Consider the following 119,268-nt stretch of genomic DNA (forward strand, 5'->3'; position numbering starts at 1 on the left):
TTTTCACTGAGTATAATGTCCTCATGGTTCATCCCTGCTTGTGTCAGAACGTCCTTCCTTTTTAAGGCTGCCTAATATTCCACTGTGTGGGTATGCCATATCTTGTATCCCTTCATCTGTCCATAGCCACTTGTCTTGTTTCCACCTTTCGGCTTCTGTGAACACGTGTGCAAGCATCTGTTCAGGTCCCTGCTTTCAATTCTTTTTGATCCAGGGGCCAGAAGCTAAGACCAGATGAGCAAGAACGCATTGACTTGGGGGGCACTTTCTTGGCGCACGGGATCTAACACCCTGGCAAGGGCTCATGGGATGACACTAAGCTGGCTCTTAGAAGCCTGGAGGAAGTGCTGGCCCAGGCTGAGCAGAGTGGAAGTGCCGGGTGAGCTGTCCTGGCAGGGGCCACGGGCAGCGGGCATGCTGCAGTGCACAGGGAAGCCTCCCATGGGATCGTGTCCCACAGGAGGGCCCAGAGGACATGCCGTTTCCCAAGGCTGTCAGAGAGAGGTGCCAGCACCAGGAGGGTGCTGGGCAGTGGCCTCCTCTGCGGGCGGCCACAGGGCTGGCCTTGTTCAGCACCCACACGCCCACAGAGGCTGGGAGATGAGAGCCCATCTTCAGGCGTTGCCGGAACACACAGTCAGTTCCCTTGGCAGCCTTGAGTGTTCTCAGGCAGGCACCGGAAGAGGGGCCGGGGTCATCCTAGGGGTGCTGCCTGGAGCCGTTAGGCACCATGTCAGGGTTCTGTTCGAGTCTTTACAGGCCGAGGTTGAGGCCTAGTTGAGAAGAAGGCTCAGAAGGGCCTGGCTTGAGTTTGGTCAAGTGGAGAGTGTCGGCCTGTGGACGCCAGCGTCGGCTCCTGCCCTACGGATTTCAGACTGGTCAGCGGCCACAACCGTGTGAGCCAACACTTTGCAGTAAGTTTCTTGACACACACGCGTCCTGCTGAGCAGGGCTGTGGTTAACATCGTCTGGGGGCCGAGGGCCAGGAAACGGTTCTGCCTGCGGGAGAAGCTGATTGATACAGACAGGCGAGGCGGAAGGGTCAGCCAGGAGCTTGACCCCAGGAAGTTGCGGAGATGGTTGAGAGTTAATAAATGTCCCTGGCGTGGTGGCATGGCAGCCATGGAGGGGGCCACCTAATTAACATCCACAATCCAAAAAAGGCAAGAACAGAGGAGCGGGATGCTGAGGGTAGGCGCTCAGTAAAAGAGTCCTGATCTCTTTGCCCAGTTTTCAGACCTGAGCAGGACTGAAGAGGGGGTCAGGTGCCAGGAGGGAGGACCCTGTGATAGGTTTGTGCCATGACAACCCCCGAGTCCTTCTCTACAGCGACCTGCGGTCCTTCAGTTGAGTGACTATCCACTGCAGAAGGGGGTACCCAGACATTTCAAGGACTATTGGACACAGGGGCTGAAATGACACTGATACCCAGAGACCGACAGGTCACCACGGCCACCCGAAGACCAAGGGCTTGGGACGCCAGGTAATGAACGGAGTCCTAGAGAAAGCCCAGCTCCCGGGGGACCAGCCCACTGGCCCCCAAGTGTATAATTTTTTTTAAAGACTTTATTTTTTTTCCTTTTTCTCCCCAAAGCCCCCCAGTACATAGTTGTATATTCTTAGTTATGGTCCTTCTAGTTGTGGCATGTGGGACGCCGCCTCAGCGTGGCTTGATGAGCAGTGTCATGTCCACACCCAGGATTAGAACCAGTGAAACCCTGGGCCGCCGCAGTGGAGCATGCGAACTTAACCACTGGGCCACAGGGCCGGCCTCTGCAAGTGTATAATTTAAACTGACGAGAACTGGTGTGCTTGGATGTCGGAGGAACTTCCTCCGGCCATTGAGCCCCCGGCCTGGCGGAGAGGAGTGGGGAAGGCCGCAGGAACCCCTGAAACTGCCCCCACCTCCAGCCAAGCAGGAAAACACAGTGTCATATCCATGGTGATCGGGCCACCATCCAAGGCCTGAAGGACGCAGGGGAGAGTCCCCATCACCTCTCTGTTGAATTCTCCAGTCAGCCTAGGGCACGCAGTCATGACGAACAGGCACCCCTCCGGCCGTGGTGCAGAGAGTGGCCTGGCCACAGCTTCTCACTGAGGCTCAGGTCTGCCGCATGCGGCCATGGGGTTGGCCAAATCGTGCTTTTCTATTCCAATTAGACAGAAGTTCAGCAACAGTTCACGTTCCCATGAGATGGACAGGGATGCGCATTGACAGCCCTGCCCCGGGGCCTAGGACTGCCAGGTACGACACAGATGCCCACTCTACTGAGGGGCGATGAAAAGTTCCGGACCTAGATAGTGGAGGTGGTAGTACGACATTGTGAATGTGCTCAGTGCCGCTGAATTCATACACTAAAAATGCTTAAATGAGACATTCTTCACGAAAATAGAGCCAAGAATCCTAAAATTCATATGGGCAACCAAAGACCCCAGATTGCTAAGGCAACCCTGAGAAAAAAGAACAAAGCTGGAGGCACCACAATCCCTGACTTCAGAATGTACTACAAAGCCATAGCAATCAAAACAGCATGGGACTGGTACAAAAATAGGCATGCAGATCAGTGGAACAGAACTGAAAGCCCAGAAATAAAACCACACGTCTACGGACAGCTAGTCTTCGACAAAGGAGCCAAGAACATACGATGGAGAAAAGACAGTCTCTTCAATAAATGGTGTTGGGAAAACTGGACAACTACTTGCAAAAGTATGAAAGTAGATGATTATCTCATGCCATACACAAAAATAAACTCAAAATAGATCAAAGACTTGAAGGTAAGTCCTGAAACTATAAAACTCCAGGAAGATAACATAGGTAGTAAAGTCTTTGACATTGAACTACAAAGGATGTTTTCCAACACCATGTCTTCTCTGACAAGGGAAACAAAAGAAAAAATAAACAAGTGGGACTTCATCAGACTAAAGAGCTTCTGCAAGGCAAAGGAAACCAGGATCAAAACAAAAAGAAAACCCACTAATTGGGAGAAAATATTTGGAAATCTTATATCCAATAAGGGGTTAATCTCCATAATATATAAGGAACTCACACAACTGAGCAACAAAAAAACAAACAACCCAATCAAAAATGGGCAGGTGATAGGAACAGACATTTTTCCAAAGAAGGTAGACACATAGCCAATAGGCATATGAAAAAATGTTCAACATCCCTGATCATCAAGGAAATGCAAATCAAAACTACACTAAGATACCACTTTACACCTGTTAAAATGGCTATAATCACTAAGACTAACAGTAACAAATGTTGGAGAGGGTGTGGAGAGAAGGGAACCCTCACACACTGCTGGTGGGAATGCAAACTGGTGCAGCCACTATGGAAAACAGTATGGAGATTCCTCAAAAAACTAAAAATAGAAATACCATACGACCCAGCTATCCCACTACTGGCTATCTACCCAAACAACTTGAAATCAACAATCCTAAGTAACATATGTACCCCTATGTTCACTGCAGCACTATTCACAACAGCAAAGACGTGGAAGCAACCCAAGTGCCCAACGATGGATGTTTGGATAAGGATGTGGTATGTAGATATATACAATGGAATACTACTCAGCCATAGAAGACAAATTCATCCCATTTGCAACAACATGGAAGGACCCGGAAGGTATTATGTTAAGTGAAATAAGCCAGACTGAGAAGGACAAACACCAGATGATTTCACTCATACATGGCATATAAACAAGCACATGAACAAAGACAACAGTTTAGTGGTTCCAGGGGAGGGGGAGTGGGGGTGGGCACAGGGAGTGAAGGGGAGCACTTACGTGGTGACAGTCAAGAAATAACGTACAACTGAAATTTCACATTGATGTAAACTATTATGAACTCAATTAAAAAAACAACAAAAAAAGGTTAAATGGTAAATTTTATGTTATGTATACTTTACCACAATTAAAAAGCAGACAAATAAACAAAAATACAAAATGCCTAGTTGAATTTGAATTCAGATAAACAACAAATGATTTTTTAGGGTAAGTATATCCCAAATATTACATGGGATATACTTAGCTTAAAAATTTATTTGCCGCTCCACATGACTAGTCATCAGGGAAATGCAAATCAAAACCACTGCGAGATATCAGCTCATACCCCTCAGGATGGCTCCCATCAGAAAACAGGGATCAGCAAGTGTTGGGGAGGATGCGGAGGAATTGGACCCTCCCGCACTGAGAGTGGGGATGTGAAACGTGCAGCCACTGTGGGAAACAATATGGCAGCTCCTCACAATATTGAAAATAGAATGACCATGTGATCCAGCAATCCCACCTCTGGGTATAAATCCAAGAGCATTGAAAGCAGGGACTCAAACAGGCATTTGTACGTCCACGTTCACAGCAGCATTACTCACAACAGCCGAAAGGTGGAAGCAGCCCTCTGACGGATGATGGGTAAACACAAAGCAGTCCATCCACACACTGGAATATTACTCAGTCTCAAAAAGGAAGGAAATTCTGACACGTGCTACAACATGGATGAACCATGAGCACACTAGGCTATGTGAAATAAGTCAATTGCAAAAAGGACAAATACTGTGTGATTCCACTTAATATGAAGTCTCTAGAGGAGTCAGATTCACAGAGACAGAAGGTAGAACGGAGGGGGGCGCCAGGGGCTGGGGCGGGGGAGTGAGTGTCTAATGGGACAGAGTTTCAGTTGGGGCCGATGAAGAGTTCTGCAGATGGATGGTGGGGCCGGATGCCCAAGAATGTGAATGTGCTTACCGCCACTGAAGTGTGCACTTACAGATGGTTGAGAGGGTAAATTTTGTGCTGTGTATATTTTACTACCATTTAAAAATTTTTAAACAAAATTATTTACTGCTTACATGAACTTCAAATTTGACTGGGTGTCCTACGTTAAAAAGCTTTTGTTTTCTGAGTGTTTGTTTGTTTGTCCTGATGAGTCTGGCACGTTGACCCTCGGGTCTGGGGGGTGGGTCGTGCGGTCCACAGGTGTAAGCCAGTGGTGCAAGACAGCCTCAAACAGAGCGGCCCGAAGGCCAGTGAAGCGTGTTCTTCCCGTGGGCAGAGCTGTACGCGAGCCTCCTCGTGGGAAGGAGAGGTGCCCTGAGGGGAGGGTGTACACAGACTCCTGGGCTGGGGCAGAAGGAACACGACAGGATGACCAGATGCGAGGAGTTCCAGGGTAGAGGCATCGATGGACGATCGAGAGTGGGTTAAAGCGTGAGCACTTTGTGGCAGTATCAACGTCCTCCAGAAAGCAGCCACCGTGAAGGGGCTGAAAACAACCCCACAGACCCTGTGACTCGGTGACCAGGGGATGTCGGCTGGCCTTTGTCACCAGCCAGCCTGGAACTGGTTGATGGGCACATGAACAGAAGGACCACAGGGCAGAGAAGGGGCGACATGTGGCCCAGCAGCATGGACCCCCACTCATGATGATCTGCCTACCACTGCTTCTGGAATGATCCATCTTGTTAGCAACAGAGACAAACGATGACATCAGGCAGGGCCCGATCAGGAGGACTTCCTTGGCCTGGCCAGGGCCTCCTCTTGGCTCCCACCCCCAGCCTCTCCCCATGCTCCTTCCCTCCTCGCTCCTTCTCAGGTGGCACCTGCACCATCTGATGGCCTGCGGCCTCACCTGCTCCAGCAGATCTTTAGCGCGTCTAACCCCGTGCAGTGCACGTGCGTGGATGCTCCTTCCATAGCCCTGGGCCACAGCGCGAGGGCGTGGCGCCACCTCCCCGCTTCTTTGTGCTCATGGGGTCACAGGGATCACTTCCTAAGCCCCGTCCTGCACTGTGATTTTCTTCCCTTCCACCATGTCCCCAAGGTCATTCCTGTCACTTCTCAGAGCACCATCCCTCCCCTTCCCACTGAGGTGACGTCCACATAACACACACTTCAGCACTTTAGAGCAGATGACTCAGTGGCACTTAGTACATTCACGCTGCTGTGCGACTATCGCCTCTCTCTGGTTTCAAATCATTTTCATCGACCCTACACAAACACCACGTCCCTGTGAGCGGTCACCGCCCATCCCTCCCGCCCCTCATCCGCTGACAGCCCCTCGTCTACTTCCTGCCTCTGTGGATGTGCCTGTTCCGGACGTTTCACACACACGGGGTCGTGCACCATGTGCCGTTCTGTGTCTGGCTTTTCTCACTCAGTTTGAGGCTTTCGAGGTTCATCTACGATGTAGCGCGTGTCAGAGCTTCATTCTTCTTTATGGCTGAACAATATTCCATTTTATTGTGTATAGCAAAAAGCCCAGTCTTTTCCTCCCGTGTGTCTCTCTCCTTTATTCTCACACATTACCACCACACTCACAACACTTCCGACACCACGTGTGCAGTGGGTTTCTCCCCCACATCCAGCAATTCTGTGACACCAGCTGAGTGTTCTACAATTTAACTCAATTCTGACACTATCTGCCTGGAGATGGCATCAGATCCCACAGGCTAAGGGCTCAGTCTCATGACTGTACCCCCTTCAGATGCCAATTGCAAGTAGTAGGTCCCCAGGTCACCCACAACTTCTGTCTGACCTGGCTGCCAATCGGAGGTTCCCATGACCTCCTCCCCACTGGATTTAATTGTTTGCCGGGACAGCTCAGAGAACTCAGGGAAACACCTGCTCACCTTCACCAGGTTATTAAAGGAGCTGATAAAGGATACAGATGAGCAGCCAGATGAAGAGATGCATGGGGCGAGGTCCAGGAGGGTCCCAGGCATAGGAGCTTCTGTCCCCATGGAGTTGGGGTGCATCATCCTCCCGGTGTGGTGTGTTCACCAACCTGAAAGCTCTCTGAGCCCCAGGCCACTGGGATTTATGGAGGCATCCTCATGTGGGCACGATCAGTCACTGATGCCATTTGCCATTTCCAGCCCCTCCCCTCTCTGGAGAATGGGGGGTGGGGCTGGGAATCCCAAGCTTCTAATCAGGGCTTGGACTTTCTGGTGACCAGCCCCCACCCAGGAGCCACCCAGAGTCACCTCATTGCAACAAAAGACACTCCTATCACTCAGGAAATTCCCAGATTTAGGAGTCCCGTGTCAGGAACCGGGGTCAGAGACCAAACACTCGAACAAAAGATGCTCCTGGGGCTCTTACCGCGTAGAAAATTGCAAGCGTTTCAGGAGCTCTGTGCCGGCAGCTGGGGGCAGAGCACAATATGGGTATTTGTGTTGTCTCACATATGGATAGGCCACAATTTGTGTATCCATCTCTCTGTCGATGGACATTTGGGTTGTGTTCTTGGCGATTGGGACTAGTGCTGCTGTGAATAATTATTTACAAGTTTTTGTCTGAGCACCTGTTCACGAGTTTTGGGTCTACACCTAGGAGTGGAATTGCTGGATCGTACAGTAACTCTGTGCTTGACTTTATGAGGAAGCTGCCTCCTTTTTCAAAGCTGAGTAATATTCCATTGTCCAGGCACACGGCAGTTGCCTTAGCAGACCCTTCTGATTAAGTGCCTTGCGGACATGTAGCTTGTGGCATTTTCCATGCAGCAACAGAGATCCTAGTACCTCACTCTGTGGACACCTGAGCGAGTTCATCTGAGTAAATTCCTGGATGTGGAAACCCTCAGGCAAACGGTTTTTGCATCTTTACTTGGAATCCATTTTCCCAAATTGCCTGTTGGGGCAATTTCACACCCCTACCGTTCACACATGCAGGGTCAGTCGGCTCCCTCTCACTGACCCGCCCCACCCTCGGGCCCTGGCTGATCCGAGGGTCGGCTCCAGCCTCTTCCTGTCTTTTCGCTTTCATTACTCTCACTGTAAAGTGCTCCTGTGAGTCATTGGCTCACAGTCTCTCCCGTTCGCAGGGCATATTGGCCTTCCAGGAACAGCTGAAATTCCTGAATTCCTGAAATTCCCTCAGGCTGGGGAGAGGCTGACCTCACGTTTCGCGTAGAACCGACCTCCTAGGCCGCGTCCTGTGGTCAACTGGGGACCTGGAAGGGAGCCTCATATAACATAATTTACTTGTCCAACCAATGTTCAAAGAGCGTGAAGAGGAGGCGGATGTTGTTATGGGTTGAACATGGCCCCAAAAATGGTATGTTGAAGTCCTTACCCCTGGCACCTGTGAAGGTGACCTTTTTTGGAAATAGAGTCTTTGCAGATGTCATCACGTTCTTACTGGAATAGGGTGGACCCTGATCCAATGACTGGCATTCTTATTAGAACAGGAGAAGGCACAGATACAGGGAGAAGACGGAGGCAGAGACGGGAGTGATGCGGCCACAAGCCGAGGACACCTGGAGCCCAGCAGCTGGAGGAACGAGGAAGGGCCTCCCCTGAGCCACCGGAGGGAGTGCGGCCCTGCGACACCTCGATCTTAGACTTCTAGTCTCCAGACTGTGAGAGAAGAACTTTCTGTCGTCTGAAGCCCCCAGTTCGTGGTCCTTTGTTACGGCGGCCCCAGGGCACTCACAGGCCCGTCCATCCTGCTCGGCGATGCTTGGCTTTCGTTGGTCTGGCGGGTTTTAAACTGGAGCTGTGGTCTTCCGGGCACGTCTGGGCAGAGATTTGTGGGTCACACACTGGACTCCACAAGTGACCCTGCACTCAGTGTGCTTCCAAGGCCCTAATCTCTCTCAGGGAAGTTTTCTTTCTTTTTTAAGAAAATTTTTATTTTTTGTGGTAAAATACAAATGACGTAAACTTACCATTTTAGCCGCTTTAAAGTGACAATCCAGTGGTGGCTAATATAGTCACTGTATGCAACCATCATCTCTATCCAATTCCACAGCATTCCCATCACCCCGAAAGGAAACCCCGTCTCCGTGAGCAGTCACTCCCCAGCCGTCTCCCCCAGCCCCTGGCAACACTAATCTGCTTTCTTTCTGTGTGGATTTGTCTGTTCTGGACATTTCTGGACTCACACACTGTGTAACCTCTGTGTCAGCTTCTGTCACTCAGCATGAGGTTTTTGAGGTTCATTCACATTGCAGCGTGTGTCAGGGCTTCATGCTTGTTTATGGCTGAGTAATATTCCATTACATGGAGGGACGACACTTTGCATCTCTATCATCACTCGATGGACACTTGGGTTGCTTCCCTCTTTTGGTGATTGTGAACAGTGCTGCTGTGAACATGGGTGTACAAGCATTTCTTTGAGACCCTGTTTTCAATTCTTTTGGGTATACCCCCACAAGTGGAATTTCTGGGTCCGTGTTTAACTTTTTGGGGGCCCGCCAAACTGTTTTCCTTGGCGGCTGCACCATTTTACATTCCCACCAGCACAGGGGTTCCAATTCCTCCACATCCTTGACGACACTTGTTATTTCCAATTTGGATTATGGCCGTCCTAACGAGTGTGACGTGGTACGTTTTTCTTTCCGTGCTTCGCTGTCTTCTAACACACTACACCAGTGACTGATTTTGGCTGACTTTGCTTTTTGTCCATCTCTCTGCTAGGAGAGGTCACACAGCTATCTGTGAATTGGGACAGTGACATGAGGTCAAGGCCCACCGAGAGATGTTATTTAGTTTCCTACAACACCTTCTAAAATACCCACAGTGAAATTCCACCCAAAATATATCCGAGCACGCAGCCTGGTGTGGGGATAGAAGGGTGTCGCTGGGCGCTGCCGTCCTCCCGGGAGCCTTGCCACCCATAATGGTGGCTTTGAGTCTCTGCAGGAGCCGGAGAGGCCAAAACCCACCTCTCCAGACATCCCAGCGCGTCCCCAGAAAGCGACCTGGGGCTGAATTAGGATGAAGGTGGCCGCCGGCTGTCCCCCACCCAAGGCCTGTTGTGACCCACCGTCACCTTCAAAGAAGCTGTTCAGAGAGCACAGGAGGCTGCAATATGGACACACAGGCCTATTTTTCTTTTCCCCACCAGCACCACCAGGGCCTTGGCCACACGTCCGTGTTCCACAAGGGGCTCCTTTGAAACAAGAATGAGGCCGCAGAGGGAGGCCCCACAGCAACCCACACGCTCCCACTGTTCCTGGGGAGCCCCAAATGGGCCCAGGGTCTGCCCGGGCTGGCCACATCTCAGCAGGGGCGGGGCCGGCAAGGACCACACCTGTGGCAGCTGGGAGTCTGACAGAGGGGCTTTCAAAGAGGCCGGTGGCTGGGCCGGGGCAAGCAGCTGCAGGATCCTAAATGTCCTTTTTCCCAAATCAGGGAATTTCCCTGTAGTGGCCCTGGTTGCTGCTTACCCTTGAGGGACCTCTCTTGGTACGAGAGAAGAATTCCATTTTCCTGGACTCAGAGGCTGGAATGAAACTCAAGGAAGGGCTGGGCCAGGATGTGGGGCAGAGTTGTGAATTCAGGACTGGGGTGAATTCAGGGGTGCAACCCAGGCTGAGTTAGGTCACCACGTGGGATGGGCCTGGGATTGGCTGAGATCTACCTGGGACCCAGCCTGGGCTGAGAGAGAGCCACATGCTGGTGGTGGAGGCCTGATGGGACTTCGGCATGGTCTGAAATGTTTTTTTGGGGTTTGTTTTTTTAATTTCCATGATGCATTGTTAAAATGCAGACCAAAGAAGGCTGAGCATTCACAAAGAGCCATTGGCTTGATGGCTGCTGGCCAGGTGCTGCCCTATGCCCTTCACGTAACACACTGTGAGGTATTGAGGCCGCTAGAATCCCATTTCACAGATGAGGCACAGAGAGGCCAAGACATTTGAGAGAGGTCACACAGCAAGTCAATGGCAAGGTGCGGATGAGAATCCAGACCTGCTCTTGTTAACCTAAACTCTTCAACAGTCTATCCTTCATGGCTAGAACAGTCATGTGTTATATTTTAATTGAATTTTATTTTTTTTAGACTATTTTATTGTGGTAAAATATATATGACATAAAATTCACCATTTTAACTGTACAACTCAGTGGCATTACATACATTCATGAAGTGTTGTGCATTTAAATATATTATTTATTTCCAAAATTTTTCATCTCCCCAAACAGAAACCCAGTACCCATTAAGCAGTGACACCCCGTCCCTCCTCCCTCAGCCCCCGGTGACCGCTCATCTTCTGTCTCTGTACAGTTGCCTCTTCTGGACGTTCCGTATAAATGGAATCATACACCGTGTGCTCTTCTGTGTCTGGCTTCTCTCACTTTCACGACGTTTTTGAGGTTCTGTGCATCGTAGCATGTGTCAGAGCTTCATCCCTTTTTATGGCTGAAGAATATTCCACTGCACGGACGGACATTTTATTAATCCATCATCAGCTGATGGACATTTGGGCTGTTTCCGCCTTTTGGTGATTGTGAATATGCTGCCGTGAGCATTGTGTACAAGTATCTATGAGTCCCAGTTTCGAATTCTTTTACTATACTTCTCTTACACACACACACACACACACACACACACATTTTTTATGTAATACTGTCATGGACATCACTTTTTTTAAACAGCATTATTCAGTTATGATTGACATACCAAAACTGCACATATTTAAAGTATACAATTTGATGCGTTTGACACATGTCTACACCCATGAAACCATCACACAATCAAGATAGTGAACACAGCCATCAGCCCCAAATGTTCCCTCCTACCGTTTGTCAGCCCTGCCACCCCCGCCCCGGCCCGGCCCCTCCCAGCTGGCTTCTGTCCGTTTCAGCTAGTTTGCGCTTTCCGCTCCGGCACTCACTGCAGCCTCGCAGCGTGGAGCCTGGGAGCAGCTTCTCACTCAGATGACGCCCTGCAGGTGCCTCTGTGGTTGCGAGTGTCGGCAGTTCAGCCTTTCCACTGCTGAGAAGTGTTCTGCTGTGGTCCACCCATTCCCCTGACGATGGACATTCGGGTGGTTTCCAGTTTGGGACAATTATAAACAGAGCTGCTGTGAGCATTCACTTCCGCGGTCTGCTCTCATTTCTCTCGGGTAAATCCAAAGGTGGGGAAAGGCTGGCTCCACAGTGGGTCCAAGCTTAACTTTTTTGTTTTTTAAAGATTGGCACCTGAGCTAACACCTGTTGCCAATCTTTTTTTTTTTTTCTGCTTCCTCTCCCCAAATCCTCCCAGTATATACTTGTGTATTTTAGTTGTGGTCCTCCTAGTTGTGGCATGTGGGACACCACCTCAGCATGGCCTGATGAGCAGTGCCATGTCCGCGCCCAGGATCCGAACCGGCGAAACCCTAGGTCGCCGAAGTGGAGCGCGAACTTAACCACTCAGCCACAGGGCCGGCCCCTACGCTTAACTTTTGAAGAAACTGCCAAGCTGCCTTGCCAAGTGGCTGCATCATTTTGCATTTCCAGCACCTGGAGTCTCGTTGCCCCCATCCTCGCCAGCACATCTCAGTGCCCGTCTCTCATATTAGCCATCTCTGGGAGGGGTCATGGTACGAAGTGTTCTGAGATTCCAGGCAGTTTTCTATTCTCCTACTTTGGTGTTTTGTCTGATTTATTCTTTTCCAGCAGAAAGAATGGATTACTTTTACAGTCAGGGACGCTCTTCCTTCATACACACAAACCTTTTGTTTTTCCATGAATAGGACAAACAAACCAAAATAAATGCCAGTTCAACAGTTACTTTCCTGAGAGTTCTCATCAGAAGGAAAAACAATTTTTTTTTTGCTTTTTCTTTTTAGTGTATCTATACGAGGTGACGGATGTTTAAATTTATGGCAGTAGTCATTTCTCAATGTACGTAAGTCAAAACATTATGCCGCACACCTTAAACTTATACAGTGATGTATGTCAATTATATCTCAATAAAACTAGGAAAAAAGGAAAAAAACCCAGCTGCTTAGTTTTGCCCAAAAGTTGCAATAAAGGTGCAAGTTTCCTTTTGAGGTGATGAAAATGTTCTGGAAGTAGATAGAGCTGATGGTTGCACAACACTGAAAATGTGCTAAATGCCACTGAATTGTCCACGTTAGAACGGCAAAAATGCTGCATGTTATGTTATGTGAATTTTACCTTCATTTGAAAACAAGTTGCGTTAGAATCAGCCGAGTACCTCAGTGAAACACCACTTGGCACGCGGTTGGTTGGCAAGAATTACTGAGTCAGATGATTCCCAGCGTAGTGGGAATGGGGCCCCTGGGGCATCTCATTGGCAGCTGGGGGGCAGCTGTGTTCTGGTGGCCGCGTTGAAACCAGCTGGTTCCTCCTGTCAGTGGAATATTCACATACCCTGCATGTGCCCGAGAGAAATTGCTTGAAGTAGTGGAGATGTCCGCAGCAGGGCAAACCTGGAATCTCCCTGAAGGCTGAACGGGGGTGGTGCAATATTCTACAACCATCCGAAAGCACACCCAGAGGGATGGGCACCAAGACGCCACAACTTAGAAATAGAGGGGCCGGCCCGGTGGCGCAGCGGTTAAGTTTGCACGTTCCACCTCTCGGCGGCCCAGGGTTTGCCGGTTCGGATCCCAGGTGTGGACATGGCACCACTTGGCAAACGTCATGCTGTGGTAGGCGTCCCACGTATAAAGTAGAGGAAGATGGGCATGGATGTTAGCTCAGGGCCAGTCTTCCTCAGCAGGAAAAAAGAGGAGGATTGGCAGTAGTTAGCTCAGAGCTAATCTTCCTCAAAAAAAAAAAAAAAGGAGGATTGGCAGCAGATGTTAGCTCAGAGCTAATTTTCCTCAAAAAAAAAAAAGTGCAAAAGATCACTCACAGAATGGGAGAAAACACATGCAAGTCATGTATCTGACCAGGGACTTGTATCCAGGATCATGTGAATTCAGGGGAAACATGTGAGGGCATAAGGGACGCAGAACAAGTTAGGGAAGGAGCCAGGCAGGGAAGTGGGCGTGGGTGGAGCGGAGCCCCAGCCTGACCTTGGGAGGGCGGAGGCCTGGAGCATGTCTAGCACCAGAGTTGGTCCCATTTTGATGCAAAGTTTCCAGCCTCTTGCACCCCAAGCCAATTGGTCCTTGGCGTGGGCTTCCCTAATGTGTGTGTGTTGGGGGGGGGGCACACCTTCCCTGGTGAGGCAGTTTGGGCCAGGGCAATTCACAAGGGGGTGGGTGTGAGCCGTTAGCAGCCAATACTTGCAGCAGCTGGGGTCGGGTTGCACCAGCCAGTAAGGAGGTCTTCAGCAGGGCACCCACAGCATTCTCGACAAACAGTGATGAGTGTTAGAGAAAGAATCACACTGACAACAATTTAATCACAATTACAGTCCATGCTGGCTGTGAAGAGGGCTCCATCAGAGGAAAGGAAGGGAGGTCTGGGGGTGAAAGGTTAGGAGGGATGAGGATTGAGTCTGGAATCCTGACTACCAAGTCACTGGAGCAAGGCTGGAGACCTGGGATGCACTGGAAGGGCCTGGGGTCAGCAGGTCCAAACCACATGCTGGGACTGGGCTCCCTCCTGAGGCACCTGAGCTGGGACATCTTCCAGCCCATGACAGCTGAGGCTGCCCTGCCCTTAGGGGTGTGACAATCTGATCTGAGGTTGGGGCGAGTCATTTGTTACTAGTGATGGGCACCTAGGTTGTCTCACATCTTTTAATCTTATCAAGCAATCTGCAATTAAACATCTTGTATGTCTGTATCAATTATCTATTGCTGCATAACAAATCATACCCCAAATTAGTAGTTTAAAACCATAAACGCTTATTATCTCACAGTTTCTGTAGGTCAAGAATTGGGGAGCAACTTGGCCAGCTGGATCTGGCTCAGTGTCTCTTAGGAGGTTGCGGTCAAGATGTTGGCTAGAGCTGGAGCCAGCAGAAGCTCTCCTGGGGCTGCAGGGTCCGCTGCCAAGGGGGCTCACACAGTTGGCAGCAGGTGCTGGCTTTTGGTGGGAGGTCTTAGTTTTTCCCTGGGGTCTCTCCACTGCAACGCTTGAGTGTCTTCCTGATGTGTCGTTGGCTTCCCCCTGAGTGACCAGGAGAAGGCAAGGCAGGAGCCCCAAAGTCTCCAATGTCACACAGTTATTTCTGTCACCTTCTTAGAAGCAAGTCACTAAATCCAGTTACACTCAAGGGAGGGCAATCGAAAAAGGTGTCAAAGAATTTGACATATTTTAAACTTCCACAATGTCAATTTGGGGGGCAACTTTTTTTACTGAGATAAAAATTCACCATTTTAAAGTATATAGTGCACTGTTTTTTAGTATATCCACAATGTTGTAATTCCAGAACCACTATATAATTCCAGAACATTTCCATCATCCCCAAAGGAAACCCTGTACCTGTTCCAATTCCCCTTCGTCCGCCCCCTAGTACCCATCATTCTACTTTCTGTTTCTACGAATTTGCCTACTCTAGCTACTTCATATGAGTGAAATCATACAGTGTTTGTCCTTCTCGATTTGGCTTATTTCATTTGGCAAAATATTTTTAAGATTCCTCCATGTTGTAGCATTTCATTCCTTTTTACAGCTAATATTCCATGGTACAGATACACAGCATTTTGTGTTTCCATTCATCCATTGATAAACATTTGAATTGTTTCCACCATTTGGCTATTGTGACTAGTGCCACTTTGGACATTGGTGTACAAGTATCTGTTTGAGTCTCTGCTTTCAATTATTTGAGTATATACCAAGACGAGGACTGCGGATCATATGATAATTCTATGTTTAACTTCTCAGGGAGCCGTTACACTTTTCCTCAGCAGCTGCACCATTTTACATTCCCACCAGCAAGGCATAAGGGCTGCAATTTCTCCATAGCCTTGTCAACACTTGTTATTTCCCATTTTGTTTGTTTTTTTAATAATAGCCATCCTAGTGGGTGTGGGGTGGTCTTTCACTGTGGTTTTGATTTGCATTTCCCTGATGGCTAATGATGTTGAGCATCTTTTCATGTGCTTATTGGCTCATTTATATACATACTTTGGAGAAGTGTCTATTCAGATCCTTGACCCTTTCAAAATTTTATTATTTGTCTTTTATCATTGAGTTTTAAGAGTTTTTAATACTATGGATAGCAGTCACTTAACAGATAGACAGTTTGCAAATATTTTCTTCCTTTCTGTGGGCTGTCTTCACTTTCTTGACAGTGTCCTTTGATAGACAGAAGTTATAAATTTTGATCAAGTCCAATGTGTCTATTTTTTCTTTGGTTGCTTGTGTTTTTTGTCTGTTTGTTTTTAAAGATTGGCCCTGAGCTAACATCTGTTGCCAATCTTCTTTTTTCTTCTTCTCCCCAAAGCCCCCCAGTGCATAGTTGTATATTCTAGTTGTGGGTCCTTCTGGTTGTGCTATGTGGGACGCCACCTCAGCATGGCTTGATGAGCGGTGCTAGGTCTGCACTCAGGATCCAAACTAGTAAAACTCTGGGCCGCTGAAGAAGAGCATGTGAACTTAACCACTCGGCCCCAGGGCCAGCCCCTGGTTGCTTGTGCTTTTGATGTCGTATCTAAGAAACCATTGCCTAACCCAAGGTCATACAGATTAGCCCCCATATTTTCTTCTAAGAGTGTTATGGTTTTAGCTCTTAATTTAGCTTACCAATCCATTTTGAGTTAATTTTTGTATATGGTGTGAGGTAGGGGTCCAAATTCTTTTTTTTTTTTTTGCCTGAGGATATCTGATTGTCTTCGCACCATTTGTTGAGGAGACTATTTTTCCATATTGAATGGTCAAGATTCTTCAGAGAAACAGAACCAACAGGAGAAAGAGAGGGAGAGAGAGGAAATTTATTTTAAAGAATTGGCTTACATGATTATAGAAATATGGAAGGTTGGCAAATTCAAAAACTGCAGGGTAGGCCACCAGGCTAGAGACCCAGAGAAGGTTGCACTTTGAGTGCAAAGGCAGCCTGCTGGAAAAATTCCTTCTTTCTTGAGGAGGTCAGTCTTTTTCTCTTAAGGCCTTCAACTGATTGGATGAGGCCCACCCTCATTATAGAGGCTAATCTTTTACTCAAAGTCTGCTGATTAAATGTTAACTTCATTTTAAAAATACCTTCACAGAGGCATCTAGAATAATGTTTGACCAAATGTCTGGGTACCATGGCCTAGTAAAGTTGACACACAAAATTATCCATGACCAGACCACCTCTTGTCAACTTGGCAATCATACACATCTCTTTAAATCACACTTAATCTCCAAATAAAGACACTAACCAGGTCAGAATTTTGCCTAACAGGATACAACTGAAAAGGCACTAACCCTTTCTCCAGTAACTCCCTTCTTTGCCTTTTGACTCAGAGGCATGAAGAACCCAAAGTGTCCGGACAGCCATCTTAACTTGTGGTTCAATGGAATTGTTGTTGTTTCTCCTGGTCTAAGCATTCCTTCCTCTGAAGTGAATACTTCTAGGCCAGCAGAGCATAAGGTCATGGGCATAGGAAGCAGAACTTTTGCTAGTGGGTCACTAGCAAATACAAGAGTGGTGCCACTCCCATTTCCACCCCTGATTCCTGGATCTGTGAATCCCGGCTATGGGAGAAACAGCACCAGCTATTGGACACTGATTCAGAGCACATGCAGCTTCCCGGAGAAGCAGTGCTGTGGAATGAGGAATACACGTGGGTGGATAAGGCATTATGTAGTCCATGGATGGTAGTTTTGGCAGAAGCACTGCAAGCAGGGAAGGCAATTACGCATCCAGAGTCAGGATCCATTCCAGTAAGAACAAAAGGCTGTCCCTCCCATGACGGAAGCAGTCCAAAGTCATCAACCTGCTATGAGGCTGATCTCCCCAGAGAAGGATGTTATGTTGGGGGCTCAGTGTTGGTCTCTGCTGCTGGCCGATTGGACAGTCATCAGTGACCACAGCCAGACTGACCTTGGTGAGTAGAAGTCCATGTTGCCCATGCATAACCTCCATTCCTGCCACCATGGCCACGTGGTTCATGAGTCAAGTGGGTGATGGCAAAGGTGACTGGGAAAAGGGGCTGACTGATATCCAGAGAACAGGTCATCCCATCGACTTGGTAATTAAAATCCTCCTCTGCTGAGGTCCCCCTTTATTGAGCATTCACATGGCACACAAACATCTTTACGTCCTTCCCCCATTCAGAAAGGTCTATCCATATACCTCTTCCCCAGACTTCCTTGTTGCCAATTTTCCAATCATGTTCTCTCCAGTTTCCTGACCATCCAATCAAACCATTGACCACAGCCTATGAATCAATACATAATCCCATGTCTGGCCATTTCTTCTTCCGAGCAAAATGAACAGCCAGGTGCACCGCCCAAAGCTCTGCCTACTAGGAGTGTTTCTGTTCACCATTGTCCTGCAGGGATGTCCCAGAAGGGGGCTGTAGTGCTCCAGCTGTCCACTTCCGAGTGGTGCCTGCATGTCCTGTGGAACCATCTGTAATCCAGGCCCAAGATTTCTCTTCCTCTGTCAACTGATCACAGGGAACTCTGCGTGAGGTCAAGCTGGGAGAGAGAAGGCAGCGTAGCAGGAGTGGGGATCATGGACATTTGGGCCACTTCTTCACGTAACTTACTTGTGCCTTCAGGGCCTGCTTGGGTCCGTCTTGTGTATACACTTCCATTTGATGATGGAGTGCGGCTCTGCATGCCCAATGTTATGGCTTGATGGGTTAGACAATACCCGGCTTATGACGGGCAGTTCAGACCATGTGGTAACGTGCTGGCCCGTGGTTCTGTGTTCAGTCTCTGCTAAAGCCCAGGAGTAGGCCTAAAGCTGTTTCCCAAAAGGACAGTCATTACCCACAGAGGACGGCAGGGCCTTGCTCCCCAATCCTAAAGGCCTGTGCTGCGAGTCTCCTCTAGGAGCCTGCCAAAGGCTCCGTCAGCTTCTCTACCTGCCATGGGTGCTTCGGGCACCATTGAACGTGCTGGGTCACACGGCCCAAGTGGCGGAGCAGGTTGCATGGCAGCTGGGACTGTTGCAGGGCCTTCTCTTGTTCTGGACCCTACTTGAAACTAGCAGTTTTTTGGGTCACTCATTAAATGGGCCAGAATGAGGAACATGTTGCCTCCAGAATTCACAGAGTCCCACTAGGCATTGTGCCTCTTTTTTGGTTGTAAGAAGGGCCAAATACGACAATTTATCCTTCACCTCAGGGACATCCTGACACGGCCCACACCACTGGACCCACAGAAACTTCCCTGAGGTAGAAGGCCTCGGAATTTTAGCTGGATTTATTTCCCACCCTCTGACATGCACATGTCTTGCCAATAAGTCTCTAGTGGTTGCTGCTTCTTGCTCACTAGGTCCAATGAGCGTAATGCCATCAGCATCATGGACTAATATGATTATCTTGTAAAGGGGAAAGGTGAGCAGGACCCCTGCAGATTAAATCATGACGTAGGCTGGAGAGTTGACACACCCCTGAGGCAGGACAGTGAGCATGTGTCGTCGGCCTTGCCAACTGAAGGCCGTCTGCCTCTGGTGGGCCTTATGGACAAGGATGGCAAAAAAGGCATTTGCTGGCTCAGAAGCTGCATACCAGGTACCAGGGGATGTGTTAATTTGCCCGGCAATGAAACCACGTTTGGCAGAGCAGCTGCAGCTGGAGTTACCACCTGGTTAAGTTTATGATAATCCACTCTCATTCTCAAAGACCCATCTGTCCTCTGCACAGGCCAAATAGGGGAGTTGGATGGGGATGTGGTAGGAATCGCCACCCCTGCATCTTGCAAGTCCTTGATGGGAGCATTCATCTGTGGAATCCCAAGAACGCAGCATTGCTTTTGGTTTACTGTTGTCTTAGGTAGAGGCAGTTCCAGTGGCTTTCACTTGGCCTTTCCCAGCATCAGAGCCTTCACTCCACAGTCGGGGAACCAATGTGAGGATTCTGCCAACTGCTAGGTGTACCTATTCCAATTGTTCATTCCAGAACTGGGGAAATAGCCACAGGATGGGTTCAGGGACCCACTGGAGCCATTGTGAGATGGAACTCCATTGTCATCTGACTTCTATAAGGCCCTACTCTGACTGGTGGACCACAGTGACATTTTGGGTCTCCCAGAGTTAGTGTCATTTCCGAGCCAGTGTCCATTAGTCCCTGAAAGCTCTATTTTCCCTTCCCTAATGATAGTCACCCTGGTAAAGGGCTGTAGGTCCCAAGGGGAAAGGCTGGGGGAAAGATGTACAGTATGAAATTTCGGTCGTGCACCGGGGTCCTTCCTCACGGGGACTCAGCCTCCCCTTCACTCAAAGGCTTCTAGGTCTGTGAACCAGCTCAAGTCTGGAAATTGGTTGAGAGGGCTGTGACTCTGTTTTTATGATTCAAGTTAGACTTTTGTTCACTTGACCTAGAACTTTTCTGCTTACGCAGATCCAGTAAGAGTTTAGGAGGTTCCCACCTGCCTCACTTCTAGGAACAGCACGACCGCCTGGTCAACGCCACAGGTCTCCGCGAGTGAGAGGCTGTCCTGGTTGCGGCTCACACTCTGCTGTCCGTTGTGGCAACGACACCTCCCTTGCCTTCAGTGTTTGAGCGCCACCACTTGGCCCCTGCCACCCCAGGATCCAATTACTCTCGTCGCATTTAGGTTTCCCAATTCGGTGGCAGCAGTTAGCACTATCAATTCTGGCCTACAGAGAAGAGTGATCACAGCGCTCTTCAGAGATGCCGGGGCGGGGGGTGGGGGGGCCGCCCTCCCAGATTTACTTCTCACAGTCATGGTGAAAGCTGTGTCCTCCAGACCCTCTGAGGGTGAGTCTTGACCGACAAGTCCACTGTGACATTCCAAGCTCCCTAAGCCTCTGACTCCACTGCTCTGTAGCAAGCCATAGTTACTGCTGAACTCTTTATTTCTCCTTTCAATTGTATCACATTTTGCTTCATGTATTTTGGGGCTTTGTTGTTAGGTGGGTCTATGTTTATAACTGTTATACCTTCATGAGAGATTAAAACTTTTATCATTATATAATGTTTTTTTGTCTCAAGTAACATTTTAGCCTTAACATCTATTTTATCTGATATTAATACGGCCAGGGCTGGCCCTGTGGCCGAGTGGTTAAGTTCTCGCGCTCTACCTCGGTGGCCCAGGGTTTTGCCGGTTCGGATCCTGGGCGCAGACATGGCACCGCTCATCAGGCCATGCTGAGGTGGCGTCCCACACGCCACAACTAGAAGGACCCACAACTAAAATATACAACTATGTATTGGGGGGCTTTGGGGAGAAGAAGAAGAAGAAGAAAAAAAATACTGGCAACAGATGTTAGCTCAGGTGTCAATCTTTAAAAAAAAAAAGGCCAATCCGGCTCTCTTTTGCTTACTGTTTGCATGTAATATCTTTTTCTATCCATTTATTTATTTTTGAGGAAGAGTAGCCCTGAGCTAACATCTGCTGCCAATCCTCCTCTTTTTGCTGAGGAAGACTGGCCCTGAGCTAACATCCATGCCCATCTTCCTCTACTTTATACGTGGGACACCTACCACAGCGTGGCTTGCCAAGAGGTGCCATGTCCGCACCTGGGATCTGAACCAGCAAACCGTGGGCCACCAAGAAGCGGAACATGCGTACTTAACCGCTACACCACCAGGCTGGCCCCAATCCATTTATTTTCAAACTATTTGTGTCTTTGAGTCTAAAGTAAGTCTCTTGTAGACAGCATATAGTTAAATCCTGTTTTTAAAAAAATTCACCTGACAAAAATCACCTTTTAAGTCAAGAGTTTAATCCATTTACATTTAATGTAATTACTGATAAGGACTTATTTCTGCCATGAAGCTATTTGTTTTCTATATGTCTATATCTTTTTTTTCCCTTCTTCCATTACCGACCTCTTCCGTATTAAACAGATATGTTTTAGTGTACCATCCAAAATGTCATTTTGCAAATGTTGAGTGTATGTAGGAAATTCCACTTAGAAGTGGAATTGGGAGATCAAAGGTGCAGAGGGGCATGCATTTAAAACTGTTACCAGATTGGTCTTATATGCTTCTACCAATTAAATTGGATATTTCCCAAAGAGGGTTTTGTTTGTTTTTTGTTTTATTTATTTATTTATTTTTTAAAGATTGGCACCTGAGCTAACAACTGTTGCCAATCTTCTTTTTTTTTTTTTTTCTGCTTTCTCTCTTCAAATCCCCCCCGGTACATAGTTGTATATCTTAGTTGCAGGTCCTTCTAGTTGTGGGATGTGGGACGCTGCCTCAATGTGGCCTGACGAGCGGTGCCATGTCCGCGCCCAGGATCCAAACCCTGGGCCACCGCAGCGGAGCGGGCGAACTTAACCACTTGGCCACAGAGCCGTCCCTGAGGGCTTTGTTTTTTATCAAAACTATCCATTGGCTTGTTGGGATTCTTTCTTCAACTGTGTCTTCCTGGAGAGGGGCACCTAATTATTCATTTTCTATATTCTCACATTTTAGTGCACAGTAGGAGACCAGAAAAAATGTGAAGAAGGAAAAAGGAACCTCTTATCATACCGTGACAGGAATATTGGAAAACGAGGAACCATGCAGGATCAGGAACTATTAGTGCAGCTGTGCTCACCAGGAGCCCTGTGAGCTGACTTCAAGTATTCAGAGAGCCCCAGAATCCTGGGACAGAAGGGGAAGTGGAGGGCTCTCCAAGACACTTTACAAAAAAGGAAGCTGAGGCTTGAAGTTAGCAGATTAAGGCTCATAAAGCAGTAGCTGAACTTGGACAATCTTTTACTGAGCACCCACTGTGTGTGGGCATTCTTACCATGGGGAAGACCGTGTGATGGACAAAGCCAACCGCTGTCCACGTGGAACTTTCCTTTATGAATACTTAATAATTAGGGGAGTGAATAGTAGTGCATTTATTCTTCATCCCATCTTGATGGTTATTATTCTTCTTTCCTAGAAGAGAAAACCCTAGGCTCACAGAGGTTAATTCACTTGTACAAAGTCACACAGCTAGTAGGTGGCCAGGTCTGGATATCACCCCAGAGCTACTGCTCCCAATCACTTCATCATATACCGCCTCTTGAATAATAGTATCATTGTCGGAAGCAGCAGCAACAACCATTTGCGAGCGCCAGGCTTCCTGCTGAGGACTGTCCCCATTCGTTTGTTCAGTCAACGCACAGTGAGCCTATACTACGCGTCAGGCACCCCCATTTTACAGATGGGGAAACTGAGGCCCAGGGAGCTTCTCCGAGAGATGAGGGCGCGCCGGTCCCGCCAAGCCTCCCCAACTGGGTGGTCCAAGACCACCTACGTAAGGCATTCTGTTAGCGTTCAATTAAGCCGAGGCATTATCGCCGCCGTCCCTACAGCAGAAGCCACCACGTCCGCACCGCCCGCTACCTGGGCGCCACGGGACAGCGGTTAGGGCGGGGCCACGTCCTCGTGCGGCCGCCGCGACGGCGGTTGGAAGCCCCGCCTCCCGCGCGTGCGCACTGAGCCCTTCGTCTGCTCGCTGGACTCCCGGCGTCCGGGCGCGGTTGGAGGCGTCCGCGAGGAGCGCGCGCGCCTGCGCTGGCGTCGGGTTCGCGCACGCGCACGGCGGCGGCGGCGGCGGCGGCGGTTCCTGCCGGGGGCTGCGAGCTGCGGGCGGCTCTGCGAGGAGAGGCGGCTGAGGGGCTCGGCGGCGGCGGCGGCGGCGGCTCAGCGCGCGTGGCTCTCGGCCCGGGTCGCGCCGCGGCGGGCGTTTCGGTCCGGTCCAGGGGCGCGGGCGCGGCGGCGGCGGCGGCGGTCCGAGGCCTGCGGCCTAGGCCTCAGCGCGGCGGCGGGCTCGAGTGCGGCGCGGAGCCGGCCTGAGGGCCCTGCGCGGCGGCACCATGAGCGTGGAGGCGTACGGGCCGAGCTCGCAGACGCTCACCTTTCTGGACACCGAGGAGGCCGAGCTGCTCGGCGCTGACACGCAGGGCTCCGAGTTCGAGTTCACCGACTTCACCCTCCCCAGCCAGACGCAGACACCCCCCGGCGGCCCCGGCGGCGGCGGCGCGGGGGGCCCGGTCGGCGTGGGCGCGGGCGCCGCGGCCGGACAGCTCGACGCGCAGGTGAGCGGCACATGGCGGCGCCGGAAGCCCAGGCGGGCCTCGCCTCGGCGGCCGGGGAGCTGCCGGCCCAGCCTGCCCCGTTCCCGCGCTCGAGTCGGGTCCGGAGGAACCCGGTTTGGGGTCTCTCGCTCAGGACGTGTCCGGAGGAACCTGCCCCGGTTCCTGGTCCGAGTCCCGCTCTGGCTGCGTCCGGCTCATCTGCTCAGGGTCTGGCTCAGGTCGGGTCTTAGGTGACCGGCCCCGACTTCTCTTCCGGGCCTGTCCAGGGTGAGCTGCCCTGGCTCCGACTCCGGCCGGGTCGGGGGTGACCTGCCCCCGAGTGCCCCTCCAGCTGGGTCCGTGCCCTGCTCAAGGTAGCTCCCGGCGCTCTACGCCGGTGCCCGCTCTGGCCGGTCTGGCCGCCCTGCCCCGCCACCCACCTGTGATCGCAGCCATCGGGGCACCCCTCATTCATGCCCGCTGCCCCGCGGTTCCAAACTTCCCCGGGCGCGGGGACGCCGGCGAGGGGACGGTCGAGCCTCCTGGGACGGGAAGGGAATTTCTGCCTCCAGCCGAGAGCCCCACGCTCGCTGGCTGTTAAGATTATTCAGAGGCAGGTTGTTTTGTTTTTTCCTTACACTGCCTGTTGCTGAGACCGACTTGTTACGTAACTCCACAGCCCTGCCTTGGAAAAGTTGGGTTTGAGTTTGTTCCTCCAAAGGCAGTGATAGTGAGTTTTACATAAATGGGCCCGCCACGTCGGAAACTTTTGTTTCTAATGCCATGAACATTTAGCGAAGGCTACTTAGGTATTTTAAATTGGGGTTTGGTTATGAGAAGTATCAGGTGTACGTTTCCTGAACCTGGGTCCCTGCCCTAGGGTGAGAGAGGGGGCTGGCTGGGGTCCCAGGGAATGTCGCTGTCATCCTCTGGATCTCACATTCCGTTTACCAGATTTCGCTGTGCCCAGCACCTCCCTCAGGTTTATTTTCCTGAATTTTCAACCAGGCAGGAGCTGCATGCTCACCTTGTCACAGGTGACCCTTGGTGTGAGGACCCACTGCCAGGGCTGGGGGAGCCACCCATCCTCAGCAGGAGTGAGCTCAGATCCTGTCCTGGGGGAGGGGGCTTGCATTCTCGTTGGTTGAGTCACTCCTGTGGGTAGACCACCCACTTGGGCTTTCTTTTAGCTGTTAATAAAAGCAGAAAACACTTGACTCATTCTAACCCAAGACTCCTTAAAAATAGAAGCCTGATGGGTGGGGCATCAGGGGGAACAGGTGTGCAAGTATGTATGTTTCTCAGTTTTGTTTACATGTGGTGGAGGGAGGCAGCGGAGGGGAGAGTTTGCGTGGAGAAATGAATGAGCCGCTGGACGCTGATGATAACACCTGTAGTTTCATACTTTGTAGACCTTTCTTTCCACAGCTGTGAAATGAGGGTGGCAGCTATATTTTTGTCTGTTTTTAAACATTTATGCAATTTGGACTCGTGTGTGAATGGACCAGATAGTGCTGTCTGTAGCTTGTGTCCAGTGTACCCGGAAGGCTGAGGATAAAGATCTCTTGGTTGAGCAGTGTGCCATGCTCTGTGGCAGCTCAGGGTTGTGCAAGGTAATTGTTTTATTGCAAATCTTTTTAACTGCAGCCCGTATAAAACAGCAAACCTGGGGCAGCTCTGAGTTCCAGTTTCGTTCCTTGCCATCTGTTTTTGATTAACTGAGGGGTGTGTCCTTCTCTTTCGGTTGAAGTAATCAATTTATTTTTCTGCACCTGAGCACTATACAGAATAATAGCATTAAAATACTCTACCGTAGGTAAACCCGGCAGTTGAGCTCACCTGAGTTCTGATGACATCAAAAGGGTTTGTCTTCCTTCCTTTTAATGAACCCTGACGTGCCACCCATTTGTAGCCTAACTTTTGATTTGTTTTGGGGAAAGGAGAGTGATATCCTTTGTGTCACAAGAGGACTCCCTGAATTTGGGGGTAGGAAGGTCTGAATAGAATCATAAAGTGGAAGAAAGTTAATTATCTTCTGTGCCAGTTGGTGGCATTGGCTGCCTGCAGCATTGGGGAGGATTTTCCTTATTTGTCCTCAGGAGTTGGCTGTGTAACCAACTATACGATGGGGCTTCCAGAAAGACTCAAAAAAACTCCCATTCTGAATGCCTTTTCCTTTCATCTCATTGGATGAGTGGCTGTGAATTGTCAAGTGTTGTGTGGTCCCTTTTGCCTCACAGCTTTATTGAGATAGAATTCACACACCATACGATTCGCTCATTTAAGGCGTACAATTCAGTGGCTTTTAGTACATTCAGAGTTGTGCAACCACCAGCACAATCAATTTTAGGGCATTTTCATCACCCTAAAAAGAAACCCTGCAACCCTTAGCCTTCAGTCCTCCCTTCTCCAACCGCAGGCAACCGCTGTCTTTCTGTCTCTGGATTTACCTACTCTGGACCTTTCGTATCAGTGGAATCATAACAATATGTAGTCTTTTGTGTCTGGCTTCTTTCACTGAGTGTGTTTTCAAGGTTCGTCCATGTCATAGTGTGTATCTATTCCATTCTTTTTTATGGCTGAGTAATAGTCCACAGTATGGACAGACCACATTGTGTTTATCCACCTGTGTGTTGGTGGACGTTTGGGTTGTTTCCACTTTGAACTGTTGTGAGTAGTGCTGCTGTGACATTGGTGTACAAGTTTCTTTGCGGGTGTATGTCTTCAGTGGAATTGCTGGGTTGTGTAGTAGCTCTGCATAACCCTCTCTGGAGCTGCCAGACTCTTTTCCAGTGTGCAGCCACTTTTGCTGTCAGTCCTCACTGCCAGTTTTGCACAGTTTTACCTGAAAGTTTGTTTAGAGGCAGAAGGCGTCACGGCAGGGGTGGGAGAATGGCAGCCAGGGGTGACCCCTGCTGAGCTCTGAGTTGGGTCAAATAACACTCGTTTTGTTGCTTACATAATGAAACTGATATTTATCAAAGCCGTTGAAATGAAAAGCATTGGCACAGTCCTGCCAAGTGTCCTTAAGATAAAGCGACAGTTTTCTTTTGGGTATCTGACCCTTTCCTGGGCCCTTCCTTCACTCCTCAAAGGAAGGGAAGGGAATTTCAAAAGTCCTTTGCATAATAGCTGGTGTTACAAGCCTGGTCTGCCCAGTTGGAATATTTCCTCTTAACTTTTGCTACTGTTGTGTTTCATCCAAACACGGGAATTATGATGAAAATTTAAGAGTTGGGAACACTACCCAAAAAAGGGAACAAACTTGATACATGCAGCAAGGCGGATGCATCTCAAGATAACTGTACTGAATGAAAGAAGAACTCTGACAAAAAAAGAGCACATACTCTATGATTCCATTCATATAAAACTCTAGGAAGTGCTACTAACCTATAGTAATAACTCACTGGTTGGGGGAGGGGAGGGAATGAGGGAGGGCTGACAGAGGGCACGAGACGCCTCAGGGTGATGGATGTGCTCATTATCTTGATTGCAGTGATGGTTTCACGGGTGTGTATGTACATTGACGTATGTCACTTTATAAAATTATACACTTTAAACGTACGCCGTTTATTGTATGTCAGGTATACCTCAGTGAAACTGTTAAAAGTAAAAACCACCTGGATATACCACTACCTGCCCATTGGAGTGGCTCAGACTTTTTAAAAAGGCTGGAAATACCTCTTGAATGCTCCTACCTTGCTGGTGGGACGGTTCACCCAGACCCCTGTGGCCCAGCAGAGGAGCAAAGGTGGTCCACATGTGAGGCTGCGCCAAGCATTACAGCAGCTTCATTCACAGAGCCCCAGACGGGAAACAACCCAGGGACCATCGCCAGGTGGACGGATAAACAAAGGTTCGTCTTCTTTTGTACTCGTGAAGACACAGACTTGGGCCTCTCTTTCCTCTTCGAGTGATGAGATTCTTGGATAAAGAGTTGCTACCCAGTCTTCAGAAGCATAGTCCTTGCTGCTTTCAGAATTCACGGAAGGCTGTCCTGACATATCCTTGACCGTCAGGTAGACAGATCATCTGCTTATTGACCCTTACTTAGCTTGTGAGGAGGAGGAGGAGGAGTAGTGAGTTCCACACAGTCCCACAGTCCCTGAAAGTGGTGAGTTTAAAATGTGAGCGAGCCTTTTTCCATCTGGTTTTGTGAACGCTCGGTTAGTACAGCTGTGATGTAAGTGCACCTTGAGAAGATTGGAGCTAAGGTGCCGCACACCTGCCGGACCTCTGGCAAGTGTTCCCCCAGCACTTGCCCTGTATTGGATTTCCCGGGTTTGGTTCCAGATGGTTAGGACTCTCCCAGTGATTAGGAGAAAGGAGGAGGGCTCATGTGTCAGTTAGTGGTGAATAAGCGAAATGACTTACGACTCTCTGAACCCCAGGTAATCTCTTTACCCAGATCCAGCATGATTGGGGGAAAAGTTAACACTAATACCGGTATTAATTAAAAGGCAAAGTTCTCTCTCAATCCATTCCCACAATCAAAAAAAAGAGTTGCCTTTCTGATCGCTTTATTGAGGTCTGATCATATACCATGGAGTCCTCTTGTTTTTAAGTGTGCAAGTCAGTGTTTTTAGTAAATTTACCGAGCTCTGCAGCCATCATGACAGTCGCTAGCTGTCTTCGATTTCTCTTTCACTCTGCCTCTTCTTTCCTTTCCTCCTCCAGTTTTCCTCCTGCTAATCTTTGTAGTCATCAACACCTATAACATGGGGATATTGGGGCTTGGTGTGGAGGGACAGTGGGTGTCGCCAAGGGCCCGTGTGCCGTGCCAGGGGGCTCGGGCTGTATCTTGGAGCCTTGAGAAGCTGCTGAGGGGTGCTGTGACCGCATGTCAGAGGAAGGGCGCTTAGGCAGCAGGGAGACCTGGCCAAGTGTGGCCAAGGCCAGAAGGGGAGCTCAGACAGAGGGCACTGTGATCAGATATGTACCCTTGTGTGTGTACACGTACCTGTGCTACCAGAGTACCAGGGCACTGCCGGATCCTGGGATCCCATGGCTGGCAGAGGGTCCTTGTGCCTTTTTATTTGTGTTGGTTCAGTAGCAGCTTGTGAGTTGGACTTCTTGGGATCCCTGCAGACTGTTGGCCAAGAGGGCTTCTAGACGTACTGTTGGTTTAGTCTGCCTGCTGAGCTTTGTGGATAGCCCTTTGTCACAACTGAGGGTGGCAGTTGCCAGGGAGGACAGTGAGCCTGGAGAGGTGGCTCTCCTCATCCCAAGGCGGAAGGCGTTTGGTCAGAGCTGTGCTCGTCTTCTGTCACTCATTTCGAGTGTGTGGCTCCACAGAGCTAGCACAGATTCCAGGCGGCTGCCTTGTCCACCTGTATTGTGTAAAAACATTTACTATCAATTCTCCAACGTATAAGCAGAGAAAGCAAACCCTGCCTATGCAGATGTCTCCTGGATGCGACAGCTGTGAAGATTTTCCTCTCCCCTTTCTTTCTTCTCCTTCACTGAAGTACTTTAAAGCCAATCTCACCTGCCATTTCACCCTTACTTGTGAAATTGAGCCATGTGGATTGGGGATACTTGACCCTTTTGACTTACAGCATTTAGTGTGCATTTCTAGAAACACAAAAAGGGTTCTTTCTTTTAGCCACACTGCTGTTGCAGACGAATAGCACCAACAGTAGTTTTGGGATGATCTAATACGTGGGGCTTTCTTTTCTACACAGTCAGTTTCTTCACTTGTCAGAAAATTTCTTTGCTTGGTCCAGACCCCAGTGAGGTCCAGTGTTAATGTGATCGTTGTGTCTCCTAGTCCTGCTGTCCAGGGCAGCTTATCCCTCTTCTTTTTTTCATGCCACTGAGCTGGGGTCCAGTCCAGATCATTGTCCTCTGAGGTGTCCCGCCTTCTAGACTGACCCCCTTGTCACACCCTGGCTCCTCCCTGCAGGTGTGAAGTGGATTCTGTCTCAGTCTGTGGGCTTTTTTGAGAGTGGTTGATCCTGAGGCTGGACAGTTGGGGCAGCCCAAGGAGAGCTGGGGATACTCCGAGCATTGAAATGAACTGCGGGGATGGATTTGGACACACTGACCAGGGCCAGGGACAAGGGTCCACTGAAAAAGGGAGGGAGGAGGGCTTTCTATCTAGAATGACGGTAGAAAGCAGAACCTGGGGATTGCTTTGTTGCTTGGTGCCATGTGAAGTCGCCGCCTTCTTAGGTCAAGAATGGTCAAATCTCAGCAATTTCATGAAGTTCAAACTAATAGATTAAAGGAGGCTAAAGAGACGTTACAATTTGCAATCATTAACTGGATCTGGGATTTAAAAAACTATAAAAGACATTATTAGGACATTGGGGAAGTGTGCCTCTGCATATTAAATAGCAGTATTATATCATTGTTATTCCTGAGCAGGGTACTTGTATTGTGGTTATGTGGAGAAAGCTCTTGTCCTGGGGCCTATGACTGAAATGGATCGGGAAAATGAAAGTGTGTGCGCATGTATGCTTGTGTTTGCAGACTGGCAGGGAGAGAGTAAGCTTGGCGAAATGTCAGTGGCTGTTGGATTCAGGTGACGGGGTGTGGGTTGTTCATTCTGCTTCTGGTTTTGAAACTTTTTCGAAAGTTGGAGGAGGCCCGACCCTTCTGTTAGCCTTTTCCTAAGGAGGGACTCAGAGGCTGTAGCTCCTCTCTGCCTCAGGACCAGGGAGCTACCCTGAGGGAAAGGCATTTCCCACTCCTGTCTTTTTATTTGAACCTTGGGATAAAAGGATAAATGATGAGTCACTTTATATCTCAGCCTTTGTTTTGGATGAGAAGATGCATTTATTCCACCAACACTATGAGGGCCTCCCCAGGTGTGGGCTGAGTTCTAGGTGCTGTGGTCAGAGCAGGGGAGCAGGTCCCTGGGCCTCTCACATGGGTCAGGGCAAGCCTCCTTGGGAAGTGCCCTGTGGACCAAGACCTGAAGGACCGGGAGCCAGCTGTGCAGAGGCCAAAGGACAGTGATTGCAAAGGCTCCAGGGCACCAGTAGTCTCAGAGACTGAAGGACAGAAGGTCATTTCATGCTGAGTGGTACAATGCTTACAAGGTTTGGAGTAAAAATCTGTGGTCTAAAAGTTCTTATCAGCACATTCAGGGGTAATTTTTGAGTTTCTGTGCTTTTCTCTGTGGGAGTGAGTGACCTCTCTTCCTGCTGCTCTAATGTGCCAGCTGAGTTCTGTTGTGGGTCTTACGAAACTGTCTCTAGGCAGAAACCCCTGCAGGCCTCGATCAGCTCAGCAGCTCGTAGATGGACTTCAGACAGTGTGTCCAGAGCGGAGGTGGAGAGGGAACTGTGTCCCCAGTGACACCCTGCCGCTCTTGAGCTCAGCAGGACCCAGGAGTCCTGGCTGGATTTGAGGGGTTGATAACCTTGAAGGACCTCACTCCTGTGCCAGGCACTTTCTAGTACTTTGTTTTAAGTCGTTTAATTATAGTTTTAAGGTCAAATGTATTTTTGAAGCTAATGTTTATCTTAAAACTTTCCAGAGGGTAGAGGGAGAAGCTAACAGCCCAGCTATAGAAGTCCATTTGTGTCAGGGCCAGGTCACAGCCGGGCAGGAGTGGGGCCGAGCATGCGTGTGTGTCTTGAGTGTGTGTGGGCGGGCATAGGTAATGGAGGATACAGTGAGCTCCCTAGCTAGGTGGCTGGAGGGCCCACTGGACCTCAGGGAATCCGGTCTCCTCTCTCCAGCCTCCTTGGCTTTAGTGGGAGTGGGGTACAATTCACCTGACCCTGTATTTGCATTGTATTGTCTCCCTGGAGTTCCTTGAGTGAATTTGCCTCTCCTGCCCTTTATAAAGCCTGAAGGGCTAAGGTGGTGCTGAGAGGGTCGCCACGTGGCTGGTCAGGCTTTTCAGAGCCTTACACATTCCCCATATGCCCTCTGCTGGAGGGGAGGTGAAGTATGGGAGCTGAGGCCAAGATGAGGCAGGAGTGAGTAGGATAGGGCACTTGGTGTGTGCAGTTGCCTGTATTACTTGGCATACTAATTTTGATGTTTCAGCAAAGTAAAGATTCAAATATCATCAAGGATGTTTCTTTGTATGTAAAAGTTTATGCAACCTGATAAGACATTTTAGGAGTTCTTCTAGACTAGGAGTTGGCAAACATTTTCTTAAAGGGCTACCTAGTAAATATTCTAGGCTTTGTGAACAAGAAGCAGAATTGAATATATTGTTAGTTTTTAATCTAACCTTTTAAAAACGTAAATATGTTCTGAGCCCAAGAGGGTGGCCTGCAGGCTGATCCTGAGCTGGAGCACCTTCTTAGCCCTCTCCTGTAGTGGGATATTGATGCCTGCCTTCCTCCCATGAGGTGAAATTCATGTGCCGTATCCTGACCACACGCTTTCAGAAAAGCATCACGTGTGTGCCTAGGCGCAGTCACACCAAGATGTCGTGAGTCGGCAGTGCTGTCTCCTGTGGGCAGCCTCACCCCAGCATTGCTATTGTATGTGTCAGGAGGAGTGTTGCCAAATGGAGAAGTGACTTTTTGAAGTGATAACCAGCTATCAAAATCTCAAACAAAGCAGTTCCACAACAAAAAATTTAACAACCTGATTAAAAATGGACAAGGGACTTGAATAGACATTTATTTTTCCAGAGAAGATATACACATGGCCAAGAAGCACATGAAAGATGTTCAGCATCATTAGCCATCAGGGAAATGTGAATCAAAATCATAATGAGATACTACTCACATCCATTAGGATGGCTGTTTTGAAAAAAAAACCCAGAAGAATTGTAACAGATGTTGGCAAGGATGTGGAGACATTGGAACCCCGTGCACTGCTGGCGGGAGTGTCAAATGAGGCAGCCGCTGTGGGAGGCAGTCTGGCAGTTCCTCAAACAGTTAAACATAGAATGACTGTATAATCCAGCAACTCCACTTCTGGCTACAAACGCCAAAGTTTTGGAAGCAGGGCGTTGAAGAGAGATTTGTATGCCATGTTCACGGCAGCCTTGTTCACGGCACCCAAAAGGTGGAAGCAGCCCAAGTGTTAGAAGCAGTTGACAAATGGGTGGATAAACATGGTGCGGTCCGTCCATACAACGGCATAGTATTCAGTCTTAGAAAGGAAGGAAATTTGAACACATGCTCCAGCATGGATGAACCACGAGCACGTTATGCTCAGTGAAGTAAGCCAGTCACAAAAAGACAGGTAGTGTATGATTCCATTTATATGCGATCCCTAGAGTTTTCATATTCATAGAGACAGGAAGCAGAATGGTGGGTGCTGGGGGAGGGGATGGGGAGTTGGTGTTTGATAGGGACAATTTCACTTTGGAAAGATGAAAAAGTTCTAGAGATGGACGGTGGTGGTGGTTGCACAACAATGTGAATGTCCTTACTGCCCCTGAGCTGTACACTTACAAATGGTGAGGATGGTAAATTTGATGTTGTAGTATTCTACCTCAACTTTTAAAAACGGGTCAGGGATTCACGAAGAGGTGCTTGTGGGGGTGCTATAGCACTATCTTCTGTGTTAAAAATCCAAAAGTTTGATTTTGATTTTCCTCTTTTGAGGAACATTTTTTCTTCAAAGTCCACAGTCTTTCTGCAGTTAACTCAGTTGCTGCCTTCATGAAAAAAGTATATTGGTGGCAGGCACTGAAATGAGGTTCTCATCTGGGTTGAGACCATTACAGACACAGGTATTCCTGTGACAGGACCCCGACTTCCTGACAACTGAAATGTGCCTTTGCAATTTCCAGAATGCCCCCCTTGTGAGAACTGCTGTCCATAGGCTTGTACTGGTGATGCAGCTGGAGCAGTGGGCAGGGAAGGCCCCTGTGGGCACCGCTGGCTCAGGCTGTGGTGGCCTGAGTGGGCCCCGCATGGTGTGGGTCGGGGTGGATCTGGGTTTTGGTCCCTTATCCCTGGGTGGCAGGGTCTCTGGGAGGGAGCCGTCTGGTGTCTGATCCCGTCTTACAGCTCAGAGAAACCTGGCAACTGCCATGGGGCTCCCATCACCCCACCCGTCCTTCATCCCCCCTCGAAGCTCCTGCTGCCTGGCCCAGTCTCCTGTGGGCTGTGGCCTGTCGGGGGAGATGGCAGGGACTGTTGACAGCCATCTGAGGTTCCTGGGGCAGCATTAGGAGGGGCTGGCCCAGGGGCGCAGCGGTTAAGTTCTCACGTTTCGCTTCTTGGTGGCCTGGTGTTCACCGGTTCAGATCCCGGGTGCAGACGTGGCACTACTTGGCATGCCATGCTGTGGTAGGCGTCCCACATATAAAGTAGAGGAAGGTGGGCATGGATGTTAGCTCAGGGCCAGTCTTCCTCAGCAAAAAGGAGGATTGGCAGCAGTTAGCTCAGGGCTAATCTTCCTCAAAAAAAAGATAAATAAAATTTTTTAAAAAAAGGAGTACCTGTCCCCCTCAGGCAGGCTGGGTCTATGTGCCTCCGAGTGGATGTGTGAGCTCAGCAGGCGTGCCTGTGAAATTCATGGCTGAGTTACCTACAGTTGCCTGTTTGTATGTTGTGGTCGTAACATATAAAAGGTAATAAATTTAGTAAGATGATGGGTTGTCCTAACATTGAATTTCTAATTCATAATTAAGAAGGGCTGCCTTCGACAATCTTCCTCAAGTGAAAAGAGGAGGCTTGGCAACAGATGTTAGCTCAGGGGCAATCTTCCTCACCAAAAAAAGTTGGGGGGCTTCCTTCCAGAGAGGAGGAGGTCTGCTGACTAACGACAGGATGCTCTCCCACACTGCCAGGAGTTGTAACCTTTGCTTCTGGTGCTTAGGCTGTGGGAGGGCTGTTCACTGTGGTGGGGTTCTAGGCCTGCTGATCTGACGTGGTGCACCTTTCCCCAGGGGGGACTGTAACTGGTTTGTAAAACGTCCTCTTGCTCCTTGTGGCCCTCAGTCGTGGGGGCGAAGTGTTTTCCTCAGCATCCTGGTTGTGGTCGTGGCTCAGTGGCCAGAAGGGGTTGGGCCTGGATGTGCACGAGGCAGGGTGGAGGGCCTAGGCCACCAGTGCCCTGTTTTTGGCCAGGTAGATTTGATAGGGAAGAGGAGAGAGTGGAGAGTCAAATCAGAAGCTGTACGGCCTCAAAGTGGAGAGCAGGCCCGCACTTCGTGGGAGGCTCACTGTGGCTGCCCATCTGGGGAGGAGTCGTGTGCTCGGGCTGAGGCCTGGGAGCTGCTACCTTGCACGGTGCCAGTGACGCTGCCGTTTTGCTGTAGGTTGGTGGACCCGAGGGCATCCTGCAGAATGGGGCTGTGGATGACAGCGTTGCCAAGACTAGCCAGTTGTTGGCCGAGTTGAACTTCGAAGAAGATGAAGAAGATACGTATTACACAAAGGATCTCCCCGTACATGCCTGCAGGTGAGCACCTGTGGTGGGGTGGGGACTCACCTCCCAAAGCAGCCGTGGTCTGTGTAAGTTTGCTGGCTTTGCAGAGGCCCATCTAAGACTGGACTGTGACACTTGGTAGCACTGTCCTTGGGAATAAGGAGGTTGCTCAGGCCCAGGTACACACCTGAGTCCCTGTTACTGGACAGGAGGGTAGGATCAGCACCCTCTGACACTCCTAATTCTCCTAGTGGGAGGGGAAAAGATTCCCCTCTCTGCCTTCCTCAGGCCCTGGGGTGGTTCCCTGGTGCTTGCCCCACTCAATAAAAGGAGTCATCATGTCTGGTGAGCCTTTGGGTTATAGGGTCAACAGAGCAGCTAAGATTTCTCCTACAAAGAGATTTCTCTGGGATTCTGTAAAATAGCTGCCTCCCTGATAGGTTCAAGGTTCCTGAAAAATTGGAAGTAAATCGTCAGTGGGTAGACCTGTGTGTTAACCAAATTTGGGGTTCTCATCCAGAGCAGGACCCATCCCTCATGTCTGCATTTATTCTTGCTTTTTTGTTACACGCATATGAGAATTGAGACCAAAAGGGGTGAAATGATCTTGCTCAGGGCGCACTGCCCTCTGAGGCCTGCCCCGCCACGGGACAGCACCGCTCCCTGCCCTGCTCTGCGGGCAGACTTTGTACTTTACGCTGTCTCTTTGTTCACTTTAATGCACTAACGTTTTCATGGAGTGTTAGTGAGGCATCGGTGTTCCTGTTACATGCACGGTTGCCCATGAAGTGGTCCTGGTGGAGCTGCAGGTGGTTCAAGTCTGCAGACCCCTCGCCTCCCTGCTATCCCCATGGAGTGGGTGGGGCGAGTCCCTGTGGTATTGGGGGGAGGGGAAGGTTCTGGTTTGAGACTGAGTCTTGGCTTCATACATATGTGGAACTCAGTGGAGAGCCAATGTTTTTGTTTTTGATGTGTCGATTTTCAGAAAAAGGAGGCTGGGGTGGTGTCTCCAGAGGTGCTTGCGAGCTGAGCTCAGTCTGCACCCCGGACTGTCCACTGCTGGGTCTGAGTTGGGCCGTCCCGGGAGCACGGCGCCCTCTGCTGGAGCGTGGAGCGCAGCGTCGCCACAGCTTCCCTTCCTGTGCCCACACCTAGGGGTGCTGATTCCCCTGCTTATAAGTTACAGTTCCTAAAACTGAAGACCCAGGGGAGAGACTGGATTGCCTTGGCGGTGTTAGGCCTCTGTTGTCAGGCTCGCCTGGCACATTGCATGGCTCTCACTCCCACCACCCGAGTCTTTACTGCAGCCTGGGGCATCTCACAAGAGCCTCCACATCACCCTCCACCCCTCCCTGCGTTCGCAGGGTCAGGAAGCCTCTGCAGTGAACTGATTGGATTTTGTTAGTGAGATTGTTGGGTTGAGTGTGTGTTTAATGAAAAACTTAAAAATGTTGTAAGAGGAAAGAATTTTACATCCTGCCAAATTAAAACCAGAGAGCAATCTTCCAGCTTTAACTGTTGATGCTTTGACTTTTCTAGTTACTGTGGAATACACGATCCTGCTTGCGTGGTTTACTGTAATACCAGCAAGAAGTGGTTCTGTAATGGACGTGGAAATACTTCTGGCAGGTAGATAACCAAACCGCGCATGTGTCTTTAATCAGTGCTGTGCTCAGATTTGTGTGTAAATTATGGAAATGTTGAAGCGAAGCGCAATATAAAATCATGCTAACAAACCTGGTTTTTTCCTCCTCTGTGACTGGTTTAACTTGAAACAGATGGTGGTGTGTGAATGCCTTAATGTATTTACCCTTGATTTATTCTCTGTGGTTCTTTTTATTATGCAAGTATGGTTGGCTTAATTCTCTTTCCCAGTTTTTATTTATATTTTTATGCAAGATGAGCTCCTGGCACGCCCGTTCATCTTCATTACTGGGTGCCTGGGGAGGATGTTCCCAAGACAGTAATGGGCATCCATGGGAGCCGCTTCCTGAGAAGGCTCCCTCTGGCCTCAGCTTATTGGAGCAGTCCTGAGGCTAATACGGGCCAGATCCTGAATCATCGGATTAAATTAAGTTCACTTGACCGTCAGCCCTAGGCTTCCCTTCCTGCTGTTGATCAGCAGCAGCTGTGACTGGGTCCCTTGTTTTGTGTTTGGGGTGAACCCCGAGTTGTGCTGCTGCTTGGATTCCAGGGGACAGTCTCTTTGTCTAGCTCAAGTGGTGGGACTCCTCGGCCCCCACCTCGAGCCAGGGTCTTGTCCTGGCAGCTGCTCTGGGGCTCCCGTGATGTATGACGACTCACTCCGCTGTCACAGAGAAGTAGAGCGGCGTCTTAGTGGAACGGGGCTCCATGTTGCCAGCAAGAAAGAAGCATCTTCTTTTGAGGTTCATGTTTTGGAGAGAGAAAGTGACAAAAGTCCAATGGCAGGTGTAGGTGCGTAGAGCCCCTGCCCTTCCTCTGCCTTCAGCAGCCGAGGGCTGGGCCCCACCGTCTCATGCCACCTGAGGTTGCAGAGTGGTCAGATCTCGTGTTATCTTGGAGTTGGCGATGAGAATTGTGGGATTTTGAGCAAGACAAGAAAGGGGGCTGATGTTTTTAAAAGACTTCAAAGGAAAAACGTCTTCAGCATGACCAAAAGAGACTTGTGTCCCATTTTCAGAATGTTCTGGGTAATTTAAGTGTTACTGTGTTTACATTAGTTCCTCTCCTTCAGGAAAAGCAATTAAATAAACCTTGTCTTAGCTGGCAACCCCAGCTTCCGGTCACCAGAGCCAAGATCAGGGAAGTGAGCGAAGGGCCTCTAAGAGAAAACAGGCTCGGTCAACCAGCCCTGTGTGGCTGTGTGAGGCCAGCTTATGAAGATGTGGGCAGCCCCTGGCCTTCAGGGAGCTTCCAGTGTACTAGGGTGAGGTGGGTGCAGAAAAGACAAGAGGAAATCGCTGATTCGGAGAAAAAGCCCAGGGTGGTGGCTGCAGATGAGGAGTAGGGGACTTAAGGGGTACCAAGAACAGTGACGGTTGGTTAGAGAATTGGAAGGGCTTTGTGGGGCCAGAGAGGGTCTGAGCCAAAGCTTGCGGCAGGAAGGGTGTCCTGAGGTGGAGAGTGGGCAGCAGCAAGGCGGGCTGGAGGCCCAGTGGGTGCGCTCAGGCCTGACAAGCGTGCAGCCAGGCTGCAGATCCAGATCGCAGGGCACGCAGCGGGGAGCCTTGTTAGCTGAGACCCATGCAGCGCAGTGTTGGGGGGCATTGGGCGGAGCTCAGCCACCAGGGGGCTCAGCAAGGCCCTGGTTTAGGTGAGCTGTGTCCTGGAAACAGTAAGGGTGGCAGTGTCCTGGCCACTCAGCCTCAAGCAGAGAGCTGAGGCAGCGGGGGTTTCACGCAGTTTGGAGCCAGCCTTCTGCTTCTGGAGAGTAGCCCTGAGCCCCCTTCTTGGTATTTTTCACTGTCTTCAGGTTTCTAATACGTTTGGTTATCAGGTTTCCTGACCTGCAGCAAAGTAGGAGGGGCCACTGCTCCTGGAAGCAGGCACAGGCGCCACAAGAAGTGACTATGAAAGAGGTGGCAGAGAAGCCTGAAGAGCAGAGAGGAGCAGTGGAAGGGGCCTCCGAGATAGCAGTCTCAGCCCCAGTGACTAATTCCTTTAGGTCTGATTCGTTGGATTTAAGAAAGCAGCAACTGAAAAAAAAAAAGAATCAGAAACTATGTGAAACGTGTTAGGAAAGTTTTCCTTATAAATGGTTCTAGTCAGATTGATTTTTGCACTCGGTGGGGAGCCAGTTCAGGGGCGGAGGGGACCCCCAGGGACGCCAGATGGATGAGGTGTGACCGCCCCTGCTAATGGACCGTGAACGGTACCGGAACTTTTAACGGGGCTCGAAAATTGAAAGTGGTGAAAAGCCAAACTTGGGGTGTTAACTATTTATCATTTCCTGATTTCAGCCACATTGTAAATCACCTCGTGAGGGCAAAGTGCAAAGAGGTGACTCTGCACAAGGATGGGCCGCTGGGGGAGACAGTCCTGGAGTGTTACAACTGCGGCTGCCGCAACGTCTTCCTCCTTGGCTTCATCCCCGCCAAGGCCGACTCCGTGGTGGTGCTGCTGTGCAGGTGAGGCCGGGACCAAGTTCCCGGGGACCGCCTCTCAGCCCGGCTGCTGACCCGGTGGAGCTTTAAAATGCTTGAAAATGGTTCCTGCCGCCTGGCGAGGTGTGAGGACATCAGGGGATTGGGGCCTATTAGAGAGCTAGGAGTGTCCAGTGACTCTTTTGGGGTGTGTGCTGGTTAAATCATAGAAACAATTCTGTAAATACAAAATCTGTTCTGAGTTTTAATTAAGAGTTCAGAGCCCAAGTGTGGGGAGATGCAGTTTATTACTAAGAACTTAAAGGTAATATGACATAATAAAATGTAGGGACAACACTTGGGGTGAAGGGTTAAGCCTTGGGGGTCAGAGGTCATGCTCACCTGGTCTCTCCCCGCCCTTGGGGCATCTGCAGGCAGCCCTGTGCCAGCCAAAGCAGCCTTAAGGACATCAACTGGGACAGCTCGCAGTGGCAGCCCCTGATCCAGGACCGCTGCTTCCTGTCTTGGCTGGTCAAGATCCCTTCTGAGCAGGAGCAGCTGCGGGCTCGGCAGATCACTGCCCAGCAGATCAACAAGCTGGAGGAGCTCTGGAAGGTGAGGGCCTGCTGAGAATGCAAATCCACACAGCCCCGGTTTCTGGCTCACGGCAGGGAGAGGAGTGGAGCGGAGTGTCTTCAGAAACACGAGATGCTGGGGGACACTCAGCCTCTACCTGGAGTGGCCCCTTGCCAGGAGCATGGGTGCCGCGGACGCCTCCCACCAGGCCTTTGGGAAAGGAAAGCTCTAGTCGTTGGAATTATTCTCTTGCTGAGGGCGAGGGTGGGTGGTGGGAAGGAGGAGGGCAGGAACTGGCCTTAGGCAGCTGTGGGTGGACACATCAGGAGGAGTCTGGGCCTGAGGAGCCAGACAGGACTGTGAGGGCACTTTAGAACCTCCTCAGGCCTGTCATGTGTGTGAGCCAAGGTCACACTAGGTTGGGGATGAGTGTTCAGTGGGAAAGGGGTCAGGGTCTCAAAGGTGGGAGACTTGGGGCCCAGAGCAGCCCCGTGAGTGAAGGGGAGAGGTGCTCCCGGCTCACGTAGTGGGTTTCCCACCCTGTCCAGCAGACCCAGTTCTCCATGGAAGCCCTCTGATTCTCACTGCTTAGATTTTATGATGAAGTTCTAATAAATAGGCTAGAAATTTTAGTTAGCACCCATATAATCAGAGATCTTAAATGTGAATTTATTTTCACTGAGTGCAAGTGAAAATATTTCTCAAGCATAGTGTAGCAAGGTACCTTTCCACTTCGATTTCCAGGTTGCCACAGTTATTTCACTGTCCCCATTTCTGTCCAAATAGCCAGATACCGTTCTGTCCTTGTCAGAGAAAAGGGCATGGCACCTGTCGGCACAGCATAGGGTTAGGAGGAAATGGGGAGGCGAGCCTCCCCCTCTGTTTACACAGCCAGAGAAACCAGTGGTCTCTGTGGGAGCCTGGACAGAGTGTCCTGTCTCCCAGTTCAGTGCTGGGCGTTTGGTGGAGAACACACCCATTTGATGGTAGAGGTGTATTGGGCTGTGTACCTGGGGTATTTTCACCAAGATTCATCCTGTTGGTGTAACCCCGTAGGGGAGGGTCGGGAGCGGCAGCTGGGGCATGAGCATGATCCACTCCCCACACGAGGGCTCTCCTTGTGGGGTAGACACCCTTGACCCCTGGGTGCCCTTCTCCAGGTCAGCCCAGCGTTGGCTCGTTCTAAGAAGCGATGAGTGTGCCCTGTCCATCTGGTGACTGGTGAACTCACATAGAGTTCACATTGAATATCGGTGAGAACAGGGACATGATGCAGGTTCTTGTCTTCTAGGAAAATCCTTCCGCCACCTTAGAGGACTTGGAGAAGCCAGGGGTGGACGAGGAGCCGCAGCACGTCCTCCTGCGGTACGAGGACGCCTACCAGTACCAGAACATCTTTGGCCCTCTGGTCAAGCTGGAGGCTGACTATGACAAGAAACTGAAAGAGTCCCAGGTGATGTGTGTGGGGGTTGGGGGTGGGGGGGGGGGTCGGTTGTTTTAACAAAGCCTGTCTCCCAAGGTCTGGGGAGGGCAGTTTTCTCTGCAGGCTGTGGACGCTGCCATGGGCCAAGCACAGTGCCCAGGGAGATGGACCCTCGGATTGAGGGCAGGCAAAGGAGCAAACTGTGGGCAGACGGCCCTTCACTCGGAGCAAAACACTGGCCTCAGCGTTTTCTGATTTTAAATCCAACAAAAATTCTTCACAGTCAGGTTGCCAGCCCTTGCCCACAGCCACGAAAGTCAGACCTGAGGAGCCCGTGGCACACCAAGGGCGCTCCTTGTGCCAGTCTCACCAAGAGTGTGTCTGGAAAGCAGGAGTTCCGAGGCTCATGGGCCGTGTCCTCAGTCGTTGGCTTCCTTCTCTTCCTCCACAGACCTCCAAGAGCAGATGGCATGTGGGGGTCTCCTGGTCATCTTATGTGGGTTCTGGGGCTCCTAATGGTTTCTCTCCCAGATATGCCGTTGTTGGTGTTTCAGGCTGTGGGGTGCTGCTTGCTGCACCCCAACATCATGGCTGGTGAGGTTCTCCATAGGGCGCATGCCTGTGGAAACCCAGACACGAGGAGTCCAGGCGTGTCTGTGTTACAGGCTAATGGGGCTCTTATTTTTCGTGTGCTCAGACTCAAGATAACATCACGGTCAGGTGGGACCTGGGCCTTAACAAGAAGAGAATCGCCTACTTCACTTTGCCCAAGACTGACTCTGGTAATGAGGATTTAGTCATAATTTGGTTAAGAGGTGATTTTAAGTTTTAAAATATTTGTGACTATAAGTAGCATAAAATTCCTAGTTTTGCCCTTGTAAAGTGTCCCTTAATTTGAATCTTCATGGTGGCAATCTCGGCATGTGTTGAAAACGCTGACTTTTTCTTGCTGTCTTCTCCCTGTAAGACATGCGGCTCATGCAGGGGGATGAGATATGCCTGCGGTACAAAGGGGACCTGGCGCCCCTGTGGAAAGGGATCGGCCACGTCATCAAGGTCCCTGATAGTATCCTTTGTATCAAGAAGGGCTAGCCAGCAGCAGGAGAGGCCAGTCGGGAGGACACGAGGCGGGAGGGCCGTGGGTGGGTGCGCGTGGCTGTGTCAGATCTCAGCTGGATGCGGGGGCTGGTTGGCACAACCCTTCACTGCTCTTAGGAAAATTCCAGGACTTGAGCCTTGGCTGGGAAAGGTACTTGTATGGTTACTTCCTTTCTGCCGAATGATGCATTGATGAGGGTGACCCAGAGTGTGTGTGATCAGGAGTAGCCTCTGCTCTCAGGGAGGGCTCCTGCCATGTCCGGCTCCTAAGTCTGATTCTCCAAGGTTAGTTTGTCTCTGAAGAACCTCACCTGGAAGCTCATGCGTAGGCGTGGGGAGTTGAGAAGTCTGGGGTTGTGTGCAGGTACCCAGAGTGCACACATCTGTTCATGGGCCTGAGAGCAGACATGCTGTGACCTTGGGTGGTCCCATATGCTGGCCAGGGTGGCTGGACTGATAGCGTCCACATGGCACAAGCACTGTTGGATGCAGTGGCGTAGGGGGCGTGCCGATGGAAGAGACTTCCTGGGAGAAGGGGCGAGAGCCAGAAGGAACCTCGGCCCTGGCAGGTTGACCTCAGCCTTCTTCCCATGGTGGGCTAACAGTGCTGGGGCTTGACCCCACAGCTGCTCTCTGCCCAGGTCTCTGTTGAGCTCAACCTGAGCATAGGAGACTTGCCTGTGGGTTCCCTCGGAGACCAGTTTTGGGGCCATGGATGGAGGAAAGGGTGTTCTGCATGGCCGCAGCCTGGGGATGTACTGGGCTGGCGTGGCCTCTTTGAGTAGTGTTTGTCTCAGGTCCTGAGCCCTTTCTTCGGTTGGACTCTGAGGGCACCCCTTTGTATAAACTGAAAGAAGAACTGCTTTACCTGTGACTGAGGTGCTCCCAGCTCTACATCCAAGGGCTCTGCAGAAGCTTACAGTCAGAACCCAGGCCCTGGACGTGGCTGCTTCATGCAGGGCTCCGGGTGATGCCTGGGGGCTCACGGGAATGGTGTGGGGCAGGCTGCGGTGGGCCTGGGCACCATGGGCAGAATCACAGGGAGAACGTGGGTCTCACTGGCTGCGCTTTTAGCTTTTGGCACAGAGGAGGGGTCTATCTCTTCAGTAACTGAGTGAGGGCTCCTCAGAAAGGTAAGCCTGGCCTTGGTAAGAATGACACTTAACTCAGGCACAGATTATGGCGATGAGATTGCCATTGAGCTGCGGAGCAGTGTGGGTGCACCCGTGGAGGTGACTCATAACTTCCAGGTGGATTTCGTGTGGAAGTCAACCTCGTTTGACAGGTACATCTGTCTTCCCCCAGGGGCACTGCTTCATCTGCTCTGTAGTCACCTGCTCTTGGCATGGCTACCACCTCTACCTTCCAGATGATTCTCTGCATCACAGAAGGGCGGGTCTCTGCTGTGGCTCCGCAGTGGTGCATGTTCCTGACCTGGAGCTTTCTTTGTAGGATGCAAAGTGCATTGAAAACCTTTGCTGTGGACGAGACGTCCGTGTCAGGCTACATCTACCACAAACTGCTCGGCCATGAGGTGGAGGACGTGATCATCAAATGCCAGCTGCCAAAGCGCTTCACGGCACAGGGGCTCCCTGACCTTAACCACTCGCAGGTTCTCACCTGTCCTGGGGGCCGAATGGGCCTGCGCCACAGAGCCCACGGGGTGGGCAGGACCCTGGGGCATCTATACCCTTAATTGCCTCTTGTCCTTGATTGAAGGTTTACGCCGTAAAGACTGTGCTGCAGAGGCCGCTGAGCCTGATCCAGGGACCACCTGGCACGGGGAAGACTGTGACCTCGGCCACCATCGTCTATCACCTGGCTCGACAAGGCAACGGGTAGGGCTCAGCAGGGCCCTGGTGGTGAGAGAGGAGGCCTGCCTGCCAGGCCATCGCGGGCATGCTAGTGTCTCTGGGGCCGGGTTTCCCAGCTTCTGCGTTGTACATTATTTGTGTTAGATCTGGCCTCTGGTTGCTTTTAACAAGCACGCCTGCTATTCTGGTAAAGGCAGCACTGAGCTGGTGCGTTGTGGCTTGTCCTGTGCCTGGGCACATCTCGGAGCTTAGAAAGTCTTCATAGTACACACAGGAGGGTGACGATGTGGGACTCAGTCACTAACAGTTCTTTGCGTGAGTGGAGTGAAAACTGGGCAGGGGACAGGAAGCTCCAGCCCCACTAAGTTCTAGCTCCTTCAGCATTGTGTCATTCCTGGCTTTAGTCTTAGACGGTGCGCTGGCGCCACTGCCTGTGATTCAAAGCAGTAGTCTTGGTTAATTAGCATTTCCTGAACTTCCTCTGGTGAGCACTGAGACGTGCACTCACGTTGTGTTGAAGGCCTGTGCTCGTCTGTGCTCCGAGTAACATAGCCGTGGATCAGCTGACCGAGAAGATCCATCAGACTGGGCTGAAAGTCGTGCGGCTGTGTGCCAAGAGCCGTGAGGCTATCGACTCCCCGGTGTCGTTCCTCGCCCTGCACAACCAGATCAGGAACATGGATAGGTGGGTGTCCGGTAACCAGCCTCAAGCCTGTTCGTGTTGGTCAGTTCAGCCCGTGGCGCTGTGTGGGAGCCTGGCAGCCCTCCGCTCCTACGCCTGCTGACGTGTCCCTGTGCTTGCAGCATGCCGGAGCTCCAGAAGCTGCAGCAGCTGAAGGATGAGACTGGGGAGCTGTCGTCTGCGGACGAGAAGCGGTACCGGGCCCTAAAGCGCACTGCCGAGAGGGAGCTGCTCATGGTGAGCTACCTGGTGTACTGTCCAGGAAACGGGCCTGGGGCCTTTGGGTTGTGGTTGGTTTGTTTTGGCCAGAGGACCTGTTTGGATACGGTCAGCGTATGATGGCCCCTTCAGTCGCTTGTTATTTTGCTTTTGAGAAGAGAACTTGGATGCCTCCTTTATTTGACTCCTTTGTGGTCAAGAAATTAGAGATACCTGGGTACCTGAAACATAATTTTGGAGGTAGTTTCTACTTCCTGCCAGCCTCCCTGCTGCTGGGAGCTGCAGTGGGTCTGGGACATTCTCTCTTGTCTTTCATACCCAACCAACCAGAAGTGGATTTCAGTCTGGGGATGGGATTCCCAGCTCAGCACTGCCCCTCAGAGGCAGTCTTGAGGCACTCAGCCATTTCTGTGCTGAGAGGTTTTCTCCAATGAAGCACTGCCACTTAGGACTCAAAAGTTAATGTCGCCACAGCCTGGATATAGATGTCATCAGAGAGCAGCTTGCTTCCACAGTTATCAGGGAGGGTGTGGATCGGAATAGTGCCTGCATCCTGTTGTGTCTGCCCCTTGGGGTCTGGTAACGTTCACCTGCAGGGGCCCGACGCCTGGCATACTCTCTTCCCCAGAACGCAGATGTCATCTGCTGCACGTGTGTGGGTGCAGGCGACCCGAGGCTTGCCAAGATGCAGTTCCGGTCCATTTTAATCGATGAAAGCACCCAGGCCACCGAACCAGAGTGCATGGTCCCTGTGGTCCTCGGAGCCAAGCAGGTGGGCCATGTTGCATCTGCTGTAGTCTCATTTGAAAACTGGCCTGCATTTTCTTCTGTTCTGGTTCTGTGTAATTTTAATCTGGAAGTTTGTTTTTTAAAATGTCCTATAATGCTGTGTGACGCCCTGGTAGAGCACAGAGGGATGGACAGCCAGCCTTTTGAGGGGGCCTTTGAAAGGTGGGCGCCACACAGAGTGCCTCTCCATGTGGCTCCTGAGTGTGAGTCTGTGTTTGGTGTACGTGGTGAGCGATTCTCCCACACCCAGTCCATGTCTTATCTCTTGAGTTCACGTGGCTGGGTGATTATACGGACGAAGGGCCCCTGTGGCCCCCGTGAGTGGGTATCTAGGCTGTTTGGTGCTTGAGCTTCTCACCTGTGTGGGCTTCTTACTGCAGCTGATCCTTGTGGGCGACCACTGCCAGCTGGGCCCTGTTGTGATGTGCAAGAAGGCCGCCAAGGCCGGGTTGTCCCAGTCGCTCTTCGAACGCCTGGTGGTGCTGGGCATCCGTCCCATCCGCCTCCAGGTCCAGTATCGGATGCACCCTGCGCTCAGTGCCTTCCCGTCCAACATCTTCTACGAGGGCTCTCTTCAGAACGGCGTCACTGCAGGTAACGCTCAGGCCAGAGGGGGTGCCTGGGGAGATAACACCTGCTGTCACTGCCTTCCTCAATGGCCTTATGTAGTGACCACTTGTGTCTAGGGGATGCCTGGAGAGATGCTGTGGTCAGTGGGACAGGATGTCCACTTTGGAATGTGGGATGTCCTTGGGTTGTGGGTGAGGAGGAGCCCACATCCTCCTAAAACTCAGAGTCGCCACACAAGAATTCACTCCAGGGGCTTGTCACACACAGTGGCACACACAATGGCAGGCAGCAGAGCTGAGCGCCCCTTCCCGTCCCTCCTCTCAGTAGTTTTCAAAGCTTGGGCCCTGGGAGTCTGCAAGACCGAGGTCAAAGTTACTTTCTTAGTAGCCCTGAGGCGTCGTGTGCCCCTTCCTTGTGCTGACACGCATGCCAATGGTGCAGAAGCAACGCTGGGGCCTGGCTGGTGCCTTGGTGCAAGTCGGGAAGGTGCTGCCTGAATGCCATGCGTCGTCACTGCCACATGCACTTGGCCAGCACCGTGCGATGCAGAAGTAAAGAGCAGCTGTTTAACTAAATTCCTGAGTGCACACGTTTATGGGGCTGCCTATGCTGAGATAGGAAATTCTAAGACTCTTGGCAAGTGCCTGAAGAAAGGACCCGTGGACATGTTTGGTCATTCCAACTGGGGTTTGGCAGGCATTTTCTGAACATGATTGAAGTAAGCATGTGCCTTCAAGGAAAACTGACAGTATTTGTCACCTATGGTAAAATCTGAGGGTTCAAATGAAAATTAGAATTTTGGAAAACTCATGACCCCCAGCATGAGCTGACTGAGTCTTCCAAGTGCTGAGCGGCTTTTCTGATGAGATCCGTAGTGGTGACGTGTGTCTGAGGTGTGTCAGCCTTTGGAAGCTCTGCTTGACTCGGCGACACTTCCCATTCCAATGGACAGTGAGGCTGCCACCAAGCCACTCGGGTCTAAGGCCATGTGGGCACAGGGCAGAGTAGAGCTGACTCTTCAGGGTGACCTCCTGTCCGCTTTTGGTGTAGAATTGGGCAGAATTCCACATTGAGGGGCAAGGCGATGGAACGCTCTGCCCTCGTCCAACTGCGTGTGTCTGGGAGGCCGGCCACCTGTGAGGACTCTCGGGACCGACTGCGGGCAGAAGCAGAGTGAGCCGGAGAGTGAAGCAGGTTGCAAAAATGTGCTAAATACCTGTTTTAATGGAAAATATAGTTAGTTTCCATTCAAAACTATTTTTAAGTTAATATTTAAATGAATTAATGAATGTTTTGTTTCTGAGTCTTACAATACAGTGTATGTCAGTAGATGGAGTCCACAGAAACAGTAGCTGTCTGGCCTCGTCTGGTTTCAGGAGTGTGAGGGGTCCCGAGACGAGTGTTTGAGAACTGCTGACTTAGCGTCTTGTTGATGCCAACAGCCGCCGCGCTGGCCTTGTGGGGCTCACTCTGAGGCTGAGGGCGTGCCTGTGCAGGGCCCTTCCGCTGCTGCGTGCTGCGGTCCTAGGGGCTGCTGCCAGTGTTACCATCACCACAACACTTAGGCTCTGCCGGTCCCTTGAGCAAGGGGGTTAGGAAGGGCCAGGCCACAGAAGCTTGGTGATGGTTCTCTGTCGCCATTGACACTCATTGGGAAAGCCACTGCTCAGCACTGTTTCAGACCCTCCTCCACAGCGTCAGATCCCTAGGGCAGGGCCCGTGTTGGTGGTTCAGTGCTGTGTCATCACGGCCCAGCACATGGTCAGCACCCAAAACTGTATCTGTAAACATTCTTTATTGAAATGTGAAGGAGTGCCTGAGTCTTAACCATCCAGCTTAGTGAGTTTTCACTAAGTGAACACATCTATGTGGCCAGCACCTGAACCCAAAAACATCGTTGACCAGCTCCCAGAGCCCCTTTCAGCCCTGAGATGACCCTGTTCCAGGGCAGTGCTGGTGTCAGCCCAGACCCAGTGACACGAGTAGCCTGACACAGCTGTGGCATCAGTGTTTACACCACAACAGTTGGCAGGTGCTACAGACCAGCCCCTGCCCTCAGCAGACGGTTCAACGTTTGCCACTGGGCTAACAGGCCGCCAGGCTCACCAGCCGATCCCTGCCTTAGCTTGACATGAAGGAGACCATGCAGTGCAGTCCTGCGGGCCAGGCTTCCTTCATCCATATGAGGGACTGCAGTACAGAAATGCCAGTTTTCTCACGTTGATGCAGCTCCAGTCAAAATCCCAAAGGGATGGGTGGGCTGTGTTAGTTGACAAGGTGACTTTTAAAGTTGTGCACCGGACCGCCAGGACAAACAGGGGAATGGGGAGGGCCTGAAGAAGGTGGCAGCTCACCCTAGGAGATGTCATGAGTTAACGTATACAAAGCTGCGGTCACTGAGATGCTGTCGGTGGGGTGCCCAGGATAGACCCAGAGGCAGACGCACCCATCCTCAGGCCTTGCTCTGTGATAGGGTGGGCACAGCTCACCAGGCACCCACAAGAGCCGGTTAGAGGGGCTTATAGGTTCTTGAATGTACAGCAGCAAAGCTTCTAGAAGGAAACAGAATAGCTTCGTGACCCTGGGGTGGGCAAAGATTCTTAAACAGGCCGCAGAAGCGCTGACAGATCTGTTCAGCGAGAGCTGGCTCTGTGTCAGGCACGGTACTGATGTCGTGTGCAGAGTCATTCAGTCCTGAGTGTTTCGGGCAGGGGACTGGCTCAGGGGTCCTCTCCAGGGCCTCGCAGACCTGAGTCTCTTGCCTGGAGCCTTCTGTTTCCTGCTCTGCTGCATCGCCTCTGCCCTTGCTGGCACAGCCTCTGTGCTGCTCCGTCTCAGCTCAGTGGAGACTGGCTCGCTCTTCCCTGATGTGAAGTGTTGCCTCCTCTCCCTCCCTGACGACAGCGGACCGTGTGAAGAAGGGGTTTGACTTCCAGTGGCCCCAACCTGATAAGCCAATGTTCTTCTACGTGACCCAGGGCCAGGAGGAGATCGCCAGCTCGGGCACCTCCTACCTGAACAGGTGAGCAGAGACTCGCCCATAGCATCTGCCGGCTTTGGTGGCAGCTTGGTGAGTGGCCGTTAACCTGCTGGGTTTTTGTTAACGTGGTGCTGAAACTTTGCCATGTCCTCCTCATCCCCATTCTGTTCAGACACCTAAACCAACCCTCTGTTTCCCCCTCGTCTTTTCAGTGCATGTTCTCATGTTGAGCAGGTCCTTTCTAAGGCCACATGTGGGCCTTTTCTGCCCCTTGTGACTCTCTCGGTCAAGGATGGGGCACTGGGCTGGGCCTTTACGGGGTCGCACTGGAGGCCGAGCTGCCCCATGCCTCCCTCAGCCTCCAGCCGTGGGCCTCAAGAGCCCACAGGTGGAGCCCAGGCACTGAAAGCTTGGCTTTCTTAGGACGGAAGCCGCAAATGTGGAGAAGATCACCACAAAGCTGCTGAAGGCAGGTGCCAAGCCGGACCAGATCGGCATCATCACGCCCTACGAGGGCCAGCGCTCCTACCTGGTGCAGTACATGCAGTTCAGCGGCTCCCTGCACACCAAGCTCTATCAGGTGCACGCCCGGCCCGTCTGCTGGGCCAGCCTTGACTCCTTGCAGTGGAGGCGCAGTGAGCAGCCCACGGCTCTATGGGCTTCCGGTCCCAGGCTCGGTGGTGGGATTCGATGGTGTACCTTGAAATGATTCACGCAGTCTCGGGGTCTTTGGAGGCAGCCTCCTGGCTGACCATGACCGTGTGCCCCTTGCAGGAGGTGGAGATCGCCAGTGTGGATGCATTCCAGGGGCGCGAGAAGGACTTCATCATCCTCTCCTGTGTGCGCGCCAACGAACACCAAGGCATCGGCTTTTTAAACGACCCCAGGCGACTTAACGTGGCCCTGACCAGAGCGCGGTATGGAGGGCTGAGTGCTGCTGGTCCTGCTGGGGCAGGTGCCACCCTCTGCTGGGGTTCCTTCTGAGACTTCCCGTGGGGTCTGGGCACTGGGAGGCCCGGCCCAAGAGGCTGCTTGCTGCCTGGTTCTCCTCCTGGTTACTAATCCACACGTCCCAGCTACACCTGGGGCTGGCGGTGAGTGGAGTTTGCCGGTGGCGGAGGTTGGAGAGTTCCTAGCAGCAGTTCAGAAAGAATGTCTCACCAGGGAGTCGTCTTTGTTTCCACGTTCTCATGGTTTTCTGAGCCTGGGTCTCGCGGGAAAGTCAAACGCAGTGGCAGCAGGGAGTGTGTCCTGTCGAGTCTTTAGTCCACGAGTCTAATGTTTGGTGTCCTTGTCTATTTTGGCTCTAGAACGTAACTTTTGAAAAAGTCACATTAGCAGAAGGGACCCAGAGAACATAGGTGGCCCTCTGTGGCCCCAGACAATAGCCATCTCCGTGCCAGGCAGAAGTGGGGCTCATGTTCATAGGCTGGTTCCTTTCCCCTCAGGGTACCTTGGTTTTCGTTTGTTATCCCCTTTCCGTGGTGCCCTCTTGTTTGGTGGCCAGCATTGGAGGAGGGGTCCCTGACACAGCTGGGTGAAGGCAAGCGTCCACTGGAACCTAGGCCCAGGCTTGGGCATCGAGTTTTGTACCCTGGCCTGTCAGGGTCCCTGAGGTGGCTGATGACCTGGTGCCCAAGAGGCCGCCTCGTGGCTGCAGACGAGGAGACTCGTCTCTGAGCTGTTCTGACATCTGCGCTACTCAGAAATCCACCCATAAATGGCCCAAAGGGCAGCCTCAGCAGCTGTGGGTGGGCTCCGGTGGGGTCGCCATGGCCAGCAATGTCCCCGCCCATCCCCAGCAGTCAGGGTAGGCGCTGCCACAGGCCAGGTGTTTGGGCAGGGAGGTTGAGAGTGGCCCAGGATGCCCAGCTGGCCTGATGTGTAGGCTGGTGGCCCCCTAGGGCTCCTGCGTGGTGAGGGGCTGTGTGGACGTGGTGCCAGGAGAGCTGCCCAGCTTGGCTCTTGATGTTTGGGTTTGGGTTTTGAGTTGGTTCGGCCTTGCCTCAGACTGTTCTGCACAGTGCTCTGGTCACCGTGCGGCCCTAAGTACCGCACTCTTTGTGCCCCCACTTTGTAGATACGGGGTCATTATTGTGGGCAACCCAAAGGCCCTGTCCAAGCAGCCGCTCTGGAACCACCTGCTGAACTACTACAAGGAGCAGAAAGTGCTGGTGGAAGGGCCCCTGAACAACCTGCGGGAGAGCCTCATGCAGTTCAGCAAGCCCAGGAAGCTGGTCAACACCATCAACCCGGTGAGCGCGGGCAGCAGGGAGGGGTGCAGGGCCCACCTCAGGGCCGCCACCTGAGGCAGAATGAGCTGGAGGGAAAGTTCTCGCATCTCATCTTGTGTAAGACACTCTGACCCTAATCAGCAGCCTGTGATCCCTCCCTTGTTTCGAGGGCTCAGTAACACTGCAGCGGGTGAGGGGCCACCCACACACCCCAGAAATTGGGAGTCAGGATCCACTAGTCCCCAGCACACCCTGGCCAGCCCTGCTCTCGTCCACAGAGGGGTCTCGGAGCAGGGCAGGGAGGGGTGAGGAAGGCAGTGCTGGCCGGGAACCCCTTTCTCCCCAAGCCAGTGTTCTGGGCACAAGGCAGTGAGTGGTGGTGAGCCTGAGCTGAGGGTGGACGTGCACCCTGGGGTGTGGACAGGAGCGGTGCGTGCTGTTCCCCGCGGAGCCCTTGTGTAGGTGTTCCCAGCGCTCTGAGGCCTTTTTGGCCTGAGGCTGAGGGGATGCCAAGTCATGGGTGGCATCTAGAAGTGGGACACAGGCAGTTAGGAAACCTTGTGAACTTGGGTGCTCTGGGGGGCTTAGGGGGTGTGCTGCCACTTGAGCAGAAGCCCAGAGACTGAAACATTCAGCGTCAAAAGCCAGGCTGGTTGAGGAGGGGCCAGCAATACCCAGAGCACACAAGTCAGCAGGCCTCAGGGTTGGCCTCACGCGGCCCCACCACCACCCTGGCCACCAGATCTCTGGAGAGTTCTTCCTGCGTGGAGATGATAAATTCCTCACCCACCTAAACTGTTTGCAGGGAGCCCGCTTTATGACAACAGCCATGTATGATGCCCGGGAGGCCATTATCCCAGGATCGGTCTATGACCGGAGCAGCCAGGGTGAGTCTGCTCTGCGGGGGCTGGCGGGCCCTGTTGGGTGTTGACCGTTCCCACGCCTGCAGCTTCCGGCCCTGTCACTCCTCGGGTGGCCTCCCACGCACAGTCCACAAACCCGCCTGACAGAGTCCTTCTCAGCTTCCCTCGTCTGAAATGGAAGAATTGGTCTCTGGCAGGTTTTGACTCACACAGCTCTGCGGATGGCGGTGTCTCAGCAGATCCTGCAGCTCCGCCTGTTGGTCCCAGGGCCCCCGGGCCTGTGCGCCCTGCCCCTGCCCTTGGCTTACCTTCTCAAGGAAGGTCACGATGCAGCTCCTTCAGGGAGCCTGCAGCCTCCTTTTGGGTTTTGCTGCCTTCCTGAAGCTTCTGCTTCCTCTGTGAGACCTCAGGGTTAGGTGCATGTTCCTCGTTTCCCGTGTGGGGTCTCTGTCCTACGGCTGAGCCTGGCACGCCACCTCCTGCCTGTGCCAGCCTCCACAGAGGGGGACTGTATTGCCCAGGTGCTTGGTGCCCCCTGCCCATGTTTTACCTTGGGATTCGTCCCCTTGTGTGCTGGCTGTCCTCCCTGAGGGCTGGTGCACTCCAGCTGCTGCTGTCTCCCGTTCGCTTTGCAAAAGCCCGCTTTCGTTGTCCCAGTATTCTCCTGGTTGTTGGGCTCAGACTGTGGATTACGTTCTTTAATGATGACATATCATCATTAAATTGCTGCTGCATCCAGCGAGTCACCATGTTGTGTAGCTGGGGGTGTCTTGGGTCCCTCCTTGATCCCCGAGTCCCCTGTGGGCCAGCCCGGAAGATCCCGCTCTTGTGCTCTGGCTCCCTTTGGCCTGCCAGTGCCCAGGCAGCTCTGCGCAGGTTGGGAAGGTCCGTAGACCCAGGGGCGCCCCGGGGGCCTTGCCTGCAGCAGGACCCGCTGCACTTTCGAGCTTAGGCGTTTTCTTGCTTTTGACATGGCAGGAACGGGAGGCTGTGCCATGTGAATATAAACCTTGCCATAAAAAGGACTTTTTGTTAATTGGAAAGGCAGTGTTGCTTTTGATTTTTCATATTCCTGTAAGGCCAGTGGTTCTCAGAATCCCCTGGGAGCAAAGATGCCTGCCCGGCGCCAGCCCACGGAGGCCTTTGAGAGAGGCGGCTGAGTGGTGCGAGTCGGCTCCAGGCAGCTCTGCTCTGGGGGCACCAGGGAGCGCTGGGCAGGCAGGCAGTGCAGGGCGCGGCAGCCCAGCTGGCTGGGGGCAGGCGGCAGGCTTGTTTGGACGGGGCTGCTGATGCCTGCTGTCCCCCTCATGTCTTGCAGGCCGGCCCTCAAACATGTACTTCCAGACCCACGACCAGATTGGCATGATCAGTGCCGGCCCCAGCCATGTGGCCGCCATGAACATTCCCATCCCTTTCAACCTGGTCATGCCACCCATGCCACCCCCGGGGTATTTCGGACAAGCTAACGGGCCAGCCGCAGGTGAGTGCCCAGCAGCATCGCGTGGAAACGCATGCTGGCGTCAGAGTTTGCTCATATCTGGGCTTTGAGCGGGCATGCTTGCTGTGGGCGTCAGAACCTCCTCCAGGGAGCCCTGGACTGTTCTTTTTCAGGCCGGGGCACCCCGAAAGGCAAGACTGGCCGTGGGGGGCGCCAGAAGAACCGCTTTGGGCTCCCTGGACCCAGCCAGACGACTCTTCCCAACAGCCAGGCCAGCCAGGATGTGGCATCGCAGCCCTTCTCACAGGGGGCACTGACCCAGGGCTACATCTCCATGAGCCAGCCCTCCCAGATGAGCCAGCCCGGCCTCTCGCAGCCCGAGCTGTCCCAGGTGAGCAGCCAGCCAGCACCTGACCTGGGCACACCTCACACCTGCGAGAAGTCAGACCAGCCCAGGGAGCCCTCTCCCCACACACGGACCTCACGATACTCACCCTGAAGACTCAGGAGGAGGATGGTCTCCTACTTAGGCGTGCCCTTAGCAGTGGAACCATAGGTCTAGAACATTCCATCCCCAGCACTGCCCTTCACAAGAGTCCTAGGCAGCTGGTCTGAGTTACCTGTCTCCTACAGTGAGGTAACCAGTGTGGGTCTCCTGGCACTTGAGGACATGGTTTTCTAGATTTTTCTGAGGGACTGGATGAGGAGTAGATTCTCAAGCCTGGGAGCATGTGCGTGCATCCTCTGGCTGGGTGCTCAGCTCCTCAACCTTGTCTTTCAGGACAGTTACCTTGGTGATGAGTTTAAGTCACAGATCGATGTGGCGCTGTCACAAGACTCCACGTACCAGGGGGAGCGGGCGTACCAGCACGGTGGAGTGACGGGGCTGTCCCAGTACTAGAAGGCAAGCTAACCCCTGGAGGAGGTCTTCACTGGGAATCTGGACTTGTGGGGAAATTTGGGAAATATGGGATTGGGATCCAAGTCCCTGAGGGGCCAGCTCATCCTGTGACCTGTCACTTCAGGTCCCTGTGCCTCTGCTCACGGTGGCGGGGGGGCATGAGCTTCGTGCATACCTCCCTGTGTCACAGTCCTCTCCTGAGAGAGTCCTAGAGCTCCCTGGGAAAGTGGATGTGGGCTCGCAGCTGCCACCCAGATGGGCAATAAGGAGGACCACCCACTCCTCTCTGATGGGTGCTGGGTCCCAGCCCCAGATGCATGGGCACCTGTGGAGGAGGTGCTTCTGGGTGCCTGCAAGGGCCCTGTGCATGGTTCCCTGTCCCACCTGACCAGAGCAGGGCAAGTGTGGGCTTTGGGCCCCCCGCTGGTGCGTGGGAAAGTGGGGTGCTGTTGCTACAGTGCAGACTCAGTCGCCTTAGCTCTCAGCTTCCTTCTCTCTTTGGGTGGGAAGTCACTGGTCTGGCCACCCGGCCAGCCTCTGAAGTCCCGTGTCACAGGTGAGAACACAGGTGCGGAGAAAGCCCCGCGCCAACCGGAGCTGGGCCCCTGCCTTCTCTCACAGCCTCGTGCCCTCCTCCTCCTTCCCCACAGGTGGCGGCAGAAGAGCTAAGCTCTGTGGCTTAGTCCATCAGCATCTTATCCTGGGTAATAAAAAATAAAAATAAATGGATACCTGTTTTCCACTGCTAAAACTGAAGCACCACTGTGAGCGACAGGAGAGGGAGAGGAGCCCGAGGGAGAGAGCCCGAGGCGGAGCGAGCGCCCACTGCTGGCACGCGGCGGCGGCGGCGAGGAGAAGGAGAGGGAGCGGCCGGCCGGCCGCGGAGCCCGCCGAGCCCTGCCAGCCCGCTCGCCGAGGAGGCCGGCGCTCGCCCGTCCACACCTGGGCCTGCGACCGGGGCGGCGGAGGAGGACCCTCATCTCAGAGTAGCCCTTTCCTCTGTTGTTTTCTTTTTCTCTTTTATTGAAAGGGGACTACGTTTTAGCAGGAAACACTTTTGCATTTCTGTGCCGAGCAGGCTCCTTGCAGGCGGCAGCCCGGCCGGGAGGGCCTGAGGAGGTGCGGGTCCTGTCCACACCAGCCGGCTCCCGAACAGACCGCTGAGGCCACGCTGCCTGTGTTCTAAGGTTTTCATTTAAGGAGAATACGGTGTTTTGGGTTTTTCTGTTTGTTTTTTAAAGATTCTTTCAAAGAAGTACTGAAAAATATACTTTCCTGAGTTTGTCTCTCAAATCTTAGTGGTGGACCTGGGAGATGCAAGAACCTTCCAGAAACGAAGTTTAAACGAGCCGACACAACTCGTGATTAGGATCAACACCTGTGACTCCATGGAGAGGAGGATTTTTGTTTTCAGTTTTAGCTTCCAGCAGCTTCTCCCCATGCGTCAGGCAGTGAGGGAGCACCATCCCGGGCCGGCAGCGCCACGTCCCCGCTGGACTCTGAGAAGCAAAGCGCTTCGCTTGCGCGGTGGACTCGGCCCGTGGGAGGCCCCGCAGGCCGGCCGCGAGGCCAGGGGTGGCCAGGCTGCTTCCCCGGAGTCCTGCCTGAGGATTTGGCAGAGGACAGCGGCCAAGAGGACCCATCCCCAGGGAGGCGCCCACATCCCTGTGGCCGGTTAGACACGCAGAGCACCTGCCCCCCTTGTCTCCACCCCACCTTTCGAGTTTGCAGCCCCTCTGCCTGCGGGCACAGCTTCACCGAGTGGGGCGGGTTCTGCGTTGGGGAAAAGGAGTATGTTTCAGAAATAAGTCGGGTTGCGCTGAAGGGGCTTTGCGGAGTTAGTCCCACGACCCGGTGGGGGGCCTGAGTCTGGGTGGCGGCTGACAGCACCACCCCTAGCGCCTCACACACTGCGGAGGGGTGTTAGTCTCCCTGGTGGCCAGCTGTTTGAGGACCATCCCCTGCCTACCAAGGCCCTGGTGACCCTCACCCCCCAGCTTCCCCCTCCCCGTCTGGCTGTGCTGGCCCTCATCCCAGAGCCTTTAGATTGCAGCTTGTTCACCGGAGATGGGGACACAGGCCACCTTCCTTCTGGCGGGCCTCTTATTTATGACCACTGCTGTGGGGCTGCCGGGTCCCCTGCCTTGGGTAGGCCGCATAGAGGCGCAGAGCTTGGGTAGGTTTCCGCTGTGACCCGTTGTGTGACACCCGGCCTGCCCTGTTCCCTCCTTGGAATGCTTTGCCTCCCCTTCGTGCTGTTTGCGTCATCCTCTGCCTTCCAGCAGCAGTTCCTCTGAGTTTTCCAAGTCGAGGCACATCTGTACCACGTGCAATGTAACTCTTGATTTTTGGTCAGTTTGTTTGAAGCTCTTTTGTCACCAATAAAATCTTAACAAACAGCTCTAGCCTTCACATCGGGGCTCGATAAAGTGCAGGGAGGTGGCAGAGCGCTTGGTCTGGGGGCCTGGCTGGTTGGGGGCAGTACTGTGGGTCACCCCTGGCAAAGCTGAGACAGGCGGGGTCTGCGCAGCGGGACCGGGGTACCTGGCCCCTCACAGGGTGGGCGTACGGAGACGGGACTCCAGGAACCCGGCCCTCTGTAGGACTCCCTCTCACACTGATCGTTCACGGCCGTGGACGTGCCGGCCCCGAGAGACAGGACGAGGAGAGAGGCTGGAGGCTGAGCGGACCACGCCGTGTTTATTGTTGAGCCCCGTCCCCGCCCATTCTTGTCAGCGGCAGCCACATTCGTCCACCACCATGTCCTCATAGTGCCGCAGGACCACGTTGTCGCTGTTGTCGAAGAAGAGCACGGAGATGGGCGACAGGCGCGCGGGCACGCAGCAGGGCAGGCCGGCGGCGCCGGGGGCGGCCGCGTGCATGAGCGCGCGCAGCACGGCGTGGTTGAGCGCGGGCGGCCCACCGGGTCCCGACAGCGCGGCGGGCAGCGCGCACTGGCCCTGGCAGTAGTTGGCCAGGAAGCCGCGCGGCGCGATGACCCAGCGGTGCCAGCCCACCTCGCGGAAGCTCACGTAGAGCCGCCGCGCGCGACACGCGCCCCCGGGGCCCCCGCCCACCGCGGGCTCGGCCTCGCGCCGCGGTCGGGCCAGGGGGTGGCACAGGCGCGGGTCGAGGGTCGCCAGCAGCAGCGAGGCCTCGGCCAGGCGCGCGCAGGCGGCGGGGACCCGGGGGCGGAGCGCCAGCGACAGGCGGAGGCTGCGCGGAGCCGAGGCGTTGCGGGCCCAGGCGGCGCCCAGCAGCTCGGCGCGCACCGGCGTTCCCAGGGCGGGCACCGCCTGGCGGAGCAGCACCGGCCCGGGGCCAGCGCCCTCGGCCGCCCGCGCCACGCTCAGCTCCCAGCCGCCCGCCGTCGCCTCCGCCGCCGCAAAGCGCAGCTCCAGGCGGGCCCGGCTCGGGCGCTCGGCGGGTTCCACGGCCGACAGGTCGAAGACGACGGTCCACTCGGGGCAGTGCCCCGCGGCCGAAGCGGGCTCCGGGGGCCGGGCGGGCGCACCTGGGGAGGCAGGGAGAGGGGTGGGCTCGCGCTGTCCTCGCACGGTACCCGACCTGCCCGCGAGGGGTCTCAGTTGGGGACCAGGGGAAGGTGAGCGCCTGGGGCGGGGCGAGGGGCGCGCCATCTGTTAGGCGGCGTCAAATGGTGTGAAGCTGCGGGGGTTGGGGAGATGGGGTGGGGGCAGGGCATCGCTTGCAAAGAAGAGGCCCTGCCCCGCGCAGATCGGCCTACCCCCGGTTGGGAACACAGGCAGCCGGGCGAGATGAGCGAACGCCTGGGGCCCGCGGGGAAGCGATGCCGGGGCGGGGTGGCATCTGCAGGAAGGCATCAAATGGTGTGAAGTGAGGGAGTGGGGGCAGGGCTCCAGCTGCAAGCAAGGGCCTTGCCTGGTGCGAAGGAGCCTGGCCTTAGGACCGCTTTCCCGGGCCACGCAAGTGCCCACGGGGAGCAGTGGAAGGAGTGCGGATGCCCAGGTTGCTCGTGGGGTGGGCACAGTGGGAGTCTGTCTGCCCTCCCCGACCTGGCGCTCGAGGCTCGTGGCGGGCCCGGGACGCCCAGCGGGGTCTCAGCCTCCAGGACCCACAACCCCAGCGCGGGCCCCACTCACCGCGGTCCAGAACGTGGCGCACAATGTTCCCGGCGACCCCCAGCTCCTCCAGGTGGCACGGTCGCAGGGTGGCCCCTGGGGGCGTCCGCCGCAGGTTCGTCCTTGACTCCTGGGGGTCCCGGCGGCGGAACAGGTGCCACATGACGGGGGGTACGGGCCGGGGAGTGGGGGCGTCCCGGGGTGCGTCACGCAGCCCGAGAGCCTGGAGCAGGGCGGCGGCGGGGCCCGGGGGCGCGGGCGCGCGGGCCGGGGGTGGCGAGGGCAGCAGCAGGGCCAGGAGGAGGAAAAGGACGCGGCGGCCGGGACCGCGGCGCGGCGGTGGCATCTTCTTTGCAGGCGGCGACCAGACGAGTTCTCAGGGGCCGCTGGGCCCCTAGACTTGCGGGCTGGGGGCGGGGCCAGGGCCCCCGGAGGAGCCGGGGCGGGGTCTGAGGTTGGGCGGGGTCAGGGCCCCGGGGGCGGGGCCGTGGCCCTGAAGCCGGACGGGACCACCCCAGGGGGAGAGGTCTCGGGGGTGCGGGGCAGGGGTCCCTCGGGAAGAGGCGTGGCCGGTGCCAGGGGGCGGGGCGGGGCGGGGCTGGGTCCTGGGGGGCGGGGCGAGGGCCGAGGGGCTCAGAAGCGCTTGTCCTTCACCAGGCCGTTCCTCAGCGGCTTCCTGCGGACCAGAACCCGGCGCAGGTCAGCCTGGGGACCCCACGCCCCTGCGGCCCCACATCTCTTTCCCAGCCAGGCGCCGGCTTCGCGCGCTCCCTGCCCACACGGCCGTAAGACTCCGCGGCGCGCTTGGTGGGCACGTCGTCCCCGCTCCTCCCCACAGTTAAACCCTGCTCTCCCCTCCCGCCATCCTTCCCGGACAGCCGCTGGAAGGCAAACCTACCAGCCTCCGCCTGACTTAACCTCGCCGCCTCGACCACGGTAAACCTGCACTTTATCCTCCTCCCTTCCCAGGGAGGCGGAGCTGGCCAGAGTCCCCGCCACTCCGACCTGGGCAGGCTCCCCCCGGCTCCAGTGACCCTGGGCGGCTCAGAGCCCAACCAGGAAAGGCTTCCTTGCTCCTGTCATTCGCCATCCACTACCCTCTGTCCACACTGCCACAGCCCAACTTCCCTTCCATGTTCTTAAAACAGGTTATCTGATGTTTAAAACTAATCAATACACTAAGTGTCCAGCTTCAGATCCCAGAGAAAGACCCCTAACTTCTAAACACTGCGCGTGGTTTGCACACTTGAAACTGTCTATCAAGATGTCTTCTCCTGCACCTCAGTTTCCCCCAAGTGCAACACAGCTCGAGGTCTCGCCTGTGCAACTGCTGCTCTCCGGAAGCTCCATTTTCCCTGCTGGTCGCTGGGGTTCCCACTGGGAGGAGCCCCGAGCTCCGGGGTCTGCCTATGCCCCCCTACAGGACCCGGTGGGAGTTTCTGCCCCTGCCTTTGCTACTGCTGGGGCTGCATGCTGTGTAACCTGCTGGCCCGCTGGACCTGAGACAGCATCTCACTGCCGCCAGCTGGTCATGGCCATGGCCAATCCTGTTCCCAGTTACGGGCAGTCTTCGTGCCTTTGCACATGCTCTGACAGTCTCTTTGCAGAAGTGGGTTCTACAGTCTAGTTTATATGTAGATGTATTACGTTTTTTGAGCCAGTAATATATTCTCATAATGTAGACATCAGAAAGCACAGAACACTCCGTGCACCCAGCACTCCGGGGACCCCCCCCCCCCCCAGTTCTTGCCTCATGCAGACCCCCGCACATGGGCGCCTTGCCGTCCCTGCAGCCCTCGGTGCTGTGGAGCACTAGCTCAGAGGCCCTTTCATGTAAGAACCTAACGACTTTCCTGGAGAAGATGGTCTCGGTCACTTTAACTGGCTCTCCCCTTGGGCTGGAACCTCTGGCTGTCCCTTCCTGGGAGGACACCTCCATCCCCTGCACACTTTTCTCGGGTCACTGATCTTTCTCTCGCTGCCAAGAGCAGGAGCCCTTTATCTGTGAGGTCACAGATCAGCCCCACGTGGACCTCCCATCTGTCCTTCTATCTCCGGCTCTGCCTGATGGTCCTTTGGGTGGAGCAGCGGTGGGCTTCCCAGCTTTGCGCATCTTCTCGTAGTGTAATTGATCTCCCACTTCAGTTCTGGTCTGAGTTCCGGCTTTTTTTTTTAAGATTTTATTTTCCCTTTTTCTCCCCAAAGTCCCCTGGTACATAGTTGTGTATTTTCAGTTGTGGGTCCTTCTAGTTGTGGCATGTGCGACACCACCTCAGCGTGGCTTGATGAGCGGTGCCATGTCTGCACCCAGGATCCGAACCGGCGAAACCCTGGGCTGCCGAAGTGGAGCGCACGAACTTAACCACTCGGCGGTGGCCGGCCCCCTAAACGGCTTCTACTTCTGCATCGACGCTTTGATCCATTGGGAGTTTGCCCTGGAGGCTGAGAGCAAATAATGACACACGGGCGCTCTTTTCTCCAGCTGGCTGCCCTGGTGATCTTTATCACTTGCTGAAGTTGGAGGGACTCAGCTGGGCTCCGGCGCTGTCTGAATTCCTACGCTTTTATAGTAAGTTCCATACCTTCAGGGATCGGCACCCCCCGCTCTGTGCCTTTTATCAGAGCTTTCCTGATGACTCTGGTTGGTTTTTGTGCACGAGCTCCCAAGGGCCTGCCCCCCAAAACAGTCTTCGTATTCGGGGACAGCGAGGGTGGCCTCTCTCTGATACTAGGTTCGCACAGTGCACGCTGTGGGGAAGAGAATCGGTGAGAGGGAGGCTGGGGGGAGACAAGGGCAAGCAGCCACTCGGGTGTATTCTGGATGTTTCCTCGAGGATACGGAGAAGAGGGGGCTCCGGGTGTATTCTGGATGTTTCCTCGAGGATACGGAGGGGAGGGGGCTCCCTAGGGTTTTGGAAGGTTTCCACCCTGAGTTGCCATCACTTCTGATGGGCCAATGTTCAGGAGAGGCAGCTTGGGGTGGGGAGGGGTTGATTTTGGATATTTTAGAAGATGCTTGGAATGTCAAGCAGATGCTGGAGACAGAGGATGGAGCTCAGAGGAGCACTGTGAGCTGGGAGAGAAATTTGGGAGTCGGTGGGATGAAGTGAAAGGGCCCTGGGGGAGGGGAGGCCAGAGAGGGAGAAAGAATGCACCAGAATCAGGGCAAAGAGGGGGTTGTGGGACATGGGGGCAGAGGCAGAGTGGTGGGCGTGTAAGGGGCTTCGGGTTGGGTGCGGGCTTTCTTTTGGGGGTGATGAAAATGTTCTAAAACTGACTGTGGGGATGGCTGGAGAATTCCATTAAAGGACTAAAAACACTGAATTCTACATGGTAAGTGGGCAAGTTGTATGGTGTGTGGATTCTATCTCGATAAAACTGTTACTAGAAAAACAGATGGAGAGGTGACCCGGGTTTAGTGCCAAGAAGGGCTGGGTGGAGCCGGACAGAAGTGGTCTCGGGGCGGGAAGAGGAGGGCAGGAGGGGAGGAGGGTTCGAGAAGGGAGGGAGGAGCTGTGCTGTGGGAAGGGAAGCAGGCCGAAGGCCGAGGGCAGCCTCTCTCCTTGACCAGAATGGCTTGGAGCAGGCAAGAGCGTGCGCATCCCTGGCCCAGGACGGTGGCCTCAGAGGGAGATGGACTGTCCAGGGAAGCAGCCGGCCAGCCAGTGTGAGGGTAGAGGTCCTCATCTGGCCACTCCTGCTTTCTTGGGGACACGGAGGTCAGGTCATGGGTTGAGGGGACGATGGTGAGGGCAATTGGCGACTGAGGAGAGGGGTGAGTCCGGGGAGATCGGGCACGCTGGCACTGGTGGGCACCGCTGTGGACGCTGTGGCCCCTGTTGGCGCAGCAGCAAGGGCTGCACGTGCAGGTCACTGCTCTTCAGACACAGCAGAGCGGCCGCAAGTGCGGTGGAGGTGGAAGTGGGCGTACGAAGTGGGGGTGTCATCCGACAGGTCAGCTGAGGGCCCCTCGATGGCCAGTAGACCCAGCAGCACTCTGAGAGGATGATGGGGCCTTCAGCCAGAGGTGCCGGGTCATGAGCAGGGTTTGAGGACCACCAGCCCAGGGGACTGGCGGTGCCAGTCCAGGAGGGTGGTCTGCCAGATGACCGGGGCCCCGTGGAGGGGATCAGAAGAGAGAACCAGCCGGGGTGGGGGGGGCGGTGAAGGATGAGGGGTCCAGGAGGTGAGAGCCCGGGGAAGCAGGAATGAAGGCGGGGTGGGTTGGGGAAGGGGTCAGCCCCACGATTTGTCTCGACTCCTGAATTACTTCAAAGCCGCTCTCATCAGTTTTCTTAGCATTTTCAAACCTAACTGAACTTTTGTCTACACGGTCTGTGTGATCCCGGTTCTGAGCAACGGAGGCTTCCCTTGGGGCTGGGCTTGGTCAATTCTGAGAAACGCTCCTGTGCATAAACTGCAGCCGCGTCCCCTCTGCTTCTGAGCTGCTGCGCCTCCCATGGCCCCAGCGCCCTGCGGGTTAGGGCTGCGTCGTGCGGAATGTTCCAGATCAAGACTTACACCTGGATTTCTCGTCCTGTCCTTTTACTGGCAACTTTTACATACCCTGGAGTTGAAGTCTGTTCATCAGTATAGAGATGTATTTTAAAAAGCCCGATCTCGAGGCTGTCATGCTTATTCCACGTGTGCTTGTTTGAATGCCTCACATTTGAGAGTCTATCTTCTTATTTATCCTCTTATCCTGCTATTTTGCATTTATTTTGGGTTTTTCTCCTGTTTCATTCTCCCTCTAACGCCCTAATAGTGTTAACATAAGTATTTAATACAGCCTAAAGGTAACACCAGCCTCCTGTAAAATGCAAAACCCCAGCCCCATTTTGATAATATTTAATAATTCAGTTCTCATTTTTTTCTCTCTCAAATTAGGCATTTAAACGTTTTTACCTACACGCGTGTCCATTTCTCTCTGAGCTGCCTCCTGGGGGAGCTTCCTGTTTCCTGAAGCAGCGCAGAGGAGGTCTGCGGGTGGTGATCTTGCTTAGTTTCCGTTCCTGAGGGTGTCCTGTCTCTGGGAAACGGAATGGAATCCCCACTGCTGGTCGCTTCCTTCCCTCACTGGAGCTGCCTTCTCACACCACACCCTCCAGCGTGCTCGCGGCTGTCCATCTGCCATCACTGTGCGGGCCATCTCTTCTGTTCTGGGGCTCTTTCACACTTCCACTACGATGTGTTGAGGGCACGGACGCCTTTTTATTCATCCTGCTTATGATTTCTGTCCTGTCACTTTCTGGAAAATCCTCTTGTGATCTTGTGTCTCCCTCCTTGTCTCCTATTAGAACTCAGCTAGACCAGATAATTCCTAGAATTCTAGCTTTCAGGTTTTCCATCTGCTTACGCTGCATTCTGGGTAATTTCTTCACAGCTTTCAATTGACTGATCCTCTCTCCAGCTGTTTCTAATCTTTTGAGCCTTATCTTCTCTAGTCAGTTGAAAGGCGGTCCCTGAAAAGCTATGTTCACGTCCTAACCTGGGGAACCTGTGGATGTGAAGGTGACTTTCATTGGGAAAAGGGCCTTCGAAGATGTAATTAAGTGAAAGAATTCGGGGTGAGATCATACTGGATTTAGGGTGGGCCCTAAATCCAATGACAAATGTCCTTCAGAGAGAGAAAAGCCAGAGAGAAGAGAAAGCCACGTGAAGATGGAAGATGGAGATTGTGGTGATGCGGCCGCAAGCAAGGACGCCTGGAGCCCCCAGAAGCTGGAAGAACGAGGAAGGGCCTCCCCTGAGCCTCTGGAGGGAGAGGCCCTGCGACGACTGGATTTCAGATTTCTGGCCTCCAGACTGTGAGAAACTACATTTCTATTGTTTGAAGCCCCCCAGTTTGTGGTCCTTTGTCACAGGGGCCCCAGAAACTAATGTAACATCCAGTGCCATTTTTGATGGTCTCTCATGCCTTTTACTTTTTTAATGAGCTTTTTATTTTAGAATAATTTTAGATTTGCAGAAGCATTGCAAAGATAGTACAGAGCTTCCCTGAATGTTAAAATCTTACATTTCCACATCTGTACGTCTGTCACAGCTATGGAACTAACGCTGGGACACTGCCATCAACTCAACTGTAGACCCCAGCTAGATTTCACCAGGTCTTCCGTGGTGTCCTTTTGCTGGTGCAGGATCTCACACTGCATTCGGTCATCACGTCTCCTCATCTGCTCTGATCTGGGACAGCTCCTCACTCTTGCCTCATTTCCATGGCCTGGTGGCTTCAAGGCGCCCTGACCAGCTCTGTTGTAGGACGTGCACACATTGCTTTTTAGCCCATCCCACTTCACACCCAAGCGTGCGAACTCTAGCCATCCTTGGGGACTCAAGTTCTGCTAGTGGTGCCCACAGAGTTGACCATGGCAGCATGTCTCCTGGTACGCCCTGTCATTTGCATGCGGAGTTCACGTTTTGCCATCCTAGTGGAAGAGCTGGCAGGGTGCCAGCCCCCAAACCCACGTTCTGGCCCATTTTCAGGAGACAGAACAGGGAGCAGCACCGGGTGGGCCGGGGGCCCTGGCCTGCCCTTTGCCGTGGGATTTGCAGTTACAAGTACATCTTCATCAGGAGTTCATCATTTTACAGCAGGAAGATCCTTCAGATTTTTAGATTTGGCCAAGCAAGTGCCTCCCCTCCCCTGCCTCTGGAGTTCTCTTTAGCCACCGCTCCTTCTGGAAGCCTCTGAGGATTGGTCTGGTCAGACTCTTTGGTGAGACCTCACCAATGTCTCTGCAGAATTCCTGACTCACATTCCCTGGACAGTGATGATCCAACAGCCCCCAAACTAGACTCCCAAACTGCGCCGCCAGCGCACACAGCCCTGCTGGAGCCAGAAGTCTGGGTCGTCTTTGATTCATTTATTTCTGTTTCACCTACATCCAAAGCAAGTCTGGTTGGTTCTACAACAGAGTTGGGATCTGACCACCAGGGTGACCTCACCTGCTGCCCAGCCCTCTCATGTGTCCCCGCTCACCTGCTGGACCCCTCTCCACTCTGGGCACTGGCTTTTTGGCCTCAGCACACCCTGCCTGCAGTCCCACTTGGCAGGTGCAAAGTGCTTCTGTTTCTTTGACCCCGCCTCCAGAGCCCTCTGAGTCCCACCCTCCACTCTAGCCACACCCTCGTTCTCCACTCCCCTTCTCACGTCTCTCAAAGAGACTTTTAAATCTCTGCTTCGCTCATCCTCCTTGCCACCCATTCCAACTCACCTCATTGGGCTCTGAGCCTAATGCTTCCCAAAGCCACCTTTCCCAGGGTGGTCACTGGTGACGCCCCAGAGGCCCAATCCAAGGGTCCACTCGGTCAGCACCCTGAGGGCCTGCAGCAGCCTCCCACCTGGCTCCTGCTCAGACACCACTCAGGATGCTTCTGGGGTGCACACACTCTACACCCTACACCCTGCTCGTCGCCCAAACCTGCCTCCATTCACCCCTGGGGCCCCTCCAGGCCGGGGCTGTGGATGCCATCTCGCTCACATCCCAGGGCTGGTGAGTCCCGAGTGCCCTACCTCCAGGACGCTCGACAAAGCCCCTTTCCCCCTCCTTTCCGAGGACTCCCACCTGAGCTGGACTGCATTTGAGCCCCTAGCCCCATCTCCTTCTTGGCTGACCAGTGAGCTGCCCTGCTGGACCTCGACGCCAGGGGGCATCAGCACGGGCAGAGCGTGGGCTCTGGACCACCTGTGGCATTCCTCATCCCCCTTTCCTCTGCCACTCACTCAGGTTACCATCTGGTCTGGCCAATGGCTGTTCCTCACCACCCACTGAGCTCTCCGCTCACCTGCTCTGGCCACACCAGCCACTCAGCTTGGCCCTCAGTGCTCCCACCACCACGACCCTGCCTCTCGGCCTCACCCCAGCCCTGTCTACCCCATGCCTGGCTGGCCTTACAGCATCTAACTCTGTCGCCATATCATCCACGTCTTCATTACAGTCTCTGTTTTGGACGTTAGGCTCCAGTGGGCCGCGTCTGCTGCCATGTCCCCGGGGCCCGCCCACAGAAGGTGTGCTCAGAGGGGCAGACGCGGCTTAAAGGAACAAACCCAGGGCAGTGGCCCCTCCACACTCACTCAGCTTTGCTGGGCTTGGGGCTTGGGGCCTCTGCCGCGTCGTATTCCCTCACGTCCTTCAGCTCACGCACCTGGCCCGTCAGCACTTTGGCAGCAAAAGCCACGATGTACTGTGGGAGGGGAAGGCACGGGTGAGAAAAGAGCCCTTCCCCACTGCGCCACCCTCCTGACGGCCCCGTGCTCCGGCCAGAGGCCCTCTGCACCTGCTTGCTGTTCCTTGCTGCCAGCATGCCCTTCCCGGGCTGTGCCTGAGACCACCCTCCTGACGGCCCGGGATGGGAGCCAGGATGGGTCTGCTGGCTGAGGAGCAGCGCAGACGGCTGACTCACCAGGAACCAGTAGAGGTTCATGGCGGTGAGCAGCAGCAGGAGCGCGTTGAAGAAGAAGTAGAAGGGGATGTCAGGCACCGAGCGCAGGCTGCAGTGGCAAGTGGCGTACAAGACCTTGAGCGGGAACCAGTAGAGGCGGAACCAGAACCTGCAGGGGGAGGGGGGGTTGGGGGAGGCTGAGGGGGAGAGGGGGAGGGCGGCCCTACCAGGTCCCAGTTTTCTGACCCATGTGGACTCATCCACCTGTCCCTGCACATCCTCACCTATCCCTGAGTCCCTGCACCATACTCGTCCACCCCTGCTCATCTGTCTCCATTTCTGCTGTGTCCTACTCAACTCCCCTTCTTCCCCACTTGGGCCTCACCGGCCCTGCTGGGCCCCGCCCACCCACCAGGACCCACCTCCGTCCTGCCTGGCCCCCCCCTCCCACAGGCCCCGCCCCTCCCACAGGGCCCCCCCCCCCCCCCGCCTTCCCCCCCCCCCAGGCCCTGCCTCCTTCCTGCCCTCTCACCAGCTGAGGCTGAAGCTGAGGCAGCCCAGGTCCGCCGCCAGGGCATGCAGCCGATGGTAGGAGCCTCCGCGAGACTTGAAGTAGACATTGAGCTTGGTGAACTCCAGCTGCACGTCACTGATGTCATGTAGGAAAAGCACGAGGATGCCCACGTTATGGTACCTGGGCAGGGCAGTAGGAGAGGAGAGGAAGGCCGATTACACTGAGGACCACCCCCTGCTCTGAGGCTCCCGGACACAAGCCCCTGGGCCGTACCTCCAGGCTTCCCATGGGTTCCTTCAGAGCCATCCTCCCTGGCCTACTCGTCCTGCCCATCCCCCCCACCGGGCCAGGTCAGGGACAGCACCCAGGCCACCCAGCACCCTCACACTCCCTGTCTCACTGCCCCCAGGTGAACCAGGAGCCTCCCTGAAAGTGCCTTGTCTGGTCCCTCTTCATCTCCATGACCTCTGACCCTCCATGACCCCCAGCCCTCATAGTCCTGGGCCATTCTATGTCCACACTCCAACAAGTTCATCCCTCACATTGAACATCACTGACACTCCCAGGTTTATACGTTTACCCTGAATGTGGCTGTAAGCTGCAGACTTGTCTGGGAACCACTGGGTCCCCACTAGGGTTTAAAGAGCCTGAAGGCTGCCCCCAGCCCTCCCCAGGCTCCACCTTACAGCTGCTCGGACCAAGGGGTCTGAACTCAGCCTGGACATGGCTGCGCACCTGTCACCATGTCTCCATCCCCACTCTGTCCTCCTAAAAGCTCGTGCTCCTGCCTCAGGCCCTTTGCACATGGTGTTCCCATCACCCCACCATGACCCTCCCCAGTGTTCACAGAGCCCTCCCTCACCTCCTTTCAGTCTGTGCTCCCCTGTCGCCCAGACCACCCCATCTAAGCCTCACCGCCTTGCCAGTCCTCATCTTCCCAAGTGATTCTTCTCCACAGTTATCACCTTCAAACACATTTCTAGTTCTTTGCTTTTTTTTTTTCCTGGTTTTATCATCTGATTCTACTCTCTACAGCAGTGCTAACAGGATTTTCTAGAATGATGGGAATGTTCTAAACCTGTGCTATCCAATATGCGAGCCCCTAGCCACGTGTGGCCACTGGGAAGCTGAAATGTGGCTAGTGTGGCTGAGGAACAGAATGTGTGATTTTATTTAAGTTTCATTAAAGTTGAAATAGAGACCTGTGGCCAGCAGCTACTGTACTGGAGCGGGCAGCAGAGCGGCTACTTCAACAACAATAGAACATGAGCTGTTCACGTCATTTTATTTTACTTATTTTTTTTGAGGAAGATTAGCCCTGAGCTAACTGCTGCCAATCCTCCTCTTTTTGCTGAGGAAGACTGGCCTTGAGCTAACATCCGTGCCCATCTTCCTCTACTTTATATGTGGGACGGCTGCCACAACATGGCGTGCCAAGTGGTGCCATGTCCGGACCCAGGATCTGAACCAGTGAACCCCGGGCTGCTGAAGCAGAACTGTGAACTTAACTGCTGTGCCACCGGGCCAGCCTCTGTTCACGTCATTTCAGATCGTCTATCAGCCACATTAAAAAAAAGTAGGGAAGAGGTAAAATTAGTTTTAATAATGTATTTTAATAGTCAGTACATCCAAAATACTGTCATTTCTACAAGTAATCAATGTAACAAAGGGACTGGTGAGACATTGCCACTCTCCTCTGCCTCTGGAACTGGGGTGGATTTCACACATGTGGCAGGTCGTGGTTTGGACAGGTTCCGTCTGAAGCACTCAGTAGCCACTTGTGGTGACCACAGTGTCCTCTAGAACAACAGGGTTTGTCTGTTGTGTTCATGGCTGTACCCCTAGCAGTACCTGCCACGTGACCCGACTGAGGGTGCCATCCAGGTAGTGTGCAGGGGGTGGGTGGGGCGGGGGCGAAGTGGTGACTCTGCACCTGTTTTACCTCGTCCCTTCGGAGTCTCCCTCTGGAACCCTCCCCCATGGCAGCCCAGGCATTAGCCTCTGCCCCGTGCCAGCCTCCCACCAGTGCCCACACAGTGCCCTCCACCCTCCGGGACTTACCGGAAGGCATATGAGGAGATGATGAGGACCAAGGTGACCACATGGTGGACAAGCATGACCACTGAGTCCTTGCGCCAGGCATCCATGTACAGCGTGGCGTAGATGGAATGGCCATAGAAGCTGCCCTGCAGCAGGTAGGCGGCTGCGATGTCCCGCGGCACCGCCATGCCTGGCACCCAATCTGAGGAAAGCCGGACGGCGCTGTCAGGCACCCGCAGGGCCTCTGGGACCCCGAGCGACCCCACACACCCCCTCAAGCCAGGCATGCTCCTCTGCAGGCCAGGGCACGCCCTGTGTCTCTGCAGGTGTACTGCCTGCTGGTTTTCCATTCCCTTCTCTACCCAGTATCTTTAATGAACAGGTGTTACTTTTTAGACATAGTTCTAGATTTACAGAAAAAGGGATCTTTCCCCTGAAATCACTCCCTTGCAGGATTTCCAACTCTGTACCAGCTCCCCTTCCGTCTTTTGTTACCCTGTCCTGCACCTCCCAGCAAATCCCCAACCTGACGGAGGCTACCGCTGGCCTCACCATCACACCGGAGAAGCCGAGGCAGGAATGAGACCTTAGTGTGGCTCTCTCACCCACCAAGTGGGCCCTGGCTCCCTGCCCCTCCTCCTCCAGCCTCCCCATTCCTCCTGACACCTGTGCCCATCCTTCCCAGCGACAGTGACCCCCGAGCTCTCCCCGCCACCCCCACCTCCTCTCCTCAGCCGATCCCCAAGGGCCAAGGGCTCTGCCTGCATTGATCTGGAACTCCCTGGATTGTGCCCCGTTCTCTAGCCACTCCCTCTCTGCCTACCCCTCAAAACAGCCTCCCTGGGCTCCATCCAGGGCCTCCTGTCCCCACCCCCTGCCTCAGTGACCTGGAGCAGATCCTCATGTCCACCTGGAGCCTGAGACACCTCCTGTGCCCCCACCTCAGCGACACTCTTCATCTGTGCCAGGCTCCTCCTGCGGCCGGGATTCACCCAGACCCCCGTCCGAGGGCCTACCTTGGGCCCACACCTCTGCTCATGGCCCCCCACCCCGGGCCAGGCCCCATCGTCTCTCACTCAGCACTGTCCCAGCAACTCCGGCCTCAGAGTCTGTTCCCGCCTGTCCCCTCTCCCCACGGTGGCCTTGATGGCTGTGAATACACAGACCCCACGACCCAGCAATTCCATGCCTAGGTATGTGCCCAAGAGAAGTGAAAACAGGGACTCACAGAGGTACTTGCACATGTGCGTTCACAGCAGCACTAGTCACAACTGCCAAGAGGGGAACAGTCCAGATGCCCATCAATGGACGAACAAAATGTGGTCCATCCACACAGTGGAATATTACTCAGCCACAAAAAGCACTGAAGCCCTGACACGCGCTACAACGTGGATGAACAGCGAAAACTTCACGCTGAGTGAGGGAAGCCAGACACAAAAGGCCACATGGTGTATCACGATATTTATACAAAACATCCAGAACAGGCAGATCCACAGAGACAGATAGTGTGTTAGTGGTTGTCAGGGGCTGGGGGGGGCAGGGGGGTAGGGAGTGACTGCTAATGGGGACAGGATTTGTTTTCAGGGCGATGACAACGTTCTGGAACTAGATGAAGGTGATGTTGCACAACAGTGTGAATGTGCTGAATGCCACTGAATTGTTCATTTCAAGTGGTTCATTTTCTTAAGTTGTGGTAAAAATATATATAACACAAACTTTACCATCTTAACCATTTTTAAGTTCAGTGGCATTAAGTACATTCACATTGTCGTGCAACCATCACCATCACCCATCTCCAGAATCCTTTTCACCTGGAGTAGTGCACCCTCTGTCCCATTGAACACTAACCCCCCGCCCCTGGCGCCCTCCATCCGACGCTCTGCCTCTGTGACTGTGACGCCTCCAGGGGCCTCACATACGATGTCTTTCTGTGACTAAGATGGTTAATTATATATTATGTAAATTTCACCTAGCAAAAAAACGGAAAACTGCTCAGAGATCAGATCTCACACCCCCCTACTTTAACATGTTCAGGGACTCCCCAAAGCTTGACAGCAAAACTCACACTCCTGGCTGGGCCCTCACCCCAAGTTGCATCCTCAGCCATGTGGAAACGCTGGAGCCGGGAGGGAGGGCCTCCACCCACCCACCTGCCAGATGCCTCTGTCCCTCTTCAGTCCACGGCACCCAGAAGGAAGGCACCCAGAGGCGCCTTGAGGCACAGAGTCAGCTGTGGAAACAGGACACTGGCTTTTCTATCCATGGCACTGGCAAGACTGAGACAGTGGGCAAGCGCCCCTCTCCAGCCTCAGGCCCCAGATCTAAGGTAGGGGAGAGGGGGGCATATAATTCACCATGCAGCCTATGCCTGCACCCCCCACATGCTGGGGGCCTCCAACCTCCTCTCCACACACATCCGACCTGCTGCTCTGGATGCCCATGTCACCCCACGGCACCCTCTCCTCGACCTCCTGCATCAGCCCCCTGGACGTTCAACAGCCAGTGTCTAGTCTCCCCCAAGGTTGGCCCCGGGCCCCTCACACCCTGGCATCATCCCCTCCCTCTCTCTCACACCTACTTCGGGTTTGTCATGAATCCTATCAGCTCTGCCTTCAAAACTTTTCTCAAATCAGACACTTCTCTCCCCCATTTGGCCCCCTTCCAGATCACCTGTGTCGGCCAGGGTCCTGTCCATGTCCCTCCTTTGCTCACAGCCCCTTGTTGCCCCCCAGCCCTCCTCACCCCCTGCCTTGGCCCGGTAGCCTCATCGCTGCTCCTGGTTCCCCAGGGAGAGCAATGTCCAACAGCAGCCTTTGTACCTCCTATCTGCTCCAGGCTCTTCCAGATTCCCACTCAAAAGTTACACTGCACCCCATAGAAAATGCCCCCCTTCCCACCTCCCAGACACCCCATTTCCCCTCTCCTCTCCCCACCCAAGTTTTTACATCAGCACTTATCGCTGTGAACAGATTTCATATTTCACTGCCTGCTGCCCTGAGACGTTGGGGGGGGGTTTGCTCTGACTTGTTCACTGCTTCTGTCAGCACAGTGCCTGGTATGCAGTAGGTGCTCAATAAATGTGCATGCAAAGCGGCAGCTAACTTGCAAGCATGTTATTGTAGCATAGTTTAGAAGAAGCCAGAGGCAACTCCATGCCCAAAACCTCGATGAGAGAGTCCGATTATGGTTCATTCACACAAAGGGTAACTGAAGGACAGACCCTCCCCTCTTGGGACTCACCATGTGGGAAATGCCCATGTGCTCCGTGAGAAACGTGGCCACGTGGGTGGCATGGTCCCAGGAAGACAGACAGGTGCCTAGTAAACCCAGTGTTGTCATCAGGACCCCACAACACAGGGCCTCTGTGCCTGGCTCTCCAACAGGAGCACAGGGCTAGGTGCCACCAGAGGCCTCCCAGGCTTTTCACTCACACAGCAGGAAACACACCCACATGCATGCGCAACACACGGCTGGGCAGCCGGCACAGGAAGAGGAAGAGGGAAGCCTGCCTCCCAGCGCAGACCAGGTTTTCTATACCAGTCTGCCCAGTGGTGATAGAGGAAATGTAGTCACCTTCCTGCTTGCCCCTCCAGAGCTCAGGCCTGGATGACCCCCACTTCTAATTATCAAGGGATGCAGCCACTTTTCATCATCTTTAGCTCCTCACCAAGCGTGTCCAAGTCACACTGGTCCCTCGCCTCCCCCCTAGGCCCTGCTACCCTCCTCACCCAAGACTCATCTATAGATGTCTCCAAATGGCAGCCAGAGGAAGCTTTTTATAACCCACAGACCCATCTCATTTAGAGGGAAACTCAAACTCCTGCCATGCTCCTTTCATCCTCATGCATCAAGCTTGTGCCTGCCCCGGGGCTGCTGCACATGCTGTTCCTGACATCTGGAACACCCGCCTGGGCCCATACAAAGGGTCACCTCTTCCAGGACGCCTCCCTGAGCCCTAATAGGGCCAGGTGCCACCTTCCCTGCCTCCAGGGCCCCTTGACTGCCCTTGTCTTGGGGCAGACACCCAGCACAGGATGAGCGATGTGTGTCTGGCTCCTCTATGTGCCCTTCTCTGTGTTTAGAACAGAACCTCCCCCACTCCATCCTGGCAAGGCCCCTACCGTAGAAGACGGAGGGTGGGTCGTGAAAAAAAGGGTAGTCGGTGCCGAAAAGCAGGTAGGCACTGTAGCTCCAGGCGCCCAGGTAGAAGAGAAACTTCCAGGCGCTTTCAGGCATCTTGGCGGCATCTCTAGGCTGGAGGCGGCACCACTTGGCCAGGGGCTACAGGTGAGAAGGTGGGTGGCCATCAGCGCTGGGGGCCAAGGGTCACTCCACCAGGGTGGGGAAACCAAGGCCCAGGGACTCCCCAGGCCGGGCAGCATTGGGGAGAGCCAGGCCCTGGTACCCACAGCCATCTCGAGCGTAACCAGAGCCCACGTGAGCCTGCCAAGGCTAAACTTAGTGCCCAGCTGTCCAGTGGTGGTGTGGGGAGGGGAGTGATGGGGGACCTGAGGGGAACATGAAGTCAGGCTGTGAGGGCGAGGAGGGGGCACGGGGGTGAAAATCAAAGGAGACCAAAGGGGTCAGCCCAGGAGAGTTGGGAGGCTTGGGGGTCACAGGAGGAGCTGAGGGTGTGACAGCAAGGAGGGGGGATCAAAGAGAAGACGTGGAGGGGGCTGCAGGATGAAGTGGGGAAGAGAACATGGAGGGGAATCTGGGGCAAATGGGGAGCTGGAACCCCAAGTGATCCCCATGGGGGAGAAACTTGAGAGGAAGGAGGCACCTCGGAAGAGGAATTTGGGGAGACCAAGGAGGACCAGGGGGCTGGGGAGGATGGTGTGGACATGTGGGGGGACAAAGGAGGAGAGAATGGGAGTAGAGGAAGAAGTGGGGACAGGGAACAGATGCCACAGTGAGACAGGGGGCTTCTAGGGACATCAGGGAGGACACGAAGGAAGTGCGGGCCTGCAATGGTGAGGAGCAGAGGGATCTGAGGGGCCCAAGTCCCTAGGGTCCTGGGGGTGGGGCTCCAGCGCTGCCAGCCAAGCCTTGCCCCTTCCCTCCGCAGAAGAGGCTGAGGAGGCCAGAGCACCAGAAGTTGCCATGGAGACAGCCAGAGCCAGCTCCAGTAACCCCTAGCAACCAAGCAGCTGCCAAGAAGATGAGCTTTGGAGGCCCAGGCAGCCCCTCCGCCCATTTCTTCGGAAGGGTGAGCCTTGAATTGGGGCAAGAGCCCCACCCGGGGTTCAGAAGGAGGGATGGGGCAAAAACCCGACCTCTGGGGATTCCAAAAGAGAGGGGGCACATGAATTTGCTGTCCCCTACGCAGCTCCCTCAGGAACATGAGGAGGGAGCCCACTCTACCCTGGTAATCGCAGTGACATTCCCCTCCTGAGCTCTAGCCCTCACCCTCCTGGAAAATGGGAGGTGGGGGAGCAATAAAGCTGGATTGGGACCAGGGCTGACCTACAGAGGGACCCTTGTCATGCCTGTCTCCCCTTCCCTGGAGCAGGATGGTAGCCAGGATCTCTCCCCCATGTGGGTGACATGGGGATGGGGGTGGGGACAATGGCAGCCAGGCAACATCACATCCCCGACTGAACAAGGGCCAGCCTCTTCCCGGCCAACAGAGAAAGGCCCCTTTGTTGGTGCTGGGCGCTCTGTCCCTGCACCCCCTGCCACCTCCAGCCAGACTGGGGCGGCGTGACACCAGTCCGTCTGTCCACGGGGGAGTCGCAGCCAAGCTAGGAGCCCAAACGCTCTCCCAGCAGCTCCCATAGCAGCTCCCACAGCAGACCCCTCCCCAAGGATGGGAGGGAGGCCGGGCGCCAATGTCATCGTCACTCTCCAGCTGGGGCGGTGGCCTCCCCAGGCTCGCTGGAAACCGGGCAATTCGGTCGCAGCCCCTTGGAGGCAGCACAGTCCAGCTCCGAAGACCCAGGTCGTGCCACTTCTCTAGGGCTGCGACCACTGGCGTGGCCAGGGAGCCCAGGCCTTTGCCTCCCTTGGTCGGAGGGTGGCGCTGACTCCAGACAGCCTCGAGGCAGCGACCCGGCAGCTCCCGCCTCTTCCGGATAGCAGCGGACAGCCGGCCCCGCCGCCGCCTGGACCCGGGTCCCTCACCAGTTCTGAGCGCGTCCGGCATGGCCCAGATGCGCAAGGCGCAGGGGGCCCCTGTGCGCCGAACCCTCTCCGCCTGCGTCCCCTGCTCCTCCGTCCCCGGCTCTGCCCTCAGGAAAGGGTGCGGGGCGGTCCGGGCCCTCCAACTGCCCAGGGCTCCCTTGTCCCGCATTGACAGGAATGGGTCAGCCCCAGTTCCCTCACATCTCGAACACTCTACCCGTGTCGGGGTCCCCACTTCCTGAGTTTCCACCAGTCCGGCCACACCCCCGCATCCACCCCCACCCCGCACTGACCGAACGCAGCGCGCGCCGGCCCAGGATTCCGCGTCCGAGCTCCTCCAGCACGAGGCCCCCCACCTTCCAGTGACCCCAGCCCTCAGAGACAGAGCGGCCCGGGGGCCCCGTCCTGGAGCCCCCTAACATCCCAGCCCGCCAGCCCAGGGCCCCCACGTCCCGGACCCCAGCAGCACTGACCCGAAAGAGGCGCGCAGTGGCCGCCGCGCGCAGCGCCGTCCAGCCGAGCGCGCAGAGCGCCAGCAGCAGCAGCTCAGGCGGCGCCAGGTGCGCGTGCTCAGCCAGGCCGCGGCGCGCCAGTCCCCAGCCGCAGTCCGCGCAGCCCCGCGCCGCCGCCAGCGCGCTGCCCCAGCCGCGCTGCACAAGCTGGGCATAGCTCGGCATGGGCTCCGGCCCCGACGCGGTCCCCGCTGCCGCCATGCCGCCCGCTCGCCGGCCGTCCCCACCGCCTGCGCCCGCCCGCGGTGGCCTCCGGAGCCGCGCGCCCCGCGTCACGCGCCGCAGCTGGGCCGGGGGCGCGCCGGCCGGAGCGCGGGGGACGGAGGGGCGGGGCCGGTGCAAGCTCCGCCCTGGCGGGGACGCGGGGCCTGGGCGCGGTGTCCGCGACCGGGGGCCACGAGGGTGCAAGGTCTCCCGCAGGCAGCGGCGGGGATCACGGGCGGATAAGTCCTGGCGTTGCCTCGCCGCGTCCTGGCGGTGGGCCTGCGCTCTGGCCCATTCTCCAGCGGAAGAAACGGAGGCGCGGAGCAGCGGGGCACAGAGTTCGCCCAGCGCCTGCTGGGCCTGGACGCGAACAGGCCTGAAGCAACCCGGTGTCCTCATCCCCTCTCCCCGCCCCAGAGGGCCCGTGCTCACCCCAGGCTCCCCCACCCCATCACGCTGTGTCCGCGACGTGGGGCACGGTGGGCACCAGCAGGCAGTGCCCTCGACTGGCGACTCCTTCCTTCCCTGGCCCTCCAGGATGCCTCTCCCTTCCTGTTCCACCCTGGGACCTCACTACTCCCTGGTCCAAGCCACCTGCTGCTTTCCATGACCCTGAGGCCCTGGCAGGCCTGCTCTGTAGCAGGTTAACACAGGCCTTCAGGGAGGCCAAGGGAGTGGGTACCCACGTGGGGGAGACTCAGAGGCTGGATCAAGGTCACAACTTCATTGGGACCACCCCTGGTGATTTTCCACCCTCCACTGACCAGGCTCTGTGCCTGAAGCCCCTAACGGCCATCACTGAAGGCACACTTGTTGGGGACATTACCTTGCCTGGCACGGATAGCCCTCATCCCAGCCCCCAGGACTCCTCCACCCCTGTGCCCCTTTTCCCCCTACCTAGGACATCATCCTGTGTAGCCTTTGAGGCGCAGAGTGCAGGAATCAGCGCGGGCCCTGCAGGAGCTGAGCTGGGTCCCATAGGGCCGCCAGCCTGACCTGACCTTCAGGTACAGAGGTGAAAACAAGAAGTGGGGCCAAAGAGGGCCCCATCTCTCCTCCTCCTCTTCACTCCTCGTCCAGTCCTGCAGCACATCCAGTTGGCCCCACCTTCAAATGGTCCTGAATCCAGCCATGTCTCTGTACCCGCACAGCCTCATGTGGCCCTGGGCCAGCCTCATGCCTCCTGCATGGTGTCCTGGTTTCCTCCTCATCCCACAGAGGCCGGAGGGAGCCTGCCAGTCCCTCCTCTGCTCACAGCCTTCCAGGGCTCCCAGCGCTCACTAAGCCCAGCTCCTCACTGGGACTCACCACCTGCCCTCACACCCTCCTCTCTCCATCTTGGTCCCTCTGTTTCAGCCCACACTGGCCACCTCACTGTTCCTCCAACACTCCAGGCATGGTCCTGCCTCAGGGCCTTTGCACTGGCCATTCCCTATGCCTGGAATGCTCTTCCCCCAAGTACTGGTAGGGTTCCTCCATCACCAACTTCAGACTTTACCTACTAATGTCACTTGCTCAGAGTGCCTCCTTGACCTCCCCATTATTCTTCTCCTTGGCATTTGTCACCATCTGTTCTGCTATCCCTCCTACTCATTCTTGAATGTGCTCTCTGTGGGCAGCAGTTCATCCATCCCATCGGATGACTAATACATTGGTCAGCCTGGCAGGGAGGGGGAGTCTCAGGGGTCCCAGGCTGGCTGGACGTGCCTGGATAGGTCTGGCCAGGACTGTGGGGCAGCCCTGGACCTTCTCAACCACCATCTGGGCCCTCCCACCCAGGCACTATCTGATCACCCTGACACCCATCAGTAACTAGAGAGGCACCCCCGCCCACCAGCTCTAGCCCAGGCTCAAGTTTCATTTTGGCAGGGCACAAACAGGAGGCCACCAATGAGTGGGTGTAGGGTAGGAATGGAAAGTGGCTCCTAGTGCTGGCAGCTGGGAACCAGGGCTTCCAGGCACCAGGGGCCCAGTGAAGGGCTGCTGAGGTCCCAAGACTAGCGCCCTTTCCCTGCCCCACCTGGGGGGGGGGGAGGGGGCTGGCCTCCCCTCCCCCCGGAAGCCCACTGCCCTACTGCTCCTGACCTGACCAATGGCCCAGCCCGGGGAGGCCTTCTCTGCCACCTTTCCCTGGCTGGGCTCCCAACCTGGCAAGGAGGGGCTGAAGACTGGGGGCGGTCCCTGATGCTGGGGTCCCTTGCTCTGTGTCTTGTCTTAGCAAGGAAAGACTGGGTTTCAGGCAGCCACCTCTGAAGCAGGTAAAGCCAGATGCTGGAACCCAGGTGTCTAAGCCTCTCCCTAGGAAAGACCCAGTCACTGGCCCGAGGACAAAGGGCACGAAGCCCCGTTCAGCTCACCAAGCCCAGTGTGGTCTCAGGGCCTTTGACGGGCTGTTCCTGCTGCTCAGGATGCTCATCTCCCCAGAACTTGGCCTGGCAGCTCTTTCTTCTTCAGGTGGACACACCTCAATGGTGACCTCATCCCAGAGACCCCAGCCAACCCCTCCCCTGACTGCCCACCTTCCTGTTGCCCAGCCTTCTCTTATCACACATTGCTCACTACGCGTTTCTCTCTCTGGGCAGGGAGCTTGGTGCTTCGGCCACGGCCCCGAGCAGGGAAGGTCTGTCCTGGCCAATGACTTAGCACAGGGCAGCAGCGAGAAGCGGGGTGGGGCGGGGGTTGATGTTTACTGCCACAAGGACCCAGCACACTCCCCTCCCTGTTTCGCTGAGCTGAGACCTCAGTGCTTCCAGCCCCTCACCACCTAGACTACCCGGGGTCCTGGGTGTGAATCCTGGTGCCCCTCATGATGGCTGTGACCTCTCTGCACCTCAGTTTTCCTGGATGCCAAGTGTCCTCGGGGGACACGGCTGTGTCACCTGCAGCTCGGCAGCACGGGGCGGCTGTTTGAGAGGCAGGGGAGTCCATACAGCTGCTGCTCACAGACCCTGGTCTCCAGGGCCCCCCTCCCAGGAACAGCCTGGGCCACGGTGCCCAGGTGCCTCCCGTCTGAGCCCCGGTTCCCACACACCCACGTCAAAGTGGCTGGAGTAAACACAAATGGGGTGGGGGTACCCTAGTGGAGACATTTATTGACAGCACGGGGTGGGGCTGGGCAGCCTCTGCCTCTGGCCAGAGCAGAGGAGAGGAGGAGGAGAGGACAGGCGGTCGAGGGCAGGTGCCTAACAGGGAGGGCAGAGTGGCCCGGCCTCACCGCCCCAGGCTTGGGAAGTGCATCTGGGCCTCAGGCGCTGGGGGCGTACTGCAGCACCAGCCGGTCAAAGTCGTTTTCCTTCAACATGAATGGGGGAGAGAACACGTGAGCCAGGCCCGAGTTCTGGACCTTCCTGGGCTAGGCCTGGGGGTCTGGGGCTCGGAGATGGGCACCTACACGAACTCACCTTGGCCTGGTACTCCTTGATGAAGGGGTGGGACCTGTGGGAGTCCTTCAGCTGGGACAGGTAGCGGTTTGTCACCTGTGGGGGAGATGAGACCAGGTTAGTTGAATACAGGGACCCCACAGTGGCTTTGACCTGAAGGGCAGGGGTGAGACAAGGGCCACCCAGCTGACCCCAGGCAGGGGCCTGGTCTCCCCACATTCCCTCCATCACCCACCCTGGAATCAGGCTGATGAGAGAGAACTAGCAGGATGCGGGAAAGCGCCACTTGGAACAGCGCCTGACACAGAAACTGGTGGTCCAGTGCTGTTTCTGGGGCGAGTGGGAGGGTGGTCCTATCTGTCCTGCACCACCTCAGCCCTGAGGCTGCTGGGGGGAGGGAGGGTCCTTCGGTAAGGAACAGGTGACTGTCATGAAGCCCTGGGGAGGGCCCTGGGCCAGCTGGGCCAGTCACCTAAACAGAGCAGCATCGCAACATCCTCCCACTCCACCCTCAGATGAGGTGGGCTCACCAGAACTGCTCCCTTGGGCCCCTATTCTCTGTCCTGTTGTCAACCCCCTCCACCATAAGGTGGCACAGGCCGGGTCTCAGCCCAAGCACCCTCCCAGCCTCAGCCTACTCATCCTCAGGACCCACGGGAGCAGCCCTGGACCCACTCACAGGGAGAGTTGCCCCAACCCCAGGCCAACCCTGAAGTCCTGACTCTGAGGCCCCAGGTTTCCCCTGGAGCCAGCACCACACCGGAGACCCCTGCCCACCCCAGGCTGGTACTGTGAGGGCCAGAAAGCCCTCCTGCACCAGGCTGGGGGCCCTACCTCGGGGGGCTTGCCAAGGTGCTGCGACAGGACAATGAGGTTGATCAGCGTCTCTGGGTGGCCACTGTCCTGAAAACAAGGGGGACACCAGGCAGGGAGGGTCAGCTCCTCCATGGGCCCATCTCGAGCAGGATGATGTGCCCTGCTGCCCTGGGGTGGGGACATGACCTGCACAAGGTCACACCCTCAGGAGTGAGGCAGGGCGGGGCTGCAAGACCCATACCGGCTGCTCTGCGAGGCCATGACCTCAGGGCCCTCCCTTCTGACACGGGAGGCAGTGTAGTATGGAGGGCCCACAGCCTCTCCCACTTCCACACGCAGCTGCTTCCCCTCTGAGCGCCTGGTCTCATCCACAGACCAGGCCGGGACAGAGTCCCTCGCTTACTGCAATTCGGGAGGAGTGGATTCATCACACAGATCTCAAACTAACAAAGCCCAGCGCAAGGCAGCCTCTGTGCTATCGCAGCCTCGCTCTAGCCAACCTCTTCCTCCTGCTGCGGTGAGCAGGTCAGAGGCCACGGGCAGACCTCACCCACCCTGCCTCTTCCCTAGGGAACTTGGCAAGAAGCTGCCAGGAAATCACCAGAACCTCCAGGTGGTGACCTCATTCTGCCCATTCATACCAGGCTCTGAGGCACAGGAAACCCTGGGAACCACCCAGACACTGCCTCGGCCAGGAGCCCCAGCCAGAGCCCCTAGTGCCCACAAGGCAGGGATGCCAGGCAGAGCCCCACTTGGGCACTCAGGGCAGAGATGCATCACCCAGGACACAAGGTGCCATGGGCTCAAGGGGCTGCATGGACCCTGGCCTCCTGCACGGACCTGGCTCCACCTATGGCTGCCCTTCTCTGTGGAGACCCAACCTCTCCCTGCCAGCACAGGGCACCCTGGCAGCATGAGGTAGCTCCATGGGAGCGGCCTGAGGACACCAGCCTGTAGGAGCACCCAACTAATGCCCCTTGGCCTGTCCAGGCTCTGCAAACAACCTTTTGATAACTCGGCCCCTGGAAGAGATGAACAAGGAGAAAGCTTCCTACCAGTGTCAATTTCTCATTACATCAAAAAATGTTTTCCAAAAACGAAATAAGCTTTGATGGCTTCTCTGATTATAAAAATAACGTAAAAGACCTCAGATGTTGGTTAGGAGAAGACAACCGTGGCTGCCCCAAGACGGAGGCACTCTGGGTCCCTCTTCTCAACAAGGATGGGGACAGGCAACACCTCCCATCTGCAGCTGGCTCTCCCCTTGTATGTGAACAGTGGGCGTCTCTTCCAAGTACAGGGCCAGGCAGTCAAAGTGACAACAAGGAGAGCATGGGACACGTGTGTTCCCTCAGCTCAGGCCAACTGAGGCCCAGGCTGATGGGATCCTCCCATTTTCCAAACAAGAGAAGCTGGAATCGGGATTTTCGTTTGCAACACCAATTCTCAGCCGATTCAGCATTAAAATCCACGTGTGGCCACATGGCAGGCCTGTGGGATCTCTGCCACACCTGTTTCCGTCCATCGGCCCGTGTGCCTCTGCAGCACGCCCAGTCACCTGCTGTCCCCACTCTAGGAGCCCCGGGGTGCCCATACCTTGTCCAGCGCCTCCTGCAGCACACCCTCGGCAGCCTCCCACCGGCCCTGGGCCATGTGGCAGGCTGCCTGCCCGTTGAGCAGCAGCAGGGTGGACGAGCACTTGTCTGCCATCTCCTGGAAGATGTAGTAGGCATCCTGCAGCTTCTCACCACCCTGTGGGGATAGCTCTGACATCACTGTTCGTCATCCTGCTGCCCGGCCCTACCCCTGCCTGCTCCCTCACAGAGGAATCTCACACTTTGTGGAGACAATCCTGGCCTGGGCAGCCCACAGAAGGCACTCCTCGGACACTGTCCCTTTCCCCGCAGAGACCCCGGTGCAGCCCGTGCTGTGCTGAAGGGACCAAGACAGCACACAGCCACCGCACACCCGGCTCCCCAAGCCCTCCGTTTACAGACGCAGAAGCCTCGGCTTCCAGATGGAGAATCTGTGAACCGGTGGCCGGGCCAAGGCCCAAGCTGGGACCAATGGGTCAGATGGCCCATCAGGTGTGGCCTCGCTCTGTGACCAGCAACCCTGACCCCAACAACCTGGGCTCTGAGTAGAAGGTTCTGTCTGCCGGCTAAAGATGCAGTGGTACACTTGCAAGAGAGCTTGAGACCAAGATGTACTTGTGACAAAATGCAAGGCTACCAGAGAAAGCTGCCAGGGTTTGTCCCACTAAACCGGACAGGTACTGGAAAACAGCCTGAGTGAGGCCTCGGCCCCCCAAGGACAGTGTTGACGCATACGGATGGGGAGCACATTTGAAAAGGCCCGTACAAAAGAATTACTCAGAAAGGAAGCCAAGTGCTAAAAGCCTAAAAAGGGGATGTTGCCAGGATATTGGGGTGAACTAGGCATGTGGGGGGAATGGGGGCTGGGCATGGGGGAAGGCGTGAGGGGGACACCGGTACCCGCTCTGTGCCAGAAGCTCAGAGAGCAAGCTGAGCAGCAGCCAAGACCAGGGCTAGACCCCAGAGGAGGGCAGCACTGCCAGGCTGGCAGGCTCAGGGGGCCCCAAAGGGCATGTGAGGAAAGGCCTGCCGAGTCAGGTTCTAGAGCCCCCTAGTCCATTCACTGTGGCTCTGGCCAAGCCACTCAGCTACAAGAATCCTGGAATGGGGCTGAGGCTGAGTGAGGCAGGACATGTGCCAGGGGTGCCCTGGGCTGGACTCCTCTGGGGGACTGGCCCCAAAGGAAGCAGGAGGTCCAGCATTATCATGGAAGCCTTCACCTGCACTCTCCCCACAGGAGCAGCCAGTACTGGGCGCAAGGGGGCACCTCCCACCTCCCAGATGCTCCTGCCCCCATCTCCCCGAGCAACCTAGGGGCTCACCATGGCCAGGTTAACCCAGGCAGTGGCCAGCTGGGTGAGTGTGGCGTCCTCGTCCTGGTCCTGCATTTTCTTCAGCTCCTTCCTGGGGGTAGAGAGGAGAGGAAGAAAGGTGCTGAGGGGCCTAGCCTGAGTTCCCTGCTCACCAGGCACACACAGCCCTGCTTGCCCACGACTCCCTAGAACCTTGGGCCCCGCCCCAGCTGCCCCTGATCGACAGCTACACAGTGATGAAGCCCACCCCAACCCCACGGGACAGGTCCCGCTACGCCTGCCTCACAAAAGGAAACTGAAGTCACTGAAACTCACAAAAGGAAAGTGAAGCCCCTTGTCCCGGCAACACCCTGCAGGGAAGGGCAGGTAAACATCAGCGCATCACCCCAATGGATTGGAATGAAATAACCAGAGACAATCGTGGCATCGATGCTCTGGGCCAGGGGGAAGGCTCAGGGATGGTCCTCATGCCGAGTGCCCCCTCATGGACAGGGCCCAACTTCCAGAGAACATGGGGTCCCAACACAGCCTGGCCGTTGCTCAGACAACCCCAATGCATGAGCCATGGCACAGCGTCCCCAGGTGGTGACAGGTAGGGAGGGGCTTACCGGGCGAGGTCCAGGCGGTCCAGCTTCAGCAGGATCTGCACCGTCATGGCCATGCTGTGGGACAGGGCGGGCAGTCAGCAGACCCCCTCCCCACTTTACTCTCCCACCAGATATTTACTCCGTGTGGGCACCACCTTCTGGAACATTCCTATGAGTGCTTGGGCCACCAGCCCAGCCTTGAAGAGGGGGTTACTGAGGCTGACCACTGACCCCGCAGAGCCAGACTCAGACCTGGGCTTCCTTGCTGTGCTGAGCTCCCCAGTGCTTCCTGGGAACCTCACTCCTGCCTGTCACCGCTGAGCACGCTCAGGCCAGGAGCTCCTGTGGGGTCCCTAGGGCAGGGACTCCAGGCCCATGGCCTGCTCCCTACCCACTCCTCAGCTGGCCATCATATTTACAGCCCCACCCCACTCCACCTTCCAAATTCAGTCACAGATGAAGTGCTGCATAGGAGACAGCCACTCACCCCCTTCAGTTCCCACATCCACTGCTTCCCTCTCGAGCCCAGGTGGCCGTGACTGCCCAATAATATTGTGGCTGCTTGTTCCCAGGTTTTCCCATAGGAATGTAACCCAACACCCAGACCACCCAAGGTAGGAGCATGAGAAACACTTGTGAGGCCCACTGCCTCATCAGCCATGCACCATGCCTGTCTCTAAGCTGCTGCAAATCCCCTTCAGGATTGCGGGCAACATAAAGATACACAAGGAGGGTCTGGTGACCAACTAACCAAGCAAGGGCAGGAACCAGAGTTCATGGGGGAGGGAGGCTATGCCCTCTGCGGCTGGAGCCCTGGACACAGTGCTGGCCCAGAGTCACCTCCTGGGATGGTGAGTGGAGCTGACTGAACACTGCACGGGCTCCAGCACCCTAGCCTTGGAGTGCCTTGAATGAGGGCCGGCCTCAGGAGAGGGCCTAGGGCATCTGGGAAGCACATGGAAAGCCCAGGGCCCAGGGCAGAGAAACACAAGGCTTCACAGGGGAAGGGGCTACAGAAACCCTGGGCAGAGACAAAGGTGCTTTCTGCTGGGCCCTTGGGAACAGAGGGTTTTCAGCCCTGGGCACTGTGTCCTTGGAGCAGCGGCCCAGCCACGCCGAAAGAAGTGTCCCCTGGACCGAGAACAAGAGCTGCAGCCCAAACGGGAGGTTTTGCCCCCACCCCGTCTCTCATAGTAGCCCCCTCACTGTCCCCAGGACGACGGCTGAGCAGGCCCTAAGCATCCTGGAGACCAGAGGGACCAATCACCCCTCCACGGGGTGGACACTCACCACTCCAGGCCGCCCCCTGCTGCAGGGCAGACACTCACCCCTCCAGGCCGTCCCCCTGCTGCAGGGCGGGCACTCACCCTCCAGGCCGGCCCCCTGGTGCAGGGCGCACACTCACCCTCCAGGTCGCCCCCTGCTGCAGGGCAGACACTCAACCCTCCAGGCCGTGCCCCTGGTGCGGGGCGCACACTCACCACTCCAGGCTGTCCCCTTGGTTCAGGGCGCGCAGGGCCGCGTCCGAGTTCTGGTCGTGGAAGTAGATGGAGGCAGCCATCAGCAGGAAGGTGGTGTTGGTCACGTCTACGCTCCTGCTCATCTCCCGGTCCAGCTCGGCAACAATCACATCCCTGTAAGACATGACTGCTTAGGGCCCACAGCTGGGAGTGGGAGATGGACCTCACCCCCATGGGAACAGATAGGCTCAGAGAGGGCAAGTCAAGCCTCCAGGGACACACAGCAGCAGGGAGCAGAATGGGTCCAGCTGTCTCTGTCAAGCCCCACTGGGTGTCAGCCTTGTCACCTTCCCCCAAGCTACTTCTTATCCCCAAAGAGACCAGGAAATCAAGGTCGAGAGAAGAGGGGCTGGGAGATGCAGTGCAGGAGGGGCCACACCTGGCTCTGCCCATGAAGCAGCACAAACGACTGCCTGGGCCTCAAGTCCCCCAGGCCTCAGTGCTCAGGGACTGGTGCCACACCACCCCTGGATGTGAAGGGACGGGATGACCTGCCAGGGGCACCTCCGCAAGGATGTGAGGCTACCCAGGTGGGTGTCACAGCAGGACATCGTCACCTTCCTGAGGAGGCTGGTGGTCCCTGTGGAGGCTCCCAACCTTCCAAGGTCAGTGTGTGGGCCTGGGTACCCATGGCCGGAGGATGCCCCACTGCCAGGGCAGCTGCCCTGTGTTCCAGAGCCTCGCGTGCTGGCTGCTCCCAGGAAGTGGGCAGCGTGCTGGGCTGGAGGCTGAGAGCCAGTGGCCAGCCTGGAGTCCAGGCTTGGCCAAGGACCAACCAGGGAACCTCCACAGGTCACAGGACACCCAAGCCACGGTCCGCTTAGCTGGAAAATGGAGCCAAGACCCCAGGTTTCAAAGGGCTGCAGAGCAGTTGATGAAAGAAAGGAGGCAAAGGCCGGGCCCCGCGTCACCACGAGACAAAAGCTGCTGTTCAGGGTTCACAGTCTCCACAAATGCGTACGTGTCGTGTGGGTTTCTGGGGGCTGTTGGCCAAATGCCTGTGTCTGAGGGCCCCTAGAGGGGAGGGACACGCCTGTCACTGTCTCTGTGCCCACCAAGGAGGTACCTGATGGACAAATGACTTCAAATCTGAGCCCGTTTCCCACTCTGCGAGGCGGGACTGCGTACAGAGTACAGCACAGGCTTGGCCTGAGGAGCCTCCATGGCCACCTCACAGAGCCCTCTGCCTGGTTCCTGGCACGAAGGGTGCGCACACACTGCCTGCTACTGTCATTGTGATGTCAGTGTCACACACTGTCACTGGGACATGTCGTAGTTACGCTCACAGGCTCTGGAACTTTCTCTACCTGCTTGCCTGTCTGTGTGTGGCAGCAGGTTATGCTGCTGGGATGGACGCACCTTGAGCTGCTCTGCTTTGCTGAGCTCCTGCCCTGTGCCCTGTGCTTCCTGTGGGTTCTTTCCTGTCACAGCAGCCACTGCTCCCAGAGGGCGCCCAGGTTCCCTCCCCTTCCAAAGGGCAATGGGGTTTGTCACCGTGGCTAGTGAAGTGTGAGGCAGGAGAAACGATGGCCTCAGGAGGCCATATATCTTAGTGTCCTGGGGCTGCCATCACAAAGCATGGCGAGCCAGCAGGGATTAAAACAACGGGAGTTTCTTCTCTCACAGTCCGGAGGCCAGAAGTCTAAGCCCAGGGTGTGGGCGGGGCTGGCCCTTCGGAGGGCTCTAGGGGGAATCCGTCCCAGGCCTCTCCCGGCTTCTGGTGGTGCAAAGTCCTCAGAGTCCCTTAGCTTGTGTCTACGTCACCCCGGTCTCTGCCTCTGTCCTCACATGACCTCTTCTCTGTGTCTTCCCCTCTTCTGCCTCTTATGAAGACCCTGATCACTAGATTTCGGGCCCAACCTACATCCAGGATGAGCTCAAGATCCTTAACTACCTCTATCTGCCAAGACCCCACTCCCAGTGGAGGTCATGTTCACAGCTTGTGGGGGCCGGAAATGGACATGTCTTTCAGGGGCCCCCATTCAGCTGCAACTGCTCACAAGTAAACCCTGAGCTTCAGACTCTGTGGCAGAAGGAGCTCACAGCACAGTCTGACCCACACTTGGGACCCACACACAGCTGCAGCAGCCCACGAGGGAAGCATGCCGTCGGCACAGTCAGGACCACAGCCCGGTCTCAGAAGCTCCGCAGGGGAGAGACGGGGAAGGCTCCTCTGTGAGATTTCTTGGTGCCATGAGGGATGGCCCGGGGTGGTGGTGGGGTCCTGGGTCAGGGACAGGGGTCAGCCCACAGAGCAGAGTATGTCCCTGCTGTGGGCTGTGCTGTTGTCCTATCCCAGCCGCCTTCTGGGGAGTGTTTTACCTCCCCAATCCCAGCCCAATCCCGGGGATGAGGGAAACGGAAGTGCAGAGGGTCCACAGAGCCTGCTGGGTCATGCTGGTGCTTCATGCAAAGGTGAGGCAGGGTCGCATGGCTCCCACCTGCAGAGGTGTGAGCTCACGTGCATCTGGGCAAGCATCCCGCTGGCCAGGGAACAGCCATGCAAACCCCCACCTCCCCTGGCCATCGGCCTCACGAATTTGACAACTGCTGGTCTGTGGCTCAGGGTGAGGACACGGCATGTCCCTGCCCACCCTCCACCTGGGCCCTCCTCCTAGGGAGAGGATCGGCAGGTGGTGCAGCCACTGCCTCCCTGGACGGACCAAGGGCCTGGGGTAAGCAGTGGAGGGTATCTGCCCTGTGTGTTGAGAGAGGCCCTCTTGGCAACACTGAGCCCCTCACAGTCCCCGAGAGCATCTGCACACATGTCCTTATCTATGATCCCCCCAAGACCCCTCTGAAGCAGGGTCCGTACTGACCTCCACTGTACAGGTGAGGGAAACTGAGGTTCAGGGAGGTGAGGGGTGGGAAGGAGGGACATCCCGCCAGGACCCTCCATCCTCACCTCTGGCTGTCGCTGGCCAGGTACTCAGCAAACATGCGCACAGCTTGGAGTTCAGGGGCCGAGGAAGGCTTGATCTCATCCAGGACCACACCATACTTCCTCTGCAGTCAAGACAAGCAAGCTGTCAGCCCCATGCCACACCCCGCCATGGGATGTATACATCCTCAGCCCCCAGGAACACGAGGGCTTATCAGAGCTCCAGCATCACCTGGTGGATGCGCAGCCCTGGTGTGCCAGGCAAAACTCACCCTGCCCTCCCTGGGCTGCAGGAGGCCCACCACCCCCAGGGACCCCTGAGGCTGCCTGGTGCCAGCCTCGCTGCAGCACACTGTGGAAGCCGGCACAGACTTCAGACCACACTGCCTGCCACTGCTCTAGCCGGAGACCCCAGTGACCCACCCCAGTGGTGGTGAGGTGACAGGGTGAGGGTCCCACCAGCTCTGGGTGGGGGGAGGGAGGGTCACCTGGAGGCAGGGAGTCTGGGTATGTGCTTCTATAGAGCAGAACACACACCCCATGACAGAGGCCCTCCCTGCTGACATCCAGAACTGAGGCGGGTGGCTACCTCCTGGAGGGGAACTGGAGTTAGGGGCCCATTTCTCACTGCCTTTCTTTCTAGGCAGTTTCAGTGTTTTTACTACCATGCACAGGTATTCGTTTTTTAAAAATGTATATACAGAAACACATATGTATGAACACATTCCAAGGAGATTCTGGGCCACACACACTATCTGGGCTGGGCTTCACCCTCAGGGGCAGGGGGTGGGGAGTCCTGTCAGGCTCCAGAAAGCTCCACAAAAGGAAAGGTGTGAAGAGCCCCCGGAAGCCACTGGAGCCCAGATGTGAGGTGGGGCAGCTGCAGAGCCGTGTGCCCAGGACAGGTTGCAGTTCCAGGCCTGCAGCTGGGGGACAAGGCAGGCAGGAGGCTGGCAGCCCCACCCATACTGTGGGCCTGGGGGGAACTGGGGTGAGGCACAGCTCAGTCCTCTCTGCATTTCTAGAACACGCAAATGTACTCTCACCGTATTCCAGGGTGAAGCTGCGTTTAAAAACCCCCAGTGTCTAAACTGGAGACTCTAGTTAACATCAGGGTCAATGGTGCATCGATCATAACAAAAATACCCCGCCAACCTAAGATGCTAATAAGAGAAACTGCCTATGGAGGGTGTGGGGGGAGGGTATACGGAATTCTCTTTACTATCTGCTTGACTATTCTGTAAACTTGAAACTGTACTAAACAAACAAAATCTGATTACGTAAAAAGATAAAAGTGAAAAATTTCACACTAGCTCTCTGGCCTGGTGGTCCAGGACCTCAGTGACACAGTCACCTCCTTGTGGTGGCCACACTGGCTGCTCATGGTCGCTGGACTCTGCCCTCCTTTTTCTGCTGTCCACGCCCCCTCCCAGCACTCTGTTCCTTACTCTCCTGTCCCAGGGTGTTGGTGGCCCTGGGCACGGTCACGGGCCCACACTCACCTGTGCGAGGTATGCTCTGTACAGGAAGACATCCCTTTCCACATCTCTCTCCACGCTCGATGGCTGTAGAAACAGAGGTAGGACAGGCCCTCAGAGGCCAGGAGCAGGCAGCTTCCTGGACCGAGTCTGGGCCTGAGTCCCGGCCCTCGCTCTCAGCTGCCTGTGACCTTGGGGGGCAGGAGAGCAGCCTCAGCTGAGGGCATGCAGCATGCTGGGTGCCTGATGTTGTGCCACCCCAACACCACCCCGAGAAGGAAGCTCAATGGTCACCCCCATTTGTCCAGGTGAGGGACAGCGCCAAAAGTGCTGCCTCTGTTCCAGCCACATGGCGAGAGGCCAGGGTGAAGGAGCGCAGGGGGCAGCAAGTCACAGCAGAAGCTGCTCAACATCTGCATGATCCAAGGACACTGGGGGATGTGCCTTGGTGACTGGGTTTGTAAGAGCAGAGCAAACAGGCCTGGGCTGGCTGACGCTACCAACAGATAAGACCCAGGTGGAGATGTGCAAAGGGGACTTTGCTTTCTGTAACAAATAATTCCATGCAACTTGCTCCTACCCTGTTTTTGTTCCCAAATACTCATTAAACATGACAAACAAAAGAGAGGAAGATCGGCCTCACTCAGAGAGCCTGCCTTGTCCCAGGAGAAGGACCTTTCTGAGAGAGCTCAGCTCGGCTGCCTGGGGCCAGGCAAGACCTCAGGGACATGGTCCACGGACCACGCCCCCTCGGCCCAGCCACCACACAGAGCCGAGGAGTTGGAGCGAGGTGATCTCACACAATGTTCACTGTGGGCCTGTGAGGAAGCTCCCAGGAAGCTGCAGGCAGGCAGGAGACCCTTCCTTGGGAGAACAGCTTTGGGTGATGCCCCAGCGTGCTGGCCCACTCCCTGGGAGGCCCTGCAGTACCTGGGAGGGTGGGCATAAAGCAGCTCGGCCCAGAGAACTTGGGGGCACTGGGACAGGCCACCTGGGGACGGGGAGAGGAAAGTGACATGGGAAGAGGGCTGGCCATGTTGGAGTTGCCACTCCAACAGCCTCTAAACCAGGGGGCCGGGAAAAGTACACAGAGAGATGGTCTGTCCACACAGGGACAGAGTCTGGAGCCCCACAGTTGGGGGTACACAGGACTGCCCTCCCAGGAGGCTGAGAACCAGATTCCCAGGCACCATGCCTTCTTCTCCTCAGCCTCAGGGTGGGGGGTGGTGAGGGTGGTGAATGCATCCTCCTCCCATGTCAAGGGAGACGGAGGACAAGAAGCCTGGCTCCTGGCCCCAGTCCAATACAGGCCAACCTTGCCACAGGGTCCCAATGGCTTGCTCTAGCCTTGATGGCCAGGCTGGGGATCTGGCCATGATTTACAACATGGGGTCTTCTAAATAAGGGCGACCTTCCTGGGGTCCTCACACCACCTTCAATAAAAAAAGAGACAAATGGCAGCTCTCGGTGGGAGCTGAATATAGTGGGACGCCATGAGGGACTGGGGTGGCTTTGGGTCCCAGAGGCAACTCTGAGCCTCAGCTCCCCATCTGTAAAACAAGCACCACCAATGACCCCACAGGACTGCTGAAGCATCCCTGAGACCCCACATGCAGATGCTCAGGACCCCCTCAAACAGCCTGAGAGAGAAGAGTGTCTGGGACACGTAAGAACAAGGACAGACATACCGACCAGGGGCCACTACAGGAGATGCTGGAACCTCCACAGTTTCCCTCAACAGTCATGTTTCATCCCACAGTAACTGGAGGTGAAACGTGCGTCTCCCTGGGGCGGGAGAGCTCGAGCCCATTTGTACCACAGCTGCTGGCGGGGGGAGGGGTGAGGAGACACATTGGAAACAGAAGAGGCAAGTGCAAGGATGCTTGCTGGCACAGGAGAAAGTCGGAAGGGACCCAAATGTCGGGCAGCAGCTGAGAGCTACATAAACAGCAAGCAGGTCCCCACTGGGGAACACGACGCAGTGGGGAAAAAGAAAGCAGCAGACCTGTGGGTACCGAGGCAAACTGCTCTGCAAGACAACCGCAGACGGCAGGCCCAGCACGGTCTGTTCTAACAAGGAATGGGACACAGACGGTGGCGTGTGCACACACCAGACGAGCCGGGAGCGGACTCCGGGCTGGTTCTGCAGGCAGGAGTGATCTGTTTGGGAGTGATCTGGATGGGAGATCAAAACCCACCAAGGCAGGCCGACCAGAGGCAGGAAAGGAAGAAGGCTCATGGAGTCCGGGCCAGAAGCTGTGTGGCTTGGTGAGAGCCCGCCCCTGGTGAGTGAGGCTGTGGCGTGCAGACTGGGAGCCAGAGCCTGCACTTCATGGAGGACCACGGAGCCGCTCCCCATGACACCACAGGGGAGATAGGCCACGAACCCAAGGCCCACAGCAGCGCCTGTCTTACTGCGACTGAGCATCTGCCCACACTCCTGCAGTGCAGGATGCTCAGCTGCCTGAAGGTCCCTCCTCCCTGTGACACCTTCCTCATGCTGGGCTCAGAGCTGCCTCTGGGAATAGCCAGTTTACAGTGCAGCTGATAAGAGGCCCTGCTTTAAACAGACCAAAAACCTACTGCCCTCCCTGCCAAGAGGTGACGGGGGCACAGAGGGGGTCCTGGGTCCACCTGACAGTCAGCTGTGGCCCCGGACCCCAAGTCTGTTGGGCTAAAATGTGGGCTGAAATGTTCTGGAAAGAGCTGGTGAGACCCCCTCTGGCAGCTCGCCTGTCACTGGTCAGAGGCCCTTGCTGAATGCCATGACTTCCGTGCAAACTGGGGTGACCAATGCCCGAGGCTGGGTCATCAGGAGGTCAGCCTCCCAATGGGTGAGTGCAGCAGGGCCCCGAGCACCATCCCTGTACAGCAGCAGCAGCAGCATCGCCCAGGAGCTCGTCAGGAAGGCAGTCCAGGGCCCCTCCCCGACCTGCTGATTCAGACCCTCCAGGGCTAGCCCCAGTGACCCCCCTCCACAGAGTGCCCCAGGGACTCGGATGCATGTCACCAGGTGAACACTTTGATCTCTAACCCGAAGAGCTTGTCAGAATCACCTTGGAGCTCAGAACCAGAAAAGCCAGGAAGCCCACGCCACCAAAGATGCCTGACCCCAGAGCGGCCCCACAGTGCGCCAGACAGCTCGGAGGTGCAGCCAGGGCTGAGGATGATGGGTACCGCCTGGGGAGACCAGTGAGAGCCACCTGACCACACCAGATGGTCAGCTCCCTGAGGCTTTCTTCAGTGCTTCGTCCCCAACACTTGGGCGCTGCCTGCCATCTTGTGGGCACTTCAGAAATGTCTGAAAATGGGGAAACTTCTTGACGGTGAGATGGTGCGCCAACATACCAGGTGTTCTAGCTGGAGCTGCCTCGGATGGTGCCTGTGTGAGCTCATGGGGCTGCTGCAACAAACTACCACAAACGAGGCGTCTTAAAACAACACACACTTCTCTCACAATCCGGAGGCCACAAGTCCAAAATCAAAGTGTCAGCAGGGCCACGGCTCCTCCCGACAGCTCTATAGGAGGATCCTTCTTTGCTTCACCCAGCTTCTCGGGGCTGCGGGTGTTCCCTGGCTTGTGGCTCATCACCCCAATTTCTGCCTCCATCTTCTCTGCCTGTGTAACCTCTCTCTGCCTTTCTCTTAGAAGGACACTTCTCATTGGACTTAAGGCCTATCCTAAATCCTAGAGGACTTCATCTAGAGATCCTACTTAATTACACCTGCAAAGACCCTTTTTCCAAGTAAGTCACGTTCACAGGTTCTGGGTGGACATATCTGTTCAGGGACACCATTCAACCCAGTACAGGCTGCCCAGGAGGGTTTAGGTGGCCTGTGGACCAGAATTAAATCATATCAACTGGCTCAGCAGGGAGAGGACTCCATTCTTCCGGATGCTTCAGGGGGAATATCTTGGTTTGGTGGCAGCACATCTTTATTGCATCACCCAGGAGGGTGCAGGTCCCAGGCTCAGAGACTGAGCAGTGTGCCTCTAGCCAGAGTGACCACTTATCTGGCTTCTAAACCTTCACTTTCAGTCACTCTCTACGTACCGTAGGTCACACTGATTCTCTCTCTCAGCAGCAGCCTACAGTCTGCACGTTGTGAGGAGAAGACTCAAAGAACACATCATATGACATAAGCAGAACAGACACACGGTAGAAGCCAAAAGGTGGGGCCAGCCCCATTGGCCTAATGGTTAAGTTCGGCACGCTCTGCTTCAGTGGCCCAGGGTGTTCCTGGGCATGGACCTATACCACTCATCTGTCAGCAGCCACACTATGGTGATGGCTCACATACAAAAAGAGGAAGATTGGTAACAGATGTTAGCTCAGGGCGAATCTTCGTCAGCAAAAAGAAAATAAAGAAGCCAAAAGGTGGAACACGAGTATAATGCTCAATCTCACAGTTACCCTAATGAGACAGGTGTCATTTTTCCCATTTGATAGGAGAGGAAACTGAGGCTCAGAGAGGTGCAGTGACTCAGCCGTGGTAACAGAGCCGAAATCTGAGCTCAGGTCTGTCTCGATCTTCTCACAGCCCTCACTACCCCAGCCAGGAGGCACATACAATTGTGGTGGTGAGCCGAAGAAGGCACCCCATCCTGCCCAGAGATGTCCACACCAGTCCCTGGAACCTGTGAACAGCTTATGTCACGTCACAAAAGGGACTTCACGGTTGCAATTAAAGTTACACACCCTAAAATGGGGAGACTATGCTGTGTTATCTGGGAGGGCAGAGCCTAACACAGAAGGCCCTAATAGCAGAGAACAGACAGAAGGAATGCAGAAAGGGAAATTCGAGAGATTCCAAGTGTGAGGACCTCGTGGCTAGTTCTGAGATGGGGGGGCCACAGGCAAGGCTGTGGATTAGAGAGAAGCTTCTAGGAGCTAAGTGTGGCCCCAGGTGGAAAGTCCTCAATCTTAATGAGTTTGGAAGCAGATTCTCCCCCTGAAACCTCCAGAAAAGATACAGCCCAGCCGATAACTTGATTTTAGCTTAATGAGAGCCGTTTTGGACTTCTGACCTACAAAACTGCGACATAATAAGTTTGTGTTGTCTTCACCTGTTGTTTGTGGTAATTTGTCACCACAGCAACAGAAAACCCACACAATCATGCAAATATTATTTCAACAAATCCAAACCACTTCCTGAAATCTGTTTGAGGCTTTATCCCCATTATACAGACAATGCTCAGGGAACTCAGGTACAGCGCCAAAGGCCAGAGGCACGGAGAGCAAGCCATCTCTACTTCAGGGTCCAAATTCCTCCCAACTCTCTGGCTGCCTCTGTGAAGACACCTGCCACTTCCTTGCTAGGTGGCCTCCTGTGCCTTTGGAATAAAATCTAAAGCCCAGCTGTGACCGCCCAAGGCCCTGCCCACCTCATTCTCCAACCTTCCCAACGCCTGCCCCACTTCTGCTGCACCAGCCTCTTATGACTTGACTACGCGGAGCTCATCCCTGCCTCAGTACTTCTGCAGCCATTTACAGGGTCAGCTGCCCCACGAGGTTCAGTCTCAGGTTCAAATGACAATCAGAGGCCCCGGCCTGAGCTGACCACTCCCACGTGAAGCAGCACCTCCTTTCTGCATTCCCAGCACTTTTTATCTCCTCCCACCCCCACAGCGCTCAAGGTGTACTTATGTATTCACTGGCTTCTTTACCTGCTCCCCTTTGGAACGCTAGACCGTGAAGGCAGGCGAGACCTTGCCATGCAGGACCATTTCCTAGCTCTCAACCAGCCAAGCGCATTCCCACCAGTCTCCACCACACCACCTCTTGACTTCTTCATTTACTCCGCTACTGTCTCCCTCCCTTGCAAGGCTGAGGTTTCCGAGAGTGCTGGGGGTTTTGTCTATTTTACCACTGCTTGGCCCATAGAGGTACTCAATGAGGAACGAATGAATAAATGAACGAACACATCTGCGGAGAAATAACCGGGCTAGTGGGGCAGGATTAACACCGGGGAAGCTCTTTCTCTCTTGTGCCTCAGTGTTCTCCTCTGTAAAATGGGGATAAACAACAGTCCCTACTTCACGGGGATTGAGGGTCTGGCGGCACAGCGTGGGCCGCTCGACAAATGAGAATTATTATTACCACAGAGGTAGAAACGGCTCTTACTCCAACGCTTCCAGGGCGCAGAGTGAGCGCTCTGAGCGAGAAGCACCGCGATCTGTCGCTGCTCTGAGATCTGCTGTGGGACAAGGATCGTTCCTCACTGCGCTCTCAAGGGACGCGTGGTGGGAAAACGCCGCGAGAAGACGACCAGTTTTTACAAACGGCACGCGACCCGCGGCCACCAAGCAGCGTCCGCCGCCCCCGCCCCCGCCCCCAGCGTCCCCGCGCCCGGAGCCGCCGCACCTTCACCCGCTGCGCCTCGTTGATGCACTGCTGGTAGCTGCCAATGTAGAAAGCATTCTTCACGTCGAACAGCTCGTCCACCTCCCCGGAGCCGCTGGGGGCCGGGGGCGCCATGTCTCCGTCGTCTCACCTGCTCCTCTTCCTGAGAGACACGTCGGCCGGAAGCAGGGAGCCACTGCGGGGCACGCCGGGAAGTGTAGTTTACCCTTTCCAGCCTGGCGATGAACCAATGGGAGACTCCTAAATGGGAATACAGGAACGAGAGGCGCAAGTGCGTCTCGCAGGGCATCTCGGGAATTATAGTTTGATTCGATCCTGCGAGCCGACGGGATTCGGGGAAACAGGGCAAAGACGCGGTCGAGGCTGGGAATGGCGGAGTGAGCTGCTGAGAGGGCGGGGTCACACAGGAGGCGGATCCAATAAGTGGGAAGGGTTCGTGACGTCATCGGCACGCGCCGGAAGCGCGGCTACACACGGAGGCTCACACGGGGCTGGCGGCGAGGATGGCAGGCTTCGCGGAGCTCGGGCTGTCATCGTGGCTCGTGGAACAATGTCGGCAGCTGGGTTTGAAGCAGCCCACGCCCGTACAGCTCGGCTGCATCCCCGCCATCCTTGAGGGTGAGTGTGGTCCGGCCTCTTCCCCAGGAGGCATCTCCGCTCCTGTCGCCTGTCATCCCTTTGCCCACGCCGGTCCTGTGAGGCGAGGGGCATGCTTGGGCTTTACGGGCGAGCCTAGGTTCCGGAGGCAGACTGAGCAGTGTTGGCTTTCAGGCTGTGTGTCCTCGTACAAATGATGTAATCTCTGACGCATTCATGGCCTAAGAACACAGCGAGGGTTTGATGAATGACTAATCGATAGTACTGGGAAAATTTAGTAGCGTTTGCGCTACTTGCCTTCATTTTACAAATGAAAAGTGAGGCTGTCAACATTGCTGGGCAAATCCAGGACTCTGGTCCCGTGACTGCTCTTCTTCCCACTCCTCCAGCCCCACCTAATTTGCCATTACAGAGTGGCCCTCAAGAAGCCTAGGAGGTGACAAGTTGAAGGATTGAATTACCAAAGATGGAAGAATAAACAGGGAGCATAGGATGCAGATTGAGGAAGGGCATTCCAGGTTCCCCAAGCTCAGATGCTCTGGGAGGGAGTCAAAATGAGGTAGTGATTAGTAGCAGGCATCTTGGGTCGGATGGATGAGGGTTCCAGTCCGGCCTGCTATCCACCAGCTGTGTACCCTGGGTAGATCTCTAAGACTCATTTTCCCCTTCTGTTAGATGCAGATGATAACGGCCTTCCCTCCTAGAATTTGTCAGGTACTCGCAATGGAACATTGTCAGTTTGTCTGGAGTGGAAAGGGCATAGGCAGTGCTGAGCATACAGGAACTGCTCATTGAATGTCAGCTGTTGTCACCTGTACCTGATGGAATACCTGTCTACACCTAAAGTGTGTTGATGCTGCTTTGCCCTCTGTCCAGGTCGGGATTGCCTGGGCTGTGCCAAGACGGGCAGCGGCAAGACGGCTGCATTTGTCCTGCCCATCTTGCAGAAGCTGTCTGAGGATCCCTACGGCATCTTCTGCCTCGTCCTGACACCCACCAGGTGAGCCCTCACAGGCCTCCTGGGTGAGTTAACCAGCAGTGTTCTCTCAGGCAGGCACCTTACCTCTCTGAGCCACACTTTCCCTGTGTGCAAAATGGGGACAGAAATCATGCCCACCTCTTAGGGGTGCTGCAGAATTAAACAAGATGCTGTGCAGAAAGTGCTGACACAGGGCTTGACTCAGGCCAAGCGCTGCCGGAAAGGAGCCATCGATAGTCATATGGCCCAAGAAATACCATCGTGTGCCGTGTAGCGACGTTTCGGTCAATGATGTACGGCGTATATAGCAGGGGTCCTGTAAGATTAGTACCACATAGCCTAGGTGTGTAGTAGGCTGCACCATGTAGATTTGTATAGGCATGCTCTGTGATGTTCGCACAGTGACAAAATCGCCTAATGACGCCTTTCTTAGAATGTGTCCCCATCGTTAAGCAACGCCTGCCTGTAGCACATCTCTGGTTCTTGGGCAGACACGTGGCAGTTGAAATGACAAGTCCTGTGATGGCCGTCGAAGAGGCAGGCACTATATGCTGTGAGGTCATGGCCTGGGAAGGGGGTCAAGGAAGGCTTCATTAAGGGGTGCCTTAAAGGATGGAAAGGGTCTCTCAAAGAGACAAATTTGGGAAAAATGTTTTAGGCAGAGGGACCTGCTAATGTGTTCATGCAGAGGTGTGAGACGCAGGGAACAAAAAGGATCCTGCAGGCCGGGCAGCTCAGAGCCAGCTTGAGAAGGGCCTTGAATGCCAGGTTAGAATTGGTTCTGAAGGCGTGTGAGCAGGAAAGGGCAAGATGGGGGGCCAGAAAGTGGGGACAGGAGCTGAGGGGAGGCCTGGGTGGAGCTGGGCTGAGAGGCAGAGAGGAGGGGACTTGGACACTAACCAGCCCCAGGGAGGCTCTGGTGACTGTGGTGTTGAGGCCATTGCTGAGGACGTGGGAGGGGAAGAGGCCAGTTTGGGTAGGACCGGCAGGGGCAGGGCCATGGGCTGTTCTGGGGCCCGGCCTGGTGAGGGTGCAGGGGCCACAGTGGGCCTCCAACACTCAGCATCAGAGCCTTTGACCAAAGGGGCCTAGGAGCCCTGGAGGCTGTGTGAACAGGAGAGGGTGAGTCAGGAGGCCCTGGGGGCGGACATGGGAATGGGAGGCAGGCACAGAACCTCTCTCTGACCCAGCCCGGCCCCTTCACACCCACAGGGAGCTGGCCTACCAGATCGCAGAGCAGTTCCGGGTCCTGGGGAAGCCTCTAGGCCTGAAAGACTGCATCATTGTCGGCGGCATGGGTATGGAGGGCTTGGGGAGGCTCTGAGCTGGGCCTCTGCAGGCTTAGACGACCTGCCCAGCCCCACTTCTCGCCCTCCACCCACAGACATGATGGCCCAGGCCCTGGAGCTCTCCCGGAAACCACACGTGGTCATCGCCACGCCGGGGCGCCTGGCCGACCACCTCCGCAGCTCCAGCACCTTCAGCATAAAGAAGATCCGCTTCCTGGTGAGTCCGCCTGGGGCACTGATTCCTCCATTTGGGAAATGTGTGTGCCACAGGCCATGCAGTAGAGAGTTAGGAACGGCGACAAGGACAGCTCAGGGACCAACAGGAGGGGACCTGTACTGAGAAGATGGTTGGGGGCAGGGTCCCTCTGAGGAGGTGACATGGGAGCTGTGACGGGTGAGAGAGCAGGCCTCTGAGGCCTAGAGGGAGAGTGTTCGGGCCCACGTCCAGGGCGGGAGAGGTGGGCCAGGCCCCAGATGGCACCCTCACTCCAGACCCAACCCCCGATCCCCACCCCCCCCCCCGCACCGCCGCTGCAGGTGCTGGATGAGGCGGACCGGCTGTTGGAACAGGGCTGCACTGACTTCACCGTCGACCTGGAGGCCATCCTGGCAGCTGTGCCAGCCCGCAGACAGACCCTGCTCTTCAGCGCCACACTGACCGACACGCTCAGGGAACTGCAGGGCCTGGCCACCAACAAGCCCTTCTTCTGGGAGGCTCAGGCCCCGTAAGTCCACAGCCACGTGTCAGGGGAGCAGAGCAGGCAGGGGGTGGGAGGTCTACCCAACGGAGGCTGTTAGCTGTGGGCAGGGCAGGGCACTGGCCCCATTCAGCAGAAGGGGAAACGGAGGCCCGCCTATCCCCAGGGTGCGCACAGTGGAGCAGCTGGACCAGCGCTACCTGCTGGTGCCTGAAAAGGTCAAGGATGCCTACCTGGTCCACCTGATCCAGAACTTCCAGGACGAGCACCAGGACTGGTCCATCATCATCTTCACCAACACGTGCAAGTGAGCTCAGGCTCCCCCCCACCAGCCCTTCCTGGAGGCCCGAGATGGGGCCAAGGTCGCAGGTGTGAGGCACACAGCCAGTCTTGGTGCTCTGGGGCCTCTGCTCAGAGCAGAGGTTTCAGAGGATTCTCTCAAGGCTGCTCAGGGAGCTCGAGGGATTTGCCAAGGTCACTCTTCCTGAAGGCGGAGCCCGGATTTGGGGTTCCCCAGCCCTGCCCTTAACCAGAAGGGCTAGGGGCCTCGGGCTGTCCCCAGGTAACTCCTGCAGCAGCTGGGAAGGCCTTGGAGCAACCTGTTTGCTGTGGTCTAGGGTGTCACTGAGGCCTGGTGCACCAGCACCAACACCCAGGCTGTTGTCTCTACAATCCCAGGGGCTCCGAGAGCCAGTTCGAATCGGTTCCTCCTTTGAAGCTTTTGGGAGGATGTCAAAAAGCTGTAGGCTCTTCCACGACAGGGCGGGGTAGAAGGGCAGTCCACACTGCATGGAGGAGGCCTCCTAACTGGCTACCAGGAGAGAAAAGTCTGGACGTAGGGCCGACTCTCATTGGCTTAGGCCAGGGGAGGGGTCAGCAGAGAGGATGTCAGCAGGCAGGACACCTCGCACCCCTGCTTCTCCATCCCCAGCTGTGCAGGGCCACCTGCTTGGGGTCTCAGGGGTAGGCAAGGGCAGAGGCACATTCCAAAGACCCGGGCACTGGAGGGGCTGACAGCACATCCTTCCCGCCAGGACCTGCCAGATCCTGTGCATGATGCTGCGCAAATTCGGCTTCCCCGCTGTGGCTCTGCACTCCACAATGAGGCAGGTGAGGCGTCGGCTGCCCCCGAGACCCTGCGGCCCATCTGCCTCCCCCGGGGACTCCTCCCTCTTCCTGCCCCCCGTCTGCCCTGTTTGGTCTTCTCATGTTGTCTCCCTCACTGGACTGTGAACCCTGTGAGGGCAGGGACTGTCCTAGCTTCCGCCTTGTCCCCAGGCCTCACACAGTAAGTGCTCAAATATTCGCTGAGATGCTGCCTGACCCCCAGCTCCCCCCAATTCTCTCCCCAATCCTGCACAGAAAGAACGCTTTGCCGCCCTGGCCAAGTTCAAGTCTAGCATCTACCGGATCCTGATTGCGACAGACGTGGCCTCCCGGTGAGCCACCCCCGGCTACTCCCTCCCATGTGCTGGTCCCGTGATGCACCCCCAGAGGGGCCAAAGCGGGAGGCTGGCCTCAGGCAAGAGTTGGGCGACCTCAGCTTTGCTGCTGAGTGACCTTGGGTGTGTCCCAGCCTCGGTTTCCCCATGTGGGCGGTGATGCTGACCTGCCTCTGCCTCCAGGGGCCTGGACATTCCCACGGTGCAGGTGGTCATCAACCACAACACCCCCGGGCTCCCGAAGATCTACATCCACCGAGTTGGCCGGACTGCCCGTGCAGGTGAGTGGACAGGGCAGGGTGGCCTCTGGGCACCTGTCGCTCCAGCCAGCCCACACCACGAGGAGTCAAAGTCACAAGCTGGTGGGACATGGGGCAGATACAGCCCACAGACGAGCAATCCTAGAGGCAGCGTTTGCAAGTTGCGGGAATTGTCCTTTCAAAAGCAAAGGTGGGTGCTTTGGCTTCTCCGCACAACCTATGCTGTGATAGCTGAGCAGCGTGCACATCCCCTGGGGACATGGTACCCATTGCCCCAGTCCCCACCACTCCCTGCTGGCTCACGCCAGCCCCCTTTGCCTCTCAAAGCTGCCAATCAGAGCCCGGCAGCAAGTGGGTGTGTGAGCCCTAGCAGGTTCGCTGCTGCCCCATAGGATCTGGTGTCCAAGTTCAACCTCTCACTGTTAGCCTGGCCAGGGGCCAAGGACACATCTTTCTGTCTGCTCCCTAGCCCACCAGGGAAGGGCATGGGGTTCGTGAGATTCTCTCACTCCTGGAGTCGGGAGAGAGATGGTTTCTGGGGCTGGGCTGGGCCTGGCCCTTCTCTCCCACCCTGTGACCTTGGGCAAGTCACATCAGCTCTCTGGGCCCCATTACTTCATCAAACGATGGGTGACGAGAACGTTGACACCTGTCTGGGGCTGCTGCAAGGGTCACGGGCGTCGTCAGCTGTCAGGGCTGCCCCAGCACCAGCCACCATCACAGATATGGACAGTGGAGACTGGTGTGCAGAGATCTGGGCTGAGGCCTGTCAGGGCTTCGTGCTGACATAACTCAGCCTGGGCTCCCTGGCAGCCACACCAAAAAGGGAAATCAGCCCCTGTGTGAGGCCGAGGTCCAGCAGGGGGTGAGCCCTGATGCCCTGGGCTTCCTTCCCCTCCCCCCACCTTCCCACTGAGCATTCCTCTGCTCCCCTCAATCAAGAGGAGCCCTGAGCTGCCTAGCAGTCAGGACTGCCTTTCTTGGCCCCTTGTCCCCGGCCTCCAGCACACAGCAAGTAACTGGTGTGTCCCCACAGGGCGGCAGGGACAAGCCATCACACTGGTGACGCAGTATGACATCCACCTGGTACACGCCATCGAGGAGCAGATCAGTGAGTAGGGAATGGGGGAGGCAGGCACCTCTGGGTGAGATGCCCCCTAGCCTCACACGAGCAGGCTAAAATGCACTCTCCTTCCTACACAACCCCAAAGGAAGTTTCTTTTGCCCAGTTATCAAAACAGAAGGTCCCACAGTGGCCCTCAGCAGCTGAAAGCCACGTCTGGTGGGAGGGGCTGAGTGCTCAGACCGGGATGTGCAGCTGGTCCCGGAGGGGAGGGAGCTCCAGGGAGGGGCCTGGGCTTGGGCGTGTTAAAACCCCCTCGGGTGGTTGAATGTGTGGCCAAGACAGAACCACTGACTGGGCCTCTCCATCACTGCATGCCCTGTCCTAGAACCCAGAAACACCCGCCTTTAAGGCCACTGTTTCCAGAGTAAGTACCCCCGTCACAGTCAGAGTGTTCTGACAACAAGAAAGAGCAGTACTTCATCCTTAGGTCTAAGGAAGCTTCAGACCTTCCTCAGGTCCGAAATCTCCGAGCTTGCCCACCTGACCCTTATCTGATATGACTTCGGCTGGCCTTGCATGCCCCACCACACGGGGAGCTCACTACATGGCTGAAGTCCCTCTCATGTCCGTCCTCCCCTGCCCCCCGGCCCCGCTGTCCCCACAGAGAAGAAGCTGGAGGAGTTCTCAGTGCAGGAGGCCGATGTGCTGCAGATTCTCACACAGGTCAACGTGGTGCGGAGGGAGTGCGAGATTGTGAGTGTCGGGGAAGGGGCTGGGCACGAGGCCCATTTGGTCCTTGGGGCCCAGAGTGCTCTCTTCAAGATGGGGACCCCTGTGACAGCCTCTCCCTCCCCCCCAGAAACTGGAAGCAGCCAACTTTGGTGAAAAGAAGGAGATCAACAAGCGGAAGCAGCTGATCCTGGAGGGGAAGGTGAGGGCTGAGCCGGCGGGGGATGGGGTGGGCAGGGTTCCCCAGGGGGGTGACCAGCTTAGCCTCCTCCCTCCCGGTCCTCCCCATGCCAGGACCCTGACCTAGAGGCCAAGCGCAAGGCTGAACTGGCCAAGATCAAGCAGAAGAACCGGCGCTTCAAGGAGAAGGTGGAGCAGGCCCTGCAGCGGCAGAAGGCCAGCAGGGCAGACCACAGGGGGCGTCCACCCAGGGCCCGGCCTGAGGCCCGCTTGGCCCCAGCACCCACCCAGGGCCCTGCCTGAGTCCACATGGCTCCCACCTGCCCAGCCTGGGACTCCTTCATCGAGCTGAGGGTCAGAGGGTCCCCCCTTGGAGACAGTCCCCCTCAGCGGAGCCCATGGACACTCACATTGTGCAGCCCCCAGCTGGCCCCTTCTCAGAGCCTTGGCCGGGGGTCAGACTGCAGGGGAGGAACGAATGCTGGCTATGAGGTTGGGCCCAATTCCACAGAGTGACCCTGGCCCAGGGTCACCTCAGGGGCATGCCATAGGGCCCACGAGCAAAGGTGTGTCACTTGCAGGAGGTGCTCAATAAATGGGTCTTTCGACTTCCTCCACCTGACTCTCGGGGAGTAGGGGCCGGAGGGGAGGGTTCAGCTGCTTGTGCTTCTCAAGCGCCCCAGAGCATCATGTCCCCCGCCCCACGCCCAGTTCTCCATTCCCACCCACCAAGCGCAAAGCTTTGAACTGCTGTGCTGGCCGTTCCTGCCAGGCGACCTTGGGTTGGTGAACGTCTCTGGGCCTCAGTTTCCCGGGCACAGCAACTGCACCGCTCTCCAAACGTGGCTGTGAGGCGTGCTGAGCTCACTCCCAGGCCCAATGAGCACAGCCGTGTTCCAGGAACTTCCCTGCCTACCCTCCTGGTCACATTTGGGGTTTGTGGCCACAGTGAATGGGGGCTCAACCAGGGGCCACCTAAGTCCAAACAGTACGGGCTGAACTCAAGGGGATGGGGCAGCAGTGCCGGGCTCCTGGCTGTGTGGCCTGGGCACACCCTTCAGGCTCTCAGCCTCACTCCCCTCACCTGCAAGTGGCTTGCCCAGCCCTACAGGGATTGATGGCGGCTCAGGGGCACCCAAGAGAATAGGTAGGGGCCCACACACCACACGCACACAGCCACGCTTACAAATGTAATCTGGGCACCAGCACGCGCCCTGGGGATTCTAGAAATTCTACACAATGGAAAGCTCAAAAACAGCCCCTGAGCCGTGAGTGGCCAGGGCCAGTTGGGGCGCCGTGGCCAGGCCCTCCCGGCTGAGTCCACCCCCGGTCCCTGCCAGGGCGAATGGCCCACTGTGCCGCCGGCGGCCCGGCCCGCACCCCAGGCGGGAATCGTTCGCGGAACACCAGCTCCCACGGCCCGGCTCCACGGGGCCAGCACCCAGCTCAGGGCGCACCCTCGGCCAGGCGGGCCAGGCCCTCTCGCAGCTCGCTCAGCTCGAACAGCCTGACGTCCAGCAGCTGTGCAGCCCGGCCCACCTCGGCCCGCGCCCGCTCCCGCTCGGCCCGTGCCTCCTCCAGGCTTCGCTCCATTGCCCGCAGCTGGTGCTCCAGCTCTGCGTTGCGGGTCTCCAGGTCCTGCAACAGGGAGAGGGTGGGCAGAGTTGGGGGCCCCAAAGTCTGAAGGGTCACCAACGCTGCCTGGGGCATCCAGCGTCTGAGTGCCATCCCCACAGTTTCCACTCTGGGCCAAGCCCCTTCTGTCTCCAGGCCTCCTCCCTGACACCTCTGCCCAAGACATTCCCCAGCCCCCTGGCCAATCTGAATAGCATAGTACTAATCACATCCCTCTTCTGCTCAAAAACCTCCTGTGAGCCATCAGGCTGAAATGAAATCCACACCCTCTCCCTCCTTTCCTTGGTCATCCCAACTTAGCCTCACCAGCCTCCTTGCGGTTCCTTGAACACACTGACTTGCGCCCCACCTCAGGGCCTTTGCACATGCTGTGCACTCTACTGAGGAGACAATAAGGAACATTTCCTCAACTTCTCTCTCGCCTGGACACTTTTGGGCACACCAGATCATTTAACATCTCCACCTGCTGGACTCACAGCACATGCCCCACGATTGTTTCTCAGATAAAATCTTCAGCAAAAGCCAGGCCAGTCAGACCTGGGTTCAAATGCAGGCTCCTGACCTCAGGCTGAGGAGGTGTGAAGACTTGATGGGGTCAAGTATGCAGATTCAGCGGGGACTCAAATATTGCTCGTTGAATGAATGGATGGCTATGAAACATCGTACTAACAACCATAGCTTACAAGCCTCCTGCTGTGCCTCAGACCTTCCATGCACCTAGTCTTCCCAATCCTTCCCAACCTTAAGCAGGTATCTTTCCAACCCCGTTTATAGGTGAAGAAACTGAGGTTCAGGGAGTCATATAGGTGCCCAGGACCCGCCAGGAAGGGACGATCCCAGGTCTGTCCCACACCCAGGCCTGGCTGCCCATGCGTGGTCACCCCACCTCATGGCAACCACACCCACCTGCACCTTCTGCTGTGTCTCCTCGCGCTCGGTGGCATCCGGGGCCTCACGGGGCCCACTGGTCTGGCTCTTCAGTGTCTGAATCTCCTGGAAGAGAAGAGTTCCCAAGGTCTGTTCCGGGGGTCCCAGCTCCCTTACAGACACGCTCACACACTCAGTGCTCACCTGGTCCTTGGTTTGCACCAGGGCCTCCAGCTGCTCCAATGATTGGCCTGGCCCCTCCTTCTCGCTGCCTGAGGGTGGCTCGGTGGCTGCCTGGGCCTCCAGCTCAGCCACCTGTGTAGACAGTAAGGTCAGCACCTGACACCCCAGCCTGCACTCTCCTGACCCCTGGGCAATCAGCCTCCTGTTCACTCACCCCCTCCAGTTGGGACCACCACCCCACTGCTGGCAGGTAGGACTTCAGGGTCTGACAACCCTCTGAGGCTGGCATTATTTCAGACCCATGTCACAGAGCAAGAAACTGAGGCTCAGGAAAGTGACCGGCTGAGATCACACAGCCAGTCGGTGAACTCAGGACACAGAGGACGTGCCGGCACGTTGTGGCCAGGGCCACCTGGGGCTCAGCGAAGGCCGGGTCTCCTCACCCGCTGCCGCAGCCGCTCGGCCTCTGCACGCTGGGCCTCCAGCTGCTGCCTCCACTGGGCGGCGGCCGCGTTGGCCTCTCGCAGGGCGCCCGCCAACTTGTTGTTGCTGTCCTGCAGCGCGAAGAACTCGGCCTCCCACTGCACCTCGCCCACCGAGCTGCGGGGACGCGACGGTCGGCGGGGGGCGGGGTCGGGAGAGCGCGGGGCCAGGGGTGGGCGGCCCCGGGGACGCGGGGTGCTGCCGGGGCGGGGTCCCAGCGGGCGCACGGTCCCAGCTCAGGGTGACAGTCGGAAGGCGCGGTGGGGCCGGCCCTTGGGGACGTGGTCAGCCACGGGGTCAGCCTCCTCCCCTTCCCGGGGCTCGGGTCCCCAGGCAGATCCGCCGCCCGTGCCACCCCGGCGGCTCCTCAGCAGCCCCTCCCCCGCCCTCCGTCCTGCCCCGCCCTACCCCCCTCACCCCTCGGACAGCATCTTCTTGAGCCGCTCTCGCTCTGCCGGGCCGGGGACGTCCGCGCTCTGGCTGCGGAACAGTTTCTCGTCCCCGGGGCCGTTGGCACTGACGAGGGGGCTAGGGGGCACCTAAGGGTGTGGGCAGAAGTGGGGTCACGGTGGGAGTGGCTTCAGTCAAGAACCAGTTAGGTCACGGTTGGGGGTCAGGGCTGATGTTAGCGGGGTCCTGACTGAGGACAGGGAGGTCCTCCAAGGCACTGGGATCCGAGTGTGCCCCTCACCTCCTCATCCACCCTCCATGGCTCCCCATGGCCCCTGGGCCGGAGTTTCAGGCTCTGCCCCCCTTGTCTGCTTCTCCTCTTACCACCCCCCAGGAGCCAACCTGATGTAGTTTGGTCTGAACCCACTGTGATAGTTGAAATCTGCAAAGGGGGAGCAATCTGACACCCCCCTGCTATCCCCCAACATCAGTGCCCTTTCCTGGGGCCGCATGTCAATATCCACTTAAGATACTGATGGGAAGCCCTTTCCACCAGCTGAATTCTTTATGAACCCACCTCACTGCCTAGACCAGGAGCCCTGAGGGCAGGGGCCAGCCTACTTTTTCATCTCTGTAAGCCCTGTGCCCAGCCCTGGGCCTGGCACACAGACGGTGGTCAATCAATTATGCTGAATACATGAATGGAAGAGAACGCCCAGGGCCAGTTCTTCACTCAGCCCTCTACTCAGCCATTTCAACTTCCAGGTCTCTATTCCACCATCTAGGCTGGTCTTCTGGCCTTCCCTGACACAAGGCCGCACCAGACCGTCTATGACACGCTCCCACAGCCCCCCCGCCCTCCTCCATAGTCCCTGCCATGGGTCTAGTTTTACATTGTCATTTGTGAGCATTTGGTCCTGGGCACTGGCACAGCATCTGGACCCCCCAATATCAGCTGAGTGCCTGGCGCCACGGGACAGGGAGTGCTGACCTGGTGGGCTGGGAGCCCCAGGGCCGGACTGGTGAGCTCCCCCCCATCCTGAGATTTCTCCCGGGCCAACCTCGCTGCTTCCTTCACTTCCTGGAACTTCTCAGCAAACTGAGGAAGGGGGGGCAGGAACAGACAGTCAGCAAACCCCCAGCCTCCTTCCCGAGGGCCCCCCCAGGACACCCCCATCCCGCACTGTCACTTTGGAAGCAACTTTAGGAACTGTGTGCATCTTCTCCTCTCATGAACCGGAAAAATGGGAAGAAGCTTTGGAAAATGACGCCCCAATGAGCAGAGTGGTATCAGTGTCAGGATGGGATGTCCACAGAGGTGCATGACATCGAGCCACCTTGAGAAAGAGATCCCTTTTCCTCTCAGTCAGGCTATTCCAGCAAGGAGGGCCCCAGCTGGGCGCTGCTCCGTCTGGAAGGCCTGCATGCTGTGAACACCCCTCTGGGATGGAGGGAAGGCAGGGTGTGGGCTCGGAGCCCGAGCGGCACCACAGCCAGTGAGAAAGTGACACCCGATCCTCATTTCTGTCACACTGATGTTTATGTCTACCACCCACTCCAGTTCCAGGTAGGGCAGGAGACAGTTTTTTTCATTTTAAAGTAAATTTCCTTCGTTGGAAAATAATTTTTTAAAGAAAATATTCACAGACATCCAACCACTTTTTTGTGCAAACTGGGGGGAAATGGCCTTTTCAAAAAATGGCCCAAGAGCAACGAATACCCACAAGGGAAAAAGCATTCCTATCTTATACCACTCACAGAAATCAACTCAAGACCCCAATGGGAAAAGAAAACTAAAGTTTCTAGGAGAAAAGAAGAAAATCATCATGACCTCAGCAGGACTCAGAGCGCCAGCCACACAGGGAGACAGTGGGTGAGACATAGCGAAGTCTAGAGAGGACACAGGGTGGGGCGATGGCGGAGGGAGTGCCAGGGTGTGTGGGGAAGCGCCCAGCCCAGCCCAGGCACCCAGAGAGGGCAGGGTGTTTCCTGAGATGGAGCAGGTGGCCAGCAGAGCTGAGACGTGAACCAGGGAGCGGGGAAGGGGCTTCTGGCTTGTCTGATTCTCTATGCCCATTCTGCAGGTGGGAAGATGGAGGCCCAGCCCCTTCCTAGAGTCCCCAGTGCATTCAGGAGAAGACCCAGGCACAGCCCTGTCCCTCCCACCACACACCCCCGAGACCCACCTGGGTCAGATGCTGCTCAGAAGCAAAACCCAGGCCGTAGACAGTGTTGGCACGACTGTCTGCCCACTGCCCAAACTTCTGGGAGGTTTTGGTAAAGGTCATGTTGGGGGTGACAGTGCTGTTGATGATGGCCTGGGGAGGGGGGAGCAAAGTTCAAGGTCGATGGGACTGGTAATAATGAACATGAACCCCCCTGGGGTATCACTTTGCATCAGCACCTTGGAGGTCCTCGCTCTGAACTATTTCAGGAGGAAGAGATAAGGCCCAGAAAGGGTCAGGGCTCCCCCTGGCACACAGCAAGGTAGCGACCATACCCAAGCCTGTCACGGGACCCCTGGCACCTGCCGCCCCACCCAGGCCCTGCCGGGACCTTGGCACCCCCGATGCTGATGATTCGGTAGACATTGCGGGTGGCATCATAGAAGTAGGAGACGGTGAGCGCGTGCTTGCCCGCCGGGATCCAGTTCCGCTTGGTGGCCGGGTCGATCTGGAACACATGCGCCCGTGTGCTGAAGATGGGCTGCTCCCTGCACAGGGAGAGGGTGCTCAGTGGGGCCGGGCGCCACCTAGGGGGCTCAGGGCCCAGCAGGTAGAGGCGGGGGCTCACCTGGCTGTGGACATTGGTCAGGTTGAGCTGGGTTCCAAGGGGCAGCCAGAGGGATGGCAGAAGCTCCTGGTTTCGCCTCTGGAGGGAGAGGAGGCCTGTGAGTGTCCCCCACAGGCCAGGCTGAGGGAGGCCATGCAAGTCCGACCTCAAGACCCACCACCAGGAGCACCATTCATAGAACTTCAATGAAAAGGGTGAAGGAGTTAGTCGCTCACTCAGAACGTAAAGACCCCGTGTCTCTCCATCTGGAGGCAGCCCCACACCCTGGGCAGGAGCCAGGGGGCCCCTGACACCCCAGGCAAACCTCTCCTCATCCTGGTCACTGGACCCCAGAGAAGCCCCCTCAGTCTCGGAGCTGGGCAGAGGAGGCCAAGGCCAGCTCCTACTTTCTGCCGCATTCACCCATCACTCCCCAAACCAGCGCCTCCGTCAAAAAGTGGGGCCTGGCCAGGCACCAAGTGGGAAACCAGTCCCCCAGTGGACCCACGGAGAGACCCCTCAGCCTCCAATCTGGGGCAGAGGCACACCTTGGAGACAAAGTCCAAATGCCCAGGACGCCTCCAGACTAGTTCAAAAGACAAGATGTAGCCACATAGGTCCACCCTGGTGCCCACTCTAGACGCCCGTCACCACTCAGTCTCGACACCATGGGGGCTGGGTGGGACCCTAGGTCCAGGAGGGACCTCGGGGAGGGGGAGGCAAAGCGGGGGAAGGGAGGCCCCGGCCCAGCCCTGTCCTGGGCAGCTGCTGTCCCGGTCACAGGGTCTGAAACCCGAGCCCCTGGGTGGGGGTGGGGCGGCAGCTTCGGCGGGGTTGGGGGTGGGTCCTGGGTCCCAGGAACTCAGGCCTTTCCGGCGGCACGGACGCTCCTGCCGCGACTTGCGGCGTTTGGGGAAAGTTACTCACCAGCTAGTCATGCGCTTCGGGTGCGGCGGGACTCCCGGAGGGCCCGACCCCGCCCGGTGCCGGGGGTCCCCAATCGCGTGCGGGGGCGAAGCCCCACCCCATGCGCCCCAGTCCCGGGGGCCTGACATTCAGTCAGGATTGAGTCCCCACCGGCGTCAGCAGAGGGGCGCCCTGCGCGTACCCCAACTTCAGGAAGTGCAGCCCCCGACCCTGGAACTTCCAAGATCCCCGCGACGCACCCCGACTCCAGGTCCAGAACTTCGGGGACACATTATCTGTCTCCTCCAACCCCAGGTCCAGAACTTCGAGGATCCTCCGCGCCGTCCCCGACTCCTAAACTTCGGGGACCCCCTGCCACCCTTCCATCTCCAAGTCGGGAATTTCGGGGTGCCCTCGTGCCGCCCCCGCCTCCCAGATTCAGAACTTCGGAGACACCTTCGCAGCTTCCTCCCACGCCGGGCCCGGAACTTTGGGAACCCCTCGCACGGTCCCCTCCCCGACCCCGACTCCGGAACTTCGGGGCCCCCGCGCCCCCTGAAGCTCTGAACTTCGGGGCTCGCAGAGCCGCCCCCAGCCTCTGTGTCCGGAACTTCAGGGACCCCCCCCGCCCTCCCCCCGGCCCGAGAACCTCAGGGTCCCCGCGCCCCCGCGCAGGCTCGGCTGGCCCGGCTCACCCTGCCAGCTCGGCGCCCCGCGAGTGTCCGGGCGCGAGTCGGGTGGGCCCCCGGCGCCGACTCCCCGCAGCCCGGCGCCCCGCTCGCTCGCTGGCTCCGGGGCCCGCGCCCTCCGCGCCGCCCTCCGCACCGCCCGCGCCTTTGTCTGCGCCGCCGCCGCCGCCCGCGCCGCCTCCGGTCCCATCGCGGCCGGTCCCGACGCGGCCGCCGCCCGCCCCGCCTCCCCGGGCCCCGAGGCCGCCCCGCAGCGCCCCCTGCCGGCCTCCGCGGCGGGGGGGGAGGGGAGAGCCGAGTGGGGAGAGGGTTAAGGACGGGGAAGAGGCCCAGACCCCGAGACAGAGAGACGGGGAGAGACACAGGAGACGACAGACAGAGACAGAGGTGGACAGTGGGGAATGTGGCCTCATTCCCTCGTCAAGGGTGGCCCTAACCCTCCAGATCACTGCTGCCTTCTGCCCTTAATGAGAGTCAGGTCCCTCTCCACCTGAGGGAGGTCCACGGGCAGGAGCACATCTGTCACTTTGGTGGGTGCAGGGCCTGCACACAGTAGGTGCTCAGTGCGTGTCGCCAGGAAATGGAAGACGGCTGGGCAGAGAGGGGGCTGCAGGAGGCTGAGAGAGGTGAATTACTAATGGGCGTTTAATGGGGCTTGATCCCGGGCGCTGGCTCAGAATGCTTCCTGCCTGCCCAACCGCCCTGATCTCCAGCCTGGGGCTTCTGTCTCCCCCTGAGACCACCGCAGCAACGGCAGTGATGGTTAGATTACGATGACTGTCGCTGTATCACAGGGTCCCGGAATCCAGGAGGGAGGGAGTGTGAGGGTCCAGTTGCCACCCAATGGGTGAGTCCCCTGGGTCTGCCACCTCTAGCTAGAGGAGCCCACCCCTCACACATTTGCCAGGAGGGGCTCTTTCTGAACCTGAGCCAGGCACGGGCTCCCCAGGCCCCAGCCCTCCTGGGGGCCCACTTTTCGGTCCTGCAGCTGCCCTCTCTCTGGAGATTCCTCCAGAGCCACAGAGAGCCAGGTCGTCAGGGCGGTGGGCAGAGCCCGGGGCTCCTCATGAACCATGGCCTGCAGTTCCCACAAGCTCCGAGCCTCGGTTTTGAGCTTTCCAACAACTTCGGAGGGTTTTGCTCTTCATGTCCTCTGCTCACATCCCCTCTCCCTGTTCTTTTATTTCCATTTCCCCTGACGGGAATCACACGTCTGAGCTGCTAGCTGCCTTCAGATGACCTTGAGGGAACTCCAGGTCCTGACATTCCTGGGGACTTGTTCCAGGCCAAGATCTGAACTTTGCTCCCTCCAGGCCTTTGCCCAAGCTGTTCCCTCCACCTGGAATGCCCCTCCCACAGCTGTACATTCTTCCTAGTCCTTCCGGGCTCAGCTCCACTGCCGCCTCTCCTGGAAGCTTCTCTGGCTGTCCTGGGCTTAGAAGGGATCTCCCCCTCACCTGCCTCACAGCCCCATCCCTTTCTGTGAGATCCCTATCCGTGTTACCTGGTTATTACCTCTGGGTGCTCCTAGAGCCCCAGCCTCGCCTAGCACAAGAAGGAAACTGAGGCACCGACTCAGTTTCCCCAGCTGCTTCTAACTTCACAAGGCATCTGCACAGGCAAGGGATTTGGCTGCGCTCTCAGGCCCAAAGCCACGAAACGCTTGAACACTGTGGGGAACAAAGAAAATACCGTCTGTTCTGTGTAGAGAGTGACTTTTCCTTATTACCAAAAAAATGATTTAAAAAGAAGTAACTGGAAAGGTCCTGGCAGGGTTAAGGCTTCTGGAAGCCACTCAGGGTGTACTGAGTGCTGGCAGGCTGCAGAGCTGGGGCCACATGGCTATTCTATGGGGGCAGCTGGGGGAAGGGCAGTTGCCTTCCTGCTTGTGTGGGCAGAAGGCAACAGCATGAGGGGGAACGAGCCCCCCTCTCAGACCTCCAGGAGAGGCTGGGATGGGGTTGGCCTTGAGCAGCCCCAACCTGAAGTTGTCTTAGTCAAGTCTAGACCGAAAGAATGGCTTTATCAGTATGGACCTCAGTTTTCTTGCCTGGAGAATGGGCTGATGCTCACAGGGCTGGGGGTTGTGGGGGAGGAGGCAAGGAGGATCCAAGCAACAGTGGCAGCTCCTCGCTGTCCCCTGGGTATAGATGGGTATGGGGCTGCCTGAGCCCCCTGCTGCCTGGGCGTATCCTTGCAGGGTGGCTGGCTAGAAGCAACAGCATTCCCTTGGGGTTGTGGAAGAACATGAGGGAAAGAGCTCTGTGTCACAGGAGGAGCCAAACAGGGACTAGGACAGCTTGTCCAGCTGTAGGGAAGCTGCATTTGTGGAGTGGCTCTTACGGGTCAAGCACTGGCCTCTGCCCAGTTAAATCTGACCCAACCTTTGGACTAAAACTAAATCCTCTGTCCTCTCTGGGGAGTTCCTATCCCACCAGATCAGGGTAAGTCTGTCACTCTTCCCAAAGCTACATGCCCGACGACATGGCACAGGTCACAGCGGCCACTTGGATTTGTTATGGCCTGATTTGGTTACTCTCCACCTCTTCTGTGGCTCAGCACCCAGAGCAGGTCTGACCTGCAGCAGGAACTCTGTAAACACTTCCAGAAGGAGGGGCTCCCGAGGCTCAGCCTTGGTCCTTGGTGTTCTTAAGTCACATAAGCCAGGGAGTGAATCCCAGACCTGCCTCTTACCAGCAGTGTGAGCCTAAAGAAGCCACTTTCCCTCTCTGTGCCTTAGTTTTCCCATCTGTAAAATGTGCATAAGAATGGTGCCCACTCCTGAGGTTTCCTGTCAGGATCCAGTGAGTCCTTGCGTGAAGAGAGCATGACTCTAGGAGTTTAATAAATACTTGCTACTATAAACATATGTATTCTTGGCTGTCTGGGCATGTGGTATTGATCCTGGACCAAATTCCTTTTTTTTTTTTTTAAAGATTTTATTTTTCCTTTTTCTCCCAAAGCCCCCTGGTACATAGTTGTGTATTTTTAGTTGTGGGTCCTTCTAGTTGTGGCATGTGGGATGCCGCCTCAGCAGGACTTGATGAGCGGTGCCATGTCCGTGCCCAGGATTCGAACCGGAGAAACCATGGGCTGCCAAAGCAGAGCATGCGAACTTAACTGCTCGGCCACAGGGCCGGCTCCATGAGCCGAATTCTTAATATTTTCTCTTTCAGGAGTTGACGGGTCCCAACCAGGCATGAACTCTTGAGGACAGAAATGGGTCCAACCTGGTATGATATCTTCTAAATCTTTAGTTATGGTCCCCTTATGTGCCCCTCCAGCCATCTTCCTCTTTCTCCCCATTCCACTAGCCATGGCCAGTTGGACCGGCCACCAGACCTTGTCCTCCTGGAAAACTCCTATTCATCCCTAAAAGCCCCACCTCCAATGCCTTCTTCTCCAAGAAGCTCCCCCCTCCTCTCCCTCTGGACTCTTCCTTCCTTCTGGTCTAACCCTGACCCCAAGAGCCTGGGGGTGTCTGTGTTCAGCTCTGACTCTCCCAGCAGGAGTGCACCTGGAAGTGTGCAGGCACTGAGGAAGCCTGAGGCTTCCCTTGGGCTTGGCATCTCCCCGCATTGGACGGACACATGGGGCTCATGGCAGAGGAGAGTTAGATGACTCAAAACTGGTGATTCTTCATTATTTGAAAGTGACCCCGCCTTAAATTTAGATCCAACTCAACTTCCCCCCAAGGCCAAGTTTAATTCATTAAACAAACAGCCCCCAGGAAGTGACAGAGCCAGGCCTCTCAGGCCCAGGCATGAAGGGGCTGGGGGTGGGATCCGGCTCTGGGTTATGGACTTGAGTTCCAGGACCAGGGCGGGTTGGGGGTGGGGGAGGCCGACCTCAAGCCCCCTCCAAACTCCAGACCTGGATCTGCGGTTCGGTTCCCACAGACCTCATTACCCTAATTCGCCACATGCACTAATTACCTCCACGGTGCCAGGTGGCTGGGCGGGGCTGCCCCACTTTGGGGAGGTAGGTCGGCCCAATTATTTTTGGCTCTGTCGTCCTTGAGGGCTCCGCCACCCGCCTGCGTGAAGGGCAGAAAGTGGGGCGGCGGAATCGCGGTCACATCAGGAGAGACACTGGGAGACTTGGGGGTCAGTCGTGTTGGCCCAGGAGCTCCCTGAGCAGGGGGCTTTGGACCCGAGGCCTGAGGGTCTTTGGCATCCATCTGGAGGCAGCAAGATCTGGAAGGACTGGGAATCATCCAGCTCCACAGGGGACTGGTCTGGAGGCCTGTTTTAAGTGTGGCACCATTGGTGGGAGAGGATGGGCGTGCAAATCCTCACTCCCACCAACTTGATGGGTGTTCCTGGGCATGTGACCTTCTCTTTTTGCACCTTTTCTGAGGAATCAAATGAGGATAATAACTTAGAAAGAGTGCTCTGGGCAGAGGGCATAGCATGTACAAAGGCCCTGAGGTGAGGATGGGCTGGGTGTGTTGGCAGAACAGCAGGGAGGCCAAGATAGCCAGAGCAGAGTGAGTGGGAAGAGAGTAGGGGACACTGAGGGCTAAGGGAATCCCAGAAGCCAGGTGGGACCTCACAGGCAGTGGTGAGGTTCATGGGTTTCCCTCTGAGTCAGGATTCTCCTCTCTGGGTACTGGGGAGCTATGGGAGAGTTTGGAGCCAGAGAGGGAGGGAAGTGATTAGCTTTATACTGCAGGCTCCAGGCCAGGTGTCAGCTCTTGGGAGAGAACTAGATGTCTGTGCATGTGCAGAAAGCGGACAGAGCCTCCCTTTCTCTGAACTCTGTTTCCCCATCTCGGGTAGAGGCCTGAGGCTTGGACAGCCCCAGGACACACTGGACCCTCAGCCAGGGAAGCTCCCCTCCCCCCAAACTCCCAAATTCTGGCCCAGCATTCTTCATGGCCTCCCCTTCGCCTGCCCTCTCCTCCTACTCTCCTTCTGGGGCCTCGAAGGAACAGCTGTGGGAACAGAGAGCGGGAGGCCTCAGGGAAGGCGGCACGGAGGGGCTCCGGGGGCCGTGTTCCCGCTTGGTGACAGCCCACGCGGGGCCGCTGGGTGCCGAATGTTCTTGCAGGAATGGGGTGACTCAGATGCTGCAGTCTCCTCCCTCGGTCTGCTAAGGGAGGCCATTCCTGGTCCCCAGGCGCAGGCTGGAGGCAGGATTTGCCTCTCCAGGCTGCCCCGGACCAGCGCACCCCAGGGGTCCCTTCAACTGGCATTGTCCCCTTTCCTGCTCCGGTGCCTCCCGCGGCTCTCCTGTGGGCTTTAAAAGAAAACCCAGCTCCTCATTGACGTGGCCCAGCTGCTGGACCCCGCTCTGAGCCTTTGCACCAGCCTCTGCCTACAGCCTGGAATGTGAGCTTCGACGCTCCCTCTTCCCTGAAGCCTTCCCAGACTCGCTCCACTCTCTCGACCCTGACCCCACAGGATGAGGTGGCATCTGCATCCGGCTTTGCCCCCACCCCAGACGGGGGTCTCCCTGGAGTCCCGGCTCAGGCAAGGCCTCTCAGGGGCCCCACTGTCACCCGGTGTGGGAGGGCACAAAGAGGACACTGGGGGAGGAGGACACCTGCCGTGGCAGCCCAAGCCTGACGGTCTGCCTCCTTGGCCCAACCTCTAACCTCATTTTTATAGAAGATGAAACTGAGGCTCAGGGGGCTTAAGCCACTTTCTCAAATTAAAAACTGGCTGGGAGGAAAAACTGGACCTCAAACCTGGGCCCGAGAGGCCAGGCCTGGCGCCCTGCAGCCTGCAGAGGCTCAGCCGCCCATAGGAGCGGGAGGGGGCATTCACCTGGCTGCAGGTCGACCTGTGCAGCCGGGGCTCAGACCCAGAGGTCCCACAGCCCGTCTCCATGGACACACTGGGGGCCTCCCTGCGCCCCTGTTTCCTCCTGCATAAGATGGAGGTTCCTCATCGCTAACTTGTGTTTACTGAGCACCTACTAGGCGCCAGCCCTGTGGGAGGCCCTGCCTCAGCGCACTCTAGCTATCTGGGGGACAAGATGGATGACAAACAGGACCAAGTAGGATGACTTCTGACAGCATTTTTTGAAGGAAGGAAAACTAGGCAAAGCAACAGGCAAAGAAGAGTGGTCGGCAAAGGCTGCTCTGAAGAGCTGGTGATTTGGGGGAACCGCATGTGCAAAGGCCCTGTGGGAATATGCTCAGTCCTTGCAGCAGCACTGAGGAAGCCTGTGTGGCCAGAGCAGGGTGAGTTGGCGGGGAGAGTGTGGGGCCATGTGGGCAGGGAGCTTCCCAGGATGGGTCACAAGGAGCCTTATGGGCCCCAGAGAAGAGTGTGGACTTTATACTTAGAGCACTGGAGAGCCATGGGAGGCTTTTGAGCAGGAGAGGAACATGATCTGCTTTTACACTTTTAGATAAGATTGACCAGGGCGCCGCACGCGAATGGACTGGGGTGATTCTGACGCTTTCCTCCTCGGTCGTCGCCGTGCAGAGGGCATCCTGGGCTGTGCTTGATAAGCAGATGACGTTGTTTTTAGCACTACTGTTACATCTTTGCAGAGGGCCGCAGGCTCTGACCTCGGACCTCTCCCAGGGAGGAGGCCCCTCTCTGTAGCTCCCTTGTGCCTTGCCTGGCTCCGTCTCTCTCACAGGTCCTGGATGCTGGCCCCGGCCTTATCGCTGAAATCTCACGCCTCCCGCCCCAGGGAAACATCTGTTTCCCTGAGCGAGGATCCTGCAGCCCCAAGGGAGGTCACAGAGGAGGCTGCTGTGCCGCGGGCTGGAGGAGGAGAGCCACTGATGGACAGAGAGTGGGTCGCACATTGGGCACCGCCCGCACACACAGGGGAGACACTCTGCACAGGCTGCAATCAGGGGCCTCGGTTAGAGTCCTGCCCTGTCTTATTCTAGCTGGGGGGCCAGAGAGCAGCAGCCAGGCCTCCGGGGCCTGAAGATTCCTCCTGAGAGGGGAATGACAGCATGGCACCAGAGAAACGCTTCTCGCTGGACGGAGCAGGGCAGCATAGCCCACATGACTTGCAGGGCCCGGTGCAAAAGGAAAATGCAGGATGCCTTGTCAAAGAATTATTCAGAACTGTAAGTCAGTGACATCAGAGCACTGAACTCAGAAGCTGGCCCCTGGTGGAGCTTCTGCTGCCCCCTTTTACAGCTGGGGAAACTGAGTCTGAGAGAGGAAAGGGTGCCCAAGAACAGAGGGACCCATGGAGACCCTCCCACCTCCCGGAACAGTGGCAAGTGTGTTGAGTGTAGGGGGGCAGCTGGGACTCAGCCTCCTTGTCACATCTTGGGAACACCAAAGGTTGGGATTGCAGAATTCTGGGAACTGTGGTTCCTGCTTCTCGAGACCCCTTAATTCTCTGTTATAACTAATCCCAAAGCGAACAGGGACGAGGGAGCTGAGTCTGGGGAAGGGGTGTCAGTCCCACCACATCTCAGGCTCCCCGTCACATCATGGGGTCCCTGAGGCTTGGCATTTGTCCTTGGGCCCAGCAGGATATGTCTGGTGGCTGGGCTGAGTCCTTGGGGTGTCCCCGCTGGTCTGGGGGCACCTTCCAGGGAGGCGATGAGCAAGGGCAGGAGGGAGGAGGGGCTGAGGGGCCCCCACAGGGCCTGCCAAGGGGTGAC

The 119,268-nt window shown here is 55.9% G+C and overlaps 6 protein-coding genes across 12 annotated transcripts; 2 read left to right on the forward strand and 4 right to left on the reverse strand.

Annotated features, from left to right (window-relative positions):
• The first annotated feature begins 23,406 nt into the window (after positions 1 to 23,406).
• Positions 23,407 to 57,101, forward strand: UPF1 (UPF1 RNA helicase and ATPase). Of its 2 annotated transcripts, none has more exons than XM_044773228.2 (24): positions 23,407 to 23,771; positions 34,942 to 35,084; positions 36,591 to 36,680; positions 38,993 to 39,160; positions 39,550 to 39,730; positions 40,983 to 41,144; positions 41,812 to 41,929; positions 42,082 to 42,180; positions 43,389 to 43,497; positions 43,665 to 43,824; positions 43,932 to 44,050; positions 44,547 to 44,711; positions 44,831 to 44,945; positions 45,556 to 45,699; positions 46,097 to 46,310; positions 49,191 to 49,308; positions 49,690 to 49,846; positions 50,041 to 50,183; positions 51,347 to 51,521; positions 52,306 to 52,387; positions 53,682 to 53,843; positions 53,975 to 54,192; positions 54,583 to 54,705; positions 55,353 to 57,101. In XM_044773228.2, the coding sequence occupies exons 1-23, from the start codon at positions 23,550 to 23,552 to the stop codon at positions 54,700 to 54,702; spliced, it is 3,384 nt and encodes a 1,127-aa protein (XP_044629163.1). In that variant the 5' UTR covers positions 23,407 to 23,549; the 3' UTR covers positions 54,703 to 54,705; positions 55,353 to 57,101. The 2 variants fall into 2 exon arrangements, with proteins under 2 accessions (XP_044629163.1, XP_044629164.1); XM_044773229.2 differs by having other exon boundaries at positions 41,812 to 41,896.
• A 275-nt stretch (positions 57,102 to 57,376) lies between these two features.
• On the reverse strand, positions 57,377 to 59,280 carry GDF1 (growth differentiation factor 1). Its single transcript, XM_044773284.2, has 2 exons — positions 58,824 to 59,280; positions 57,377 to 58,216 (listed from the first exon to the last, which is right to left on the reverse strand). Exons 1-2 carry the CDS (start codon positions 59,146 to 59,148, stop codon positions 57,435 to 57,437), a joined length of 1,107 nt encoding a protein of 368 aa, XP_044629219.2. The 5' UTR covers positions 59,149 to 59,280; the 3' UTR covers positions 57,377 to 57,434.
• Positions 59,281 to 59,303: 23 nt separating this feature from the next.
• On the reverse strand, positions 59,304 to 76,977 carry CERS1 (ceramide synthase 1). Of its 4 annotated transcripts, none has more exons than XM_044773247.2 (7): positions 76,335 to 76,964; positions 73,860 to 74,019; positions 69,760 to 69,940; positions 67,717 to 67,878; positions 67,080 to 67,353; positions 66,877 to 66,986; positions 59,304 to 59,478 (listed from the first exon to the last, which is right to left on the reverse strand). In XM_044773247.2, exons 1-7 carry the CDS (start codon positions 76,572 to 76,574, stop codon positions 59,436 to 59,438), a joined length of 1,170 nt encoding a protein of 389 aa, XP_044629182.1. In that variant the 5' UTR covers positions 76,575 to 76,964; the 3' UTR covers positions 59,304 to 59,435. The 4 variants fall into 4 exon arrangements, with proteins under 4 accessions (XP_044629182.1, XP_044629185.1, XP_070375596.1 ...); XM_044773250.2 differs by having other exon boundaries at positions 67,206 to 67,353; positions 76,335 to 76,950; XM_070519495.1 differs by lacking the exons at positions 59,304 to 59,478; positions 66,877 to 66,986; positions 67,080 to 67,353; positions 67,717 to 67,878 and adding exons at positions 69,300 to 69,497; positions 72,979 to 73,055 and having other exon boundaries at positions 76,335 to 76,977.
• A 2,666-nt stretch (positions 76,978 to 79,643) lies between these two features.
• COPE (COPI coat complex subunit epsilon) lies at positions 79,644 to 96,907 on the reverse strand. The gene is made up of 10 exons (XM_014865153.3): positions 96,513 to 96,907; positions 90,172 to 90,234; positions 88,694 to 88,794; positions 85,750 to 85,902; positions 84,290 to 84,343; positions 83,691 to 83,772; positions 82,370 to 82,525; positions 80,792 to 80,860; positions 79,979 to 80,053; positions 79,644 to 79,869 (listed from the first exon to the last, which is right to left on the reverse strand). The coding sequence occupies exons 1-10, from the start codon at positions 96,624 to 96,626 to the stop codon at positions 79,822 to 79,824; spliced, it is 915 nt and encodes a 304-aa protein (XP_014720639.1). The 5' UTR covers positions 96,627 to 96,907; the 3' UTR covers positions 79,644 to 79,821.
• DDX49 (DEAD-box helicase 49) lies at positions 96,824 to 104,365 on the forward strand. Its single transcript, XM_014865152.3, has 13 exons — positions 96,824 to 97,130; positions 97,986 to 98,109; positions 99,301 to 99,386; positions 99,473 to 99,594; positions 99,915 to 100,102; positions 100,242 to 100,382; positions 101,110 to 101,185; positions 101,438 to 101,514; positions 101,701 to 101,798; positions 102,814 to 102,888; positions 103,508 to 103,596; positions 103,703 to 103,774; positions 103,867 to 104,365. The coding sequence occupies exons 1-13, from the start codon at positions 97,016 to 97,018 to the stop codon at positions 104,053 to 104,055; spliced, it is 1,452 nt and encodes a 483-aa protein (XP_014720638.1). The 5' UTR covers positions 96,824 to 97,015; the 3' UTR covers positions 104,056 to 104,365.
• A 564-nt stretch (positions 104,366 to 104,929) lies between these two features.
• Positions 104,930 to 111,865, reverse strand: HOMER3 (homer scaffold protein 3). Of its 3 annotated transcripts, none has more exons than XM_044773263.2 (10): positions 111,684 to 111,865; positions 110,104 to 110,181; positions 109,867 to 110,023; positions 109,497 to 109,628; positions 108,302 to 108,409; positions 107,338 to 107,459; positions 106,881 to 107,037; positions 106,459 to 106,569; positions 106,294 to 106,380; positions 104,930 to 105,390 (listed from the first exon to the last, which is right to left on the reverse strand). In XM_044773263.2, exons 2-10 carry the CDS (start codon positions 110,115 to 110,117, stop codon positions 105,199 to 105,201), a joined length of 1,080 nt encoding a protein of 359 aa, XP_044629198.1. In that variant the 5' UTR covers positions 110,118 to 110,181; positions 111,684 to 111,865; the 3' UTR covers positions 104,930 to 105,198. The 3 variants fall into 3 exon arrangements, with proteins under 3 accessions (XP_044629198.1, XP_044629207.1, XP_070375598.1); XM_044773272.2 differs by lacking the exon at positions 111,684 to 111,865 and adding an exon at positions 111,249 to 111,594; XM_070519497.1 differs by lacking the exon at positions 111,684 to 111,865 and adding an exon at positions 110,631 to 110,845.
• Positions 111,866 to 119,268: the final 7,403 nt, after the last annotated feature.

Source organism: Equus asinus, chromosome 10 (genome assembly GCF_041296235.1).
Source record: "Equus asinus isolate D_3611 breed Donkey chromosome 10, EquAss-T2T_v2, whole genome shotgun sequence".
Classification (NCBI taxonomy): domain Eukaryota; kingdom Metazoa; phylum Chordata; class Mammalia; order Perissodactyla; family Equidae; genus Equus; species Equus asinus.

Coding starts and splice junctions, on each gene's coding strand:
- CERS1 (XM_044773247.2), bottom strand. CDS start 76,574: ATGGCGGCAGCGGGGACCGCGTCGGGGCCGGAGCCCATGCCGAGCTAT. Junction 67,879..69,759: donor ATCTCCTCATATGCCTTCCG/GTAAGTCCCGGA, acceptor TGCCCTGCCCAG/GTACCATAACGTGGGCATCC. Junction 66,987..67,079: donor CAGCAAGGAACAGCAAGCAG/GTGCAGAGGGCC, acceptor CCCCTCCCACAG/TACATCGTGGCTTTTGCTGC.
- HOMER3 (XM_044773263.2), bottom strand. Junction 108,410..109,496: donor CTGAGCAGCATCTGACCCAG/GTGGGTCTCGGG, acceptor CCCCTTCCTCAG/TTTGCTGAGAAGTTCCAGGA. Junction 106,381..106,458: donor TGGTGCAAACCAAGGACCAG/GTGAGCACTGAG, acceptor CTTCTCTTCCAG/GAGATTCAGACACTGAAGAG.
- GDF1 (XM_044773284.2), bottom strand. CDS start 59,148: ATGCCACCGCCGCGCCGCGGTCCCGGCCGCCGCGTCCTTTTCCTCCTC. Junction 58,217..58,823: donor GCGCCACGTTCTGGACCGCG/GTGAGTGGGGCC, acceptor CTGCCTCCCCAG/GTGCGCCCGCCCGGCCCCCG.
- COPE (XM_014865153.3), bottom strand. CDS start 96,626: ATGGCGCCCCCGGCCCCCAGCGGCTCCGGGGAGGTGGACGAGCTGTTC. Junction 84,344..85,749: donor CAAGGGGACAGCCTGGAGTG/GTGAGTGTGCGC, acceptor CCTGTCCCACAG/CATGGCCATGACGGTGCAGA. Junction 79,870..79,978: donor TCAAGGAGTACCAGGCCAAG/GTGAGTTCGTGT, acceptor TTCATGTTGAAG/GAAAACGACTTTGACCGGCT.
- DDX49 (XM_014865152.3), top strand. CDS start 97,016: ATGGCAGGCTTCGCGGAGCTCGGGCTGTCATCGTGGCTCGTGGAACAA. Junction 100,383..101,109: donor ATCTTCACCAACACGTGCAA/GTGAGCTCAGGC, acceptor CCTTCCCGCCAG/GACCTGCCAGATCCTGTGCA. Junction 102,889..103,507: donor CGCCATCGAGGAGCAGATCA/GTGAGTAGGGAA, acceptor CTGTCCCCACAG/AGAAGAAGCTGGAGGAGTTC.
- UPF1 (XM_044773228.2), top strand. CDS start 23,550: ATGAGCGTGGAGGCGTACGGGCCGAGCTCGCAGACGCTCACCTTTCTG. Junction 36,681..38,992: donor CGTGGAAATACTTCTGGCAG/GTAGATAACCAA, acceptor TCCTGATTTCAG/CCACATTGTAAATCACCTCG. Junction 54,193..54,582: donor CGCAGCCCGAGCTGTCCCAG/GTGAGCAGCCAG, acceptor CTTGTCTTTCAG/GACAGTTACCTTGGTGATGA.